General features: G+C 41.7%; 1 protein-coding gene across 1 annotated transcript; it reads left to right on the top strand.

Annotated features, from left to right (window-relative positions):
• Positions 1 to 37,250: 37,250 nt before the first annotated feature.
• On the top strand, positions 37,251 to 134,736 carry LOC145397131 (putative glutamate receptor). The gene is made up of 11 exons (XM_080270330.1): positions 37,251 to 37,323; positions 37,942 to 38,071; positions 42,648 to 42,841; positions 81,689 to 81,817; positions 110,993 to 111,158; positions 112,375 to 112,613; positions 127,756 to 127,940; positions 128,936 to 129,172; positions 130,067 to 130,245; positions 131,196 to 131,358; positions 134,602 to 134,736. Exons 1-11 carry the CDS (start codon positions 37,251 to 37,253, stop codon positions 134,734 to 134,736), a joined length of 1,830 nt encoding a protein of 609 aa, XP_080126456.1.
• Positions 134,737 to 144,179: the final 9,443 nt, after the last annotated feature.

Here is a 144,179-nt window from a genome sequence, read left to right as displayed (position 1 = left end):
TGGAGAGAATACTGTCAGAAGCTGGTTGTGAGTTGTTGGTTGTGAGAGGTATTTTTTTTGTTTTCACTGTTGATAATGCAGAATCAATTGTACACTCGTGGGCTTGTATTTTGTAGGAATTCATTGTAGAACTGAAGCTAATCTTGTAGAGTGTTGCCTGTTTTTGTAGAAATTCACTGTTGATTCGAAGACGAGGTCCGTACTTTCGCTACAAACCAAATGTCCTAAAAGACTTTGTAGTAACTTGTAGTGATGATCTCAGAATAACTTTGTATAAACTTGTTGTAGTGGAGTTTGTATATAAGTTATATATATATTGAACTTGTGGACGAGCGGTTGTTATACGTGAGTAGCTTTGTAAGTAGATAATCTTGATTCCCATTTGTCATGCAATGACAGCAGAGGTAAAGATTAGTATGGGACTATTTTTATTTGTCTTGGAAATATTAACAAAGTCACACACGAGTGAAGTATAGAGTCCCGCCTGCTACCTCCCTGTCTCGCTCTCTCTCTCTCTCTCTCTCTCTCTCTCTCTCTCTCTCTCTCTCTCTCTCTCTCTCTCTCTTCCATGTTGCTAAGCCCTTCTCCCTACTACCTGCCTGTTCTATGGCCTGTCTCCTTCTGCCTCTGCTTCCTAAATTCTGGTGTAGCAGGGGTCGTGTCACGTGTGTTACACTGTTGTTGGAAAGTTCTAGACGCCTGTGTGTGAGTATGTGTGTGTATGGTCACGAGGCGCTGTCGTGTGCCTATAAAGCATTCCTTGAGTTAAGAGTGTGTAAGCATGTTTAGCATTGCTCGATTCTCGCAGACACAATACCTTCTCATCACCTGACTTCCTGCTTCTATCTGTCCCTCTATCTATCTATTTATCTATTTATCTATTATGATTTGTAATTATAATATGGAGTCCTAACACTGCTTCATTTTCAGGGAGTTAGATGCACATATCATCTAATTCTACCTGATGATTTATTCTTTAGCCCGATGTAGCCGATTGTAATTCCTTAAATCCGGAATCGTTATGGTATTTAACTATTTGCAGACAATTTTATTTCACTTACGAAAAAACTATGATTAGTTAAAATGAATGATTGGACATTATTTACCTTCTCAAAATCTAAAAGTGTTTAAAATCTGAAGAAAATAGTTTGATGTCCGAAGTCAGGAACAATAAAACGAATAAATCTTCATTTACATCCTTGGGTTTTACTCAACATTTCAACCAAGTACCGGCCCACGTTGAATCAAAACTGAGTTATACGGTTTCATGGTTTCTACCTCTGAAGGATTGTTCTAAAAGTCGAACCTTTCATCATAGCCTTACCCTCAACCAGCCCACCAAGTTTGGTTCAGATCGGATGTAACATATTCTGGTTGACTTTACCGTGTAACCTTGACCTTTAATGGTTATTTCAACAAAGTTTAGTCGAAATCAGTACAAAACTTTATTAGTCATTTTCTTTACATGTTACGACAGAACGACACCCGTCCTCCACACACACACACACACACACACACACACACACACACACACACCGCAAGTTAAATTCTCTTGCACTCTTTCATTAACTAATTCGCACACACAGTCTAACGCTTACACTGCTGGAGTTTGGTGTCAGCGAATTGTGGAGTGGAGGACGAGGGTGCAAGGGAGAGGAGGGGCAGGGGTACTGTAAAAATAAAATGTTTACAGTATATTACAACGCACAGTGCCATAATTGTGATGGCTTAATTATTTTGTAATACTACTTCTTGAGTGATTTAAAATGCATTATTCACAAAAAATCCTGGTACTTAATTAAAATACTAATCTTCAGTGGAAAAAAATAAATGCATCCGAAAGTCTTCAGTCCAATAAGGAAGATTATATACAGTACAGCTACCTTGTGCAGCAAATAAATTGCAGCTCAGCAAGGAAATTAAGAAATGTGTTTGGAAATATGTATTAATAGATAGTTTGAGAGAGAGAGAGAGAGAGAGAGACCGGGTATGGAAAAATAGAGACAGGGAGAAGGTCGAGAACGAAATCATAAGTCGTTACGTTCCCTGTGTCGATTAAAAAAAAATAAAATAGAAATGCAGTTTCTTCCTGTGCATTCGAAAAATAAAATGAAAATTGCATAGCCAATCCTGCGATATGTATGCCAGTGTCTTTGAAATCCATGTGCTCACAGTCCCCTCTTACTAATCATTTTATTTTCGGGGAAGGAGCTGACCCCCTAAGAATCATGGTGGGAGGGGGTCTTGCTCGTTAAATGTCGCATTAAGGATGAAAGTTCAATACAACATGTACTAACAAAGCCATATTTATCCTCGTTTCATTATTTCTGGGAATTTCAACAGAGCTTAGAGGGGGCTGACTCCGGAATAATCATGGTTGGAAAAGTGTATAAAGAACAAGACATGCGAAGAAACTAGTCAAACTCATCTGGGAAGTTTCATTCAAATCTTCTCCTATTACCGACTTTTTTGAGGGGTGACGGGGGGGGGGTGAGGGGGCTGACCGACCTGGAATCGCTAGGAGGTCACGCACCACATATATCTCATTAAGGATAAGAGTCCATTGTACAAATATGTACTGGGATGTCAAATTCATATCTACCTCCTTCCTTAATCATGTATCCTTTATAAGTTTGGTAGGGGGCTGACCCCCCCTCAAGATCTTAGTGAATTTATTTTTTAGTGGAAGTCATTACCGAGAAACTACACGAACTGACCTGAGAAGTTTCGCTGAAATCCATGTGCTCATTTTTCCTTATTTCTGATCGTTTTTAAATTTGGGAGGGGGTTGGGGCTGATCCCCCCAAGAATCTCTGGAGGGTCAAGCTTCCCGAATTACCGCATTACGGATAAGAATCCATTGAACAGTTTGTACTAAGATATCAGAGCCCTATCTGCACTCCTTTCACAATTTCCGAGCATTTTTAATTCGGTGAGGGGAGCTGAACCCATAGAAATTATTATTGCAAAATTGTACATTGTGGAAAACCTTCTCAGTAATAGGCTGAACACACCTGGGAAGTTTCATTCAAATCCATCTAACAGCCTAGGAGTTAAAACACACACACACACACACACACACACACACACACACACACACACACACACACACAGCCTGAGTTTGGCGCTATGGTTTTAGAGAAAGTTGCCGAAAATGGTACCACCTTGCTTCGCAGAACTGATAGCTACCGTATAACACTGTCGAGAAACAAATAGAAAATATTGTCTGGATAATGTAGTTATATATAGATAAAAACAAGTAGCTATAACAATGTATGGAGATTTATATGTGCAGGGCCCGTACTGAAAAGCATCCGTCGGAATAATGAAAAGAAAGAAAAAAAGGAAAAAAAAAAGAAAAAATGACTCCTGCATATGGAAAAGTAGGCACATTATCTTACAAGTGAAAAGAAATGTTGCCCCTCCCAAGGATACTCCGAGAGAGAGAGAGAGAGAGAGAGAGAGAGTGTGTGTGTGTGTGTGTGTGTGTGTGTGTGTGTGTGTGTGTGTGTGTGTGTGTGTGTGTGTGTGTGTGTGTGTGTGTGTGTGTGTGTGTGTGTGTGTGTGTGTGGATAATAACCCTCATAAAAAAAACACCTAGCTTTATGAAAAGAATAGTAACCTATCGAAGAAATATGCGCTAACCATAAGAGTATAAATATACTGTAATCGTCTAAGAAAAAGACAAAGCTAACCCAGGTGACATGTGGCACTTACTTGTGGTGCGCCTGAAGTGAGCGCGTGAGTGCGCTGTCATCTGGAGACCCGAGGTACTCATGCGTGCAACCACACCCTCGGTATTAAAGGCTGGTGAAGTGCAGACAGTCAACATTAGGCTCTGAGGGCACGGTAAGTTTCAATACCTGTGAGTCTTGTTTTGCAACGACGTGGTTCTTTCAAGTGGGAAAATTATATCAACACACTGGACTTCTATATACTGTTAGCATACAAGTTGGTCCCGAATGGTTATTCCTGATATAAGCAGATATGGAACATTTAAGTCTACCTCCCATCACTGTCCATACATACAACTAGGTGGTCTTAGTATATACCTAAGGTAGTCCAGGTGAACTGAAATAGTTGCATCCTCCACACACACACACACACACACACACACACACACACACACACACACACAAAGTTCTTTTCTCTGCCTGCTGGATGACTGACAGTGAAGTGACTGTCAGTCCGTTGGACCGCATCTCACTACTTGTCGTTTAACATTCTAGGTTCACATGTGGAACAACCGTACGAGCGACTGTCTCGTGATTTAGGTTTGTGTCTGTGCGGGAAAGACAAGGAATGAAGAGTTCACACACTTCCCTTATGTCTTCGTTCACCTGTTAAAAAAAGATACATAATTTTCATTACGAAAGATTACAAATAACCACTTCCATGATTATTTTTAGTTCTTGTCAAGGAACTGGGGTCGTGTTCAAGGGTCGTGATTGGGCTGTTGTGTTTGTGATTCTATTCCAGTAAACCGGACTTAGCACAACAATACCTGTGCGTAGTCTCGTGTCATGTCTGCATTCTCCAGACCTTATTAGTTAACTCTGGTATGTTTATGAAGTTTACAGGTCACTCGAAATTGTTTTTGAGGCTTACTGAATTTTCCCTCATTTGAACAAAGCTTTCTGTTATTAGTATGAATAATACATCCAACTATCCTTGTGAACCAGTCACAAAGAAAGGTATAAACTACGCTAATTATCTCGATCCTTGGCCTTGATAAGTAACATTCATGGGATAAATGGGAGCAGAACTCTCATGACGATTTGATTCCTTCAGTCCGAGGGCGTACTATTATATTTTTTATTCCTATTTGCGGGATATTTAATTCATTTAAGGAAGAACACGAATTACTGAAGTGGTTTTTAAAGGTAGTGTCCAACCTCTCCAGTTAAAAACATCTCGTTTCATAAAAATCGTTAATATATGGCAAAAATATTAAACAAAACGCCTCCTCGTGTTGAAGGATCAAAACTTTAATGGTTGTGAGAGTCATGCGCTAATTATAGGTTTGAATTAGGGCATTAAGGCAGCAAGAGGCTTTTCGATAACGTAATGCCTCCAGGGACGAAAGACAGCCACTTAACCAAAATGTTCCAGAATATGGTACCCTAACCTCAGTGGTTAGACTATCCAGCTCGCAACAAGAAAACCTAGAATTCGATTTTCGCCAGACCAGAGTGTTAGAAAAAGTTTGTTTCCGCCATCTCCCTGACCACACGTCAGTACAGTTGAGGACCTGAGGGCGGATGCACTAACACGTCCCCGTAAGGTTACCGTAAGGGCGCCGCCGCTACGGTCCCCGTACGATGGTCTGTGTTTTGCCATGCACTAACATTTCTCCCACCATCGTACGGTGACCGTAAGGCTAAGGGCGGGGAAGAACTCGCTGTGTTTGGGGGAATTTTTCCCCGCTTAGCTGATGATCTCTTTGGCCAATCACAACACAGGATGCTTCTCTGTCTAGAAGCTCAGCCAATCATCGTGTTTGGAGACACTGCCACTCTTAGGTGACGAGAACTCAAGAACAAAACAAGGGACAGGCACTCTCATATTTGAATGAAATATACCTGATGTTTATCTGTTTGGAAAGTGCAGAGTGAGCAGAAAACATCATATACTTACATTATTACCAGCACAACTACTGCTGCATATTGTGCAGCAGTACTGTACATTACTATTACTATACAATTATACAATAATAAGTGTTGGATGCAAGAGTGTGGAGAGGGTGGAGGAATGGAATCTCGGACCATCACTTAGTGATGGTCAAGGTAAGGCTGCAAAGAAAATAGGTTAAGAGACGAAGGGGAAGACAGGAGGAAACAGCTCCTGTGAAAAGAGGGGAGAAGTTGCAGGAGAGTGAGAAAATGACAGAGTATAAGAGCATAATGGAGGGAAGATTGAGAAGGTATGAGTTGGGGCAGATGGAAGACGTGGAAGAGGTATGCAAGATATTCACGGAAGAGACAGGTGCAGCATGCGAGGTGGTTTGTGGCGTGAGGAGGAGATGCAGGGGTGTGCAAGGGACAGCATGCTGTAATGATGAAGTGAAACGAGCTGTGGAACAAAAGAAGAAGACATATAGTGACTGGCTAGCTAGTATAGGTAGGTTGAAAAGATGAGAGGGAGAACAGTGAGGTATTTGCGAGCAGGTGAAAGGAGGTCGAGAGATTGGTGAAAGAGAGTAAGAAGAGGGTGGATGATGTGTTTGGGGGGAATCCGAGTGTGAAATGGAGGGAGAGTAAGAAACTGTTTTGGAAGGAGGTAAAGAAAGTAAGACAGTGTGAAAGGGGAAACAGTAGGGGAGTGAAAGATAGGAATGATAGACTGTTGGTGGAGGAGAGAGAGAAAATGAGGAGATGGAAGGAGCATTTTGAGGATTTGTTGAATTTAGAGAGTGAGAGCAGTGCGAGTATAAATGGTTGAGGAATGGCTGCGAGAAGAAGAGATGAGAGGAGGGAGGAAGAGATCAGTAGGGCAGAAGTAGTTGAAGCAATGAAGAAGATCAAGATGAGAAATGCCCCAGGAATTGATGGAGTATGTGGAGAAATGCTGAAGTATGGGAGTGAGATTGTTGTGGAGTGGATATGGAAGTTGTGTAGATTGGCTTGGGAAGGGGGAAGGGTTCCAGAGGACTGGAAATCAGGTATAATTGTTCCTTTATACAAAGGAAAAGGGGAGAGAGAAGTAAGTGGTAACCATATGGGTATTTGCCTTCTTAGTGTGACTGAAAAAATATATGGTAGAATACTCATTGATAGGGTTAGGCATATAACAGAGGAGCTAGTTGGAGAAGAACAAGGGGGATTTAGGAAGGGAAAAGGGTGAGTAGATTAGATATATGTTCTACGATGTTTAGGGGAGAAGTATCTAGAGAAGAGAAAAAAAGTGTATGCTGCCTTCTTGGACTTGGAGAAAGCATATGACAAAGCAGATAGGCAAGGTATGATGATAGTTTTAAGAATACACGGAGTGGATGGGAAAATGTTGAGTGCTGTGAAGAGTATGTACGAGGGAGTTAGGGCTACGGTGTGAGTGGATGGTGAGCTGAGTTCTTTAATTTAAATATGGGACTGAAACAGGGATATGTGATGTCTCCATGGCTGTTTAATATATACATGGATGGGGTTGTAAAGGAGGTGCAAGGTAGGGCAGTAGATGTGGGGGTGGCTCTAATGAATGAGGGTGAAGTGTGGAAGATTCCGATGTTGCTGTTTGCTGATGATACAGTATTGTTAAGTGAAGATGAATGGGAGTTGCAAGGTTTGGTAAATGAATTTGGGACAGTGTGTAAGGAGGAATCTGGAAGTTAATGGAAACAAAAGTAAAGTTATGGTGTTTAAGAGGAATGGAGTCACAGAATGCACAATGAGGTTGGATGGTGAGGATATGGAGAATGTGAGTGCATTCAAGTACTTGGGTAGTGTGATGAGTAAGGATGGAAGTTTGGGGGATGAAGTACTTGAAAGGGTACAGCAGGGAAGGAAGGTTGTTGGCTCACTGAAAGAGGTGATGAGAAGTAGGGACGTGAGTATGAAAATTAAGAAGTCACTGCATGATAGTATTGCGATCCTTACCCTGACATATGGAAGCCAGGCATGGACCTTGCTAGAGGGGAACAAGTCAAGAGTGAGAGCAGTGGAAATTAGTTACCTGAGAGGAGCATGTGGAGTGACATGGAGGGACAGGTTGACGAATGAAATGAAAGAACGTTGTGGGGTGGATGTGGATGTGGTTGAGAGAATAAGGAGAAATACACTGCGGTGGTTTGGACATGTGGAGAGAATGGAGAATGAAATACTGACTAAGAGGGTGTATGTAGGTGAAATGGAGGGAGGGAGAGGGAGGGAGAGACCGAGAATGAGGTGAAGTGATTTAGTTTATAGGTATATAAGGGAGGGAGGACTGAGTTCGGGGGAGGGCAGTCAAATGATAGGTGACAGAGCTACTTGGAGGCGATAGACTTTCAATATACTGTACTGTACACACTGAATTTCTCGTATATTTAACATTACAGCTATATAACGCTACTACATTAATGTGTGGTGTACATAACTAAACTAACACTACTCTACACTGTACATTACTGTACATGACAGTATCCCGACCTAACAACCTAAAATAACCTGGCCTAAGGTAACTGAACAACCTTGGATAAGCCAAGCTAACCTAACCTAACCTAAACGGAACCTAACTCCTAACCTTAACTGAACCTAACCTTAATCGAACCTAACCTTAACCGAACCTAACCGTAATCGAACCTAACCTTCACCGAACCTAATCTTAATCGAACAACCTAACCTTACCCAAATTATCTAACCTAACATAAATAACTTAGCTCAACAAACATAACAACCAAACTGAGCCTAGTCTAAGCTACCAGAACAAGCTAATCTTAACCTGACCTAACAAGCTAAATTATCTATCAAACCTTAACTTTTGCCAGAGACTCGCATACTCAATCCCTAATTTTGCCATAAAATACTGTATGATTCCCCTCTAACTCCCTAGGGGAGATGGAGTCCCCACTTGGGAGTTATTTTAAATAATTAAATGATCTAGAGTTAATTCTAAAACTTAATGGCATGGAAATATGAGGTCTTCTGGAAATTTATGGTATGTTCTGGCTATTCTGTGGAGGTTTTGTACTTTTATGTGGCATGACAATCATTTGAGGACCCATATTTTGTCCTTACTCTTAATAAGCACAAATTACAAGCCAAAAACCATCAAATCTAAAACCAACACATAAAAGACTTTTATGATTGTTTTGGCTTTTTCTACTTATTTCCCCCTTGGAATGTCCATATTCCCCCTGCTCCTTTCCCTTAACTTAAACTAATATAAACTAACTCAACATTACCCTAAACTAAAGTTAGTCTAACTTAACAATTTAAGCTAACTTTAACCTTCCCCATCCCCAAAATGAACTAACATAATCTAAATAACTCATTAAAAATAATCCAATCTAACCTAACTGTAACCAAAGCTTAACCTTACCTAGCCTATTTCTTTAACTAATCTCATCCAACATTAACCCAACTTAAGTTAGCCTAACCAATGTTTCACAAAGCTAACCTTACTGTAATTCAATCCAAAAACAAATGAAACTAACAAAAATTTACCTAATCTAACTTAAACGTAAAACTAACCTAACCTAATTCTTAAACTAATAAAATCTAACCCAACGCTAAACCCTAAACTGGCCTAAACAAAGTTAAATTTATCTAGGCTAATCATAACCCAGTCAAAAGATAAACAAACCTAACTTAACAAAAATTTACTTAAGCTAGCCTAAACTTAAACCTAACCTTGATCTTAAATTAACCTATCTTGAAACAGTACCTTAAAAGGGGACTTTTGTTCTAGGGGCTTGACCTATTAGGCTATTCTCTAAGGGTATTTCGTCCTGACAATGTACACTGTTGTACAACATGACACATTACACTACTGTACAGCACTACACCTTACAGTACATGTATTACACACTAACATTACTGTATACTACTGTAGGCTACAACATTAAAGCACACTATGATATTGTCCAACACTAAAGCATACTTTAATACTGTAAAACACTAATGTACACTATAATACTACACACCACTATTGAACACTACAGTACTACACAACACTAATGTACACTAAAATACTGTACAACTCTAACGTACACATTATACAATAGAAAACTAACGTACACTAATACTGAAACCACTAATTTACACTATTGTACTATACACTGCATTGCATAATGTTGTACAGGACCTCTATAAACTACCCAATATAGTAAAATAATTCGTTTACACAAGAGAGAATGCTTAATTCGGTTTATTTCCGGGTGGCTGAAAGATAAGGGAGACATAAGGGTAGTCGGGCCCACCCTTAACGGTGATCGTAACTCCGGCTCCCGTAAGGTCCTCGAAAGTGTTTAGTGCATACCAACATCCGACGCCAATCCCTTTTCCCCCGCCCGTAGCGAGTTACGGGACCGCAACTGCGTTGGTGCATCCGGCCCCTGGATGGGAATGTGCTTGGTGGTTGTCGTATCCCATGGGAAGATTGGAACTTGGGAAAATTGTATCATCTGATTTAATGATGCTTCTGCAGTCGACAGGTATTAATCCTAAGTCATTTTATTATTTTATTATTATTATTATTATTATTATTATATGGTAGGTGGGGGCGCTCACCATCCACTCACTCGAGGTAGTGCTGCTCTCGGGTGTCCGCCCTTTCCTCTCCATCCTTCTTTCATTCCATCCTTTTCTGTCTTTCCTTCCTTCATTCTTTCCTCGTCCTTCTCATTACGAGTGACTTTACACTCCGTAACCTGCCTTTATTTCCTTCATTCTTTCCTCCTCCTCCTGCCTGTGGGTGACTCTAAACTGAGTGACAAGCCAAATGATTTCCTGTACACCATGAAACCATTTACTACGCTGGGTGGTAACCATATAACCAAATTTTGGCGCCTGATGGTTTAGTGGGTAATTATAGCGCCTCAATCGGATTGAGCCGGTGAAGGTTTCTATCCAAGGGGTGGTTGGGGTTTATTGCTCACGTAATGCCACTCAGGGATGAGTTTGGCTGGTCACTCTCATCTTAAATGTCGGGACCAACTTGCCTAGCCCTGGGCTCCTACGCTCTTCATGGGGAAATATAGGATTGGATGATGGATGGATTATTATTATTATTATTATTATTATTATTATTATTATTATTAGGATGTAATATATAATCGACTGCCTCCGTTCAGGGGGTTTTCCCTACAGCACAGTAGTCAAAGAACAGGAGGATATGGTCTGTATGACCGATGGCAATGTTCTCGTTGGAGAGGCAAGCTCACAGGCATTACATTCAATTCGGGGACGTTAGTAACAGTATATTCTTTGAGCGGGAGAGGAAGACCAAGCATTAGGTAGGGTGACTTGATGGGGAGGTATGTGAAAGAGGGGTATTTGAGATGAAGAAAGGATACGGTGACCTGAAGGTGATTTGTTTGTGGCCATCCCCTCAAGGATTACGGCACCTAGTTATAGTATATGTCGGTAGAGAGTTACTGTAAGAGTTCTCGATACAGCCTGAAAGGATTTTCCGAATAAAACAAAAATATAACTTTCATCAGCTTCATAACCACGAGGCTCAAATCAGAATGAAATCACGTTGTAGCTGCAAGATCACATCATGATAAACTCAAAGTTTTGAGGAAATAATGATATTTTTTGTACATTAAACCAACAATATTTTCTTACATACTCGCCCTATTATCAGCATAGAGTAAATAAATATCATACACGAAAAAATTTGCTTCCAGAAAGAGAATAATACACTATTATGGAAGAGGAGGTGTTCAGATGATAAGTGGTACAAGAGAAGTAGATTCCTGTTCTAAAGGACTTGAGTTCTATTCCAGGCTACAGACGGGGAATAGTTAGATTGTCTGAATTTTGTTAAAGCGGTTTTTACTGATCCACAAGACTTCTCTACATGTTCATTAAGAGAGAGAGAGAGAGAGAGAGAGAGAGAGAGAGAAAACGATAATGACATCGTGCTATCACATCAGTCCTGAGTAAGCTAATTCCAACATTTTTTTTCAGTAGTAGGGCCGCAGTAATGACAGGTGATGGTGTGGTGGACGTAGGGAACGAACTACAATGACTGGGCAGCGATTAAGACCCTGGAAATATGTTACAAGTAAAGTGCGTTTTTTGAGTGCTTGACGAGCGAGAGAGAGTTTGTACACGCCAGTCATCGTAATTTCATCTTGGTGTAAACTTTCAACATTTCTGGTGAGGCTGTTGAACAATAACAGAAGAATAGTCGAGCTAAAATATTTCACGTTCTCAAGCTTTCTCTCACATTTTCTCTCTGGGTATGGACATAGCGAAGCGCCGTAGCATTTATCAATCATGTGCTAAGTTCAGCTCTCTGCTCACGATTTGCCGTGTCATTGAACTGCGTCGGTAAACAACTGGCTATTGATCGAATGATAATACCTAGAAATGGGGCGATTACCCTGGCTGAATTCACCCCTTAAACACTGAGAAAACGTTCATGTAAAATTATGAGCCTAATATCCAATATTTAATTGTTAGAATTCATGCAAGAATACATAGCGTTACAACACGAAACCTTCTTTTAATTCGATTTCATAGTGGAGCATGTCAATTGAAGCCCTCGGTACATTCCCTTGGAAAGCTGGGAATCCAAGGGATTTACACATATATATAACTAAAAACATTTATTGAATGTATCTACCACCTGCTGAAAGAATCTCTCTCTCTCTCTCTCTCTCTCTCTCTCTCTCTCTCTTTCTCTCGCTCAGTAAAATGGTTAGTAGCCTCTGGAAACCTTCACGGTCGGGCCAGGCTGGGTCGCGTTGGACCACTAGTTTCTCAGCTGAACGGAGAGTGAACATCGCATTGCTAGCTACACTCGCTCTCAAGTAATAAATTCACAAGTGTTCGGTTCGTGTGTGTGTGTGTGTGTGTGTGTGTGTGTGTGTATTTATTTGACTACGTATGGCACAACGGCTTATGTTAGCTTGAGAGCGTAGTTTGTGTCATGATTCAGCAAGCACCACGGGATGATGATGATGATGATGATGATATTTTTTTTGTCCGAAGTTAAAAGTTTGTTTAACTGTTATTACTTTTACCTCTTTACTTTTTACTTTTCTATAAGCTGAATAAAATCATCTGATAGTGACCACACGAAAATGAAAAAAAAAGACCTTTTCATATAAATGGGATTGGTGGATAGACCTTCCAACCTCCCAATTGTAAGTAGTTTTTCTTCAGTTAAATAATGTCTTCGTACAGTAGCCACGTCAAAATAACTCGGACATTATTGAACTAAAAAGGTTAACTCTTTCAGTCAGATGACCTACTGTATTTCATGTTATTCTAGTTTTGTATATTATTCTAGCTGCACGAAGAGGATTAATTAACCACAATTACATGGCGCTTTTTTTTATTTAATTTCTGCCAGACGATATGATCCACATTAAATGGGCATCCTAACAGTGAAAGTGTAAATTAAGGTTATAATCAAAATCTCTTGGTGGTAAAGTCTCTCCTAAGCTGAATATAATCATCTGGAGGTAGCACGAATGAAATTAAAAATGCATCCTTGGAATGAAAAGGTTAATGGAGATCCTTTTTCATCCTTGCATGACCAGAAGTATTGTTCAATATTAATTCAGCCGTCAGACGACCGAGAATAGTCACAATACGAACACTCAAAATGGGTCAATGCGGTAATATCACCAAGTCTTATCACTAGCTACTTCTTGTTTCCGTATTTAGTTGTTATTATTATTATTGTCACTCGCTTAAAGGCAGCCTTCGGCAGCCTCCTCTCGATGTCGCCAATTCCTATTTTCAGTCGAAAGATAATTTCAATTACTCATGCTGTGAGCGAGACAGAGCAAGGGGTTTTCCCTTATGTTTACTCTGCTGGGACACCTTTTGAGGGGTGAGAGAGAGAGAGAGAGAGAGAGAGAGAGAGAGAGGAAAGTAGTGTTTGTAATTATATTAAATTATACTACAGCATATGTGGTAGGTGGGGGCGCTCACCATCCACTCACTTGATGTAATGCTGCTCTAAGGTGTCTGCCCTTTCCTCTCCTCGAACCTTCTTTCCTTCCGTCCTCTTCTGTCTTTCTTTCCTTCATTCTTTCTTCCTTCTTCTGCCTACGGGTGACTTTACACTCCCGCTTCTTCTTTCTTTCCTTCATTCTTTCCTTGTCCTTCTGCCCGTGGGTGACGTTACACTCCCTCTTCTGTCTTTCTTTCTTTCATTCTTTCCTCTTCCCTCTGCCTGTGGGTGACTCTACACTGAGTGACAAGCCATAATGGTTTCCAGTACACCAGGAAACCATTACTACGCTGGGTGGCAACCATATAGCCAAATTATGGTGCCTTGTGGTTTAGTGGGTAATTAAGGCGCTCCAATCGGATTGAGCCGGTGAAGGTTTATATCCAAGGAGTGGTTGGGGTTTATTGCTCACAGAATGCCACTCAGGGATGAGTGAAGCTGGTCACTCTCGTCTTAACTGTCAGGACCAACATGCCTAGCCCCGGGCTCCTATGCTCCTCATGGGGCTACGTTGAATTGGATGATGGATGGATGGATATACTATAGCATTATAATATACAATTTTAGGAGTATTAGTAGGGAGGAAGGAGAGACGAGAGAGTGATAACAGAACAAACATGTCAGTCTTTTCGGTCATAATGGTAATTTCATTTCCGGACCAAGGGGGAATCCATCCCCTCCACAAAAAGCAAATACTAAATTTGAAGCAAAAGCCCAGATATGAGTCATAACTCGGGAACCGGTGGCCCGACTGAACTGGAACTTGTTTTAGTCTTCAAGTTAGAGGATTGTAGCGGTACCTTGCTATAACATAACTTCCGCTACGTTGAGCTGTTTTTGTTGTGTTACGGCAACAAACAAACATTCAGAAATCAGATCATTATAATAAAGATAATAATAATAATAACTACAATAATAATAATAATAATAATAATAATAATCATTATTATTATTATTATTATTATTATTGTTATTATTATTATTATCAATCACACTACTACTACTACTACCACTATTACTATTATTATTATTATTATTATTATTATTATTATTACTATTATTATTATTATTATTATTATTATTATTATTGACTGGCGCAGAGCATTTCATTATTAACTGGAGCTTACGTTTATGTTTTGCAGGTATCTATTTACATATCTGTTTTAAATAACTAAGATATAAAACAATTTTTATCTGTCTTTCAATCTATCTCTGTTACCCAGTCTTTTTTGTCCCATCAGAAGCATAGAGGCCCGGGAATAAGGTAGTCAGTCCCGATATTTTCACAGAGTGTATAACGTGAACAATATACCGCAGCCATCCCTTGGATGTAAACCATACAGGCTTAATCCAGTACGAGCGTCTTAACCCACTAGATCACTAGTCGTCATGTGGCTGTATGGTTACCACCCATCATAGTAAATTCGATTTCTGTCGACTATAAGTTGGTTAGCAACATTCTGTGAGCAGGACTTCATCCAGTACGGTACGTGCCAGCAGCCAGTTATACTGCGTACTGTATATGCTCGTGCTATTTTTAAGTGTTGTGATGGGGATATCCATCGTCCACTCGCTCGATGTGGTGCTGTTTTCATGTAAATGTATACGGAGTGACAGACATTTTTTTTTTTTTTTTTTATCTAGGCCACCATTTGCCCTGATGGGTGGTAACTATATACTAGTATTCGTCTGCTTGTTGAGTGAGTTAGGACACTCAAAGCGGGTTAACGCTGCAAGGTTTTTATATCCGAGGGTCGATTGAGGTTTAACACCCACAAAACGCCACCACCCTCACAATAAGTGATGGAACCGAGTAGCCTATCCCCGGGCTCCTACGCTCCTGGCGGGGTGAAAAGGGATTATATGGATGGATGGTTACTTTAACGCGACCATCAACCATGCTATTCAGCGTATAGTGTTCCACTGGTGAAGTGTTCGGAGATAATCCTTAATTGCAGACCAAAATGGCGAATCAGATAATCCTTAGAAATCAGTTTCTTCAAGCTTTATACCAGACTACTTGGCTAGAAACGCCCTGGTTATCAGTTCCTGTGGGATATATGTAAGGAATAAAGTCTTTAATAGCAGGTTAACGTCTTCACTACGATGATACAATTTCTTGTATTATTCTTCACAACTCCCAACGACGTTATTCGCCTTATGAATGACGTTGCGAGCTGGTTGTTAGATACTGCCTTCATTTACCCCTTCAGTAATAAGAACAATTTCATAAGCGGAATAAAACGGTCAGGAGGTAGCAAAAATAAAATGGAATGGAAGTCATCGTACATCAAGTCTCTGCAGCTATTAGTAGTTACTATTGTCACTGAATTTACAAACGAGTCATACACTCTTCTGTATACATTTATTGCTTGACAGAGTAACTGCTTGTAGAAGGGACTAACAGAGACCAAACAGTCCTTATATCTCAGTTCTCATTTTGTGGGTACAGTTTTTATCTTCCAATTAAAACCAAAAATGTTCATACAACCCTCTTTTTTCTTTGGGGGGGGAGGGGACAGAATAGTAGTGTATCGCACCAATGGATGGAGTGACAACGTGTCTATGTTTCGCTTCTATATAGGAGTCATGTTACGATATTAAAGTGTGCATGTAATTCCCCCCCCCCCCATCTTTTTCTTTTACTTGGCAAAACAACATAATACAGGCCGGAGAAATGAGGGCCAGCAACCTTCTTTTCTTTTTCTCTTTGTTTTTTTACTTTTTTGCAAGACTTTCAAGCGTATAAATTCTTAAGATTTTTTGTTTTGTTTGACAGAATAATAAGTACGGAATGGATAGGCGACGAACGAACAGTCCCGTCCTTGTGGCTGAGAGGCTCAAAATGGTGTGGATGTGGCTGAATGGAACCTCAGCCAAAAGCATCAGCAAACACACGGGCACCAGTCTCTCCACCGTGTACCGCTGGATCCGACGCTGGCAGGAGGAGGGTTCGATTAAGACCAGGCCTTACCACAGGAAGATATGGAGGAACATTTGGTTTTGGAGAGGCTTTGGTGCACAGAGTATAACAAATCCGCGTTTAGGCCAAATGTTACAGTTGCCATTATTACCACTGATTCCTGCGAGAATCAGTGCAACAATGTACCCATCCAGAACAAGTGTACTTACACCATCATCCACACAACTAAATAGGCTTACTAGGAACAACTCTGTCTATATCTATGCTCACTCCAACCAGCTCTCGCACTACAGTAATATATTTCCGCACCATTATAATCGTTTATAAATTGTGTGATTTATCGCATGCTATGCAAATATATGAAATACATTACTGACCTGGAAAAAACATCTCTCAAACAATCTAACTCCTTCAGCCACAGTACGTCATTTCTGTCCTTGCTGCTAGGATAATTTATTTACGATGTGAGAGCATGGAGTTAATGAAGGCGATAGCTTTTCCATTTCAAGCAGTGTTTAATTAACTGAATAGAAAATGCCTGGATACAACAAGAATAAATAACAGAATACTTCATCATATAATAACAGAATATTTCATCATACTGAAGGTTAATAAAAAGGCTATATGCTGGCACTACTGGCATTTAACAGCTAGTTGTTAGTGTATGACCGAAGTAGTGTAATGAGCCAGAAGGTTTTATATATATATATATATATATATATATATATATATATATATATATATATATATATATATATATATATATATATATATATATATATATGTCTTAATACTAACTGAGTGGTGATCTATTAATGGAAGTTTTAAACTGCGATTAAGATTTGCCGTATTCTTACTTCCCTGCAATACTTATTAAAATATCTGTTCCTTCTTTATTTTCCCCTACTTAGGAGACCGTCTTGCTGCTCTTTCTTACCACCTTATGACTGCACATGGAACTCTGAAGTTTCGATAGCCTAGTGTACATTTTGTATGTACTATGTCGATATTAAATAAAATATTGAAAAACAGACTAGGTAGGCATAAAAACAATGATAGAACACCAGAGCAGAATAATGGAAATCATCCTAAACCCAACAGAATATTGCCATAGAGAAAGCTTAAAAAAAAAAAAGGGGGCAATACTGGTTCAAGAACCAAAGGTATAGAGTTCTCATTTTCTTTATTCAGGTTTTGAGTAACAAAGAATATCAGAAATACTCTCACTACGAGAGGTTCTCTCTGACTTAAATAATTACCTTCGTCAAGGAGGTTATGTTTTCACCCTTGTCCGTTTGTTTGTTTGTTGGTTGGTTGGTTGGTTTGTGAGCAAGATTACACAAAAACTACGGGACGGATTTCCACGAAACTTGGTAGAAGAATGGGCCTTGGCCCACAATACACTCCATTAAATTTTGGTGCGGATTCGGATAAAGGTGTGAATCCAGGAAATTTTTTCACTTTTTTTTACATTGCGAGATAGGGCGTTGGCGGAGGTATGCGCTCTACTGAGTGCCATTCTAGTTAGTTATGTGGAACTGAGGAAATAACATGAACAATGTGCTGAAGACTATGTCCAAAGTAGTCATGAGGCAAAAAAGATACCTTAATGCGATGTGTTTCGGCTGTATGGATTCCTCAACTATTCACTGATATATCAGCTTGGAACCCCAGAGCAAATCATCAATTAATATATATCAGCTGAGTCGTGACCTCACAGTTCCAAGCAAGGTTATAACGTTGCGCCTGGTCAAAGTCACTTCCGGCTGACACACTCCACCAAAACGTCTTCTCAAACGCTGTAGATCGTGTGAATCGGTGTAGGATCCTGTTGGAGGAATTTAGAAGGTAGCGTGTGCAGGTGAACTGAAACTGAGCAGATTAAATCTATGTTTATTGGCCACAGAAAGATACAACTGCGACACAGAGAGCTCAGAGTTATACGTCCCTCTCGTTCTAATTATAAGTGGGTCCTGCCCTAGCTAGCCGGCGTCCCCTCTGGGTGTGGCGCTGGGTCAGCAAAATCAGAGGTGCTAAACCTCCACGGACAACTGGGATTTATACATGAATAGAAATATCATAACTGTACCATGTACATTATACACCTCAATAAAACAGTATTGATTACATTAAAGTATACCAGCAAGGTAAATATTTCCCCCAAGACTTAAACATATATACAATTTATATTTCTCTATCACCTTCCATTTACTCTTGTGTTTATAATAGAAAATGCTGGGCTCTGCAAGTCCTGATCGCTTATCCTCCCCATGCTTCACTTTACAGTGAAATGGTGTTTGGTTACTTTTCACTCACACTTCGTTGCACATTGTTAATTATAAATAAACAACTTTATATGTAATATGCATCAATAGTGTGAAACTACAACTAGTCATGGGAAACAATATTGGCACCAGAACAGATGGAGCGACTTCCTATAGACACGCCCAGTGTTGTACTTCGACACAAATATGCATATAGCTTCCATATTGTAAATTTGTCGAGCAGGAGTATCTTGGAAGTTGTCTTGGAAACATTAATATGCAGGACTGCTGACCTTCACATGGTCACATTCAAACTTAATTTGCAACACTTTAAATTCCACTTACGAGAAATGTACAAACTACTAGAAGCCTTCTTTTTCGAAATTTAAAAATGATTATAGATAGGAGAGGACTAAGTCCTACTGGTGTTGGTTGTTGCAAGGTTCACTGGCACTACTAGTCTCTCTATAACAACAAAACTCTTCACTAAAACACAAACATAGCGCACTTCATCTTTATGAGAGCTGTCACACTAAGTCTTACATACCTAGCATGATAAGAGCAGCTGAATATCACAGAAATCTTACTTGTACTGAAGCATGATCCCCAGACACTGTTTTGAGTGGTGGTCAGCTGTGACTCAGGCTTGTGACGTCACAGCGAGGGTGCATGTTTCGCGTGAGGTACTATAATCTCCAGCTCTGAATGACATTTTTTTCATAAAATTTAAATCGGAGAAAAATAATTATATTCCAATGATTACGAGTGACCATTTTATTTCTTTACGTAATTTGTTCACGACTGTCAACCAGTCCTTTCCCCTGTCCAAACTAGGAATCCTGTTTTGTTACGTTTGTGTGGTCAGTTTACCAAACTAATTGTAAGGGAAGCATATGAGTTGGCTGTACCTGTACACCGAAAAGGACCGCAAATTTTACCCAATGTTTGTGAGATACTGGGTCTGTAAAGGTGGACAGAAAGTACCATACCTAAAGGACTGAGTAATATGTCGAATTTATGAACGACGACATTTTAGCTATCCTGATTCGCCATCACAGCCAAGGGATACAGCAAAAAATGGCAGATTCTTCAAAGTAAACGGAGTATATTACACAAATGCTTAAACTATTACGGAGGATTTTTTTTTTATTGTACTGTCCCCCCACTTCAGCATATACAAGCAGGCTTAAATTTTCTAGCAATGTGGCAATGCTGAATTTGTCTGCATTCGCCTGGATGGGCTTCTTTATAGGAGGAATCTAATAGGAAAAGAAGATATATCTGGATCTCAAGGCCCATGTTTATGGTGTCTCACTGAAATCCACCAAGAAGGTTATGGTAAATCAAATATCTTGCTTCTTGTAAAGTGATGTGGTGAGGTGACGTGTCAAGCAATGATGGAATTATGATAGTACTAGTGGGACTAATTGTGAAATTTGCATGGGAGTGGAATTGCTAGTCATGGCTAACACAAAGTATTGTGAGGTGTCTTTCGAAATCTTCTGCCAGGATGAAACAGTAGGAAAATTACCTTGTCTTACTTGGCCAAACAGGAATCTTTCACGAGGAGGACCTCTTCAATTATGCCATTGCAAGAAGGTTGGACATAACTGCGCAGCTGTTCAGAAGTGTGGCGAAGGCAGTGGGAGGAAGCCTACAGGCATGGATACACGCCTAATGTACTGTTTCAATAGGGTCCATTCTCATGGAAACTGGTCTCAAATATTTAGTAAATATTCATAAATAGTGTGTATTAGATATGAATGGTAGATGATTTTAAACAGTAACTGGAGTAACCAAGAGTAGGTGATAAGGACAAAAAACATTTGTAAACATTGCTTACGATTACGTCACTCGTTTTATAGCTGATACGTCTTATATATGCCCTTGGTTTCCGCGTTATAAACATACATTATCAGGCTGAATCAGAATATAAGTGCTCTGTGTTGGCTGTTAAATAATATAAAGTGCGGACTGGCAACACAAGTATTACCACAATACTTGCTCAATAAAAGTGATGACTGGATGTTAGATATATTTCAGTCTCCGACACCGTTTATCACTTGTATACACAGTCAACTATATTTCTGTATTATAATGGTTATTATTATTTTTTTTTTAGTAAAACATTGGAGGCTACATGTAAGGGCTCAGTATCCATCCACTGCAATCAACCTCAATGTTTGTCTTGGCAACAATGCGTCTGCTTTGTATGGGAAAATGAACAACATGTCTTCAGTACATAAGACTTAGGGAAAAAAAAAAAAATAAAATCATAACCTTGTGGTATAATATATAAGTCTAGGACAAACACACAAGTGTTGTTTCAGGGACCCCTACCGCTACTTTCCTCTCTGTTTTCTCCTTACAACCCTCACATTTTCCCACGATCACCTAGCACGTCAAGTCACCACATCATTTTATAAGATGCCTGATACCTGGCCACCAATATCGCCCTTGGTGAGTTTCATAGAAACACTATGAACAAAGATGTAATCTTTAAATTCAGACATACTGTTAGGCAGTTTCATTTCTATCTATCTATCTATTGTCAGACGCCTCAATCCCGTTCAGGGTGGCCACAAACAAATCGCCTCCAGGTCGCCCTGTCCCCCGCCATTTCACTGCCCTGCCCCCGACTCACCCCCCCCCCTCTCTCATATATCTCTCCACCCCATCCCTCCATCTCATCCTCGGCCTCCTCCTCCATCTCCCCCCTCCACCTCACTCACATACACTCTCTTCGTCAGTCTTTCACCCTCCATCCTCTCCACATGGCTAAACCACCTCAGTGTATTCCTTCTAACGCTTCCTATTACATCCACATCCACACCACAATGCTCCTTTATATCCTCATTTGTCAGCCTGTCTCTCCAGGTGACTCCACAGGCTCCTCTTAAATAACTCATTTCCACAGCTCTCACGCTTGATTTCTGTCCTTCCAAGAATGTCCAAGCTTCACTTCCATACATTAGAGTTGGTATCACAATACTGTCATGTAGTAACTTTTCACTTCCATGCTCACTTCCCTGTTTCTTATCACTGCTTTCAAGGAACCAGAAACCTTTCTTCCCTGCTGTACCCTTTCAAGCACTTCACACTCCAAACCTCCATCCTTACTCATCACAGTACCCAAGTACTTAAACGTACTCACATTTTCCAATTCCTCACCATCCAACCTCACTGTACATTCACTGACTTCACCTCTCTCAAAGACCATCACTTTACTCTTCCCTACATTCACCTTTAGATTCCGTTTCTTACACACTCTCCCAGACGCATCCACCAAGCCTTGGAGCTCCCTTTTGTCTTCACTCAACAACACTATATCATCTGCAAACAACAGGTCAGGGAGTTTCCAAACACTACCCTCTCTCACCAGGGCCACTCCAACATTCACTACCCTACCTTGTATCTCTTTTATTACCCCAATCATGTACAGATTGAACAACCATGGAGACATGACACATCCCTGTTTCAACACAACCTTCAAAGAGAATAATTCACTCAGTTCACCATCCACACGCATTGCAGCCTTAGCACCATCATACATACTCTTCACAGCATTCAACAACTTCCCATCTACTCCATATATTCTTAATACTTTCCACAATCCTTGTCTATCGACCCTGTCATATGCTTTCTCCAAATCCATGAAAGCCGCATACAACTTCTTTCCCTTCTCTAGAAACATTTCCACTAAAGATCTAAGAATGAATATCTGATCTACACAACCTCTTCCCTTCCTAAAGCCTCCCTGTTCTTCTCCAACTAATTTCTCTGTTCTTTCTCTAACTCTGTCAATAAGTATCCTACCATACACTTTTCCTATTATACTAAGAAGACAAATGCCCCTATGATTACCACACACTTCTTTTTCCCCTTATCCTTTGTACAAGGGAATAATTATACCTGACTTTCAATCCTCCGGAACTCTTCCTTCCTCCCAGGCCAATCTGCACATCTTCCACATCCATTCTACTACTATCTCTTCCCCATGCTTCAACATTTCACCACACACTCCGTCAATTCCTGGGGCTTTCCCAATTTTAACTTTCTTCATTGCTTCCACAACTTCTATCCTACTGATTTCTTCCTGTCTTCTCACCTCCCTCCTTCTCCCAGCCATTCCCTAGCCACTTATACTCGCATCATTTCCATCCTCTATGTTCAACAATTCCTTAAGTGTTCTCTCCATCTGCTCACTTTTTCTCCCTTCTCCACTAGTAATCTACCATTTTTATCTTTCACTCCCCTGGTAACTTCACTTCCACCCTGTCTTACTCTCTTCACCTCTTTCCAGAACATTTTCTTACAGTCCCTCCACTTTACACTCAAATTCCTTCCAAATTCCTCATCCACTCTTCTTACTCTCTCTTACTAATCTTTTTACCTCTCTCTTTCTTCATATAACTCTCTCTTCCGCCTCTCAACTTCTTCCACCCCCTATTTCTCATCCATTCATTTTATGCATTTGCATATATATTCCATCATATGTCTCTTAAAAAGAGGCCTATCCATGCTGACTGAAACAATCACAGTTTTGCCACACAGCTAGAAACTTGAAGTCTGCTTCCAAAGGCGGGAGTGGACGAGACATATGTTTCTTTATCTGTTCCTACGTTAATGCAGCACATTTAGAATTGGGAGAGGATCAGAGTTCTTTTTTTTTTACACACTTGGACAATTCTGTGCTAGAAAGTCTTGACTTGGTAAAGTAATAAACAAGAAGATGGAGCACTCAGAGAGTAGGCTATTACACCTGCGCCCAACAGATGGACTATAGGTCAAACATTTGACTTCGTCATTAACTTTGACCTTCGACCGATTACTTTTGAAGTTAAAGTACTTCAGATCTACCTGATTCTTAACCCATCCAAGAAGTCTGGTTCAAATCATATCCAAACTGAGTTAATCTGTCCTCTGACATTGACCTTTTACCTTTTTCTTGAGCTTGTCCTTTCACTGATTATTCCTTGTTTCACGAAGTTTCGCTTAAATCCTGTATATAGAGGTTAATTGACCATGCCAGTGACCTTCAGTTTTGATCTCTTGTTCTTAAAAAAAAAAAAAAAAAAAAAAAAACGGTAGGTCAACAGCATGGCTGATTTTCAACCCTTCCACCAAAGTTGGCTAAAATCAAGCGAATCTGTTCTAGCCAATCAGCTCACACAGACACACGGGTCAGACTTAGGCCTTGCGCTGTGACCTTAACCTTTGACTGTTTTCAAAATCGCATCCCTTTGTTCTTGCCTTACTCTCAGCCCTTCCATTCCATTAAGTCTTCTCTCAGTAAAATAAAAACCTTTTATGCTGGCCTTGCTAGATCAGATTCTGGTCCAGTCCTGTGACTTTGATCTTTGACCTATTGTTCTCCATAATTCTTCAACTTCTGGTCCATTTTCCACCACGTTTGCTTAAAATTGGATAAGAACTTATTTTGCACACACACACACACACACACACACACACACACACACACACACACACACACACACACACACACACACACACACACACACACACAACATAACACCTCTTCTCGCCTGGCGAGGGCAGGTGTGATAACAGTACAGAGAGGTCCTTTCTTTATTAGAATGTACTTCCTGGGGGTAGGGTTTTTTTTTTCAAGAATACTCCCCCAGTATTCCTTCTTGTCGTATAAGGCGACTAAAAGGGTTGGCGGAGGGTTAGTGCCCCTCCCCGGAAAACAACTAACTAAAAAGACAAACAAGAAGCCTCGGACAAGGACTGACCAAAAGATGACGACCAAGGAACGGACAAAGGACATGATAATCGCAACGTGGAATGTAAGAGGTGCGAATGATGAGGTGAAAGAGAGAGAGATTGTCCAGGTACTTGAGAGTGCGAAAGTTGATGTATGTGGAGTAACTGAAACTAAATGGAGAGGTGAGAGTGTGAGAGAATGGGAGTATGGATGGGGTATATGTGCAGCAGTAGGTGAGAATGAGAGGGCAAAAGAAGGAGTGTGTATAGTTGTGAGTAAAAGATGGAAGAAGAACATAAGAGAGTATGGATCAGTTGGGTCAAGGATTGTATGGGTAAGATTGAAAGTTGGAATACAAATGAGGGCGATTGTGTGCATGTATGCGCGAACGCAAGATCGTGCAAGCAGAGTGAGAGAAGTGTTCTGGACAAATGTGGAAGTGTGCATGGAAAAGTTTGGAAGGAATGAGAGAGTGTTTTTGATCAGTGATATGAATGGTAAAGTAGGGAATGTGAAGGTGGTTGGAATAGTGGGTGAGTGGGGTGTGCCTGCTGAGATAGATGAGAATGGCAGTGCGTTAGTGGACATTTGTGCTGGGAGGGGGTTGGTGATAGCCAATACCCTCTTCAGGCACAAAATGATCCACAGGTATACATGGCGCGTGATGAGAAGGGTGGGTTGTGAACTGAATGAAAGGAAGGCAATGATTAATTATGTGTGTGTGGATGAAAGGATGCGAAGATGTGTAATGGATGCAAGAGCTTATAGAGGTTGGGGGAGTGGACTTTCTGACCACTACTTGGTGGTGGCCAGAATCAAGATCCAAATAAGATGGAGAAATAGAAGAAGGGAAGGACGGGAAGAAGAAGTATTTGCAAGGAGAGTGAAAAGGATACAAGAGGATGAGAAAAAAGCAGAATATAAGAGAGAAGTGGAGGAACGATTGGGCAAATATGAATTGGAGAAGATGGGGGACGTGGAAGGTGTGTGCAGGATATTCACAGAAGAAATATGTGCAGCATGTGATGTGGTGTGTCGGATGAAGAGAAGACGGAGGGGGTGCAAGGAACAGTGTGGGGGAATGAAGATGTGAGACAGGCTGTGGCACAAAAGAAGAAAGCATACAATAAATGGATGAGAAATAGGGGCATGGAAGAAGTTGAGAGGAGGAAGAGAGAGTTATATGTAGAAAGAAAGATAGAGGTGAAAAGATTAGTAAGAGAGAGTAAGAAGAGAGTGGATGAGGAATTTGGAAGGAATTTGAGTGTAGAGTGGAGGGATTGTAAGAAAATGTTGTGGAAAGAGTGAAGAGAGTAGGACAGGGTGGAAGTGAAGTTACCAGGGGAGTGAAAGATAAAAATGGTAGATTACTAGTGGAGAAGGGAGAAAAAGTGAGCAGATGGAGACTACACTTTAAGGAATTGTTGAACATTGAGGATGGAAGTAATGCGAGTATAAGTGGTTGAGGAATGGCTAGGAGAAGGAGGGAGATGAGAAGACAGGAAGAAATCAGTAGGATAGAAGTTGTGGAAACAATGAAAAAAGTTAAACTGGGGAAAGCCCCAGGAATTGATGGAGTGTGTGGTGAAATGCTGAAGCATGGGGGAGAGATAGTAGTACAATGGATGTGGAAGATGTGCAGATTAGCCTGGGGGGAAGGTAGAGTCCCGGAGGATTGGAAGTCAGGTATAATTATTCCCTTGTACAAAGGAAAAGGGGAAAGAGAAGTGTGTGGTAATCATAGGGGCATTTGTCTTCTTAGTATAATAGGAAAAGTGTATGGTAGGATACTTACTGACAGAGTTAGAGAAAGAACAGAGGAATTAGTTGGAGAAGAACAGGGAGGCATTAGGAAGGGAAGAGGTTGTGTAGCTCAGATATTCATTCTTAGATCTTTAGTGGAAATGTTTCTAGAGAAGGGAAAGAATTGTATGCGGCTTTCATGGATTTGGAGAAAGCATATGAGAGGGTGGATAGACAAGGATTGTGGAAAGTATTAAGAGTATATAGAGTAGATGGGAAGTTGCTGAATGCTGTGAAGAGTATGTATGATGGTGCTAAGGCTGCAGTGCGTGTGGATGGTGAACTGAGTGAATTTTTCTCTTTGAAAGTTGGGTTGAAACAGGGATGTGTCAAATCTCCATGGTTGTTCAATCTGTACATGGTTGGGGTAATAAAAGAGGTACAAGGTAGGGTAGTGGATGTTGGAGTGGCCCTTGTGAGAGAGGGTAGTGTTTGGAAACTCCCTGTACTGTTGTTTGCAGATGATACTGTGTTGTTGAGTGAAGATGAAGGGGAGCTGCAAGGCTTGGTGGATGAGTTTGGGAGAGTGTGTAAGAAATGGAATCTAAAGGTGAATGTAGGGAAGAGTAAAGTGATGGTCTTTGAGAGAGGTGAAGTCAGTGAATGTACAGTGAGGTTGGATGGTGAGGAATAGGAAAATGTGAGTACGTTTAAGTACTTGGGTACTGTGATGAGTAAGGATGGAGGTTTGGAGGGTGAAGTGCTTGAAAAGGTACAGCAGGGAAGAAAGGTTGCTGGTTCCTTGAAAGCAGTGATAAGAAACAGGGAAGTGAGCATGGAAGTGAAAAAGTTATTACATGACAGTATTGTGATACCAACTCTAACGTACGGAAGTGAAGCTTGGACGTTGTTGGATGGACACAAGGCAAGAGTGAGAGCAGTGGAAATGAGTTATTTAAGAGGAGCCTGTGAGGTCACATGGAGAGACAGGTTGACAAATGAGGATATAAAGGAGTGTTGTGGTGTGGATGTGGATGTGATAGGAAGCGTCAGGAGGAATACATTGAGGTGGTTTGGCCATGTGGCGAGGATGGAGGGTGAAAAACTGACGAAGAGAGTGTATGTGAGTGAGGTGGAGGGGGGGAGAGGGAGGGCTAGGCCGAGGATGAGATGGAGGTATGGGGTGTAGAGGTAGGTGTACATGGGAGAGTTGGGGTTTGAGTTTGGGGCGGGGAACAGGGCGACGTGGAGGCGATTTGTTTGTGGTCACCCCGAACGGGATTGAGGCCTCTGGCAATAGATGAATAGACTTTCTTCCTGTTGTCCCGCCAGTAAAATTACTTTTTTTATTGTACGTTTGTTAGATTTAGTCGGCTTCATTTACCGTACAGGAGACTTCTGATAATACAGGAGGTAGATTTAGTCTTTCTTAATCCTTTGGCTTTTAGGTACCTACCCACAGCTCAACAATTTTTTCTGGAAACAGCAAGATCAAAGTATCTTCTTCAGATCGAAGCGGATAAAGAGTTTAAGCTTCCACACTGACTCTCACGAAACATAAATGAATTGTTTATTTACGATCTTAGTAGAGTTTTACTTAAACTCGGTTGAAAGGCAACAGTCTGAATTGAATATTTCAGCTATGGTTTCCAAGAACTACCCAAGCCTGCCAGGTGCTGTACAGCACCAGGTCACTTCCACGGTATCCAGAGTGACTCCGAAGAATCTTAGAATCTTGCAACTCTCCTTATTCAAATGTTGTTGAGCCGTAACCCTGTTGTTGATGTTTAGAACTAGCGATGCACCAGAGCCATGAGACAGAGTACTTCTTGGAACTATAATTTCCAGCCAGAATCATAAGATATGGTGTAGGCTAATAGATATTAAAGTTTTGCTCAAGTTGTTTTAGCTACATGGCATTCGGAAATCACAGTCCTTTATGATGTTATTTTATGCAGCACTAAGTGTTATGAATGAACAAGCTACTTCTTGAATACTTACTTGAATTAGAATACCTTAAAAACGAAGTAAAAAGAAATGGCTTTTGGATGGTAACCATAAATGGTATGGCACAGTACACAACATTGGGTAATGACGGAAATACTGAAAGTAAAGACATTAACGGCACGGCTCTAGTTAACAAGGCTAACAAAGAGAGTTCTGAAAATCAGACCGATATTAATGGCACAGGCACAACATCTCCCTACACTTGCGTAAGAAAATTCAGCACGAATTTCTAAGCTAAAATGAGGTAGAACAGTAAGTGCAGAAGCCTTATACAAGTAGTAAGGCTGTTCTGAGCAGAACCTGACAATGCTGGAATAGCTCTGAGTAATGTAGGATTAAAATGAAACAAAAACACGGCAATGATCCTGATACTGAACCCGAAAAACAGTATATAATTACATTATCCATGCACTGTCAAGATGGCAAGAAAAGTATTTGTCCTCTCGTGCTTCCTGTACCTATTCTCACATTTTTCTGAACCTGGCATGTACTTTGTAAGTGATGAGATACACGTACGCCTATTACCTTCAAGGTTCGAACGACTCCTGTTCCTCCATCACGGCATTTCTCGTTGTCACCTTAAGAACCAAGCATGCAAATGTGTAAATACAGTGGAATTTGCATAATAGAACATTAAAAATCTGGTTTATCAGCTGAAATTTCATTTGTTATACAGTATTAGTCATAATGGTCCCTTTCTGCAGTAGTTTATTGATAATACCATGAATCCTCAGAAATATGTATTATCTGACCTTCTTCACGGTGGGCACAAGACTTGTATCATCATCCATATAAGGATGCAAACTATTTCTGAATTAATATAAATAGGTGTTACTTCCACGGTGCAATAAGTATGATTAAGACAAAAATATCCACCCTCAGATGAAAACGAATTGCTTGTACTGCATCTTCGTCCTGCTTTCTGCGGTTGTGGTGAGGGACTGGAGCATGGGTGTGGGTGTGGGTGTGAGTGCGGTAAGCGAGGAGCAGGTGGGAGAGATGGTGGGGCAGGTGGCGGCGCAGCACCTCACCGGATGTCACCTGGTTCTCCTCACTACCTCACTACACTCATGTTTTGTATCTGCATTTGTCAAGTGAGCCCAAAAGTGTTTCAGTCATCATAAAGGGTTAGTCAGGTGTATAAGTGCACTGAGGAATAATGAACTCAAATGCCTGGAAAGAACAGCATAAAGATGTTTTTACCATCTATCTATCTATCAATCTATCTATATCTATATCTATCTTTCTATCTATCTATCTATTTATTTATATAACTATCTTTCGAGAGAGAGAGAGAGAGAGAGAGAGAGAGAGAGAGAGAGAGAGAGAGAGAGAGAGAGAGAGAGGTGGCCTGCAATCCTAACGGAACCCCGGTTCAAATCCCCTCTGGGGCAGGAACAGTTTATGGTCTGAATTTAATAATAAAAAAAAAAAAAAACTTTACGCATTTGCCAGAAGACCCGCCGACATGTCGTAAAAACACCCCCGCTAATACTAATGCACCAGTCCTGTATGACGCAGCTGTAGCATGTATTCAATACGAATGGTGGGTGTTAGCGCCGAAGTGGTGACGTGTGGAGATGTTGGAGGACTACTGGGCCATGGGGATATGCCTTAGGGATAGGCCCTGAAGCCTTTGCCCAGAATCGGACACACTAAATATATATATATATATATATATATATATATATATATATATATATATATATATATATATATAAGGAAAGATTATACATGTGAAACGAATGAAAGGTTGTGAAATGGATGCCTGTAAACATGTGGCATAAGCAGATTCAGGTATCATTGTCGATGGGATGCTGATGGAACAGTATAGTTGATAGTTGATAACTGCAAGAGAGGAAAGAGATAATTGTGCTGCATTATGTGAAGATAAATATTGATATATGTGAAATTTCAGTCTGAGTTTCTGAAGTCGACCTGGTGACTGCGTGTGGATTTACTGGAGGTGGTAAAAGTTTACAATAGGTAGCAGATAACCGTATATCATAAATTGCATGCAAGTATGGATCTGATATCTAAACTGCACAGCATTTGTAGTCATACTTATGCCTCATTCAATACGGCAGTGGGAGACACTGGACAGTACCTGTGGCTTGCGATCATAACTATTTAGTGCCTCCAGTGACACAGTCAAAACCTGGACCTTTCCGTCATAGACTGTGACGGAAAATCAGATATAATAATATTTCATAAAGCAATAACCACTACATTCCCGTGATTGGTTGGGATCAGGTAGTTCTAAGGCAGGTGGGATAATGTTATTAACTAATCGCTTCGCAGGTATAGAGGTACAGCTTCATACATTTCTAAGTACGATAGTCAGCATTGCTAGTCCATTCTCGGACCATTCCGAATCCAGGCATTATGGATTGAATACTTTGAAACATTTATTAATGGTCAGGAGGAAACAGTGGCAAGGAGAGAGGCTTGAGGTTGAAGGTGTGGAGGGGGGAATAGAGAGGTAACGAGTGGCCATGTATATAGAAAGCTACGCATAATGACTTATTAAGCAATAATGACGGGCTGGTGTACAATGCGAAGTTACTCCTGACTTTCCCTGCGTTAGTTGTTTGAATGATGTGAATGGGAATGTACACAAGTAGACCTGTTTCGTAATTAATATGATATAACCTTCTACTTCTAATCAACAATTGCAGTGAATTTGACAATGTCATTTAAATACAACGGATTTGTCCAGGAGGACAGTTCCTACAACCAACATAGTTGGTTTAGTCACGTGAAGAGAAGAAAATTTAAGGGATTTACTAAGAGAATGTGAGTGATGTGGAGGGCGAGAGGGTAAGGGCGAAACTAAGGATGATGCAGAAAGGAAGTGGTGTAAGTTTGAGGGAGGAAAGCCTAATGGCGGAGGACAGGATGACATTGAGGATTCACAAGTGAACAAAATAGTCTCGAACTTCTGACACTCACAATCTCACAGAAAAAAATGTACCCAAAATCTATACAGTACCATACAAATGTAACACCCCAAACAAAATAATAACATTTCGCAGAAAATATCTTGAGTAAATATACCTTGTGCCCTGACACCACGCATGTAACAAAGACCACAGCCCATGGAGAAATGTATAGTAAAGTTGCCCATCTGGCCCTACACCAAATGGCGAGAGTCCACCGGCCTCCAGGATTAGTGCGGGAACCTCCCATCACGCGAACCTGTTCACTTCGTTACCAAATAGTCAGAGTCACCTGGCATGCTGCGTCAGTCATACACTGCCTGAGGCAGTGATCTACTGGTCATCTGCTGTTGCCGTCACGTACTGACCCTTGCCTGGGCAAAAGGAAGTGAACCTTATGGACAAATGTCAGTTTGCTGCATGTGGCTTCCTCTGTGCTTGAAAGCAACCGTTCGGTTCGATATGGCAGAGCTGTACTGTACTGCTTGCTGGCGAAAAGAAGCCCGCAGCTCATTTCCTGCCTTTCTGCCCCACGTGAGTGGTTCTGCTTGCAACGATGGCTGTGACTGTGGTTGCTTTTGTGATGATTGCCTACCTTCTTCAGGTTGTGGCTCTGCCCTGCTGTATTCTTGTGTGTGTGGTGTTGGCCCAACCACCACCTGAGAAGTGGAAGAGGAAGGTTCTGAGTCTGGAGATGAAGCATGTGATATTCAGCAAGCTTGGCGTGGGCTGGAGAACAGGACGCATTCTTTGTGAATATGATCTAGCCCATTCAACATCATTCAATATCAAGAAGTCATGCAACAAGCATATGCAGTACAGACAGGACTTTGGTGAAAGCACACATCATAGCGACAGCAAGGCAGTGGCCCACGCCTGGTATGCCATTATTGACCGGTCGACTTTGATGTGGTTTTGTCAGCAAAGTGGTGCCGATGTGCTAGTGCATGGGACCGAGGTGAAGGCTGCTGCTGAGAAGTTTGCACACCTGCACAACATGCAGGACTTTAAGGCGTCTGAGGGATGGCTCTTTTGGTTCAAGCTATGCCATGGACATAGTGGATGAAAGGTCCACGGTGAAGCCTTGGACGCAGAGAAGAAGAAGCAGACCCGTTTAGCCAGGAAGTGCAGAGCCTGATCAAGGACGAGGGCATTGTCCTTGGTCAAGTTTATAACGCTGACGAAACTGGTCTGTTCTACTACTCTTTGCCCACCCACACCCTGGCTGAGGAAAGGGAGAAGTCTGTGCTTGGTCAGAATTTGTCCAAACAACGTGTTTCTGTTTTGTGCTGTGCCAGGGATAATGGGACGCACCGCTTCAAACCCATTGTTGTTGGGCATGCAAAACAACCACGTTATCTCCGTGGGTTGATGGGTAGCCTGCCTGTTATGTGGTACCATTCTGTAAAGGCCTGGTTTACTGCTAAGATCTTCAGAGATTGGTTCCACAGACATTTCGTCAAGGTGGTTATGCATTATTAAACAGAGGTCCTTGGAATCACTTGCGACCAGTTGAAGGCACTCCTGCTCCTGGACAATGCTCTCGTCTCCTACAGGGAATCGAAGCTGAGCATGACTTCGAGGGGTTTGACATGAATTATTTCCACAGTTGCCTTAGACAGGCAGGAGAGCAGGTGGACATTGATGATGTGCAGGATTGGTTGGATGACGACGGCGGCAATCCTGGTTACCAGACCATCTCTGCCACTTCTGCCTCTGTGGGCACGGAAGAGCATGCGGGTCTGATGAGGATGAGGATGAGGACCCTGACTGGCAGCCCGCTGCAACTTCTGTCCCTCATCTCAGTGTCCTTCATGGTTACCTGTAGGGGGTGCTGGAGTATGCTGAGCACCCACACTGTGACAGGGAGTTGGTGCTGCTCAGCCTGACAATGGAGCTGCGGGCAGCCAGGGACGCTGTTATCCTCCAGCAGAATCGTCGGTCCTACCATCAGACCAGGATCGACTCATTCTTCAAGCCTGTGACCCCCATGAGTGCCAGCCCATTCTCACCACCACCACCACCACCACCACCAGCTCATTTCCTGCCTTCACCTTCGGACCCACAACCGAGCATGTTGACAGCCATTGAGTGTCCATTAGATGTAAGTCTGTGGCTGTCTTTGGAGTCTCCTTAAGTGGGTAGGCCACCATCACCACATCACACAACACCAGTCATCGCCCAGCTCCAGCAGATTAAGGATGACAAGGACGAGTTTTTTTTTTACCTCTGTTAGGCACTACTGTTTGCCAGTAGACCACACGGGACAACTTGCTGGAGGTAGGGGGTTACGAAGCCTGGAGGCAGTGCATTGGGTTGTAAGTACTCCAACTGAATGTCTTTTGGTAGGTTGCTTTAGGTTTTTTTCATAGTTTCCTTGGTGCTAAAATTTATATAGGATATTCCTATCTGTGTTTTGAGGTCATAATATGGCAGAATGACCTGAAAACAGTGCCAAAAATAGGAGAGGTACTTTACATACAGTAGTGTTTAGGTAGGGTGTTTTTTAGTTTTCATTTTTTTTTTATAGTTTTCTTGGTGTCGAAAATTATTTAGGATATTCCTATGTATGTTTTGATGGCAAAATATGTCAGAATGACCTGAAAACACAACCATTATAAGGAGGGGTACTGTACATATAGTAGCATTAAGGTAGGGTGTTTTTTTGGTATTCAGTGTTTCTTTTCCATCGTTTTCTTGGTGTTGAAAATTTTTAAGGAGCTTTTCATGTTTGGCAAGGCGGATCCGACCACACTCCACTGGTGGTGGTCTTGACCTTGGTGGCTAGCATTGGCAGCACTGACTGGAGTGGTGATTGTAACACTGCCCATGCATCCTTGGATGGAATGTAGTAAATTCCACTCGTTTCTCGACTTCTTATTCTCCGTCGTGAGGAAGAGTCATCACCCTGTGCATGTGGTTCCCGAAAGGGTTTTCCGCCCGTTTCCTGGTGCCACTATGCCCCGTAGGTGTGTGGGAAAGGAAATATCTCTTCTTTTTTCTGTACTTACTTCTTCCATCAATTATAATTATCTCCCTTTACTACGACACTTATAATTGCACTTGACATCACCAATATGGGTAATTTCACTTTGACAAGTAAATGCTGTGGCTGTTTCATGCATTATCCTTGAGTATGAGGTAATTATTTGTACTATAATTCAGAGTGATTTGTACTAATCAGGGGTATCGTGAAATTCTTATGTTATACACAGCTTACATTATTTGTACTTCACATCACAAATACACTGATGCTCATATTCAGCACAATTTCCCTGAGTATCAAGTGAAATAATTTAGTTATTGCCAACCAGGTAATTTTCTTTCTGGCCCACTCACAAGTGGTTTTCTTTCAGGTAACAGGTAGGATACACTGATGCTCATATTCAGCACAATTTTCCTGCGTATCGAGTTAAATAATTGTCTTACAACCAACCAGGTAATTTTCCTTCTAGCCTGCTCACACGTGATTTTCCTTTAGGTAACAGATAGGCTAACTCAAAGTATTTCCAATAATTTTTTTACCAGTATGCAATAAACATTAACACTTTTTGCACTGCACTTGTAGAACGTATTTTAAAACACTTACATCATAGCACTTATTATAAATCACTTATAGTATCCAACATTTCACTTACTTATAAAAATACACAAACTTCTGCATTCCTGTACACTGTTTACACTTTACCGTACCAAATACCTGCTCAGTATTCACGTTCGGAGTGATACTCGGAAAAATATTTTGGGCATAGGGGGACCTTGCACTCTGCACATTGGTATAAGGTCTCTTTTCGTGCTGGGGGATGGGATTTGGTCGTGTGACAGACATGGCACCGCCTGTAGGCCTGACGACCTGCTGTGGTATGGCCAATCTCCATCAGCTTGTGCCACCGGAAATACTCAGCACAGCTGAGCCCGTCCGCTGTAGCCACTGTCCCCTGCCTAACACCTGGCACCTAAGCAGTTGAATATTCCTCAAGGAGTTTGCATGCCTCAAGGAGTCTGCATGCCAGCTCCCTCTCAAACTTTCGTAGAGAGAGGTTTCCTGACGAGCTCCTTGAACAGTATGTAATTGTTAGAATGGTGATATCAAGAAGGTGTAAAAACGCCTTCTTGTACCACCTGCAGGACGTACCTAGGCAGTCAACCACACCTAACTGCATGTCTGATTTATCAACCAGCCACTAGTTGATACTATAATCATTGACAGCATTTGGCTTTATCATGGGTTCCCTGGTCCTGTAGTCTGTTTTTCCAGATTCCTCCAACACACCCTTATGTACTGTAGACATGTTAACCTGTCTCTTGTCATGCCAGAGAAGGGCTAATATGTTCCCACATATTTTCTTCATCATAAGGGCTCCTTTCTCAATATATGCCGGAAAAACAGGGACGTTCTTTCTTTTGGCCCCAACAGTTCCACAGGATCCAGTACCATGGTCAACCAAATAGTGTACTTGATCAATAGCAAGGCAGTGTAATAATTATCGATATACAGAATGTGGTGCCTGTTGAAATACCTTTCCATGAGCACTTTCACGACAGATGCAGAGAACCCATGAGGATCATCACTAGTTATATCAACATCTGTGGCCGAATAAACTATCACATCTTGCAAATACTGTATCCAGTTTTACAGTCACAAAGCACAGAGAATGTAAGGACAAATCAATGATGCTTTGATGGCACATACTGAATAAATGCCAGCCTGCCCCTGAATAACACCACCAACATGTCAATAACTATTTTCTGGAACAGACGAAAAACCCTGGCAAGTGACTCCCTAACCATTGTAAGGATTGATCTGATTTTCCATAGCCTGTCGTCCAGTGCAGGTACATAATTTCTGTTGAAGTGAAGGAACTTTAGGACGGCCAGGTACCTGTCATGGGCCATATACTTACCGAAGACAGGTGTGCCCACGAGTTCATCAACCGACCAATAGTCATGGGGCACATGTTTTCTTACGTGCACCATCAACAATCAACACGGTAAGGGCCCACACAAACATCTCCCCCACCTCCACAAGTATCCAGTCATGCATGTGTGTGCTGTCGCTGGCAGCCACATCCAGCCATCGCGCACACATGGCCTGGTGGAAACTGATCTCTTCCACCAGGTATTGCATGATAGCAGTCGTGAAAATGGCCTTAACCAAACTGCTAATAGTTCAGGGCCTGGGGGGAAGCTCATCCTCCTGCACACCTGCCCCCTCCTCAAATACCAGCACAGATGGCTCAAAGTCGGCATCATCCTCCCAACAAAGGTAACGACTCGACCCCCACGTGGTAGAGCCGGCCGTCCGGCAGTTCCAGGACGTTTTCTGATCACTTGCGCATGCCCATGGGCAGCAGGTGAAGGGGAAGGAGAGGGAGGGGTGTGGGAGTGGGGGAGTAAGTAATTGTTGACTCACCTGATGCGGAACCTGCCTGGTGAAACACTCAGTGCTGCGTATCTCCACATGGGGCCCACATGGGAAATACCACTCCCGAAGGATCCGGTTGTGGAGAATCAGCCCTTGAGGTGGTAGGTTGGGGTGTTGGGGAATGTTGTAGGATGAGACGTCGGCGAGCAGGTGGCGAGACTGTGAGAGAGATGGCACTTTGGTGCTTGTTCTGCAGATGACCGCTAGCTCCACAGTCACCTTCCCGATGTTCTGGGTCATCTATTGCCTCCTCGCTGAATTCATCACTTTCATAGGTTCTTCCCTCTCCCTGAAGGAGTTTCAGAGCCTTCTCTGGCATCAGAGAGTGGGTATGGCTCAGAGGGCAAGAGAGATTTCTCTCTACATGGTTGCTCTTCCTCTCTTCCGAGGACGTGCTCTCACTAAGTGTCTGTGAGGACACAGTGTCGTCCAAGGCACATCCAGCAGCACTATCACTTAGCCCTTTCCCCAGCACTAAGGGCAGAACTTCCGCTGAGGTCGAAGAGGCAATTGGCCCTTCACGCACTGCAAAGGAATTGGACAATGACGAGGAAAAGGACATGGCTCCTCGCACTACCACAGCCATGTACAGACTGAACCACACAACCATATGGTACCTGGGGGTCCTAACTACTCGGTGGGTACCACAGAAAATGGTCGAAAGTTCAGAGGGTGGCAGGAAGGTGAGTGCAGTTTATACCATCAGCCAGTAGCGCTCTGTGCCCTGAATCATGATGGCTATACACGTCACCTGGCGGTTACGGGTTAAGTGAATTACATAATACTGTAAAAGTAACATAACTGAAGAAATATTGTATTATAATTGCAAATACATCTTGTTAATGCAACTGTAGTTACATTGTGTAAATGCAACTGTTACGCAAGAGTGGCTGTAACATAACATTGTGTTAATACAACTGTTTTATTCAGTCCCACCTCATCATAGCAAAATATATATATATATATATATATATATATATATATATATATATATATATATATATATATATATATTTATATCTATCTATCTATATATAGTATATCTATCTATCTATCTATATCTCTCTCTCTCTGTATATATATATATATATATATATATATATATATATATATATATATATATATATACACACACACACAATTTAATGTCAGCTATTGCTGAAAATTTATAAATGTTAACTCAATACTGCCTAGATTCACAACAGTTCAGAATTGGATTAACAACGCTAGCAATCATGGTTAGAAATGGAAGGGGCTCATCAGTATTTTATACTACAGGCAAGTGAGCGATCGTGTGGTAGTGTTGGTGGCAGGGTCAATGGGCCAGCAGAGCCTCCCTCATGGGGTGTGGGGGGACACCAGGACCACCTGCCAGGCACTCTTCATTTACTTGGATCACACCACCAACAACGAGACTGATAGAGTTCTCAGGTAACGTGACCAGTACTTGGAGGAAGACCAGCATCCAGGAGTGGTAGGTGGTGGTGACTATCACCCACTCCCCTGATGTAATACCACCTACTTCTTCCTTCACCTTTATAATTCTCTTTCTGGTCTTCTCTCCTCTCTTGTTACTTCTTCATTGCCTGTATCATTCTATTTCTGAGTCAGATCTTCTTTCTTCCTACTTCTTTTGCTTCCTGTCATTTTCATTACCCTGCTTTCCGTTTTAGGTGGCTTGACACCGACATGTCTCCTGTAACCCAGGAAACCATTTACGCTGTTGGATCTGCCACCATAAAACCAGATCATGAGGTGCTGTGGAGTCTGTTATGGTGCCCCTTTCCAGTAAGTGGAGAAGCAAATGCGGCATCTTCCCTGGAACCAAGCCTCCAGACTCTTCCCTTGGCATGTTGATATTAACTGCAAGGGAACATCTTGTTAACTGCAAGGGATTGCCTTGCAGAGGCGTTTGCTTGCTTGTGACTGATGAGATTGCTCAGTGAGAGTATCTGGGGTTGATCAACATCTACATCAAGAACCAGTACCAGAGATATGGATACCATTATGAAGTGCAGTGGAGATCTGTCCCCCCAAAAAAAAAAAAAAAAATTGTCTTAACCCTTTGAATGAAGCATTGGGAAATAACAAGGTTCTATTTAAGTTTTCTTTAACCCCTTACCCTGCAGGGATGGCTGGACTGCGCTGGGCCCCTCCTGCAGGGATAGCAGGAAATCTAGGCAATACACGATAAATTAGCTAATTCCAGGTCAACAGAAGTATCACTTAACCTTCCCCCCCCCTTTTTTTTAACATATTTTTTAGTATGAGAATAGGTCATAAGGGACATTTCGATGGGTAATGAACAGGGAAAACTAGTGACAAAGCGCACGAAGGGTGTTGCCAGGTGATAAATAAGCTACTTCATGGGCAATGGCAGTATCAGTTAGCCTTTTCCCTTTTTTTGTATATTTTTCAGTATGAGAATAGGGCATAGGGCACATTTCAGTGGAAAAGTGAATGGAAAAAAACGGCCGTGAGTTGCATTGCGTGGCCAGGCTGTAGCTAGGTGGGGGAGGGGGTAAGGGAGGGAAGGAAGGGAGGCGAGGAAAACACAGAAAAATGGCTATTGGTAACACTGCACGCAAGTATTGCGGTATTACCAGAGCTGCTTATAGCTACACGCTGGCAGTACTGATAAATGATACAAGACCGCCCTTGAAAGCCCGGGTGATTTTTTAAAAATCCTTGGATCACAGAAGTGATGCCCCACGGTATAGTACTTATGTAACGAGCGTCACGGTAGTGACAGCCCGCGGGTAAGGGGTTAATAACCTTAGGTTTTCAATGTAAATAACACATGTAAGGTAATACAAAAACCCACTTGCTTTTTATAATGGAAGTTTTATTTATTTTTGGTGGTCAGTAGCACTGGCCACCTGACATCTACATCATGTACTCATGCAATCTTAATTAGTTCTGGCCTCCTATCGTAAATATTATTAGTAGAAAAATAACATCATTTGCTCATAATTGCCAGTGTGAAATGTAATATACCTAAGGTGACCAGATTTATTGGAGCTGAAAGTGGGACACTGGCGCGAGCATGTGTGTGTGTGTGTGTGTGTGTGTGTGTGTGTGTGTGTGTGTGTGTGTGTGTGTGTGTGTGTGTGTGTGTGTGTGTGTGTATATTGACTAATGTGACTGAAATCGCTGCTGCGCTACACCTCAATCTGAGGCAGCTAATCAAACACTAATGTCTCATAAGAACTCTGAACATCCCTTACGGTACAGTGAATGGGTCGGCCAAAGTTACCAGCTAGTGAGTATTACAGATTTTATATTAATAATTCGATATTTCAGTTTGTTAGGATTATGCATAATTTTTCTAATTCATCCTAATTTCACAAAAGAAGGTCATGTTATATCTAATGGAACAGTCCATATATATATCTATCTATTACCAGATGCAACAATCCTGCAAGGGGTGGCCATTTGACTTTGTAATTTTCTAAAAGCAGGACAATTAAGATAATTTGCCCAAAAAGTGGGACATTCTAGTCACAATTAAAAAAGCGGGACGGACGTCCAAAAAGCAGGACTGTCCCACCTAAAAGCGGGACTCTGGTCACCTTAAATATACCATCACTCTTTATAACACTTTCCATAGATAATAGTATACTCTTACCTGCTCCTGAAAGTACCGGTATCTGTGGAGTAAATTACCAGTGGTTAACTACATTGCCCATCTATATTTTTTCTCAATGTAACATGCTAGTAAACATATTATTAGCAACAGTCGCATCTAAAACCTTGCCATGATTGTTTTCTCATGGAATTAACTTCATTTTTCCAACTGGGGAACTAGGAACATATCAAATAAACACAATAGTGAGAGGGAAAATGAACATTCCTTACCTTCTTTTGGACAATTTCTACAATGTAAACAGTGACCTGGAATGCTTGGTCTTGACATTTTCTATGGTGAGCACAGTGCAGAGACATAAGAAATGTAAAATGTAAAATATTTCACATACTATAGCTCCAACCATTAACAAAAGGGAATTGGTTACCTAGGGTGATCATTTGGCACTAACCCATTAGCTCCCAGAGTTGAGGTGCAAGGGATTTTGCTGGAAGGATGATAGGTGTGCTGCTCTTCGCTCTCGGCTCAGTCACGAAGCTCATAGGTCTCCTCCCCGGGGTTCCCTTTTTTATTAAATTTTTCTAATGCCCAGTTCCATCCTATATTGAGGACACGGGGCGTAAATGAGTAAAAGAAACTGATAGATTTGCTACTGTTTAAATTTTGACCCATTAGCTCCCAGAGCTCCTGTGTGAGTGATTTTGCTGGAATGGCGCTAAGTGTACTTCCCTCTGCCTGTTGACTCGTAGTCGCGAAGCTCATAGGTCTCCTCCCCGGGGTTCCCTTCTTTATTAAATTTTGAAAGTGCCCAGTTCTGTCCTATACTGAGGACATGGGGCACAAATGAGTTCAACTTTCCACAAGGATTGTGGAAAGTATTAAGAATATATGGAGTAGATGGGAAGTTGTTGAATGCTGTGAAGAGTATGTACGATGGGGCTAAGGCTGCAGTGCATGTGGATGGTGAACTATGTGAATTTTTCTCTTTGAAGGTTGGGTTGAAACAAGGATGTGTCATGTCTCCATGGTTGTTCAATCTGTATATGGATGGGGTAATAAAAGAGGTACAAGGTAGGACAGTGGATGTTGGAGTGGCCCTGATGAGAGAGGATAGTGTTTGGAAACTCCCTGTACTGTTGTTTGCAGATGATACTGTGTTGTTGAATGAAGACGAAGGGGAGCTGCAAGGCTTGGTGGATGAGTTTGGGAGAGTGTATAAGAAACGGAATCTAAAGGTGAATGTAGAGAAGAGTAAAGTGATGGTCTTTGAGAGATGTGAAGTCAGTGAATGTACAGCGTGGTTGGATGGTGAAGAATTGGAAAATGTGAGTACGTTTAAGTACTTGGGTAGTGTGATGAGTAAGGATGGAGGTTTGGAGTGTGAAGTGCTTGAAAGGGTACAGCAGGGAAGAAAGGTTGCTGGTTCTTTGAAAGCAGTGATAAGAAACAGGGAAGTGAGCATGGAAGTGAAAAAGTTACTACATGACAGTATTGTGATACCAAGTCTAACATACGGAAGAGAAGCTTGGACATTGTTGGAAGGACACAAGTCAAGATTGAGAGCAGTGGAAATGAGTTATTTAAAAGGAGCCTGTGGAGTCACATGGAGAGACAGGCTGACGAATGAGGATATAAAGAAGCGTTGTGGTGTGGATGTGGATGTGATAGGAAGCGTCATGAGGAACACACTGAGGTGGTGTGGTTATGTGGAGAGGATGGAGGGTGAAAGACTGATGAAGAGAGTGTATGTGAGTGAGGTGGAGGGGGAAAGAGGGAGGAGGAGGCCGAGGATGAGATGGAGGGATGGGGTGGAGAGGTATATGAGAGAGAGGGGTGTGAGTTGGGAGCAGGGCAATGAAATGGCGGGGGTCAGGGCGATGTGCAGGCGATTTGTTTGTGGCCACCCCAAACGGGATTGAGGCGTCTGGGAATAGATAGATAAATTTTAACCCATTAGCACCCAGAGTTCCTGTGCAAGGGATTTTGCTGGAAGAGTGCTAGGCGTACTGCCCTCTGCCCTGTCGATTCATAGTCGTGAAGCTCATGGGTCACTACCTCGGGGTTCCCATCTTCATTAAATTTTTAACATGCCTTACGTCCTATATTGAGGACACAGGGCACAATTAAGTTAAAGCGTTAAACCGAATCTATCAGTATTGTTTGATGACTGTTTTTGAAGAAAGGGGGTTAACACATTATTCCGGAAGTGTTATTTGTATTTCGTCTTTCTGCTGTTAAGAACTTTACTCAACTTGGGCAAAAAATGCTCTCACAGTGGGAGAGGCTGCTTGCTCCTTTCTGCCTGAAACAGTTACCAAATTTCAATTTTCAGCTGGGCTAGCAAGACCTTTTTTCCCTAAGATTAAGTTGGAGAATGGGCAGAAGCAGACATTCTTCTAATGAAGACGATAATATTTTCAGGCTAGTGGAGCATGCTGGGTTGTGGACGTTGCCTGAGGCGCGGGTGGTGGCTGTTGGTGGAAGGGCAGGAGTGGATGCTGTCTTGCTCCACCTCAGCCTCCGCAACACCATCCACGCCATATACCTCGCACTGCAGCAGACCACATTCTACCGCCATCAACCTGGACCCTACCTCTACCCTCACACTTACCAAGGTTAGTCTATTTATCTTTACTTGTTACCTAATGCTGGTGCATTGGTGGAATGTCTTAACTGAAGGGCCAATAACATTATCTCACATCTGTTTTCTCAATCTTCACACACTACTCCTACTGCCTATACCCTTGCGAACCTACAGCAGATCCCACATTTGCGCACACAAAGGAGTACAAATGAGTACAAATGGAAGCAAACAGCTACACAACTGTTAGTCCTTTTGTGACTGTTTGTTATAGGGACGGTTATAACTAACAAAACAATTCTATCAGCTAAAGACAAGGATAAAAAAGCAGGAAGGCTCCCCCGACCCACTGAACCCTGCTGAAGCCGGCAGGAAGTAGTGAGAAAGACCACCATGCAGCATAGAAAAACTGCCATGGAAATTTCATAGGAAAGAGGGAAATGAAGTTTTGTTCTACACCATCTGACTGAAAGGGGGAGTATCATTAAGCCAGCAATACTTATCAACATTGTTCTGTGGTTGTATCTTCCAGGCTGTAAAAAAGAAATGTAAAAAAAGCATATCATAAATTTGTTATTCAGGAGTGAACATGTATACATAGCTTGGGGGTTAGATGACAGCTACTTGTCCAAGTGATTTTTAAAGGTTTGTACTCTTTCACATATTAGTAGAAGTTAGCTTTTCTTTATATTTACAATTCATTAATGAAGAATTCCTAGCTTCATATGCCCGAAATCATTTGCTGATAATTTTATGTTCATTATCCCAAGTATAGTTTGAGCAATCTACTGTAAACTATTTATTGATAGCCATATTCTCGTGCCCTTTCAATATTTTGAATACTTGTATTTAATCTCCTCGTAACCTGCGTTTAATTAGGGTAAAGAGATTCAGGGCTTCTAAATGCTCCTTGTATGGTTTATTTCTCAGTCTATGTATCATCATTGTTACCCTTCTTTGTACTCTTTCAAGTTTCTCCATATCATTTTTTATAATATGGTGACCATAACTATGCAGGTTTCCTAATGAACTATAAAAATTGAGGAGGATAGTGGAGGGCAGTGATGGTTCTAACACTTAAATTTTTTTTTATAAAAATTCAGGTTTATGTAGGAGTGTAATCTTGTTTATGTTACAATGTTGCCACATAATTTTGCTCTTTAGGCTGTTAATATCAAGTTCTTAGCTCTTTTCAGCTTTAAGCTATAGTGAACGAAACACAAGTGACTAAATAGTCCGAACCATCCCTACCAGTGGTGATGGTTCGGACAGAAGGGTGGGATGGTTTGGCCATATGTATTACTCGGCATATTCTTAAAAATCATGTGAGTTGGACTGGATATAATGAGGTCCCTATTCACAGAGTTGGTCAAGCGCCACTTTCTCAAAATTGAGTTAAACACATCATGACCAAGCGACACCATTCTAGTATCCTGTGGAACATAGTTTGGTTATGCAGCCAGCAGAAGGTCGAAAATAGCTCTTCTGTAAAGGTAGTGGTGGTCCGTATCACAACCTCACCTCCTTTTTTTTTTTTGTACACACTTGGCTACCGTCGCCCAGTGAATGGCATGGTTGCTAAGCTAGTGGGACATGATTCAGCAGGCAGTCTCCATCATCGAGACAGAAGGCTGTACTAACTATGCCTACGGTCATTAGGTCGAAAATCTAATACAGGCACATTTTCTAGTGTCATTACTGCCTTGCCACTCCCCAGCGTTCCGATTGTTGGCCACAGATTTGGCTAAGCGCCTCGATGTTGTGTACCGTGTAGACTGCCCTCGGGCAATCACACTATGCGTGAGACGGCGTGCTCTTCAGTTCCGTGTTTACACCCGGCCCTGGATGTACTCACAGCTTCGGTTCTCTGATTTTTAGTGATATTTTCGTGGGAAATCGGCATTCCCCATTATTATGGCGGATACCAGTAGTGCCAGTGATGATGCAGGACCATCCAGAGGGAGGAAGAGAGGCCACTATTCTGAGAAGTGGAAGCAGAATGTTGCCAAGATGAGGAGGAATTGCAGCCTGCAGTACACAAGTACTGGTATCATGGCTATGGTTTTACCTTGCCCACAGTGAAATATGGTTTTCTTTACAAAGTTATGATGTACTGGCACTTATGTATATGTCTTTAACTTAAACATACATGAAAATAATAGCGATATCACTAACACTGTAAGTGTTATTAACCATTTTAGTACTGTATGGTGTTGTTGTTTGAGATAGGGGTCGACAAAAAACGCAATCACTGTTTCAGCTTTCAATATGCCATTGTATGATTATAATGACATTACAGTACATACATAAAGCTACAAAACAAAAAAAATCACATAGATATCTTTGCTGGTTACCAAGACATAGCATTTTGAAAGTTGCAAAACTTTGATTGCATTATTATGCATTTTTTTTTTTTTTTTTCGGCGCTTCACCAACTATGTTAATAAGGGCCTCAAATCAAACATTTATTAATTCAAAGACATTTCATTTTCCCAAAGTAGCTGCAATATTAAACTTCAGAATCCAAGTGAACCACTTGTTATTTGTTAAAAAAAAAAATAACATTTTTTATCTGAACTAACCTTCACCAGATTTATTAATAACTAACTTAACCTCTCACTTTCTGCTTCAAAAATATGTATAATTCTCTCTCTTCTCTCTCTCTCTGGAATGCTGACTTCATTTTCACTTTCGAGGTCTTATTTCAGACTGACAAACTTAAGACTTTTAACGCATATTGTAGCCTGCAAAATATAAATAGAAGTTGTAATACCCCCTTTCTTCTTTTTACACTTTGAGGAATAGGTTAAATATGCAAAATTATAATTATATATTCCCTGATAACTATTAACAATGATGTTTCACTATGTGTTCAAATATAAAATATCAAAAGTAGTGTTACCATTTGATAAGGTGATGACATGGTAACAGTGGAGGGATATTTCGAACTGACCGAACCATCCCCCTCCCCCACTGTCTGAATCATCCCGAATCTATGTAATTAATTGATGGGTACCCTCAAGTTTCATCCCAGAGAGTTTAGCATTCGTTTTTCATAGCAATATGTTCAACATGCAACACAGATTCACCCTGATAATACACAGTTCGATGCTTGGCATATTCATAAAGGTAGAGCTTATGATATACACTCAAATTATAACACAGGAGATGCAAAAAAAAGCACAAAATCTGACCTGCATGAAAAAGTGAGGTGTCTCTGGCTTGGAGCTTCCATGTGGTTGAAGCAAACTCTCCCACTTTCACGCAAGATCACACGGTCCTAGGTCCCATACGTTTCTCAGGGAATGTCCTGTCCATATCATCCCACCGTCCGAACCATCACAGCTCTGTCCTACTTTCTGATTTATATTCGAATTCTTTACCTATGAATCCAATAAATTTATTTATTTATTTATTTTTTTTAACAGCTTCTGTACAGTACATGGTTTCCTTGGTTGCAAATTATTTGTTATTACAACTCTTAACCCTTAAGGTGCTATGCACAATGATAGATGTTGGCGCTGTTTGGTGTGAGAAGTGCAATGAACGTCGATAGTGGAAGCTCTGTAAAAAAAAAAAAAAAAAGCGGCGGTCAAACTCCCCGCCACAGGGATGCTCGGGATGGGACGTATGGAGCATAAAATCGAGTATAAAGTCCCGTTTGGCAACTCTGGCTCAGCCACTACCCCCCACAGAGTGACCTCCCCCACCCCTTCTCCTCCACCTCTCAATACCCCACTGCATCTCGTTCCTTGTGTCACCTGCCCTAATCATCCTCTCCTTATTCTTTCTCTCTCTCCACATGTATTTATTTAGTTTTTCTTATGTGCAATCCTTCTACCAAATAAATATGTTTTATGCCCTTATCATGGTTCCTTCTGTCATGTAAGCTGCCCAACCCATCCCTGTCCTCTCTCTCTCTCTCTCTCTCTCTCTGAGAGAGGAGGGAGGGAATGGAGAAGAGAGAGAAGAGGGACTGATGTTATGCCTTATCTCGCCCTTCGAAGGGATGCCATTAGTGCCATTCCTGTATGCTCTCTCTCTCTCTCTCTCTCTCTCTCTCTCTCTCTCTCTCTCTCTCTCTCTCTCATTACTTTTATTTATTTATTTATTTGTGCATTCCTTTTACCACATAAATGTGTTTTATCCGTTTATCATATTGCATTCAATACCTGCTGTAAGATGTTTGTGAAAATTATGTTTTTTGTAAATTCGTCTGGATATTCTCCATTGTTTCCCATATGCAAGCAGTTGTGTGGTAAGTATTTGACACGAGAATGAAATCAACATTTTCTGGTGTGTAAAATCAAGCTCTGCAAATGTCAAAGACTAAAATTAGTCTTTGTGAAAATTATTGCGGCATGAGGGCAAGACAAGGCGAGGGAATTATTCAGTTTATTTATTGCTTCTTTAGATTTTTTTTTTTCTCTCTCTCTCTCTCACACACACACACACACACACACACACACACACACACACACACACACACTTCATTTTGTTATTTGTATTCACTTATATTTGTTTTTGCTTATAAGATGCTATATATATTTATATTTTCTTGATGCAGATTGATTTTCCATTTTTGTTTATTTTCTTCACTTTTATTTATTCATTTCTTATGCACATTCCTTCTACCAAATAAATGTGTTTTATGAATTTACATCATACTGCATTGAATGTTTTCTGTGAAATGTTTGTGAAAATTCCGTTTTGGGAAAATTTCTCCTGTTGTTCTCCATTTTCTCCCATATGCGAGCACTAACTATTTTCAGTGTGGATGCGTCACTGTGTGGTTAGTATTTGACATATGGAAATAAAATATTCATTTTCTGGTGTGTAAAATTCAGTCTCTTAAAATAACAGAGTATAAAATTTAGCTTCGTGAAAGCCGAAAAATCGACCCCTAATTGCGTTCTGGGGGATGGACAGGGTGGAGGAACTGTGAACCCTTAGCGGTTAAGCCATTTTCATGTGCTTACCCTATCAAATTTGACATTATTCATCTTATAGCTGGCCCTTATATTTTCTCCGTCAATTTTTAGCACTTTACATTAATTAGTACTGAAATTCATTTGCCATGTTTGGTTGCAGTTAAACAGTTGATCAAGATCTCTTTGAAAATCCAGTCTCTGCAATGCTGTATGCGCTGTTAGTATCTTTAGCAAACTTAGAAATCTTACATAATAATCCTTCATCAATAACATTTATGTATAATACAAAAAGAATAAGGCCTAACACTGAACACTGTGGCACTCCACTTGCAACGTTAATCGAGTCTGATTATTTTCCATTTATTACAACTCTTTGGTTTCGTCTTGTGAGCCAATCTTTGATCCACCCTAGCACAGTGCCATTGAAACCATGCAGCTTTAGCTTCTGAAGGAATCTTTTCTGTGGAAATTTGCCAAAAGCTTTTGAAAACGAAGAGAGACAATGTCAACACATATAGTGGCGTTGTACAGGTCATTTTATCATTGAAAAAATTCAACAGATCTGTGCTGCAGAAGTAATTATTCCAAAAACAATTTTGCAAATCTTTTATAGGATTATATGTTTCTAGGTGTTTCATTAAACTGTCTCTGGTAATAGTTTCAAGCAATTTGCAAACCACTGATGTTAAACTAATTGGGTGGTAATTTTCTGGTTGTGCTTTCTTGCCCTTTTTGAATACTGGGGTTATGTTTGCAAACTCCGATTTGTGCGGCACCTTACTGCTTTGTAGTGATAAGTTTAAAAAGTTCACATGAAAGCTTTGATATTTACGTCCACCAGTGAAGCTGGAGAAGGTTATGTATTCACCTCTGTTTGATTGTTTGTCCACATGATAACTCCAAATATTATCAATGAATTTCAATGAAATTTTTGTGGAAGGGTGAGCCATGGACCAAGGAAGAATTGATTGTATCTTTGTGGCAGATCCGGATCCAGATCTGCATCCTTCTGTGGCGCTGGTGGAGGTATGCACCCTCTGAAAGCTGTCTAGTTCATTCTTTATTTCCTTTAACCCATTACATCTGGGTGTCATGTATACATGTTGTCCCGGGGCAGTCTAGGTGACAGGTATACATGATCTATTAATTTGTTTGAATACTCAGCTGGTTATTTCCACCACACACAGCTCCCTCTGGCTTGCATCCCAGTCATGCTCCAGTTGCCTGCATACCTCCGTCATGGATAGACCTACACAAAAATTTTTCACTGTGTGCGGACCCTTGGCTGAACACCCACAGCTGCCGACTTCAACACCAGTGAAGTCTACAGGCCTGAAAAGGAAAGGCTTTAGTGAGAGTGCGATAGGGAGAGAATTGGACCTGCCATTATTGCCAATTGTAAGTGGGGAAAGAGACTCTTCCTTTGATGAAAGTGACCTCGCCATGCTGAGTGTGGAAAAGTACACGTCAGATAACGAAGGTGACTGTTAGCTTTCCACTGTGCGTCAGTCTTTTCCCTCTGTGCGATCATCAGCCCTTTATGATGGTGGAAAAGGGTCGGATGATATTGATGATCCTGCAGAGGGGGATATTTGCACAATGAAGATGGAAGAAAACATAGGGAGTGAAGAAATGGAGGTGGAGGGTGGCTGGAAGAGGAAAAGCTGGAGGGTGAGCCTCTCACCAGCTTGAGACTCCAGGCCTACCGTGGAAATTTCTACACAACCTACCAAAACACTAACCTCTCTCACTTGTTCTACATCTTTACCTGCCTCACCACATGCCTCGCCATGCCAGCCTGCTTTACTATGTGCCTTGCCATGCCAGCCTGCCTCAGCAAATGCCTTTCCTCACCGGCCTGCCTTACCACGTGCCCCACCATGCTGGCCTGTCTCACAACATGCCTCACAACGCTGGCCTGCCTCACTATGTGCCTTGCCATGCCGGCCTGCTTGCCATCTGCCTTGTAACATGACCCTGCTTCATCACCACAGATAAGTGCATCGGGGAATGCAAGTGCAGGTGCAGGTGCACAGCAATGATCATTTAATGGCCGGCAGGCACATGCCCATCACTGAATTTCACTATCACCATCAACACCATCATCACTGTCACCAGCATTATCACATCACCATTACAACCACGATCACCATCACCAGTATTACCACCATCACCACCACCATCACGTGATTCTCTAGTGAGTATTCGGCGGACTTGCCACCATGGCACCATGCAAGGGGACGGACCAGGGCACGGGGCAGGCCATGTGCATGGAAGGCAAGGCAGGGATAAAGGGTGGGTATGTTAGAAACATTTGCCTGGGAGGAGGGGACGGGGTTTCAGCCCAATGTACCTGTGTTTGATGACAAATGCAGGTGGGCAGCCAGAAATCCATGCAATGCATCATCCACCCCTGTTGATTTTTTCAAAGCTTTTTTTACAACAACAGTGATGGAATTCATTGTCAAGGATATAAATGCATTCAGGGAATACTGCTGCAATTGGGACGAAACCTCGCACATAAGAGAGTGCAAAGATGAAAGAACAGATCATGACGAATGTTAGCGAGATGTATGTTTGGCTAGCATTGACCATGTTAATGCCTCACTTAAAAAAAAAAAACATACTATTTATGATTTTTGGCAAGTGGATGACATTGCTGCAACACCAATGTTTAGTAAGTATATGCCATGGGACAGGTACCTTGACATCCTCAGGTCCCTGCATTTCTTCACCAATATGGGTTCACATCTGAACAATAGGCTATGGAAAATTAGTTCGATTCTGTAAATGATGAAGGAGAAATTTAAATCTTATTTTAGGCCATTCCAGAAGGTTGTTATCGACGAGTTGCTTGTGCTGTTCAGGGAACGTCTTGCTACCATACAGTACATTCCATCAAAGAAACATTGTTTTGGAATTAAAGTTTTTTTGTGTGATTGCAAACCTGGCTTCGTGATAGATTTCTCTGTGTCTACAGCAAGTGATGCAGAGTTATCGAAAGAGAACTCCCATGGCTTCTCTGGCTCGGTCTTGAAGATCATGTGGCAACAACATCCTGTTCAATGATAATTACTACACGGAGCCAAGTCTCGCAAAGTACCTGCAATAACACAAAATTGGATCATGTGGCACTGTCTGTGCAAAGAGGAAATATTGCCATCCTTTCCCAAGGACACCATGAAGGGGGAGTGCAGTACCTTGAAATCAGGTAAACTCCTTGCAGTTGTCTGGCATAAGAGAAAGGTAAATGTCCTCTCCATGGTCCATGAAGGTAAGTTGGTAGACATAGGCAATGTCAATAAAAGAATGAGGCAGCCAGTCTTCAACCCTGATGCTGTTATCGACTGTAACATCAACAAGTGACTCGTCAATAAATCTGATATGCAGATCAGCACCATCGACTGTCTCAGGCGATGCTTACATGTACTTGACATCTGTGTACTGAATGCCTTCATTCTGTACAAGGATCTTACACAGACCAGCACATCCCTCAGACAGTTTGAGAAGGACGTAAATAACGGCCTCCTTAAGAGATGTGGTCAAGGAATTCCTGCTGTGAAACGGAGGCACAATGTACAGCAACTGCCTGCCCGGCTGAAGTGCAGGGACTACCTCACTAGGCATTACATGGAAGCACTGGCTATAACACCTGCAAGCAAAAAAGCCTTCCGGCATTGCTATGTTGGTGTAAATTAATCGAGCTGACCACAGCAATGCCATATGACGAGGTGATGGTGTGCAGAATGTGAGGTGACATTGTGCTCTACCTGTTCCTTTGACTTTCACTCAAAGACCAAGTGGTAGAAGGTTGGGTAGTATGCATAAGTTGGTGTTAGTTTAGTACATACCGATATGTTGGTTTTTGTGTATTTAGAAAAAAAAATTTAACTGCTCCGTGTACAGTATATTTATGTGAATAATGGAAGCAGAAAGTTTGCTTTATGATGAAGTCAATGCCTTATTTTTTATTGAAAGTTTTTGTGTGTATACATATTACTTATGATGAAAAAGTACAAATCACAGGGGAAAAAAAAAATGTCATTGTGGTATTTTCAATTATGGACAGTACGTGAATAAGTACTTGGTTCACAATATTTTTTTTAGTTTTTTTTGTGGTAGTAGTAGTATTTGTAGTGGTATAGTAGTTTTAGTAGTAGTGGTAGTATGTGTAGCAGTTGTGGCAGTAACAGTAGTAGTTGTAGTAGTGGTAGTTGTAGCAGTGGAAGTTGTAGTAGTGTTCGACGTAGTAGTTTTAGTATCAATGCTAGGAACGCTACTAATAAAAAGTAGCGGTGCTCCCATTCCCGTTACTAACTCGAAAAACTAGTGGCGTTACTGGTTTCACTACTTGCTATGAAATATAGCGGCGTTCCCGCTACTTTGGATAAGAAAAAGGTACACGAAGGAAAGGTTAACAAAAATCTGTGATGTAGCAATACACTATATACTGTTTTCATAATATCAGTCAGTCTGAGTGGTTATGTTATGTACCACTATTGTCAGTATATACTTATACTGAAAATAAAATAACATCATATACATGTGGGTGTCATTTTAATGAAGCTTAGAGCCGAAGGTTCAGGAAAAAGCTATTTACTGTATAATGTAACAAATGTTCTTTTACACTTACCTAGTATACCTACTGAAAGTAACAAACGTAAATAAAAGGCAAAAAAATGTGGCCTACCATTGATACATATTATATAAGGTTATTTTCAATGATACCCATTTAAGATATGTACGAAAACGAAAGTAAAAATGAACTGGGGCTTTCTTTTAAAGGCTATTTATACAATAGCAATGTTTTTTCCATTACTTTAAACTGTAAGTAACATACTGTTACGAAATAATAATGTAGTGAGTAAGAATTAGTCTGAAAGAACGAGTGAGGGAGAAAGCGGAAGTTAGAGACGGGGATAGCCTAGTTAGAGGTGTGTGTGTGTGTGTGTGTGTGTGTGTGTGTGTTAGCATTGCCTACATCTAGCTACACATCCATGACATTACTAATAAATAATAATAACTTACTGATGTAATTTAGAACAAACATCATGAATTGACATAATTGATGAAAGTATTATTTTTCGTCATTAATAAATACAACCAAACCGTCGGCATATCTGTATGTACTCACCGACTCCAGATCTGTATTCGTCGCGTGAGTAGCGAGGAGTGCGGTAACGCGTGAGTACGGCCATAAAGTAGCAGGGCTTTCAGTTCCGCTACTGGCTAAAAAAAGTAATGGCGTTACCACCATCGCTATTAAAATAGTAGCGGCGCTACATAGCGCCACTACTAATAGCGGCGCTATTCCCAGCTTTTAGTAGTAGTGGTAGTAATATTGGTTTTTGTAGTAATTGTTGTAATACTCAGACTAGCAATTGACAGCAGTGCCAGAATCAAACAACAGTGCAAGCTGAACATACATCTCCGCGTGTGTGTGTGTGTTCTTACCTACCTAATTGTTCTTACCTAATTGTATCTTTACAGGAATGAGTCAAGCTCGTACTGTCCCGTGTCTTAAACCATATTTATCGTACATATCCTTAAATTTGTGAATTGTTTTAGCACACACTATTTCATTCGGTAGTGCATTCCATTGATCAATTGCTCTGTTTGGGAAACTGAATTTCCTCGCGCGCGCGTGCTTGTGTGTGTGTGTGTGTGTGTGTGTGTGTGTGTGTGTGTGTGTGTATTTACCTAGGTGTGATATACAGGAAATGAGCTATGCTCGTGGGGTCCCATCATTGTTTCTCAATAAGTCTATCTTGCTTTGAACTAGTTTAAGTTTTTAGACTAGACGATCTCTTTGTCCTGGCTATTCCACAAGTCTATGCATCTATAAGGAAAACTATATGTCTTGATATCCTTCAATCAGCTTGGCTTCTTCAGTTTCATTGCATGTCCTTTTGTTACTTTCTTATGCCATACAAACAGATCTTCTCTGTCAGAATCATCAACTCCCATCATACAATTGTGTGTGTGTGTGTGTGTGTGTGTGTGTGTGTGTGTGTAAGGCAGAGTGGTGGTGAGGTGAGCAGGCAGCCTGCCTCATGGTTGTTGCTATGGCTACTGGACTCCCAGCAGCAAGTACGCCCAATTATGAAAAATTTTTCACGTTAATAGTGTTTGTGGTGTATTGCGGTCTTCTAGAAGTGTTATTATTGTGTAGGGCTAGTCTAAGCCTTAGCTGTGTCACCGTACCCTTGCCACGCTTACAGACACGGGCAAAAAAAAAAAAAAAAAATTGCCCCTTTCCCCCACACACTCATTCTCCCTACATGCACTTCATAGACCATCTGATACAATCAGCTTGAAGTCGAAGGACTGTTGAGTATTATGACACACTGTGTTTTTAATTTTTGGTTAAGTATTAACTGAGATATGAAGGTTTAAAAACAGACGATTATCTCAGGAATGCCCGGCTGTGGAAATGGTTGGCAGGAATATGTGCCAGACGCAATGGGTTACTAAGCATGGAGATATTTTGCCTAATCCCAGTATTTTATTCTCCTTTAAAGAAACTGATATACTTGTCGGTGTGTAACCCATTAACTCCCAGAGTTCCTGTGCAAAGGATTTTGCTGGAAGGGTGCTGAGTATACCGTCCTCTGCCTGTCGGCTCACAGTCGTTAAACTCATAGGTCCCTACTTCGGGGTTCCCTTCTTTATTAAATTTTGAAAATGCCCAGTTCCATCCTATATTTAGGACCCTGAGTGCAAATGCATTAATTTGCTAATCGCAGGTAGTCCATCGCTTTCACTATGTGTAATATCATCGATTAATCTTCTACTGGCAGTGGAGAAACTGAAGGAATCACATGTGTATTTTCTATTGTAAATGCTGATGCGAAGAAAGTGTTAAGAATTTGTTAAGATATTTGGAGTTTTTACCCTTTTGCGTCTAATATAACTGAAGAATTCTTTTGGATCTGATTTGCTGATACGCACAATATGTACCTCATGGTTTTTCTTTCAGCATTTATTTTTTATCTTTTCATTGAAGAGCATTATATTTGGTTTTTATCCCTTTGACTGCTGTTGGTATTATAAGTTTCTAAGCAAGGTTTTTGCTAGCAGATAATGTTCATTACCAGACTTCCACCATTTAGGCTTAGAATTTTTTGATGGCCTTCTGTTGTGCATTGGAATACTTAAGCTGACTGCATTGTTGAGAGTTTCTGTGCATACGTAAGCTGACTGAATTGTTGGGAGTTTCTGTTGAAAACTTCCATGATTCGTTGATATCTAAGGGTTCAACGATGGAAACCAGTCATTGGAACCTACAGCGGTCTTTCTTTTATTAAAATTAGCCCTTTTGCTTTTTGGCACTTTCTCACAACTGGCCTTGACATTGTCTTCATTAAATTCAATTTAAAATGTAACTAAGCGATGATCATTTGTAGTAAATTCTTCTTGTACAGTAACATTACTCACAAAATTTTCTGATGTAAGACAAATATCTAGAGTAATAGTTTCACTTATCAGATAATTTATAAACCAATGTAATGAACCTTCCTGCAAACTTGTGTATAATTCTAACCCTGTGTTCAAGGACAGGGCTTCTCTCAATTTTGTAAGTGGCAAATTCAAATCACCAAAAAATACGGTGCTTTGCACACAAGTAATATCGGCAACTTGATTGTAGATTTTATTGTTGATATTGAAGGGCTGACAGAGTGGATGATAAATTAACCCAAGTATGATTTTATGACAAAATTAATTTCTAAATTGATTATAAAGTTTAAGTTTTTTCAATACGTGGATTCATAAATACGAGTGGTTGGGATTCTGATGTAATATATAAAAACACACTGCCCCATGCTGTATTCTTCCTTTTACTTCTGAAAATCTGACATGCTGATAAATATAGTTCCACTAGAAAATCGCTTTGCTGCTATTTAGACATAATAAATTTCAGTAAAGACAAGAGCCTCTATATAAGAAATTTATCATGAAAACTATCCAAATTTAAAAGAAGAACTTTAATGGAATTTCCTTTCTGATGTGGGGAGCTCCCATTACCCACAGAGAGAGCAGATTATATATCTATGTTCGACTCATGTGATTGTTTTTTTTTTTTTCCAAAGAAAACGTACTTCATCACTAAGCAAACGCCCAAGACAGATGGAACCAACGGCATTGAAGTGTAGTCCATCATCCGAAAATATTGTTCGCTGCACATAGAATTGGTTTCATGTCTCAATGAACTCCACGCGGTCCTGCAAGCAAAGTGACTTGACCCTGTTATTTATACAGAACACTTTACCAAAGAAGAAATTCCCTGCATCAATCCTTGAGAGTATGCATGAAATGAAAATGTTTTTAGTTTTTTGCTTGTTGTGTTGGATCATCTTTCCGAATTTCATCAGCACCTCAGATCGAGTTCACAAGACATCATTAGTATTTATTCAAATAATAACTTATGCATGAAAATAGTGAGCAGCATCAACTAAGTCATCCACATCAGCTACACTATTTATGCTCTGGTTTTGCACACTGCCCCTAGTACATGATGCTACACACTCCTGTCCACACCTTCCTCCAATTTACTTTATTACCTCATCTTCAATATAAGAACTGTCAAGTACTGTCTGTAATAAAATCCAGCAAAACAGAACAGTGGTGCTCAAACCATTTTAACCCTGTCGTTGCCGTGAGACTGAAATTTTACATGCATCCCTGGCCGACGCCGGGGCCATTTTCTAAGATTCAAAAATAGATTTTTTCCTTGCCATAATGAAAAGGAAGATCCGATGCACCTGGTAGTGCAAATTTCAGCTTCTTAGACCCGTCTTGTGGCGTGCAATCGAATGTGTAAGTTGCATAAATTTAGACACCAGATACTAATCACACATAGGAATTGCACTGATGCAAAATCATACTTTTTTAAACAAAAAAAACAAACATTGTTAGTAGTGCTGAAAAGGTGTGAAATAACTATATATGTGTATTTTGAAGTTTTTCAGTACATAAAATGTGAAAAATTATATCATGAATTTATTTTGCATTTTTCGATGTTTATAGTGTTTATGGTAGTATCGACTTTTTTTTTTTTTTTTATGCTAGGAGGAAGAAACCAAAGACCACTAGCCCGCAATAACTGTTTCTTCCAAGAGAAAAACAAAATACAAGAGAGAACCAAATTCAAGATCCGATCATTTCGAGATGCCTGGACACACTGTGTTTGAAAGACTGGAGATCACAGGAAGCAGGAAATACAGACAAAGGGAGACAGTTCCAGAGTTGACCTGTTCCATAAATGAAGAACTGGGAATAACAGTTAACTCTTGCATTAGAGAGTTAGACAGAAAAGGGATGAGAGTTTGCTGCTAGACGGGTGTTACGTGCCCGTTGTAGAGGTGGAGGAATGCAAGCAGACAGTTCAGAGGAGCAGTGAACATTGAAGTAGCGATAGAAAAGAGATAAAGATGCAACAGTGCGGCAAAGAGACAGAGGTTGAAAGGAGCCAGTAAGAGGATGAGAGTTAATGAGACAAAAAGCCTTTGACTCCACCCTATTGAGAAGAGCTGTATGTGGGGAACCTCCCCACACATGCGAGTTGTACTCCACACAGGGGCAGATAGAATCCGTGTATAGAGTCAACAATTATCCAGGGATAAACAAGGAACGGAGTCGGCTTAGCACACCTAATCTCTTGGAAGCAGGTTTTACAAGAGATGTAATATGATGTTTCCAAGATAAGTCCCGAGTGAATGAAACCCCAAGCATGTTCAGTGATGATGTAGGATTAAGCTGAATATTATTAAACATTAGTGAGTACACCTGTAGAAGATTTTGTCGGGTTGATAGGTGTAAGAACTGAGTTTTTGATGCATTAAAAAACAACCAGATTATTTTTACTCCAGTCAGAGATACAAGCCAAGTCAGACATTAGGTGTGCCTTGTTTGCTGAAGTGACTGCTGAGATGGACATTGCGGGAACGAAATGGAAAGGTGAAGGGTGTAGTCACCAGTATACGAGTGGATAGGGTTAGGTGTACAGCTTAGGATGTCTTTGATGAATAAAAGGAAGAGAGTTGGTGATAGGAGAGAGCCCTGAGGAACACCCTTGTTGATAGATCTACGTGAAGAACGATGGCCGTCTACAACAGCAGCTGTAGAACTACCAAAAAGGAAGCTATAGATGAAGGCACAGACAAAAGGATAGAAACCGTAAGAGGGCAGTTTGGAAACTAAAGATTTATGCCAGACTCGATCGAAATCCTTTGAGATGTCAAGTGCAAAGGCAAAGCTTTCACCATAGTCCCGAAAGGAGGATGACCAGGAGTCTGAGGGGTAGGTGAGAAGATCGCCAGTGGAGCGTTCCTGACAGAACCCATACTGATGATCAGAAAAAAGGTTGTGATTGGAAAGATGCTTTAAAATTTTTCTATTAAGAACTGACTCGAAAACTTTTGAGATACAGGATGTTAAAGCAATTGGACGATAGTTAGGGGGTTGGAAGTGGTCACCCTTCCTTAGGACCGGCTGAATGAAAGCAAACTTCCAGCAAGTTGATAGACGAAGGCGAAAGAGTTTGCCTAGGCAGGGTGTAAGCACAGTTCTTGAGAACAACAGGAGGGACTCCATCAGGCCCATATGCCTTGTTAGTACTGAGGCCTGTAATGGCAGAAAATACATCAGCTGAAGAAATTTTAATGTCAACCATGAGGAAGTCAGAGGGGGAAGTGATGGAGGAACAGCACTGGAATCGTCTAAGTTGGGATTGGTGGAGAAAGTCTGAGCGAAGAGATCTGCTTTATCAGTAAAAGAAATAGCTACAGAACCAATAGAGTAAAAAGGAAGAGGGAAGGATGATGTGACAAAGTAGTTAGAAAGGTTTTTGGCAAGGTGCCAGAAGGAGCGGGAAGAATTCGAGCTGGAGAGTTGAGAGCATTTAGTACAGATGAAATTATTTTTAGCACAGCGAAGAACAGACTTAGCACAATTCCAGGAAGAAACGTAAAGATGATGTGATTCAGGGATGGGTTGGCTCCGGTACATTTTATAGGCCCTCTCCTTGTTGCGGACAGCATTAAAACAAGCATGATTAAACCAAGGCTTTCTTGCAATAGACAAAGGATATGAGAAAGGAGTGTACGCTTCCATGTCCAAGAGAATAACCTCTGTAATGTGCAAGGAACACTCAGATGGCTCCCAGCCATGGAAGCAATAATCATTCCAGGGAAAATCAAAGCAGTACTGCCTGAGGGCCTCCCAATCCGCAGGTCCAAAGTGCCACAGACGACGTTTCTTTGGAGGGTCTACAGGCCATGCTGGAGTGATAAGACAGGTTAAGGTGATAAGGTTGTGATCAGAGGAGCCCAACGGAGAGGAAAATTAACAATGTAAACTTTGGGAAATATTTTCCTCCAGAGCGGTTGCACTCTCTGTTTTATAATAGTCGTCCCTGGTTAGAGTGCAGAGGAAAACCTGAGATGGTTATTTACAATTCAAGCTGTTTTTACAACCCAAAATTACATTCTCTTCAATAATTCTTATTAATATATTAAATGCTACGGTGTCTAACCCTCGTGGACAACTTTACTGTAAATACGTGTAATTATATGGAAATTTCCACTGATCTAAACTGCATCTGCGTATTGAATGACGTGTCTGAATATGGAAAGATCCTATGTAAAGGCAGATGTGGGTTTAGCATTTTCATAGGTAAAGGGTGTATTTAGTTTGGCTTTAGTTTAATTAAAACTAAGATTAATTTGTTAGATTCGCCCTGAATATATCATGATGTAATCTAACTGTATTTAGCATTGTAATTAATATTTGGCACCCCTACAATTCTATGAGGAACTAGGGACCTGCCATTTTCACTCACTCTGCTCCTAGACCTCTTCGAGTTAGCACTCTGCTCCTAGACTCTGTCGAGTTAGCAGCTTGTATATACACACCTCAAGGATGCTTGACAGCCCAAGCAGCAACACAAAAGCAGGCTCGTCGCCATCTGTTGTTCGACACTCCCTAGCTAAGTAACCTTTATGAACTGGCCAATTCAAGGAGGGATTAGCTAGGAGATAGAAGAGAATTAGGTGAGGTAAGGTGTAAGTTACGGTTCACCTAACCCTATGAGACTTGTCTGAATTTACTTAAGGACAATTTTAGGGACAAGTAAGGACCTACAGATTGTTTGCTAGAAAATACTAGAAATTTCTTACATCTTGGTGCCCGACCAAGGATACCGACTTGTAAACTTTAAAAATTTCTGACATTGTGGTGCCTTGAGTGAGGAGGCCCGATTTGTTTACCGGAAACTTAATTATTTTTCACATTTTGGTGCCCCACCGAGTGAGAAGAGCAGATGTGTGCCGAAGCACTGAATGTTTTTAAAGTTGCTTTTGTTGGGCATACTTTACTACCACGTTCGGTTGCAGTGAATGATGTGGAAATACATACATACCGAGTTCAGGGAAAATGGATGTTTTGGAAACCGAGTCTGGAGATTAAATATAACCCTAGAGGTTTGCTATTCCAGGGGGATAGGTTGAAATTATGGACCTAATCCGAACACTCCTCAAAATTTTAATGAATAGTTAGCTGAGCCGGAAAATGAGTAGTTGAAAATTGAGTGGGGGGATAAATACAACCCTAGAGGTTTAATAACCCAGAGGGATAGGTTTGATATTGTGGACTTAATCCCAACCCTTTTAAAAATTTAAAATAATCAGATAATTACTAAGCTGGGGTAAAATTTTGGTTGAAACTCATAGTTAATTATTAACCCTTCTTAGGTAAACCTATAATTTTAACAGTACTTAAGTAATGTGAGGTCTGTCAGACCCCAATCTTTAAAAAATCGTCAAAAATACTTACAACAACTTTATTAAAACAATCGCTTTTACACAGCTTCTGTAGGCCTTTTCCTTCAATTAAGTGCAAAATGTATGGAAATATAAGTGACGAAATATGGAAAATTAAATGAAAAAACATTGACAAATTTCATACCATCTGAAATTAGTGGTTGCCATACCAACACTGATATGTCCCACCAGTGTTCTATCATTGCATGCTGTACAGTAATGGCCAATGTTTCTGTAAGCAGTAAGAGAAGCAAGTCATAAAAAAAAAAAAAATATATATGGAAGATATATATATGGGAAAATAATCATAGGTTAGGTAAAGTGGGGTCCACTGGACCCCAAAGGCCCTTTATAGCGAAAACAGAGCCAGATCCCGAACTGACCCCATCACCTCCCTAAAGTAGTCTACTAGTCAGGAAGGTAGAGGGAAAACCAGATCCCAAGACCTTATAGTAATATATGAAAAACACTAAGAAAAATAGCGTGGGGTCCCACAGACCCCATATTCCTGAGGAGGGTTAATTTAGAAATCAGTCAACATGTCTGTTGCCTTGTTGCATAGATCTTCTAGTAGTAAAGGTGGATGGGTAACTAGAGCCATAAATGATTGCAAACAGTCGTTGGACGAAATACCTCTGTCCAAGGAGAAATTAAATAGTCTCCTAAATATACTGAAAGACAGATGGAATAAGTACGAAGAAGGTTATATAACTTTAGAAGCGGCTATAGTAAAGGCTGATGATAAGGAACTCTTAAGAGTCAGAAACTACAATATTTGAAGGTAAATAGATGAATACTTAACTGTCATAGAGTCAAAATTAGTTGAGACTGCCACGGAAACACAAATTGCGGAACAGTGGAGTAGAGCTGTGTTACCGCAAATACGCTTCCAGAGTTTGATGGGGAGCAAAAATGGAAATCCTTTTGGGATCAATTCAAATTTTTAGTACACGATAGGACAGATCTCCCTAAGGTCAGCAAACTCACATATCTGTTAGGACAGGTCAAAGGAACGCCATATCAGCTGATAAAAGAACTGTCAGTAGAAGAAATTAATTATGAGGTGGCCTTGACTATCCTTAAACAAAACTACGAGGACAGGGAACAAATCATTACTCAGTTATTGAAGGCTCTAATTTAATCACCCATACCTAGACACGATATTAATTCCTTGCAAAAATTTAGAATTGCAATAAGTTGTAATTTAAAGGCCTTAGATACTTACGACGATATTAACGCATCAGATTGGGTGCTTTCAAGAATTGTGTCCCTAAAGCTTCTACCAAAAACCAATGATGCTTTGTATGGTAGGTACCAAAAGATATTTTCTCCTGCAAAGATACTGAGGAAGGCTTGATGCAACTCTAAACATTTGCAAGGAACAGTAAAACCTACTGAGATTAAACAGAAGATTGAAACAAAGAAAAAACCCACTAACCAACTGGCTGAGAACCTAAGTCAGAGAAGACTAAGTATGTACCTAAAGAAGAGATAGGTACTTTCCTTAGCTTTTTAAAGGCTGAGGATAAAATATTAAAAACAAGGAACAGACAAGTTAATGAAATTAAGGAACTAAAACCTTCCATGATAAAAGACAGGAAAGTTTGTGCATTTTGTGGTGAGCAACATTCCAGGGCATCTTGTCAACAGTATCCTGATTATGCTTCTAGAGTAGGAAAGCTTCAGGAACTGGGATGTTGTATAATCTGTATGAATACCGAACATACTTCCGCAGACTGTGCGACTAAACTAAATCTTTGTTTTAAATGCAAAAAAGGATCATCATCATAGTGACCTATGTCCAAGGATGTAAAATGAGGTTCCGAAACCTCCAAGCGTCAATATGACAATTGCAAAGGGAAATACTCCAGCAGTAATGCCAGCTGCAGTTTCAATAGCAGATGTGAAGGTAGTGATTGAGAATAGAAATCTATTAGCATGTACCCTACCATTTTTTATACAGGTGCTCAGAAAACCTTTATTTCTGCAGACATTTTGAAGAAATTAAAGTTACCTATTATTGGCAACGTAAATCAAGTCATTACAGGATTCTTAACAACGAAGAAAGCTCAGTCTTTTGATTTAGTTAGATCTGTAATGCAATTAGGTAGCTATAAATGCCGTATAACAGCAGCTGTGCTTGATACTATGGAGACAAGTATATACATAAAGGGATTGAAGGAAACCTCTGATCATCTACAAAGCTCAGGGATAAAGATGGCTAAACGGATTGTGGAATTAGATACTGTGGGTCCCATAAAAATGATAATTGTTTCTGATTATTGTGGAAGATTCCTATAGAGGACTTTTAAGAAGAATACGGTACAGTTGTTCAAGAGTCCAGGAGGTAACCTTATTATAGGTCAGTTGCCTTTTCCAAAACAAATTAAAGGAGAGGCCAAACTATTAGACTCACTCTAATGGCAGTCATTGATGGCAGCTAGAATAGGTGTAGAACTAGAGCATACTCAGACAAATGACTTGCTGGATGAAATTATTGAACCTGTTCACAAATTGTGGGACCTAGACGATGAAGGAATAGACTCTGTGGAACCAACCCCTGAAGATAAAATAACTTTGGATTTGTATAGTCAGTCTGTGGAATTTAACCCTCTGCGTGCCAGCTATTTTTAGCCCTATGGGTCACCCCAGTGCTGGCTATTTTTTGACCTTTTTTTTTTTTTTTGGCTAAAATGATAGATTTTGATGTGGAAACAACGAATTTCACCATTAAAATGCTCACCGAGGCTCAAAAATGAGTTTTATTGAGTCCTGCATACTCGTGTACAGGTATAGCCGCTCTCTCACGCTCACCACATACATGAGAGAAAGCCGTTTTCTATTTAAGGTATACTCAGGTATTTATGCTGGAAAGGTATAGCAATGTTTCTGATTACTTATTACTTCAGCATCTATCACAATTTGCATGTCTTTCTCACTGTGAATGCATTACCTTACACTAACTTGAAGATAGGTACAACCTGACTTCATTATGTACAGTCCTGGCACTTACAAGAAGGTTTTTACAACTTGACTTCACTACATAGTCCTTACACATACAAGAAAAAGTTTACAACTTACACTGACATGAAAATATTTACAAAATGCCTTCACTATGTACAGCACTGGGTGAGGCACACAGGCAGAGTGAGGCAGAGCGAGCGTGAGGGGGGAAGCGAGTGAGTGTATGGCCTTGACACCCTGGGGGATGGTAGAGGAACAATTACATTACATGCCTGAAAATTTTTACCCGTGAAACATGAAAATGTAGTCACAGTGAAGTTTTTTATTTTAAACCGTTTTAAAACGGCACTGGCAATGGCCATGGCATTATGTCAGACCGTTTTAATACAGCACTTGCACGCACCGGGTTAATGATGGACAGTATTGGGTAGGATTTCCATGGAAACTAAACTATGTGGAGTTACCAACAAATTACCAAGCAGCTAAGGCTCAGTTAAATTCTCTTCTAAGGGAGTTGAGAGACAAACCAGAACATCTAACCATATATGGTAGTATAAAAGATCAACTGAAGAATAGATTTATAGAAGAGGTAGAATTCCCTGTTAACCACAAAGAAGGACATTACTTACCACATCATGCTGTAATGTAGGATTTAGTAACTACTCCCATAAGATAGTATTTAATCCATCCTCTCCACATGGCCAAACCACACTGCCATGTGGAGAGGATAGAGGGTGAAAGAATGACGAAGAGAGTGTATGTGAGTGAGGTGGAGGGGGGGGGAGGGAGGGGGAGGCCGAGGATGAGATGGAGGGATGGGGTGGAGAGGTATATGAGAGACAGGGGTGTGAGTTGGGAGCAGGGCAGTGAAATGGCGAGGAACAGGGCGACGTGGAGGCGATTTATTTATGGCCACCCTGAACGGGATTGAGGCATCTGGCAATAGATAGATAGTAAAGCGTCCAAGGGATCAGCTAGCTTGAACGATTGCTTATATTCTGGACCTACACTAACAGAGAAGCTAGGGAATGTGTTACTAAGATTAAGAGAGAAACCTTATGCTTATACAGCAGACATTAGTAAGGCTGTTCTCAGAACTGGACTGAGAGAGGAGGATAGGAAATTTACAAAATTCCTATGGCCTCATGATCCTCAAAATGAGGATAGGCCACTGAAGACTTACTGTTTCCGATCGGTGCTCTTTGGCTCTTGTGCTAGTCCTTTCCTACTTTGCAACACGTTAAAGCATTATTTTGAAAATGCCAAATGCCCAGAAATAGGGCAGGCTTTTTACATGGATAATTTGCAAGGTGTTGCTGATACAGAGTTGTAAGCTTTGAAGGCTTATGAAGTAGCCAATTCCGAATGTGGGAGGCCAAATTTGCCGTACAGAGCTGGAATACAAATTCACTGCTTTTGAAGAGCAAAATGCAAGAGGACTATCCAAATTCTGACATTCCCAAAATTCAAAATGTGTTAGGTCTTAACTGAAATACAGTAGCTGATGAAATAAGTTTGAAACTAATTAAGTTTTCTGATGTCACTCTCACCAATAAGTCCTTGTTAAGTCAGGTCTCCATGTTATTTGGCCCATTAGGATTGGTCAGTCCTATAGTTATTAGGGGCAAATGTTTACTGCAGGAAGCTTGGCGAAAAAGTTGGACTGGAACACGGAATTAGGTGAGGCATATCTGGCACAATGGGAACAGATTAGAAAGGAGCTTGAAACCACATCAAGCATATGTATTCCCAAGGAAATAAGCAGTAGTGACAAGTTGCACTTACACATATTATGTGATGCTTCTCAAAGGGCCTATGGAACAGTAGCTTATTGCGTGACAGGAGAGGATAGTAAGATTATTATCTCCAAAGCCACAGTTGTGCCAATTAAAGGAAGAACCCTACCTCAAATGGAATTGGCTTCCATAGAAGTAGGAACTGAATTGGCAAGGTTTATAACCACTACTCTTGATACTCAGTTTGAGGATATCTATATATGGACTGACAGTGAGATCTGTCTTTACTAGATAGGGAAGGAAGACAGTAAAATTCCTTTCGTCCATAACAGAATGAAGACTATTAACCCGCCGCGTGCCAGTGCCATTTTAAAACAGTCTGACATAAAACTTCACTGTGACCGCATTTTTCAAGATTCGTGGGTAAAAACTGGCAGGCATGTAAGGTAACTGTTCCTCTACTATCCCTCAGGCTGTCAAGGCCATACACTCACTCACTCCCCCTCTCACGCTCGATCTGCCGCACTCTGCCTGTGTGCCTCACCCAGTGCTGTACATAGTGAGTAGACTGTAGACTGTATGTAGAGGAGTAGACTGTAGCACCAGTCAAGCAGGGCAGTACTCCCGAGGTGGATGGAAAGCTGATCACAGGGAGTGCTGGAGCTCCCGTTTCATCAGCCCTCAGGACTAGTTCCTGACCATCCCCCTTTGCTGAACTTTTTCAGTGTCTCAATTACACAGAGAGTAGGCCAGCATGCTCTCCAATAAGAAATTTCTCTAACTATCTATACCAAACTACATGCACAGTACACACTACACTTCCTTTTCCAAAATTCAAAAATTATGGCGTCTCATTACCCAGCCTTGGAGTCCCCGGGACGGGACCATAAATGCCCCCACTTTCCGCCCCTCTCCCGGTGATGACTTGAGGTGCCTGGAACCACTGTCTGACTCTCTTCTTCTTCATTTCTGCAACATTCGTGGCCTTTCCTCTAACTTTCACTCTGTTGAGCACCACCTCTCCCCTTCTAAACCTCACTTTCTTTTTCTAACTGAGACTCAGCTGTCTGAGGCAACTGACAGCAAACCTTTTTCTGTATTCTCCTATTTCTCTATGCTCATTTCAAAGCCAAAGGTGGCTGTTGTGTATATATACGAAACGACTAATTTTGCTCTCGTGTTCCTGAACTCGATTCTTCTGAATTCCCTACACTCTGGTTTCGGCTTTCCTGTCATTCTCTGACTAAATATATCTGTGCTGTTTACTTATCACCTAATTCTACTGTCTATCAAAAATTCTTCGACTACCTTACTTCTACGATGGAACACATTCTATCTATTTCTCCTTTCTCTGAAATCTCCATTCTAGGAGATTTCAATGTTCACCATCACCTTTGGCTCTCCTCTCCATTCACTGATCCACCTGGTGAACAAGCCTACATCTTTTCAATCCTTATTGACCTAGAGCAGCTTGTACAGCACCCTACCCATATCCCAGACCGCCTTGGAGAGAGCTCCAACTTACTTGACCTCTTCCTTACAACTAATCCTTCTGCTTACACTGTTAATCTTTTCTCTTCATTGGGCTCCTCCGATCACAACCTTATCACCTTAACCTGTCCTATCACTCTGGTATGGCCTGTGGACCCTCTAGGGAAACGTCGTCTGTGGCATTTTGGAACCGCGGATTGGGAGGCCCTCAGGCAGTACTTTTTGATTTCCCTGGAATGATTATTGCTTCCATGGCCGGGAGCCATCTGAGTGTGCCTTGCGCATTACGGGGGTTATTCTCTTGGGTATGGAAGCATACATTCCTTTCTCATATCCTTTGACTAACGCAAGAAAGACTTGGTTTATTCATGCTTCTTCTAATGCTGTCCGCAACAAGGAGAGGGCCTACAAAAGGTACCGGTGCCAACCCACCCTTGAATCACATCATCTTTACGTTTCAGCCCGGAATCGTGCTAAGTCTGTTCTTCGCTCCGCTAAAAACAATATCATCTGTACTAAATGCTCTCAACTCTCCAACTCGAATTCTTCCCGCTTCTTCTGGCACCTTGCCAATAACCTTTCTAACAACTTAACCTCATCATCCTTCCCTCCTCTTTTAAACTCTGATGGTTCTGTAGTTATTCCTTCTACTGATAAAGCAGATCTCTTCGCACAGACTTTCTCCTCCAATTCCACCTTAGACGATTCCAGTGCTGTTCCTCCATCACTTCCCCCCTCTGACTTCCTCATGGCTGACATTAAAATTTCTTCAGCTGATTTATTTTCTGCCATCCTTGGCCTCAATACTAATAAGGCATACGGGCCTGATGGGGTCCCTCCTGTTGTTCTCAAGAACTGTGCTTCTGTGCTTACACCCTGCCTAGGCAAACTCTTTCACCTTTGTCTGATAACTTGTACCTTTCCTTATTGCTGGAAATTTGCTCTCATTCAGCCAGTCCCAAAGAAGGGTGACCACTTCCAACCCTCCAACTATCGACCAATTGCTTTAACGTCCTGTATTTCAAAATTTTTCGAGTCAGTTCTCAATAGAAAAATTTTAAGGCATCTTTCCTATCACAACCTTTCTGATCGTCAGTACGGGTTCCGTCAGGGACGCTCCACTGGCGATCCTCTCACCTACCTTTCAGACTCCTGGTCATCCTCTTTTCGGGACTTTGGCGAAAGCTTTGCCATTGCACTTGACATCTCAAAGGCTTTCGATAGAGGCTGGCATAAATCTTTAATTTCCAAACTGCCCTCTTACGGTTTCTATCCTTCTATCTGTGCCTTCATCATTAGCTTGCTTTCGGGTCGTTCTATAGCCGCTGTTGTAGACGGCCATCGTTCTTCTCCTAAATCTATCAACAATGGTGTTCCTCAGGGCTCTGTCCTATCACCAACTCTCTTCCTTTTATTCATCAGTGGCCTTCTAAGCTGTGCATCTAACCCTATCCATTCATACGCTGATGACTCCACCCTTCACCTTTCCATTCGGTTCGCACAACGCCCATCTCAGCAGTTACTTCAACAAACAAGAGATGAGGCTATGGCACACCTAATGTCTGACTTTGCTCGTATCTCTGACTGGGGTAAAAATAATCTGATTGTTTTTAATGCATCTAAGACTCAGTTCTTACACCTATCAACCCGAAAAAATTATCCACAGGTATACCCACTAATGTTTAATAATATTCAGCTTAATCCTGCATGATCCTTGAACATGCTTGGGGTTTCATTTACTCGGGACTTATCTTGGAAAGATCATATTACAACTCTTGTAAAATCTGCTTCCAAGTGATTGGGTGTGCTAAGCTGACTCCGTTCTTTCTTTACCCTTCCACAATTGTTGACTCTATACGGGGGGTTTATCCGCCCCTGTGTGGAGTACAACTCTCATGTGTGGGGAGGCTCCCCACATACTGCTCTTCTCAATAGGGTGGAGTCAAAGGCTTTTTGTCTCATTAACTCTCCTCCTCTTACTGACTCCCTTCAACCACTGTCTCTTCGCCGCACTGTTGCATCTTTATCTCTTTTCTATCGCTACTTTAATGGTCACTATTCCTCTGAATTGTCTGCGTGCATTCCTCCACCTCTATGACGGGCACCGTCTAGCCACAAACTCTCATCCCTTTTCTGTCCAACTCTCTAATGCAAGAGTTAACCGTTACTCCCAGTCTTTCATTTATGCAACTGGTCAACTCTGGAACTGTCTCCCTCTGTCTGTATTTCCTGCTGCCTATGACCTCCAGTCTTTCAAACGTAGTGTGTCCAGCCATGTCGAAATGAAATGATCGGATCTTGAATTTGGCTCTCTACTGTATTTTGTTTTTCTCTTGGAGGGAACTGTTATTGCGGGCTCATGGACTTTGGTTCCTTCTTCCTCGCATAGAAAAAAATAGTGAAGGCATTTTTAAATAGTTTCATGTAAGTGTAAGTTGTAAATATTTACTTGTAAGTGTAAGGACTATATAGTGATGTCAAGTTGAAAATACCTTCTTGTAAGTGCCAGGACTGTACGTAATGAAGTCAGGTTGTACCTATCTTCAAGTAAGTGTAAGACATGCAAATTGTGATAGATGCTGAAGTAATAAGTAATCAGAAAAGTGTACTGAACATTGCTATACCTTCCCAGCATAAATACCTGAGTATACCTTACATAGAAAACGGCTTTCTCTCATGTACGTGGTGAGCGTGAGAGAGCGGCTATACCTGTACATGAATATGCAGGACTCAATCAAACTGATATCCGAGCCTCGGTGAGCATTTTAATAGCGAAATTCGTTGTTTCCACATCAAAATCTATCATTTTGGCCCCCCCAAAAAAGTGGTAAAAAAATGGCCAGCACTAGGGTGACCCAGAGGGCTAAAAATAGCCCGCACGTGGCAGATTAAAGAGCTGTCTTCCAAATTTAAATTCATGCATGCATCCTCTAAACAAAACCTAGTTGAGCTGCTATCGAGAGGTTCAATGCTAAAGAGATTGATTGAAGATAGCTTGTGGTTCAAAGGTCCTAAATGGTTACTCATTAAAGACTGGCCTGAGCAGAAACAGTATAGTATTGCTGAAGTTGGTGTAGTACACTTGGATCCAGTAGTACCTGAGCCAGAAGTAAATGACATCAGCCAATTCTTCTCAATAAGACAACTAATAAACACTACTAAACTAGTAGTTGAATATTTGAATATGAAGAAGGGGTTTCAGAAGTTAGATCCCATGGAATATTGGCTGAAAAGAATACAGGAAAAAAAAAACTATGATGGAGAGATTAATGACCTTTTAGGCCAAGGCACCGGGAACAAGAAAAGGCTGAAAAAAGATTTAGGCTTGTTCTTTGACGGAAAGGGTCTGATTAGATCCCGGGGCCGATTAATAAAGGCTGACTTGCCTCTCCATACTAGGCATCCCATATTATTACCCAAGTGTGGATATTTTGTGCAGTTGATTATAAAGGAAGCCTGTGAATTGACTCTCCATGACTCCCTGTCTAGCTCTCGTGGTGAGAAGACCTCCGGCCAGTCTCTTTCGAGCTATCGACTCTGTCTCATTGCCTGAGAAAGATGTTCGGGAGTTTTTCGAACTTTTTGGCTTCGTTGGACTTAGCCTAATTTACTGAGAGTAGTTTTCTGTTGTTTATCTCGTGTTGGGCGAGACTCTGTCTCTGACAGATAGGCCCTGCTTGCTTGTGCGTGTGTATGGGTGAGCTTGTGTGTGTGTTTTTCTTTTTTTCCACGGCCAACCGTTGGTGTCCCCCAACGTGGTACGACGCCGAACCCTGAAGGGGTGCTGTTAGGGCACTTCCATGAGGGGAGGCCTTTAGGGCCTGATTATAAGAAGCGTTGGGGGCGGCTTTTCTGTTAGGGTTAGGTTAAGTCCCTCACGGGGCAGTAGTGGGTCTCCTTCGTCGCCCTTTAGAAGGTGGGGAGAATACGTCCCCGCTTCTGTAGGGCCTTTTTTTTTTTTTTTTTTTTTTGTCGTGTTTTGTGTGTGTGTGTGTGTGTGTGTGTGTGTGTGTGTGTGTGTGTGTCTGTATTTGTGGGTGTGTGGTGTATGTGTGTGAATGGTGTCTGTGGGTGTTTGTGTTTGTGTCTGTCTGTCAGAGAGCATGAAGGGGACCCATGTCCCTAGGCCCACAGGGCAAGCCCTCCCCTTGCTTTCCAAGCAGAGGCCTGTCCGCCCTGCTACTGTGTCAGGCGTGAAGCGAGAGCGGCGTCTGTCTGACACCAGCTCTCACTTGTCGACGTCTGGCGGGACTACTGGCTCACCCCCCTCTCCTAAGCCTTCTAAGCAGCGGCCTTCTGGCCCAGCCACTGTGCCAGGCGTGAAGCGGGAGCGGCATCTCTCTGATGCCAGCTCTCGCTCGTCAACATCTGGCGAGGCCTCTGTCGCCTCCCCTTCTAGGCCTGCAAGGCCCACTCCCAATGCATGGAATGACGCCTCATCCCCCCCTTCCATCTCAACATGTGCAGCCAAGGTTGCACGTGTACATGAGGCGATGGAGGGAGTTCGGATGTTCCACCTGCCATTAACCCATCTACTGGCGCAACCCTTAAGGCTGCCCCTCCTCCCAAGGCCCCTCGCTGCGCGGCACCTGACCTTGTCACGCCGTCTCCTCCTGCTACTTTGGATCCAAAAACTGGCACATGCCATGACGAGCCACCCCCAGTGGTGCATCCTCTAGCTGCAGCCCCTTCTGCTGTGCCTGCTGCCTCTCCTGATGATGAAGGCTTCAGCCCTGTGAACCGTAAAACAAGGCGAGCTCCGCAGGGAAACACACCTCCACATGCATCGAAGCCTCCAGGGCCTTGGCTGCCCCCCCTGCTGCACGCCCCTCGGTCTCTGTCGTGGCTCCTCTGCCTCCACACTCTGCTTTCCCGGCCTTTTGCATCCCTCTTCAGGAAGGATTCAGGACCAGCTATGATGCAGTAGTGGCTCTGGAGCGACACCTGCCCGGCCTTGCGGCCATGAATCGCTTTGGTGGCAATGAAAGCTGTATACTGATCCCCATCAAAGAGGGATCGTACCTTCGCCTGAAAGCGGTGGCGGAGGAGGAGGCCCCGATTGTCAAGATCGTCGAGCTGCCTCAAGGCGGCCAAACAACAAAGGTGGTCGTGATGGGATATCCCCGGCCTATGCCAGTGGATATCCTACTCCAACACGACCTCATCGAAGAGGCAGTGCACTGCCAAAATCAGCGTACGCGGGAGGAGATGCTGCAGGTCTGTGTGACGCTGCAGGGACCTCTAGTGGAATCCGTTGACCTGGGCAATTGGGGAGTGTTTTATCTCCGCCCTTTCACACCTGAGCCGCTGCGCTGCTACAGGTGTCATCGATACGGCTACCATCGCGCCACCTGCAACCACCCCATTGTCTGCGGATATGCAGTGGAGCACACGACACTGAGCAGTGCCTGCAGCGGCTCAAGGCAAAGGAGCCGACAACTGCCAAGTGCCCCAACTGCTCAGGGCGACACCGTGCCTGGCACCCCAGTTGCCCTGCGAGGGTCAAGAGGGTGAACCAGGGCCGAGAGTGGCAGGTTACGTGGGTGCAAGAGCGGCAGACCGCCAGTGCCACTCCAGCTCCCCCAGGCACCTTCGTCTGGGGACAACAGCACCGCCCTCTTGCTTCAAGCCCGCCTGCTCTCAGCAAGCAGGAGTTTCCGCCCTTACCTTCTGCCCTCGCCATGGTCTCGCCCATGGCGGAAGTCCACCACCCGCCAACATCTGTCCTGCTACCACCATTCTGCTCAGTGCCCAGTCAACCCCCCGCTCCTGCTCCTCCGGTGATCTCGTTCACGACAGAGGAGCTCAGGACCTTTGCCACAGAGCTGGCAATGACCATTGCCACGACCATAGCCAAAACCCTCAATATCTCTCTCCCAACAGAGCCCCTTGCCAAAGCTGCCAATCGCCTGGTCTAGAGGAAGATGGCAAGCCTCAGTGCCCCTCTGTCCCCTCGCCACCCAGCTCGTTCTGCAGGACGACCCCGTCCCACCCTGTGCAGGTCAGCTTGCCCATCAAAGCGGGTCAAGCCACGACCTCCCAATGCTCTGCCTTCTACCGATCAGCTGCTTCGTCATCGTCCTCATTTGGGGCAAGCGCCAACACCATTTGGGGCCATAGTGATGGACAGGGCCTCACCTCTGCTGCAGGATGACGACCGCCAGCAACTGTCACCGGACGGCCAGTAGACCCCTCACTCAGACTCCTCCAGTGGAATTGTGTGGGAGCATGGAGCAAGCTCCCGCTTTTGCAGGAAGCGGCTGCCAGGGACCGCCCTCATGTCATTCTCCTGCAGGAGACCCCGCTCCCAGACAATTTCACTTTTCATTTCTCAGGCTACACCACCCATCTCCTCCCGTATGTTCGTGGCATTGCACGGGGATGTGCCGTTCTGGTCTAGGATCACATCGCATGCACGGATTGTGAGCCCCCTCCTTTCTGTGGACCTGATGTGGAGGTTCAGGGCATGGTTCTCCATATGGAGAAATCTCCCCTGACGGTATACAATGTATACCGGAGCCAGAGGAGCACCCTGAAGTTGGGGGAACTTTTCTCCCAACCTGCCAGGGGGGCCGTGTACATTGGGGGCGACTTCAACGCCCACCACGCCCTGCTCTCTTCACCTCTTCGGCCCAATGATGCAGGAGGACATCTATTTAATACTGGAGGAGATGGGTGATGTTTCCCTATTGAATGACACCTCTGAAGCCACACACATTGATGGGGGGCGTCTGGACTTGGCATTTGTGTTCTCCCCCCTCGCGGGCTCGGCAACGTGGTCGCTGCACCCTCACCTTGCCAGCGACCATTTTGCCCTGGAGGTCACTCTGCCAGCTGCTCCACTTCCACCTCCGCCACCCCCTCCGTTGCGGTGGGACCTCCGTAGGGCCGACTGGGTGGCATTTGGCCGGGCCTTAGCTAGGACCTTTGCGGCATCTCCTCCCGCCTCAGACCTCGAGAGACGAGCAGATCAGGTGGCAAGTATCTTTTCACAGGCTGCCTCTCTTGCTATCCCTTTGCAGCGTCAATCCATGAGGTGCTATCGGAATGGCTGGATTTACTGCGACAGGGTCAAGGAATTAAACCGGTGGCTCAATGTGGCACGCAGGCAGTACCGGCAGCGTCGAACATCTCCACACCGTCGGTACCTGGTTGCCGTCACAATGTCACCTCAGAGAAGCACCGCCTCGAAGAGGAGGTGTGGATTGGATGGTGTCGTTACCTAGACACTCACTCCACACTCAGGGAGATGTGGAGGAGAATCAGGTCCATCTCCGATCCACATCTTCCTCATCCGCCCTTGCATCCTGATCCTGCCGCAGAAACCAGCCGCCTCGCTCGGCACTTCACGGATCGATCTGCTTCTAGCAATCTCCCACAGTCCATCCAGTTTCTGCAGGCACAGCTATCAACCTCTCCTGCCACGGCAGTTCAGGCTGCCTGTGATAAGCCAGACCCAGCTGATTGTCCCATCACCAGCCGGGAGGTTCTGAAAGTGCTGCACCACAGGGGGGACTCTGCGCCCGGACTGGACGGGATTACGTACTCACTCCTGTCACACGCTGGAGATTGCGGTAGCGAGCGCCTGCTTGATTTGATTAACCTCTCGTGGTCTGAGGGGCGTTTGCCAAGATCGTGGAAGACGGCTGTCATCCACCCAATTCCTAAGCCTCGCGATCCCACCGCCATGCGCCCCATCTCCCTCCTCAGCTGTATCGCTACGATGGCTGAGAGGGTTGTGCGGGCTCGTATCGCTTGGCAACTCGGGCCATTGCACCAAAGAATCTCCGCTTACCACTATGGCAGGAGTACCACTCACTGCCTCGCGTCTTTCCTTGGGGAACTGAGGGGAGAAAAGGGGATGGCCGTCTTCCTCAACCTTGAGAAGGCATTTGAATTGGCCAGCCCTACTGTTATTTGGCTGCCCTTGCAGACAGGGGTGTGGGAGGAAGGCTTTTATCCTGGATCAGGGACTTCTTTGCAGGGGTCCGATTTCAGGGGCACATCTCGCACTTTTACAGGCATTCAAATGGCACGCCCCAGGGGAGCGTATTGAGCCCTCTCCTTTTTAACATCCTTATGGAGGGGCTCTTAACTGTTGACTATGGGCCTGGCATCACCCTCCTCTGCTATGCAGACGATCTCGCCCTTGTCATCACAAGGAGGGACTGTTTTAGACAGGCTGACTTGGCCCTTTCTCGGCTGCATGCCAAGTGCACCGAGTTAGGGCTGAATATTAATTTTCATACGACGAAGTGCCTGCCATTCGGACTCTCTCCCCCAGACTTTCCAGTGCTACTTGGGGGCCATCAGCTCTCCCTTGTCACTGTACATCAGTATCTGGGGGTCTGGCTTGATGGGTATCTTAACTTTTCCTGTCACGTTCGGTACCTGAGGGAGCGTGCTTCTACTCACATGGCTGCTCTCCGCTATCTCTCCAAGCGGAGTTTGGGGGCATCGTATTCCGTCCTACAGACTTTTTATATACATGCAATCCGATCCTTGGTGGACTACAGCGCCATCTGTTTGACGGGACTCGCTTCACCAGTCTCTAGATCTCTGGAGGTCATCCAGAATGATGCACTCCGTGTTATGCTGGGTGCTCCACACTGGACCCGGCTCGTCAATCGTGTATGGAGGGTGGGGTGCTGTCTCTGGTGCATCGCATTGTGTTACAAGCGGCAATTATCATTCTGCAGCTGGTCCAGTGCCGGCCTCACCTGCCTGTCACTGCCCTCCTAAAACGCCTTCTGTGCCGCCCGCCCGAGCCGGCCCCTCAGCATAACTGGGCCCGTACTACAGCCGCTGTCATCCATGGATTGGGGGCTTCTGCGAGCCTCTGTCAAGATCCCAACTCTCCCTTTCCTGGATATGTTGATCCACCGCCATGGGATCCTCCTCTTTTTAATATTGTTGGTCGATCGGAGGCTAAACCTTGCTCCTCCATTCCGGCGCTCCTCTGGCAGGAGGGTCTCAGTAGGGTGGCGGCTCTGGCCTTACCAGACTCAGCCATATATTATACTGATGGCTCAGTTTCCTCTAATGGCACAGCTGGAGCGGCCTTGTCTTTGGGCAAATAGTGGAAGCTTGGCGACTCTCCCCAGGTGTATCCGCTTTCCAGGCGGAGCTTGCTGCCATCCTGGGTGCATTGTGCCATGCTCACCACCATCGTCGCCACCGAGTTATAATCCACACTGACTCTCTTTCCTCCATTCAGAGACTATGATCTTTCTCGCCTCATGACAACGTCTTTCTCCTGACAGCGATCCACACATTTGCATCCCTTCTCGTCCGTAGGGGCGCAACTATCATCCTTCACTGGCTCCTGGGACATGTGGGAATTAGCGGCAATGAGCTTGCTGATGACGCAGCACGCTCAGCTTGTGCTCTCCCTGACATCACATTCCCACTGCACCCTAGCCCCTCGCACCTCATCCGCACTCTCACTGCTACCATCGGAAGACTGTCTCTAGAGGACCATCAGCTTTGGGTCATGAAGGGCTCTTGCTCTGCTAAATGGTATGCCATCGCCACATCCTATTCTCTGCTGTTGCTCCCCCCAGGTCTACCTAATTATCTTGTTGTAAGGCTCTGGCAATTGCGTCTGGGGTTTCTCTGCTACAAACAGATTGTTGATATGGAGCCAGACCTGTGCACCCATTGTTTGGCCAGATCTGAATAGCCCCTTCTTCATTATCTTCTGGACTGCCCAGCCACAACCATGCTCAGGTCTGAGCTCGACTCGGCCCTTGCCCGGTCTGAGGACGTCTTTATGGACGCTGCTGGCATTGTTGCACGTGCTCCCTTAAACATATTACTTACCACGGTAAGGGATTATCCTCCACCTCGCTAATTCAAGTTCGCGCAAGTAATGCGCACCTCTGACGGGCTCTCAGTTTGCCCATGTCCCAGTACTACTGGGATGAATATCCCAACAACAACAACAATGACTCTCCATGGAGGTGTGCTGCAGACTTTGGCCCACGTCCTGGAAAGGTATTGGATCCCTAAGGGTAGACAGGTCACAAAGAAATATCTCAAAAGCTGCATCACATGTAGGAGGTATGAACATCAACCATTTGACTATCCAGGACCACATGCCTTACCAAGGGATAGGGTAAATGTAAGTCGGCCCTTCCAAGTAATTGGAATGGATTACATAGGGGCTATAACTGTTACGTGTGAGGGAACTCCCCATAACCTTTACATTTGTCTATTTACTTATATCTATACAAGGGTAGTCCATCTAGAAATGGTGGAAGATCTGAGCTCAGAGACATTTCTGAATGTCTTTCGAAGATTTGCCGCTAGAAGGTCTTGTCTAACAAATTAATAAGCGACAACGGAACTACAGTAATTTCGTTGGAGCAGCACCTTTACTGTTGAACATAATGAATGACCGAAAGGTTTAGTCGGCGCTGGGAATCCGAAATTGTACCTGGTAGTTCACAGCTCCAAGAGCACCATGGCAAAATGGATTTACCGAACGAATGATTGGTACTGTCAAGAACTACACAAGGAAAACATTACACAGAACTAAAATCACAAGATTAACCCATTGACTGTGGCTGTAACATATATGATATCCGAGTCCAAATGGCTCTCATTGCGGCTGCATCATATATGATTTCCTGCTTTCAAAAATTCCGCCATCAGAAATGGCACGAAAAAATCAGCTAGCAATTCATGGCACCTTATAGAATATTGCTATACATAGATTATGCATTTTTACGAGGTGCAGAGCTCAGCTCAGTTACCTACAAAATGCCGAAGGTAAAGGTATGAAACCTTCTCCATGCCGCCTCTAGCAGTAGCCCAAGCAAATATTGGATGAAATCTCTGGATGAGTTTTTTAATGATAGTGAATTGTTGTCAGATGATGACAAGGATGGTTCAGATGCTGTATTACACCTTATCTGATCGCAAGATTAACACTGAGGACACAGTGCAACCATAACACATTGTTTGCCTGGCACCGCCACACAGGGAATATTTATTATTTACTTCATGGACCTGTATCAGAGTTTTTTTTTTTTTTTTTTTTTTTGCTATGTTGTGTTATATGCCATTGAACTCGGGATTTTTTTCTTTATCTTTTGGCAATACTATTTTTTCTAATATTTTTTTTTCTAAATATTTGAAAACTGCCGCACACGGGATGTACATGTAAACAAACACTGATACAGTGAATGGGTTAATAATAGACCTCTAACCTATTTACAGTAGATGACACTAGCGTTTCGACAGAGGCCTTGACACCGACTCATATGTTATATGGTAGGAAGCTCCATTCTGTGCCATGTGTGGATATCCAGGAAGAAGTAGATGATCCTAACACTGAAAATAATGATTTAGGACAACATCTGCAAGAGGAATATCAGTGTCTGAAAGGGGTATTGGATATTTGGAATAGACACTGGAGTGAAAAATATCTTTTGAGCCTATGAGAAAGACATTATGGGGCTCAGGTTGCCAGCAATAAGTCTGTTATAAACACAGGGGATGTGGTCTTAGGGAAAACAGAACAACCAGTGGCCATTAGCTAAGGTGATTTCCACACACCAAGATTCAGAGGGAGTGCTGAGACTCGTAAGGATAAAGTATAGGGGGACATACCAACATAAAAGCTATTGATAAAATGGTACCCCTAGAGTTAGCGGCTACTCCGTATACAGGGGATGGTGGAGATCAAACGGGTCAGACTGCGCGACCTAAAAGGGCCGCAGCACAGGATTCTCGAGAACTGTGGAGAGAACTACTGGCTAAGGGTCATATTACATGATACAGCGTATCATTTTTTGCCCGGCCCCAAAGCTGTGGGAAATATTTTCCCCCATAGTGGCTGCACTCTCTACTTTTATAATAGTCGTCCCTGGTTAGAATGCAGAGGAAAGCCTGAGATCGTTACTTATAATTCAAGCAGTTTTTACAACCCAAAATTACATTCTCTTTAATAATTCTCATTATTAATATATTAAATGCTACGGTGTCTAACTCTCATGGACAACTATATTGTAAATACATGTAATTATAAGGAAATTTCCACTGATCTAAACTGCGTCTGCGCATTGGATGGCATGTCTGAATATGGAAAGACCCTCATGTAAAGGCAGATGTGGGTTTAGCATTTTCATAGGTAAAGGGTATATTTAGTTTGGCTTTAGTTTAATTAAAACTAAGATTAATTTGTTAGATTCGCCTTGTATGAATCAAGATGTAATCTAACTGTATTTAGCATTGTAATTAATTAATAGATGGCACCCCTACAACTCTATGAGGAACTAGGGACCCACCATTTTCACTCACTCTGCTCCTAGACCTCGTTGAGTTGAGTTAGGAGCTTGTATATACACACCTCAAGGACGCTTGACAGCCCAAGCAACAGCACAAAAGCAGACTCGTCGTTATCTATTGTTCGACACTCCCTAGCTAAGTAACCTTTACGAACTGGCCAATTCAAGGAGGGATTAACTAGGAGATAGAAGAGAATTAGGTGAGTTAAGGTGTAAGTTACGGTTCACCTAACCCTATGAGACTTGTCTGAATTTACTTAAGGACGATTTTTGGGACGAGTAAAGACCTACGAATTGTTTACTAGAAAATACTAGAAATCTCTTATATCTTGGTGCCCGACCAAGGATACCGACTTGTATAATTTAAAAATTTCTGACATCGTGGTGCCTTAAGTGAGGAGCCCCGATTTGTTTACCGGAAACTTAAATATTTTTCACATAAGCAGAAGGATTAGTTGTAAGGAAGAGGTCAGATATGTTGGACCTCTCTCAAAGGCGGTCAGGATACGGGTAGGGTGCTGTACAAGCTTCTCTAGGTCATTAAGGAAAGAAAAGATGTAGGCTTGTTCACCAGGTGGATCAGTGAAAGGAGAGGAGAACCAAAGGTGGTGGTAAACATTGAAATCTCCTAAAATGGAGATTTCAAAGAAAGGAAAAATGGATAGAATGTGTTGCATCGTAGAAATAAGATAGTCGAAGAATTTTTGATAGACAGTAGAATTAGGGGATAAGTAAACAGCACAGATATTGTTAGTCAGAGAATGACAGGAAAGCCGAAGCCAGAGAGTAGATAATTCAGAAGAATCGAGTTCAGGAACATGAAAGCAAGTTAAGTCGTTGCGTATATATACTCAACAGCCACCTTTGGCTTTGAAATGAGTATAGAGAAAGTAGGAGGATACAGAAAAAGGTTTGCTGTCAGTTGCCTCAGACATCTGAGTCTCTGTCAGGAAGAGAAGGTGAGGTTTAGAGGAGAAGTGGTGCTCAACAGAGTGAAAGTGAGAGGAAAGGTCGCGAATGTTAGAGAAATGAAGAGATGAGTCAGACAATGGTTCCAGGCAGCTCAAGTCGTCACCAGGAGAGGAGCGGAAGGTGCGGGCATTTATGGTCTCCCCCCCCCCCCGGGGACTCCGAGGCTGAGTGCTGAGTGGATATGATTTTTTTTTTTTTTGAAAAAAGTCAAGTGTGTACTGTGCATGTAGTTTGTTGTAGGCAGTTAGAGAAACCTGTATTGGAGAGCATGCTGGCCTACTCTCTGTGTTACTGAGACACTGAGAAAGTTCAGCAAAAGGGGATGGTCAGAAACTAGTCCTGAAGGCTGATGAAACGGGAGCTCCAGCTCTCCCTGTCATCCGCTTTCCATCCACCTTGGGAGTACTGCCCTGCTCGACTGGTGCTACAGTCTACTCCTACATGCTACAGTCTGAGTGGTGGAGTTTGCTGGAAAAGGTAGGCGAAAGTGTCTGTTTTCTGACCTAAATGAGATAAATGTCATCCCTGCAGTGTACAGGATGGACAGTGAAAGCTGAAATGCGAGACAACCTGCCATTCGCACCTCACACGAGCTGATTAGCAGGATGGGAAGGGAGGCTTTTCCACTCATGAAAGCATCACGTGAACACAGAAAGCTTTCCTTTTATGCTTGTAAAGTTTTCACAGTTTTCTACAAGACGCACTGCATCGAATGACCCAAACCAGTACAAGAATAGGTAAAGATATCAAGACAAAAATGTATTTTTCTCTTATTATCATGTCTTTTTGGTTTGTGCCTGTATTTATTCATAATCGTAAACAGGGTGGTTGTGTGTGTTTTGCAAGAGAAGGCAAAGATGATACAGGTATTTTCTGTCAGGGTCGAGATAATAGAAGTAGTTGTGCTTGTTTAGGCATGGCCAGGAGCAAAAAAATCGAGAATCCACTCATCACAGCAGCAGGCTCTGAACTGCTTCATGGGGTATGTGGGAGTGTAGTGTAGGTCTGTCTGAAGATACTCAGAACATTCTTTCACTTCCCCAAAATTTTCACCGTTTCTTACAGGCTGCGCTCAAACGACGCCTGCAGCCATATACTGCCTAAATGTCATTCGACGCCGGAGGCCACAGAGGGGTTAAAACACTTTTTAAAGTTTATCGTTGTCATCACCACCCTGTTGAAAAGCTGCTATTAACAGATGTCATGGAGCTTGAATCAGAGCCAGCTGAACTGTAGAGTATGTGTGCATATTTTCTCACATTCCAGTTCTTGGCATAAAATCATTGTTGTAAAGGGGAAACGAAACATGAAGGCTATTAGGTAACTGCTTTTGTTACACCTGCTCATAAGTTGATTCCCACACAACAGTGTATATGAAATGGTTTCATGTCGCTAAAGATGCTCCCTCCTCACTACAAAGTAAGGGTTTAATACCATTGACTTATAAAAACCTATTAAAGAATTCACAATAACCTCATCATATTCGTGTTCTGAAATTGAATGGGTATATGAAGTACATGTGCTCATACAGCATGTGCATGTTTATTTAGGTGGAACGTCTGTATTGTATACATGAAAGTTTTTTAGAATTTCTGGTATGAATTTTAATGCATATAAAATTACATTGACCTACATCAGTGCCAGCGATACATTATAATGATGACAATCTTATACAGGAGACAGTGCACATCAGTCAGTGTGGGTGTTCGATCGTTGCCTGTACTGTCGGCAAGGAGAGGCAGCCGTGCAGAGTATTGTGAGTGGAAATACCTCCTCGCTCCTCAGTAAACCCACTCTCTTTCAAGGTAGCAGCAAATTTTCTTATACTCAGATTTTTGTTATTAAAAATCATACTCTAAATCCTACGGTATAATTTTGCATAGTTTAACTCAGGCTTTTACACCAGTAAAGTTGGCTTTGTGAGCACGTGACGAGCGACCGTGCATGATGTTATCACAGTTTCCCTCTGATATATTATTCCTTCATGATGGTAGCTGAACAATGAAAAACTTACTGGAACAAGAAGACTCTCTCTCTCTCTCTCTCTCTCTCTCTCTCTCTCTCTCTCTCTCTCACACACACACACACTGCTCCACTAGCACACGGGTCGGACGTGCATCATTGAGCTCCACTCTGGGGATACCTAAATTGTACCTATTTATGGGTCAAGCTCGTATCAGGCTAATTTAGGTGATGATTCAACACAGTAAAACAAGAAATAACAAAGAAGTGTAGCCTAAAGTAAGTAAACGTCTATATCAGTGACAAGGAATGTGATGAATTTCCTTACGTCAGCAGGACAACATCAAGGTTAGCAGATGACAGAGTGATGCAGAAACTGTAAGTAGAGATCTTTTCTTTAAGATGATTTCATATATTGTAAAGATGCCTTAAGATGTTAAGAAAAGAGACAGGTAAAAAACAGGATGATGACTTCTGTCCAGAGATGGTTGAAAAGCAAACTTACGATAAGTTAGTTGAAAAAGTGCATAGACTAGATTTTATTTTTTTCCAAAGGGAATTTGAAGAAGTCAAGGAGCTATGCAGAAAGAAGGAAAAAATGAGGAATTAAAAAAAAAACAATAAACAAAAGCCACAACAATAGATGAACTATCAGCTGAGGTAAGTTCACGGAGAACAAAGGCTAGTGAAATGGGATGTACATTTGTTAACCATGAGAGAATGATTGATTATTTCAGAAATGATACGGAGAAAATCAGGCAAGCAAGCAGTTTGATAGACCAAAGTAGTAACACTGAAGAGAAAATAACACAGGTAAGTGAAATAGAAATTACAAAGATGAGGTACAAACTATGTATGCTGAAATGGTGAAAGTAAAGAATGATTTATATACAAAGGTAGAAGAAAAAGGCATAAGAAAGGAAGAAAAAGAAACTATAAAGAATAACCCAAAACTGGTCAGGGAAGCTGTAGAGATTAACAAATCTATACTAATCAGTGGCACAGGTGAAGAAGAATTGAAAAAAGAAAAAAAAGAATCTCAAGGGACAACAAGGAGATGGAACATATAATGAACATACTGCAGCAAGTATCAGAGGATATCCGTGATAAAGATATAGAACATAAAACGCTAGGGAAATATGAAAGAAGTAAGTCAATGCCCCTGAAAGTAACATTCCCGAGTGCAAACACTGTAAATATTAAGAAATACCAACAAAATCATGGAAAAAGAGGAATTCAAAAAAGAATCGATAAAAAGATGCCTAACTCAAGAGGAACTGGGAACATTAAAGGAGAAGAGGGAGAAAGCAAAAAAAAAAAAAAAAAAAAGGAAAAAAGAAAAAAGAAAGAAAGATCAGAGGAAGAGAAGAGTATATATATATATATATATATATATATATATATATATATATATATATATATATATATATATATATATATATATATTTTACAAATAACTGGATTGCGGGTACAAAAGTGGTACATAACTAGAGGGGAATAAAAACAAGGAAGGTAACAGACTCAAGGTATGACAAGTATGTGAACAAAATGATTAAGTTGATGTACTCAAAGGTAGATGGAATGGTATCTAAATTATTAAAGATAAAAGATTCTACCAGAGAAAGGCTACCACATATTATTTTCCTAACTGAAACAAAATTAACCCCAAGGATATCAAACGATACTCTAAACTTAGAGGAATACAATATATGGAGAAGAGATAGGTTATAAAAAAATAAAAGAAGGAATTATAATATTAACAAAGAAAAATCCACAAGTCAAAGAAATAGAACTAGATATACCTCCACCAGTACAACTGATTGCAGTAGAGATTAATACATCTGAAGGGAAATTTATTGTGGCAAATTTATACATGCCACCCAGAACAAACACTTGGGAATGAGACGAATATGAAGACCTAGCAGAGAGTACAATTCAGAATTAAAGAGCATTATATTGAGAATTATATTAAATGGATATTTCAGTACAAATATAAATTGAAACACTCTAGATGTAAGAAGGCATGAAAGCTGTTGGGACCCAAAGCTCCTGGACCTTGTGCAGGAGTTTTTCCAAACACAACATGTAAAGGAAAACACCAGAAAAACAGGACTTGATCCATCAGTACTAGGTCTTATTCAAGGAATCCTTGGATCAAGGCAAACTACCTGATATTTGGAAGAAAGCAAACATTGTTCCTCTATTCAAAAAAGGGAATAGACAATATCCACTCAACTAACTACCAGTATCATTAATCAGTGTTGTAAGACATTAGAAAAGCTGATAAGAAAAGTTTGGGTAAACCATCTAGAAGAACACAATATGATAGCAGAAAGGCAGTTTGGTTTTACTATGATAGAACTGCAGAAACTTTACAGAAAAGAGAAGGATGGGCAGACAGTATCCAAGGCAACCTGAGCCGCGTTTTCGCGACCTTAAAAGTCAAGATAGTTTGACTAATCTTGATATCGCATATTGACTATCGTGCTGATACCCGTTTTCGCGAGCACCAAAAGTCAAGTCAATTTTGAATTTTGAGACTAGTCAAGGTTAGTCAATGTTCCTCCCGAGGTAATTTGACTAATATTGACTTTCCTTTTGCAAACAACCCCAGCGCTACCAAAGTCGAGCCAAACTCGTGAGAGAAGAAGAAAGAGTCTGTGGCCTATTGAGACGTAAATGTGGTCCCATACAAGTTTAACTGAAATGAAGAATCCAAATTTGCTGTCAGCTGATACCTGTGGTGGCACCATCTAGCAGCAACTGTAGTAAAAAGGTTTTCCTTTAAGCCCATCGAGGCATAAATGTGGTCCCGTATAAGGTTACTGGACATGGCTAGTTACTTTTACAGCAAACTGTTTGAAACAAGAGCATCACCGCAGGCCCCAGAGCAATTTTACTCTTGTTTTTCCCTAATGCTACCACACTGTGAGGGTCTTGAGGATTTTGACAATTTTACCCTGCGTTCAAAAACAATGGTACAGCTGCCCTTTCATCTGACACCAAGATTTCAAGCAAAGGCCCCTTCTGGTCGATCACATGACGAATAACATCACTTAATTCCTCTACTTGCAGAAAATTTCCCAAGGCAGCCATATGAAGCACGAACGAATATTTACAGATGGCTCTGATGTAAAGGCAATACAATCTTGCTGACCCGTTTTCGCAACAATCACTTGAAACTCAGTATCAGTCAAAATGGATATCAAGATGATCTTGACTTTAAAATGTAGCGAAAACGCGACTCTTTACTGATGGATGCAAGATTTTCTCAGAAAAAGGAAAATGAGAACAATAATAAGGGGAAATTACTCTTCATGGAGGAAAATGACTAGTTGAGTTCCACAGGGCTCGGTGCTGGCATCAATTATGTTTTTAGTGTATATAAATGGCATAGTAACACCGGAAAAGACAGCTATCTAAATATGTTTGCTGATGATGCAAAAATTCAAAGGAGAATCACTAACACAGACTCTTGTGGAGGACTACAAGAATTAAATAAACTTCATGAATGGAGCGATAAATGGCAAATGGAATTCAGTGTGGACAAGTGTCACGTAATTACGTTTGGTAAAAATGGAAAAAGACGAGATTGAGATTATAAGTTAGGAAGTAAAACCCTACACATATCAGAGAGAAGGACCTAGGAGTGATTATCAATAGCACACCATCTCTGGCTGACCACATCAATGAGAAGGTACAGAACATGTATACACTGCTTGCTAATATGAAAATAACATTTACATACATAAATGGAGACCTGCTGAGAAAGATAATAACATCATTCATCGACCAACCCTGGAGTATGCATCAGTAGCCTGGAATCCTCATCTCTAGAAACACATAGATAAGACTGAAAAAGTTCAAAGGGCCACTACAAGATGGTTAGCAAGCTTAAGGGATCTAAGGTACGGAGAAAAACTAGAAAAATTGAATTTGCCAACACTACAGGAGAGAGGGGCAAGATGAGACATGATTGTTATATAAATCTGTCTTAGGGAAAGAGAAAATGTACATAAGTATATAACCTATGGGGAAGCACCAGCACGAGGACACCGCATAAAACGAAAGGTGATAAAGACGTAAGGAAATTCAGTTTCCCAAATAGGACAATTGATCAGTGGACTGCAGTACCGAACGAAATAGTGTGTGCCAAAACAACTCATAAGTTTAAGGATATGTGTGATAAAAGTGATTTAATACATGGGACAGTACGAGCTTGATTCATTTCTGTTAAGATACATATAGGTAAGAACAAATAGGTATAAACACACACACACACACACACACACACACACACACACACACACACACACAAAACAGGGCAATGACGGTAAATGTCAAATTATTGGAGGAATCCTCGATATTTCAATGCTAGAGTTGATGCCAAAAAACAGTGTTTCGACAGAAAAACTTTTTTCATTTGATTTCATAACTGAGGCATTCACCTATTAAAGAAGGACATTCTCTTGGAAAACTCGAGATTCCAAGGGGTCCCTATACCCTTATGGGTGAGTTTTTAGTTTATAACATAATTTACTGAATGAATGTATCACATTCAGGAAGAATTTTAACTCTGCTTCACATATTCCTGGGTGTAAGGTATCTTCTGCTTAGCATGATGGTAGGGTTGGGACGGGCGGCTCATTTCCAAACTTAACTGAGAGTAAACATCGCTTCCTCGTTCGTAACTGTAAAGCACTCACTCATAAAACATGTGTGTCATCTAGTGTTTCAGGTAGTGTAGGGTTGCCACGCGTCCGAATTTTCCCGGACATGTCCTGCATTTAGGTGTCAAAATCTTCGTCCGGGAGGAATTTTAAAAATTCTCCAAATGTCCGGAATTTCATCTTCCATCACTTTTTCTCGAAAAATTTAATGTACCATTACAGTCTAATGAACAGAGAGAGGGAGAGAGAGGCCTTCACTGTTTTCGTCAGCTGTTAAGTGTTGCCAACTTGGCTGGTTTAGTGCTAGCAACTAGCTAAAATGTCGTCTCTTCTTGTTGTTCAGCCACGAGCTTTTATTTTATTCCTTTCATAGTGCTGTTATAGCCATAAAATACATGGTAATTGGACACAGTTATTGGCTTAGTTTTCATTTTTACACAGTAGCATTTGTTATTTTAATTATCTTATCCGGCATCTAAGGCATTTTAGCATTTTTCAGTAATAATTTAGCCAATTCTGTACTTTGCCTATTTTTCATTATATTGTAAAAGGATTTAAATCTGTAATACAGCACAGGAGTTCTGGTGTGTGTGTGTGTGTATATATATATATATATATATATATATATATATATATATATATATATATATATATATATATATATATATATATAAGAGAGGGGGTTTGAGTCGGGAGCAGGGCAGTGAAATGGCGGGGGACAGGGCGACGTGGAGGCGATTTGTTTGTGGCCACCCCAAACAGGATTGAGGCGTCTGGCAATATATATATATATATATATATATATGTAAAGGTTACCTAACATCAAAGGCCTAAGTGTGTGTTGCGGGACGAGGGGTGCATGGGTTTCAGCGGAGGCGTCCGGTATTTTGACAGTTCCGATATGGCAACCCTAAGGAAGTGATTATTTCAGTAATACATGTATCTATATAGAATCGTACTACAAAAACCAAGAGTTTAGAAAGTTGAACAGCAATGTTCCTGAGCATCAATAATACTATAAAAACTCTGGACCGTCTGCCTTGGCGAAACCCAGTTCACGTGTCTGAATGCTGCGACAGTCATTAAGACTGGGTCCTAGCAGCACGCAGTCTTTAAACGTTTCTACTGTCTAATAAAGGAAACACTTCGCAGACCCACTATAAGCGGTGATTATTTTTGTATGGGGTATGTATCTATACTTTAGAATTGGTAAAATTTTAGGGGTTGAATGCAACAACAACAACAAAAACATTAGGATACAGTGTACAGTACTGTACTGGCTGCAAGTGACGTATGAATTGGACTCCTCGAGATAATAGGTGTTGAAGATATCTAAATATGAATTCATATGAGCGAAGTGAATGTACTATTCCATACTTTACAGACTTCCATGGAATGTTTCCTGCCAGCCCACTAGTCAGGCTCTACACAGCAGCATTTCCTGATTAAGCGCACTTTTTACTTCTGTGACAGTACAACTTGTGTTCCTATTTTTTTTTTTTTTCAAGATGTATATACAGAGTTATTCCAAAATTTTTAATAGCATGGAGACAGTTTCCATCTTTTTAAGGCTGGTGGAATGGTGACATCTAAAATAGCATCAAAACATGAGGGATACAGTAACACTCCTCCATTTTTTTCAGCAGTTGCTTTTCACGTCTATCATCCAGCCATGGCCAGCAAACCATGTTGGAAAGTATTGCTTATCAAATGTCTGTACTGTCATCGGTCTTCATTCAGTTCTTGTATATCTGACTAGAGTTTTCTTTCTCCATACTATTGCCATTAACACTGTCCCAGTTATTACAAGTATTTTACCAGGTTAGCTCTATATGCATACACCAATGTTTTTTAACATTATTGATTACTACTTTCCCACCCGACGGTGTGCGGTAATTTTAAATGTTGTTCAGTATTTTTTCTCCTTTATTTTTTGTATGCCAGTCTGCTCGATAAGCTTTGCCTCTGCTCTCAAAAATCATTCCACCTCTTCAATGCATTCATTTATAATCTGCTTACTGTTGTTTTCCTAATTCTTTCCTAAACATCATTTGCTTCATGTTGTTCTCCCTCATTAAACATTTACCTCCTTCTTTCACTACTTAACTGCTCATTCCATACTTTTCAATAACCCTTCCATCCAAATATATATTCCCTGCCTTTCCTTCTCCAATCTACTCCCTCATTACAGAAACTGACACTTCCATCTACTTTACCACTTTCGTATTATATATATATATATATATATATATATATATATATATATATATATATATATATATATATATATATATATTGTTACGGAACAGAGAAAGATAACGTACACTTTAAGTGAGAATGCTAAGAGTCACTACTGTCCCGTAAAGTTCCAGGTTCAAAACAAAGAGTTAGGTAAAATTACAAGTCAAAGTTTAATGCTCAAACTAACAATAAAACATTCAGGACTCATAAGGATAATGTAATGGCAAAAACAGGTTAAATATATGGTTAACTGCAATAGCCTCTATTAACACGAAATTAGCAAGAGTAAATTTATCTAAGTCAGCCCTGATAAAATGAGATACCAGATAATACTCAGTGAATGCCAGATAAATAATTACAGATACAAACTATTATCAAAAATGATTGACATAAAGAATCCCACACGAATTACAAAAACTTCACTAGGCCTACAAATTAAACTTATGCTATACAGTACAAGAAAAATGCAATAACAGTTATACTCAAATTACACACAGCTGCTAGATGGTTGGAGACTTCTTGAGCACTCACAATAATAATATCTGTACAGGGGAGGACAGAGATGTGAACAAAATGAGGAGCAGATCTAAGTGGCAATGATGCAGAGACTGAGCTCATTATATAGGGGCCAGGAGAGCTTGATACAACTTGTAATGAGGACGCGCAAATGAAGCCATGGGGACAAAGAGATGACAATCCCGCAAAGTATAACAGAGATGTCGACTTACTCTACTATAACGGTAGAAGGGGGGACTGAGGCAGAACACGCTCGTGATCAAACATGCAGCAACTGTGCGTTAAAATTACACAAAGGATGATGAAATCATAGGCTATGTAACACCTCCCCACAAAGAAAAAGAAATTTACAAAGGAAATTTCTTATTACTCTAAACAATCTGTCTAAAGTCTAGATAAGCAATCTGCAATAACATTTTCTTTCCCCTTGACATGTTGTATGTCTAATGAATACTCCTGAAGAAGTAGACTCCATCTTGCCAATCTCTGATTTTTATCTTTAAACTTACTAAGGAATTTCAGTGGGTTATGATCGGTATAAATGACTATGGGGTCAAAACCAGAACACAAATAAAATGAAAAATGCTGTAAACCCAAAATCAAGGCCAAAAGCTCTTTCTCAATAGTTGAGTAGTTCTTTTGAGGTGGAGTGAACTTCTTACTGTAATAAGATACAGGATGTTCAATACCCTGATCATCCTCTTGCAGCAAAACAGCCCCAGCTCCTGTATCACTTGCATCAACAGCCATCTTAAAAGGCTTAGCAAAATTTGGAGTAGCGAGCACTGGCTGACTTAATAAAATAGCTTTAAGTTTGTTGAAAGAGGATTCACAGTTATCGGTCCAGACAAATTCAACTCCCTTTTTCAGTAGGTCTGTAAGTGGTGATACAAGAATAGAAAAGTTAAGAACAAATCTCCTGTAATAACCTACCATTCCCAAAAATCTTTGTAGCTCTTTCCTACTTTTAGGTCTGGGAAGATCACTTATAACCTGAACCTTAGCTCCTGGTGGTGCAACATGTCCATCACCAATTACATACCCAAGGTACTGAACTTTAGCTTGACCAAACTCACACTTTGATAAATTAGCTACAAGATTAGCATGAACTAAACGGTCAAGAAATTTACTGACATGGTATAGGTGATCTTTCCAGTTGTCACTGAAGATTAATACATCATCAATATAAACAACACACCCTGCCAAACCCTCTGTTACAACATTCATGAGCTTCTGAAATGTGGCTGGTGCATTCTTCATACCATACGGCATTACAGAACATGCAAAAGCCTTTCCTAGTGTTACAAAACATGAGATCTCCCTAGCACGTTCAGTCATAGGTACTTGCCAGTATCCCTTTAACAAATCAAACTTACTTATGTACCTAGCCTTTCCGATCTTGTCTATGCAATCTTCCACGCGAGGGAGAGGGTAAGTGTCTGTTTTGGTTATCTGATTAACACGTCTGTAGTCGATGCAAAGCCGCTGTGACCCACCTGGCTTAGGGACCAGAGTGACAGGAGAACTCCACTTGCTCTGACAGGGCTCAATCATCTTGTGCTCCAACAGGTAGTCAAGCTCCTTCTGGATGAGAGGAACTTTCACTGGGTTCACACGGTAAGGAGGCAATTTAATTGGCTTTGCGTCTCCAACATCGACATCATGCATCAACACAGTGGTTCTTCCTGGAGTGGCACGGAACACTTGCGGGTACTCCTGCAGTAATGCCGAAAACTCCTGCCTTTCCTTGGGTGGTAGATGAGAAAGCTTAGTCTGGAGATCATTCATGATATCAGGATTCTTCCCCAAACTATCACTCAGGCTCATACTGCATGGGAGAGCTTCACTTGCAGACTCGGGTGGAACAGCTACAGTGCAGACTGGATTATTTTCGTCCCGCCTGTGACATAACTTTAGCATGTTGATGTGACATAGTTGCTTGCTCTTTCTACGATCTGGCGTGGCGATGACATAGCTGACATCACTGAGTTTCTTCTCCACAAAATAAGGACCACTAAACTTGGCTTGAAGAGGTTGCCCATGAACTGGTAGCAGAATCAAAACCTGATCTCCTGGCTGAAAGTGGCGTAACCTGGACTTCTTATCATACCAAGTCTTCATCTTCTCCTGAGCAGCTCCTAAATTCTCTCTCGCCAGCTGTAAAGCAGTGGACAGCCGTTCTTTGAAATTCATCACATACTTCAGCAGGTTGACGTCATCTTCCTCCGACAGCCAGCATTCCTTGAGTAGCTTAAGGGGTCCTCTTACTTCATGGCCAAACAGTAGTTCAAAAGGTGAGAAGCCCAGTGATTCATTTGGAGATTCTCTTGCAGCAAACACAACGAATGGAAGACCTTTATCCCAGTCTTTCTTATGTTCCAAACAGTATTTCTTGAGCATCGATTTGAGTGTTTGATGGTATCTCTCCAACGCTCCTTGGGTCTGGGGACGGTAAGCTGAAGACGTGATCTGGGAGATGCCCAACTCTTTCAGAGACTGCTTGAAAACATTTGACATGAAATTACTTCCTCGGTCTGACTGTACCTCCTTGGGCAGACCAAACTTTGTGAAGAACCCTAGCATTTCCTTAACCACGTTCTTTGCTGAGATGTTTCTAAGTGGAATGGCTTCAGGATAACGAGTAGCCATGTCAATCATGGTCAACACATAAGAAAATCCTGAAGAAGTCTTAGGAAGAGGGCCCACAATATCCACCAACACACGGGTGAAAGGCGCCTCAAAAGGAGGAATGGGAACTAGAGGTGCAACCTTTTCGGTCTGATTACACTTCCCCACAACTTGACAGGTGTGACAAGACTTACAATACCAGGAAACATCCCTGAAGATACCTGGCCAGTAGAAGTGTTTCAAAATGCGTGCCACAGTCTTCCTCACTCCAAGGTGTCCTGCCAAACTGGAATCATGAGCCACTCGAATGATATCCTGCCTACAAACACGAGGGATGACAACTTGATGTACAACCTCCCATTCACAGTCGGCTGATGCTGTTGGGGGTCTCCACTTCCTCATAAGTACTCCTGACTTTACATAATAACAAGTAGAAGCACCGGCTGACTCTTCCTCACTGCAAGCAGAGTTAGCTAGACCTTTCAACTCAGGGTCAGCAACCTGCAACTCAACCAACTCTTGACGAGACAAATTATCAACACTACGGGGTACTGCCTCATCTGGAGAGTGGTCCAAATTAGCAAGAAAAGTGTCAGCTAGGATAACATCATCATCATCATTATCCTCTAAATCACCAGTAACTTTAGACTTAGCCCTAGTGACAGCACATGCAGGGAACACATCAGGGACATCACAATCCTGGGACGCAGCCACTGGCTCACTAGACAACTGAGGAGCTGGACACACTTGACTTCCACCAATATCATTTCCAAGTAAGAAAGTTACACCTGACATTGGGAGTGTCTCAACCAACCCAACCATAACAGAACCATTAACAAAACCAGACTCTAAATTCACTCTGCACAGAGGAACAGAGAAGTAATTATTCCCTACACCTTGTAAGATTACAGTTTCATCAGAGGAATTAAAATTAGAGCCTAGAACACTGGTCAGCATAAGGGATTGGCAAGCACCTGTATCACTATATATTTTAACTGATTTCCTGTCATTACTGTCCAGAGGACTGACAAAACCATCAGACAGGAAATTAGCACATGAACTCTTGAGAGTGTCACCCACGTTACTGCTCAAAAGAGGAGCTCCATCATGAGAATTTAAGTTACCCCTCAAAGCAGGTTCAGTTAACTCAGTTAAAGAATTCTGGGAACTCTCAAGAGTGGACACTAGACCAATTGACTGAATATTTAAAGACTCCTTTTTGTTCACATCACGCTCTCTCCTGAAACATCTCTCCGTAGTATGACCAAGCTTACTACAGTAAGTACATTTACTTTTCTGAAATCTAGAGGTGGAGCTGGTATTTACTTCCTGAGAAACATCATCTTTATTCTCTTTCCTGTTACCTGTACTCTGAGTAGAGGCAACGTACTTACTCTCAGCTTTTCCTTTTTCTCTAGAATATCTCTTGTGAGTGAGAACATACTCATCAGCTAAAACTGCAGCATCAGACAAATTATCTATTCTTTTCTCATCAAGATATAGGCTTACATCTTTATAAATACACCTCTTGAAGTCCTCCAGCAAAATCATCTGCTTAAATTTACCAAAATCAGAATCCACATTCTTAGAATTTAACCACTGCTCAAACAGATCTTCTTTGATTCTTGCATACTCAACATGGGATTGCTTATCCTGCTTGTAAGTTGTCCTAAATTTTACTCTATAAGCTTCAGGAACAAGCTCATAGGCCTTAAGAATCAAGCTCTTTACTACATCATAATTATCAGACTGATCCTGAGGCAAAGATGCATAAGTTACTTGAGCTTTACCGGTGAGAACAGTTTGAAGGAGTACTGGCCAATACTCCTTAGGCCAATTAAAACCTGTAGCTACCCTCTCAAACAGCTGAAAATACTTTGTTAAATCAGATTCATTAAAAGGAGGGACAAGTTTAACATTTTTAGCCACATCAAAATCATCAGAGCTAGATGATCCAGTTCCACCTTGTTTCATGCAATACTCATGGTCTGCCTGAATCCTAGCAAGTTCAACTTGTGCGTGAAATTCAGCCTCCTTAACACGAGCCTCCTGCAGGGCTAGCTGTAACTTAGCTAATTCAATCTGCGTTTGCTCATTTGGAGGAGTTACATTAAACAAGCTTTCATTAATCATGTCAACAATTTGATCTTTAGAATGATGAGAGCGAACAACAATTCCCAATTATTGAGCAACAAGCTTAAGTTCATTCTTTGTTCTGTTTTCTATATCACACACTGTTTGCACATTTGACAAAAAATCTTTGGCTTCATCAAGTGTAGAAATAGTAGCCATCATGAATATATCACAGTCACAAAATATCAAACAATATCCTTATGATAATATCCTGAATATCCTGATGAGAGGTCGCCAAATTTATGTTACGGAACAGAGAAAGATAACGTACACTTTAAGTGAGAATGCTAAGAGTCACTACTGTCCCGTAAAGTTCCAGGTTCAAAACAAAGAGTTAGGTAAAATTACAAGTCAAAGTTTAATGCTCAAACTAACAATAAAACATTCAGGACTCATAAGGATAATGTAATGGCAAAAACAGGTTAAATATATGGTTAACTGCAATAGCCTCTATTAACACGAAATTAGCAAGAGTAAATTTATCTAAGTCAGCCCTGATAAAATGAGATACCAGATAATACTCAGTGAATGCCAGATAAATAATTACAGATACAAACTATTATCAAAAATGATTGACATAAAGAATCCCACACGAATTACAAAAACTTCACTAGGCCTACAAATTAAACTTATGCTATACAGTACAAGAAGAAATGCAATAACAGTTATACTCAAATTACACACAGCTGCTAGATGGTTGGAGACTTCTTGAGCACTCACAATAATAATATCTGTACAGGGGAGGACAGAGATGTGAACAAAATGAGGAGCAGATCTAAGTGGCAATGATGCAGAGACTGAGCTCATTATATAGGGGCCAGGAGAGCTTGATACAACTTGTAATGAGGACGCGCAAATGAAGCCATGGGGACAAAGAGATGACAATCCCGCAAAGTATAACAGAGATGTCGACTTACTCTACTATAACGGTAGAAGGGGGGGACTGAGGCAGAACACGCTCGTGATCAAACATGCAGCAACTGTGCGTTAAAATTACACAAAGGATGATGAAATCATAGGCTATGTAACAATATATATATATATATATATATATATATATATATATATAGTTAGGCATTGCTAGAGAATTCCTGATGTTTCCCGTACTTCCGTTACGAGCCGGAGCTGCCAGTTAGCCTGCTCTTGTGAGTGTAATTATTTCATAAGTGGTATATTAATTTTTATGTTCATTTTCTCAATAATGTTAAATTACTTTGTATGCTAAATAATTGACAGTGTTATGTAGTGTAAGAACACTCTGGCATGTTTTTGAGATCTCCAAGTTGGCAACTGTTCCTTCTCCCAGAATGTTGATCATTCTAGAACAATGCAAGCTTATATAAGGATGGAGAAGAGACCAGAGCAGGTTCAGTCACTTTCAGTTCAGTTTGAGAGAAGTTCAGTATCAGTGCAGTGCAGTTTGTATATTTTCAATCTTTCTATATACCGTACATACTTAGGCTGCTTCCCTCAAGGAAAGGGAGGTAGTCGAGACTGGACGACACACTCCCAATTTACTCATCCACTCAAACACATTCATTTGCATCTTAGCCCCAAGGGGAGAAGGGACAGATCCACCCCCTGTGGTGGGGTGGACACAATCTGGCCGCACTATGGAGTGGTGCTACTACTCTGCAGCCAGGTTGTGTTAGGAAGAATTCTGCCACCGTATTCCGTGTGTGTCGTAAAAGGCAGCTAAAAGTGGGGGGGGGGAGGGGACTAGGGACTCCCTCCTTTGCTTTTTAGTTCCTAAAATGAGACAGGCCATATTTTCGATATTTGTGAAAAATAGTGAAGTGTTGTTGGCAAACAGTGAAGTGTTATTGCAGTTAGGAAAGTTTGTATAGCTCCAGTGCTTGTGAAAACAGTGAAGTGGAGTTGGAAAGCATTAAGTTTAATTATTTAGAAAATAAAGACAGTGAACTTAAGAAACCAGTGTTTATTTACGATGCCTGAGCTGATCTTGTATGCTGTACACTGAAAGGCTGACCATAGGAAGAACAACTCATTGGGCAATGTCCTTCATATAGCCTACTGTACTACTGCTGTTGGCGTCTGTGGCAGTGTGGAACGGGGACATAACACTGGTGTCAGGAATAGGATTTTTAGAAAGTGTTGCACTGAGTCTACTCTTCAGTATGGAGTAAGAGTGTGTGCAGACAAGAAGCCATGCTGGGCAGGGGGAGGAGGTGTCACTGGCTGCAATAATGAACCCTTTGAGACACGACACGATTCGCATCTCGTGTCTTTCCTGGTAAACGCACATTGACACGAATCTCGTGAAAAAGAGGGCAAAATTGCCAAAAAGTAAGTTTTCGGCCGATTTTCGTCAAATTTTGGTGCGTTCTAATGGAAGAGTCTCGCCTCAAAAGTAAACATTTGGCAATACTGTCATGCCTTCAGTGGGACAGTGCACAGTGGTAAATCTCGGTACCTCACAACCAGCCAGGCTGTAGGGTTGAGCCACGTGTCATCCCTTTAACCCCTATATAGCACATTTCGATCTGGCTTATCTGCCACTGGAGCTGGAATTCGGGGGTGTTTTTTCGACTTTCACAGGAAAATCAATATGTTCTGACTAAAGAGAAAGAATTTACACACCTGACAGTGCAATCGGCACTCCACTAGGCCTAATGGTTACCGCACAATCGAGGGTAAAAGTTGAAAAAAAAAAAATAGTTACCCCCAAAAAATTTTGAAAGCTCCATAGTTTTGATAACAAACTATTTCTATTACTGAAATAGGTCACTGCAATATCATATGTCACACCAAGCCCGAGAACAGGTGTTTTGGGGTGTGGGGAGATTACTTGCTTTTGGGGAGATAAAGTTCCCTGTGGGCAGAAGGTTTGTAGGTATTGTAGGTATGGAGGTTGGATAGAACCATCTTTTCTCATCAAAGTAGACCACTTTAGTTTGTTCTTGACCAACTACTATGAAAACAGATGTGTATGTACGTGTGGGGAGATAAAATTCGATTGGGGAGAAGGCCCACAATGAGTACATTAAACCTTGGAAAATCATTTATGGTAACAACCAATTTGGCTAGTTGTAACAAACAAAATCTATGTGATTTAGCATATCAACCATGCAAGCAGGTGTGTTTGCAGGTGTGGGGAGATAATTCACGTATGGGGAGTAATAGATGTATCGAGGCGGAGGGGTGATGGTGGGGGAGGGGGTTGGGTGGTGGTGGGGGGCTTGGGCTCAGATGCCTGTGATTGCACATGTTTGCATGTATAGAATAGTATACAGAGAAGCATTTATTATGTTCAGGTATGAAAAGGCACAGGAAAAAAAAAAAACATCGAGGCAATACATATAAAGCACACGTACATGTGTTGGGGGTGGGCGGAGTGGGGGAGGGGAAGCGTGGGGAGGGAGAGCAAGCTAAGCTGCGTGCTCGCTATCACACGACGGCTAACTGGGGGTCAGAGGGTTGTATGAGGCCAAAAGGGAGGGAGGGGGTAGGGTACTTAGGGGTATACAAGGTAGGGGGGGAAGGTTTGGGGGGTTGGAGGGGGATGGAATGGGCCTCGTGGTTGAGGGAGGGGTAAACTTTGACTAACAACGTCCTATTGAGCGTACAGAGGGGTGAGAGGGTCTTCAGAGAGGGTTAGTACGTGACAGATGACGAAACATTCAGGCAATGGGTGGGCCAAGAGGGAGGGTGACCCCCCCTGCCCCCAGAGTGGCTGGATCACCCACCCCAAGGCCGGAGGGGTTAGTTCTCATTGGCTTGAAGGGATATACATCACAATCTGGGCGGAGCAATGTGCAGGCAGTTTTTTACAAGGCGCACTATAGTGATGTGATTCGGCTGAAAGGGCTAAAGTGCTCAACACGTACATTGACGTGCTTCGGTATTTAGGGGTTAACTCCCCTATTTCTCCCCCTCCCACCTGAGGCCGAAGCCACGATTGACTGACTGTGATTATATATTGTCCATGAATATACTATGAAGTGACTGTGTCTAGAAACATAAATATATTGTTTGTACAGCGTTGGGGCCTGTTTTCAGCCGTTAGGCCTAGGGGCAGGACTCGTGTTCACTGTAGCAGGGTTTGCCACCCTGCTTCACCCTGCCCCAAATGCTGTGAGTATAGTATGTATACAGTGAAGCCAATGCCTATACTGTATATTGTACGAAAGATATAGTGGCTGGCTTGGTGAAATAATTGGACTAGCAGGTGTCACATACGCCATAGCCATAGTCGTGAATGGAGCAGGTGTCATGTGTACGCCTTAGTCGGGAAGGGAATAATGAAGGAGTTTGGGATGGAATCATTGTGACTGTGATAAATTTGCATATGATTTAGTGTGGAATATACGTCCAATATGCTGCGAGTGTTTGTGTAAAAGTGTGGTGTGTGCCAAGTAGCGCTGCGTCGTACTCTCAAGGCGAAGCTGCGTCATGTGGTATGCCATAGTCAGGAATGGAATAATTGCGGAGGTAGGGATGGAATCATTGTGATAGTCATCTATTTACATATGATTTAGTGTGAAATGTTCATCAAATGTGATGCAAGTATTTGTGAAGCAATGTTTAGGGTGCATAGCGTGTGTTAGCGGAACCTTAGTGGAAGGAGGGCAGGGGACAGAAGGACGCCATGCAACCATGGACGTCAGTGAACAAGTACTGTACCGTGCTTAGACATTTATAGATAACTTTTGGTTTATGTGAAATGTCCATCAACTGTGCCGAGAGTGTTTGTGAAGCAATATATCAGGTGTATAGCGTGTGTCAGCAGAACCTTAGCAGTAGGAGGGCAGGGGACAGAAGGATGCCATGCAACCCCGGACGTCAGTGAACAGGTACCGTACCATGCTCAGACATTGATAAATAACAGTGTTGTAGGTCTCGAGACTAGTTTTGGTCTCGAGACCAGTTTGATGTGGTCTTGGTCTTGAGCTTGGTCTTGAAGCTTCTAGTCTCGGAGTTTTGGCTCGAGACCATGTCGAGATCAGTATTACAAAGTGCTTCGCGATGTGGGGAAGGTCAGAATTTATATGATCATACATGGAGAAAAATTATGGCTGATTCAATTCACGGCACACCATACAGCATTGTACTGTCTAGAGATTCTGCCTGGCTAGCGCTACAGTGATGATACATGAGCTAAGTCCTGCGAGTGCTGATAGAGTGCGTGCGAGTCTAGAGATCATGCATGACTTGGCCATTCTCACAGTGATAATCTCCACTTGCACGCACGCATGTTTGCAGCTCTGTTCACCATGTACTTCATATACATGTATGGTGTATGCAATCCCCACACCCTTTGTACATGTACAGCACAAGTTTAGCTAGTTCGCTCGGAAAACGTAACCACAAAAATGTCTATTATCCTATGTTTATTTCTTCATGCCAATGAAGCAATGAAAGCAGAAATATTTTACCTAGATGTTCAGTGTTCACATGTATTAACTTTGTAAATATATTTCCTCCCTTATAGGGGCATAGCCAGGATTTTGGAACAATAGGGGCCAAATCTGAAATCAGTGGCTTCCAACCTTTCAAGTTATGACCCTTCAAAGCTTCCAAATGGCTATCACGGAGGTCTGTAGTGACTTCTGTGACCTTTTTAAAGGAAATCAGAATACAGTATTTTCTAGTGTTTCACAGCCACCCTTGTATTTCACACAACTTATTCATCTATGAGTGGGAGGCCATGGCCATGTGGCCCAGTGGCATTTCTAGCTCCATTAAAGTGGGGGGGCCACCCAGGTGGCCGCTAAATCATCTGTACTAGCAAGAAGGGCAGTGAGCAGATTCGAATGAGGGCCTCTTTCAAGAGGAAAAGTTAATGAAAACTGTCCTCTTAAACAAATAATGAGTACGACCGTAAGAAGTATTTGGAGCACTTAGGGAAGTAAAATACATATTTTATATTTACGAAAAAAATTTACCTCCCACCTCTGTATCCTGAAACCCCTCAGGTCTCTCGTGTAATTATCCTGAAAAATAAGTAGTCTCCCTCGACTGTTCACGAGAAACGAAAGATGAATGTGTTGTGTATGGAACGTTTGGGCATGGGTAAAACTTGGAGAGAAGTGCGAAAATTAGACATCCGAATCCAGCTTTCATATGAGGAAGATACAGCTATCCATGAGTACGATGGCACTGACAAAGTATGCAACACCATACATTAAACTTCAAAACCGTACTTTCAAAAATTTAAAAACTTAAAAAACTTTCAAAAGCTGTAACATTGGTGTGCAGGGCTGTAGAGAGCTATGACCACGCCCTGGGGTGCCTGGAAAACGTTTGAGATGGGCAAGAAATAAAAGAAAAATTGTCACAGTCCTGGTGTGGGCCCTGATCCCTCCATATTCTCGAGTTTTGGCCCAAAAAATTATCAACATGGCCCTCGTCCCTCTTTCGTTCTTCTTAGTAATTGTTGCCCTAGAAACTCCATGACCTCATGCAACTCACGTGTGATAATCAACTTAATTTCGTTTAAAAGGTGTTGAGTATCGCATTGATACATAATCTGCAACTGGGTGATTGGGGTACTATAGTCGTGGTGCACGACTCTGAGGTTCTCATTATCATAACCTACCAACCTACCATTCAAAAGTGCGTCCGATTTCGTATCATATAATCATATTACACATTACTCATATTATTATGTACGAATATATTATACATGAATATTATTATACACGAACATATTATACACGAGTCACGTGTGTATCGTGTTATACATGAAATGGGATGCACTTTTGAATGGTAGGTTGCCAGGGTATGATAATGACAACCTGAGTGTCATGCGCCATGGCTATAGTGCATTCACTCAAGGGGCCGAGATGCCCGTGAAAACTGACCAGCAGTGCAGCACCTGCAGGCTGCAGCTACTTTTCATTCATTCAGCAGACACATAAATTCTTGGTCTTGGTCTTGGTCTTGGACTCGGAGCGTGTGGTCTTGGTCTTGGACTCGGAGCGTGTGGTCTTGGTCTTGGTCTCGAGGTGCCTGGTCTTGACTACAACACTGATAGATAAGTTATCATTTATGTTAACTGTTCGTAAATTGTGCAACGAGCGGTCGTATGGAAATATATCACATCATTTGTAGAGTTCTGCTCTCGATGGAAGGTGTTGCGTGACAGTGAATAATATCTCCTTTTTTTCAGCAAAGACTCATAGCTCAGACAGAACTTTTGTATCCAAGTGCTTGCCACCATGGAAAGGGGTTGTCGTCTGAGGAGTGGCAGAAGATTCTTTTTGAAGAGGAGAAAGAAAGCGAGGAGGAGGAGGTGCCGAGCGACGAGTCAAGTTTGCGAGGAGGACTGGGATTATGTCCCCCCCATTCCCATTAGGAGGTTTTGCCCTGACCACTACCACCATGGGAGCAGACACCACCACCAGCAGCGGGACCCGAAGCCCAGCCATCACCACCACTAAGACCTCTCACTCCAGCAGCCGTCCCAGTGCCTCCACTTCCCCCTTGGCCGAGCTCATGTCACCGGTTGTGGGGCCAAGTATGCAACATTGGCACCTGCAACTACAGTAGTGTCTGTGGTGCAGCTGGTGCAGGATGCAACTGTGTCATCATTTCCTGCCTGATCAACGAGGGAGCTGTCACCGGCAGCTTTCATCCCCCCTCCCCCAACGTGCGGCAGCAACATCAACCAGCTTCATCATCTTCCTCGTCGGAGCCGACACCACCACAACGAGATCGCCAGGGTCCCCAGCCTGGCTATGGGGGGCAGCCAAGGGGTGGTCGAGGAGGCCAAAGGGTATTGGTAGGCCAACCCACTGCCACCACTGCAGGAGGTGTTTCTGCAGAGGATCCAGGGTGGGGCAGTGGCCCATTCACACCACATAATGGATCCTTCACAGGATCCCCAGGGATGAAGGTGGATCCACCAACAACGCCCCTACAGTTCTTCCAACTTTTCTTCATCCGGTAGTTGTTGTCGTATCTCGCCTGTGAGACCAACAAGTACGCAGCGTTCCTGGGGACTGTGTTGGATGCCTGGTTCATTTATAATGAGGAGGAGATGGCCAAGTTCCTAGGGCTGTACTTTTTCATGGGGATCGTGGACATGCTGACCATCAGGCACAATTGGAAAAGTTCCCCACTCCATAACTATCCACTATTTTGACGAGCAATGAGTGGGAGACAGTGGTGATCCTGAATCACTTCCATGCCTTCAATTCCCTCGCCATACCCAAGGACAATCAAGATCGGCTCATCAGAGTTCTCACGGCAATGGAATACATCCTTTAGCGGTTCCAAGACACCTACCTAGCCAAGGAGAAAAAGCCTCGACAAGGGCTCACTGGGGTGGAAGTGCTCCTCAGCTTCAGGGTGTACAACCCCATGAAGCCCTCAAAATACACCATCAAGCTGTACATCCTGGCTGAGTCGTTCTTGGGCTACATCTGGAACTTTGACGTGTACAATGGGCAGAAGAAGACTCTGGAGAACACCGTTTGTGGCCTCATAGAACAGCTGAAGGACCAGGGATACGAAGTTTTCATGGACAACTATTATAACTCTGTATCCCTGTGCAAACGACTCTTCAGTGTAGGAACCTATGTGTGTGGGACCCTACGGCTGGCAAGAGGAGCACCAAAGCAGCCTCAGGCCGTTGCCAAGGCTAAGAACCTGCCAGAGGGGGGCATGGCAGCAAGGCACAAGGACAATGTGATAGTGCTGCTGTAGAAGGACAAGTGCATTGTCAACATGGTCTCCACCTTCCACAGCACAGGCACCATCCCAAAGCAGGTTCAAGGGAAGGCCAAGGCTCCTGACAGGAGGACAACCTCTGTCCAGAAGGTTGTGCACAAGCCCGTCATGGTGGAGGACTATAACCAGCACATGGGGGGGTGGATCATTTCAACCAAATGGTCCAGTATTACCCCATCCAAAGGCTGATCGTGACGTGGACCAAGAAGATCATGCTCTACTTCATCCAGATGGCCATCTTCAATGTGTTTGTCTTATATAAGAAGTGCTCACGAGGGACAGTGACTGCTTGACTTTCTGGAGATCATCCTCAAGCTCTTCCAGTTCAGCGAAGCGGAGTGGCCCACATCAGGGCATGTCATCCACCATACCCCTTACCTTCCAACTGGACAGCCAGCAGCACCTCCAACTGGCACTTTGCTGGCACTTTCTGAACCTGCAGCAGTACCAGCATCTCCTGGAGCAGTACCTGCACAGGTGCAAATACCACCATTTCCTGGAGTAGCACCAGCACAGGTGCCAATACCGCCATCTCCTGCAGGACCAGCACAGGTGCCAAGACCTTCATCTCCAGCAGTACTTCATCTCCAGCAGTCCTGGTCCAACTGGAGAACCTGCCACTGCTGCCATGCCAGTCCCTGCAGCTGCATCTCCAGGAAGACAGGACCAGGAAACACCAGGACATCCAACCAAGCATTGAAGAGTCATCGACGACACAGTCCGGTTGGATTGCACAGTGGGCCATCAACGGGAGAGGATCCCCAACCAGAAGAGGCTCTGGTGTGCCTTGTGTGTCTTGTTAAAGATGAGGAGGAACACAAGTCACATGTGTCCTGTTTGTGATGTGCTGCTTTGAGTGGGTGATTGCTTCGAAGTATTCCCTAGTGGAGCGTACACACACACACACACACACACACACACACACACACACACACACACACACACACACACACACACACACACACACACACACACACACACACACACACACACACTACTAACCCCTCATCTTCAACCCCTCAGGGTCCTGGTAGCAGCTCAACACCTTTGGAGGAAGTGAGTTTTCCATATTTTGTTGATTTGTGTATAGTCCTATTTCTATATTTCTATTTTTTTTTTTTTCACACATATAAGCATTGTTTTCTACATATACCCATATGACATGAAAGAAAGTACAGCTTCAGTATCAGTAACTAGCAAAAAGACAAGTGGTCATGTCCAGTTCCTGATGGCACTATCAAAAACCTTAGGTTATTTTACATGTAGACTTTGAATAAAACAAAATAAAACCTCTAGCGAGTGAAAATATGTAGATGTGAGTGAGGCAGGAAAAACTGACCGCACTAGGAGGTATGTTGTTCTCTTTCGTCCAGGTAATAGTCGTGTCGATGTTTTGACAACATCATGAGGAACAATATAAAAATAAACATCTGTACATAAAAATAAACATCTGTACATAAAAATAAACATCTGTACATTTTTTATGTAAAGGCGGGGGAAGAGTGTTTTTATCTCGCTTGCGGTAAAACTATGTAGCATGCTAGGAAGAGTAATCTACCACTGTCGTCCATTTACTCAAAAAGTATTGGACGTATCGATTTCCTGAAAGAAACATGATAAAGCGTGGTAAATTCTACGTATGTACATGACATAACAATGTAATTTCTTTGATAAAAAGTCGTTGTTGTATGGGCGGGAATATAACAGTTATTGTGCGCGCATGACAAAAGTGCAGCACGGGCGTGGGTACCCTGTAGTTTTTTGCAATTTACTTGGAAACAGTGAGGTGCTTAAAAAATCTGCAGATACCATGAGAAAGCTCATGAAATTCAACACAAGATTTTGAAATTAAAACATAACCTCTGCAAGAAAACTTTTGCGCTAGAGCTCCGTGCACAAAAAATCAGTTTCTGGTAGGAAATTACATTTAGTTTATTGCTATTTTCTCGAAAACTAAAAATTGTATCACAAATCCGGAAAGCGTATTAGAAAGCTGATGAAATTTCCTTCTCTAATTCTAATAACAATTTTCTCTGATCAAAACATTCGAACTATGATGTTGGGAAGTGAGATTGACGTTCCGAAATGTATATTCACACTGGCCTAATGTACTTCTATTTGTACTTTTTTTTTTTTTTTAATTATCAGCTAGGACAAATACCGGCAAATAAGTTGATGTAAGTTTCATGACAATATATATATATATATATATATATATATATATATATATATATATATATATATATATGTTTGGGTGGCGAAAATAAGGCGAGAATACATGTCTTCAGAGGCACACAAGGGAGGGGGGGGGGGGCTGGCAGAGAAGGGGGTGGAATAAAATCGTGTGCCGGAAAGCTTACTGAAACTTACCGTGTGTGAGAGGGTGAAACTATTTCAAGCATCAGAGAAAGAACTCAAAGAACAATTACGGACACAAAATGAGGGACAGAAAGAACTCAAAGAACAATTACAGGCACAGAACGAAGAACAGAAAGAACAATATGAACATCTGCAAGAGGCATTACAGGAGCAACAGAGGGAATTACAGCTGAGGATGCAAGGACAGCTAGATGCTTTCGTGGAGGAAATGAAGGAAGAGCAACAGTAGTTGAAGGAGGAAGTATACGCTACGTTACAGCAGCAGAAGTGTATGGTAAGCACTAACGTGATGGAATTCAGACAGCATCTTGACGACCAGGTGAAACATGTAAACAACCAGTTGAAGACAATTACTGATTGTATACAGCATGTAAACAACCATTTGAAGATAATTAGTGAGAGAACTGAGGTTGTAGAGAAATATTGCACTGCTAAGCCTCAGGTTAGTGTACAGGGAGCATATGAAAAGAATGGAAGGTGTACGGTGGTGAATCTTGACGGATCCCAAGCATCTACAGGTAGCATTACAAGGCCGGGTAATCAGAATGCAGAAGTTTTAAGTCCTGGACTTAATTATGATGCCCCAGTTTTTAGGCCCCAAACCAGTGACGTGCATGGCTATAATGGAGGTCCAAATAAAAAGAAACCTCAAGAATCTAAAGGTAGAGTATCTTGGGAAACTTACCGTGCACAGTTTGAGTTACTTGATGATCAGAATGGTTGGAATGATAGACAGAGGGCAATGCAGCTTGCTACTAGCCTTTAAGGGTGCAGCAGTGAAAATTCTGGGCCAGATGTCAATGATGGAGAGGAATAGTTATCAGTCCCTAGTAAAAGTGCTGGAGAACAGATGTGGAACCATGTACCAGACTGAGGTTGCACTTACGGCAAGCACTTACTTGCCGTAAGTGCTTGGGATAGATTAAAAGCATGTACTTGCCCGAGTTCCAGGGGGTTAACTCATCCTCTTCAGGCCCACGGTGGGGGGCGGAGGGACATTGATTGCAAGATTGTGACAATGTGAGTTAACTTTTACCTACTCGTGGTGTAATGGTATGCTGCCTGGCTCTCACCTGAGAGTCCCGGGTTCGATTTCCGGCATATTGGTAATATATTAGATTATTTTTCCTGTGTACAGTACAGGTTTCTCTCTTCATTCTGACTTGCCGTAAGTGATTGGGATAGATTAAAAGCATCTACTTGCCCAAGTGCCAGAGGGTTAATTCATCCTCTTCAGGCCCACAGTGGGGGCGGAGGGACATTGGTTGCAAGATTGTGACAATGTGAGTTAACTTTTATCTGGTCGTGTTGTAGTGGTATGCTGCCTGGCTCTCACCTGAGAGTCCCGGGTTCGATTCCCGGCATACTGGTAATATATTGGATGATTTTTCCTGTGTACAGTACAGGTTTCTCTCTTCATCTGCTGAAGAGCCGCCTACAGACACATCCAGCCAAGGCAAGTGAGGTGAGCTTCAAGGATGGTGACCAAGTTTGGTTATGCAGTCTTCAGTGGAAGAAGGGATAGTCAACGAAGCTGCAGAGCTCATGGGCCAGGCCTTACACTGTGTTGGATCGCCAATCAGATGTAACGTATCGGATTCAGGGAGGCAGAAAGTCTCGCCCAATAATGGTACATGTGAACCATCTGTGGCAGTACCATGGGCCAAGGCAGTACAGCTGGGACGTCTCCGAGGAATCATGCTCTCCCGCAGCCGAGAGTGTTGAGGAAAGCCAAGGAACTGAAGTGCAAGAGTTTCCCATAAGAAGTGAATCAGGAAGAGGACCAAGACCTTCCAGGAGAAGTGGACCCTGTTTAGGAGCAACGACGTCGTCGGAAGCAGCATAGAAGAAGACCAGATAAGTTGAAGGATTATATTGTGTCTTGTTAGATGTTTCATTAGGATTAAGGTTTATGTTTGTAAATATTGTGTAGTTTTGTCGGGATGACAAAGGACTAGGGAGGGGGTAATGTTGAGAAGCAGGATTTGCCAGTTAGGTTTTGCTAGAGAATTCCCGATGTTTTCCGTAATTCCGTACCTCCATTGCGAGTCGGAGTTGCCAGTTAGCCGGCTATTGTGAGCGTAGTTATATTTTAAGTTCTACATGAATTTTTATGCTCTTTTTCTAAATAATGTTTTATTTATGTGATTGTGTGTTAAATTATTTAATTTAATTTAAGTTTGTATGCTAAATAATTTGCAGGGTTATGTAATGTAAGAAAAATCTGGCATGTTTCGGAGATCTCCGAGTTGGCAACTGTTGCTTCTTGTAGAATGTATATCATTCTAGAATAATGCAAGTTTATATAAGGATGGAGAAGAGACTAGAGCAGGTTCTGTCAGTTTCCGTTCAGTTTGAGTGCAGTTCAGTGTCAGTGCAGTGCAGTTTGTGTATTTTCGGTACTTGTGGAAAATAGTAAAGTGTTATTGGCAAACAGTGAAGTGTTATTGCAGTTTGTATAGCTCCAGTGCTTGTGAAAACAGTGAAGCAGAGTTGGAAAGCATTAAGTGTAATTATTTCGGAAAAAAAAAAAGACAGTGAACTTACAGTAAGAAGCCAGTGATTATTTACAATGCCAGAGCTGATCTTTTGTGCTGTACACTTAAAGGCTGACTGTAGGAAGGACAACTGACTGGTCATCGTCCTTCCTATACTGTACTACTGCTGCTGGAGCCTGTGGCAGTGTGGAACGGGGACGTAACACACACACACACACACACACACACACACACATAAATTATATATATATATATATATATATATATATATATATATATATATATATATATATATATATATATATATATATATATATATGCACGAAAAGTGATTGCATTGACTTCTTGGCAGTGATGCAAATTACCTTTTTACCATTACTGTAACTTACTGTATTGTAGGCACACTAAAGCTAGTGAAAAATACAAACCAAATTAACCATTTACCAACACTTACTAAATACCTGTAATTCCTGTCACGTAATGTAATGCTATATGCAGTATATGCTGTTCTTATACGTTATAATATCCTCAAGTATGGGAGGGAAAGATGCTACGTATTATACCCAACAAAGTGCTCACTGACTTTCAATGATTATGTTTCAACCACTGCGTCTGCAACAGGAAGCAACTTTACACTCAACCTGCAAGAGATAAACTTCAAAACTTCATGAGAAAAAGGTACTTTTTTCATGATTTTTCAATGCCAAGATCATCAAAAAAGGATATTGGACTGGAGGTAACAGCTTATTGCTTGCCCTCAAATGAAATAACTACAGACCTGAGCTGGCTGACACACAAACGTTAAGATTTTTGCCGTCCTAAAAATCTATTGAGAAATTACAGAGGGAGTCTGACTAACTTGGATGAATATTTACAACCACGGAGGTTGTTTACTGGCATTCGTTTGGAGAAACGCTAAATCTTGAAAAAAAAAATTTAAGTAGTTATTCTTTTCACATATATTTTAGTTTGCCAAGGAAAATGTTACTCCAGAAATAGTCAGTGATTATTGATGGCAAAAACTGTTATCTTATATATATATATATATATATATATATATATATATATATATATATATATATATATATATATATATATATTTTTTACGAAACAGGGGTCTCTGTTGTCGTCTACCCGCTTGTCGCATCCCAGTACTATTTTATGTCAGGACCAGGTGACGAACACCTGGTGTGTACTGCAAATTTGTTTATGGTACGATAAACAAGAACGCCAAATGATCACGTTCGTTAATAGTGTCGTTTAATTACCCGTCCCCGCCCCGGAGTGGCTCGGGGAGGGGTATTGTTTTCACTCGATTTGTTTTTTCTTTGTTTGTTTGTCTGTCTGTCTGTCTGTTAACAGCTTTACGTGAAAACTATCGGTGTGATTTGTACTATAATTACAGGGACCATGGGTTATGACCTTCTGATCACCTGATTAAGTTTTGGGCCAAACTGGGCCAAGGTCGAGGCTGTAGGCCCACCAATATGTAAAACAAAAAATGAGGTAGGCTATTTTTTTTTTCGACATAACTCCTTCCAAATTAGTCATATCGACATGAAACCAAAACCTAAAGGTGCATCTTTCAAATCTGCATCGTATAATATGCCTCATTACATCAGGGGGGTCACCTCTCAGTTAGCAGTAGGGGGGTCAGTGTCAGGCGGGTCGGGCTTAAAATTTCAAATGGGCATAAAGTCGTCAGTATTTACCCATTTGCTCCTAATTTGATATGTGACATCTTTGGCCTGATATCCTGTTCTGTTTATACGTTATCACTAAATTGACTGCCAGGGACGGGTTTGCTGTGCCTTGGCACTGGATCTTGTTTTCGTAGTAGGGCCCACAAATGTTTCTGTGCAGCTCCTGCAGCATGCAACGAAGTACATCAAAAATGTAAAAGAATTGTAGCGTTTTTTAAACAGACAAAACGGCGTATCGACCTGTGGAAAAAAAAAAAAAAAACAGTCAAGATGGACAGTGATTTCAGAGGCACTGAGAAAGTCGTAGTAACAGAGAAAACGGCGTATCGACCTGTGAAAAAAAAAAAAAAAAAAAAAAACGGCCAGAAGGGACAGTGATTTCAGAGGCACTGAGAAAGTCGTAGTAACGAATAACTCCTCAGTTCATGGAAACATGGATACGCTTGTAAACATAGTCAGCAATGTCTGACATGGATCCCAAATGTAAATGAATGAAAGGGATGAACTTACTGTGAATAATACGCCTTCAGAGAATATTATGTATGGTGAGATAGTTTGTCAAAGTGACGAGTGGATGATAAAGAGAAATGTGGAGTTATAAGTGGTACGGCAAAATAGGTTGACCAGGACTCGATAGTGCCATATAGGACGGAATGGGGTACGAGAGGATATACAGTACATACCCCAACTGGAGGGAGTAAGATGAGCGAAAAGGACAAGTAGTATGAGCAGGGATAAGAAAAGAGAGGGTGAGATTAATGAAAAGACCAAGGAGGACATGCAGGTATAATGAAAGATCAATAATTAGAGAAGCCTAAGCAACAAAGAAAGGAAAGGAGAAATGACTGAGGTAAACCTTAACCAGTAGGACCTGATTGTGGAAACATTTTAAGTTGTAACCATTGTACACGGCAACTGAGGAAAATGTCATTTAATGAACTTGCACTATTTTTACTAATGTTACACTTTAAAGAATAAATGCAACTTTTAGAGTTAATATAGACATATGTAATCTTTGTCACATATATGTGTGAAAGTAGGATAAAGAGTAACAAAGTACGCTAAGGTAATCACAAAACTTGATAACATATTCTGTATTGCATAGAAAAGAACACCACTCGACCCCGTCGAAGGTGGCAGAAATGCTAAAGACGAAGCTGAAAGTGCACACTTCACTGCAAAAGCAACAGACCAAAATACATTTGTATTACTGAATGAAAAGTCATTTACCTCATGCAAAAAGCATAGGAATTGACACTTTCCCAGAACTCCCTAACCAACATGTCCATTACTCTCATATCGTTTCGTCAATGTACATGCATTCGATACTTTGTGCGCTGAATGGTCTCAGTTATGTAAAACCTAAGTTGATGGTGATTTGTAAGTATAAGGGGACACATTTTTAGAGTAAAACATGTGGACAGTGGCATAATTATTTTGATAATTGTAAATATCACACCCTGGAACATGTTTCACTGCTTTATGTTCAGAGACACAATTCTTGTGATAAATGTATATATTACACAATGCTACATGGTTCACTGTTTGATGATCAGAGGCACCAGGCAACATGATGGGACGGGAGTTGAAGATTACGGCGATAAGTTACTTTCCTTACGTTGATTACACACGAGACACGGACCGGTCACTGACGACAGTTACTCCAAAGGATTCTCTTGATGTTCGCCTCATCACGACATTCGCAGTTGCGTTTAATTACACGTAAGTGTTATTGTTTCTCCCATGAGGGAAATTAAAACACCTATTTTCTTACAGCAGATCCTACATATTGTGTATTACATAGTTTAAAACTGTTATGACAAAGACAAAAACAGCCTTAACGCATGTTCCTTGCATAATCCACAGAGAGACCTCTCACCAAACACAGTTGCACTAAGGCCACAATAAAGATGAATAATCTGCCTGATCAAAGCAGTCAAAATCAGAACTTCCTCATCCACCATCCTCACCACCATTGGCTATGTCCAGAAATCGTTACCACTCTGCATATGTCATAACTGTACAGACAGCTTTCTCTTGACTAAACAATGAGTAAAGAAAGTTGCAATTAATACAATAGATAACAAAAAGAGCGACGAATTGAGACTGTAATTTAGTTTAAGGGGTGAGACTTTGTACAAACTAATCACTTCATTTGCTTGACGTTTTTTTTTTCTATTTTTTCTTGCACACTCCAGACGATTGTTTAAAGTTAAAAAAAAAAAAAAAAAAAACTTTCCTAACAGGAGACTTTTGATATCGTTGCCACTGGCTCCTTCCTTACAAAGGTACTGGTATGGTAGTAACAAAAAGAAAATAAATGATTTTATCTGGCTAAAGAGAAACTATCTTAACTGGAGGAGTAATGCTGTAGTCTTCATTAACCTCTTCACTACGGGGCAGCTTTCCTATGTTAAGGAAATTCGTCCTATAATAACGTGATAAAAAAAGAAAATGACATCTCTGCAGGGCAGAGACTGAAGGCGTGAGTGGAGAAGGCAAAAAATGTCATGGCTGGTCAGAAGACTTGTATTTATTAACTCTCCCTTGGTCAGAACAGCTCCATCATGTTTTCCACTCAACGCCAGACGATTGTATTTGGCCGAGAATAAGCATGGAAATCTGAATCTTGATACTGGTCAGTCAGGAACAAAAGAACGCCTACTATTCCCCTGCAACTGCTTCAGATTTAGAGCATGTCCAACACTGTGACACTTCACATCAGTGATTCATCGGTTGGGAGACATACGTACTAAGATTCTCTCAGCTTAGGCATTTTAGCTGGCAGAGGTAAGTTACAAATGAGAGGTTAAATATTTGGCAAACCATGGTCCTTGGCCATCACAAACTGTCTCATGGTCGGTAGAAACATAGGGTTTTATATGGATTCGAGAGAGTCCTGAGAACCTAATAGTTTTCATAATATGCTGTTCCACAGATTCACTATGCGTGAAGAACCAGGCCGCTTGTGGGGTATGGAGAAGGACGGAATATTCGACGGCATGATGGGACGCCTGCAGAGAGAGGAGGCGGATTTGTGTACCATCGCTGGACCCTCGCCGGAACGACTTAAGGCCATAAACTTCCTCACGACTTATCCCTCTGATTTTATGACAGTGGTGTCTCTTAAACCAACACTTCTTCCACAGCACTTGGCACTGATCAGACCCTTTGCAGGTGTGTGATAAAAAGAATGTGAACAGTCATGTTAGACATATATTTTACATATTACACAAATTTTTTCTATACACGTGATCTCTGTCTTTTGTGCACCGAATATACATTACGATAAAGCATTGCACAAAATTATCCAGTAATAATTATAGTAGTAGTAGTAGTAATAATAGTAGTAGTAATAATAATAATAATAATAAAAGTAGTAGTAATAATAATAATAATAATTGTCTATGTACAGCCGAGGAAAGTTCCGCATTATACACTTGCTCACCACTTTGAATAGTAAATGTCAGAGTGTTAGCGACGCAGTAGCCAACACTCATCTATCTGGTAACTGAGTGAGAAGGTTGGGGATGGAATAGGGAGGGGTAGAAACTATCAGCTCCCCCAGCCTTCCTCCTCCCTTAACCTCTCTCCCCCCACTGTGGTACCAGACATTTGAGTGCCAGGCTACTGCTTCATTAATGGTTGTCTCACACATAAAGGTCTGAACTGGCAGGCAGGTGTATAAGGCGAAACTTTCCTTGTACACTGGCGGTCAAAAGATCTGTCCTGATCCCAGGCACAACACGAATCTCTACCAACTGACGTTCGAACAACAGTGCTTCGGAAGGAGGGGGATGTGAGGTGCCGGGGTCGCAGGAGACAGGGGCAGAGGGAGGGATTCAGTGTCCATATCGATGGGAGGATACGTAACCAATATTGCCATGATTTCAGTGTGATTCACTGAAAAGTTTGGGTTGTGATATTGAAGACTTAAAATTATATGAGTATGGTTAAATATTCCATTAGACTGCGAGCATGTGTTTGTCAGCCTTGGTATACTCATCATGAATTTTGACCTCTGCAGTTCATTGGTGAAGGAAACGGACAGCATGAAGTGATGAGGTGAAGCAGATTATAGAACTATCCCAAACTACCACTAATTTTGATCAAAGTAAATAGCTCTGGTTGTTGTTTTGTTATATTTTCTTGTTTCTCCAGTGCTCTTTCTTACATCTCTCTCCACGTTCCACACATTCTCACCCTTCCTGTCAACCTTCTACCTCACTCCTCCCTCTTCCTTACCTCTCTCCGCCCACTTTCACTCTTCCTGCCGACGTACTCCCTTCCCTGAGGGTCATGGACCTCCTATTTGGATCCAGTGTTATATGTGATCAAAAATACAGAGAGAGCAAACTGGTGATCTGAAGACCAGTGGTAGTGGAAAGTTTTCCTTTACTACGTACACCATGACATTCATTGCACAAATATTATCTAGAGACAATCGGACCAGCTTTATGCATAGCCTCTTCATTATCAGAATAAATACTCATTTTCCAAACCTTCCCTTATCCATTGTATGAAAAAAGAATATTTACTTCTGAATCAAAATGAATGGTTTAATAAGCATTGCATGTTATTATGGAAGGCAAGAACGTGCGAATGGCAGGAGGGTAGAACCCCATAACCCTTTCGTGCACAATGACTCAATGTGAGTCATAATCCTTGCAATCTGAACAGTAACCGATGATGCAACATGACGGAAATTCCCTATGAATGATCGTAGAAACTTTTCCTCTGGATGAATTTGCATATAATTTTAGTGAGTCAAAGATGAGGGTGGTCAGGTCTAAAGGAAATATATGGCAACACCTGGGAGCTTATCAGTGGGGCAAGCAGACTATTTTTAGTTCTGTGTACTCCTAGCAGTCAGCCTAGTAGAGTGTCTGAGCGAGCAGCTGGCTGTCTTATTCTGCATTTCCTATTCCTGCACCATCCATACCTTATGTGTATTATAGTGATAGTGTGTTATATATACTGCAGTGTGCTTGTGAAGAAGGTTTCTTATATATTTTCAGAAAAAGCCAAATTTTTAAGATCTTAACAGATTTTTACCGTTCCCCTCCAATCACACTAAAACTACTATGTCACGCAAGGGCTTATCAGAGAAAGAGTACATGAAATACTTGTTTAGTGGAAGTGAAAGTGAAGAAAGCAGTGAGAGTGAATCTGATGGTGAATCTGGTGAGGAGGAGGAAAGGGAGGCAGAATCTGTCCCCAAGGGAGGAGATAAGCATAAAGCACTGGTCAAGGCCTAAGCGATTAGCACTACAGGCAGTAGTAGCACCATCGCTACCACATCATGAGGAGTAGACTGTAGCACCAGTCGAGCAGGGTAATACTCCCAAGATGGATGGAAAGCTGCTGACAGGGAGAGCTGGAGCTCCCATTTCATCAGCCTTTGAGACTAGTTCCTGACCAGCCCTCTTTGCTGAACTTTTTCAGTGTCTCAGTAACACAGAGAGTAGGCCAGCATGCTCTCCAATACAAGTTTCTCTAACTGTCAACACCAAACTACATGCACAGTACACACTTCACTTCCTTTTCAAAATTGAAATTAAATGGCTTTTGAAAATCAGGCCTCGGAGAACCTGGGGGTAGGGGACCATAAATTCTCCCACGATCGGCCCCTCTCCCGGTGACAACTCAGAGAGATGCCTGGAACCACTGACTGACTCACTTCTTCTTCATTTCTACATCATTTGTGGCCTTTCCTCTAACTTTCTCTCTGTCGAACACCACCTCTCCTCCACTAAATCTCACCTTCTCTGTCTGAGGCAACTGACAGCAAACCCTTTTCTGTTTCCTCCTGCTTTCTCTATACTCATTTCAAAGCCAAAGGTGGCTGCCGTGTATGTGTATGCAACGATTTATCTTGCTCTCGTGTTCCTGATCTTGATTCTTCTGAATTCTCTACTCTATGGCTTCGGCTTTCTTGTCATTCTCTGACTAAATATATCTGCACTGTTTACTTATCCCCTACTTCTACTGACTATCAAAAATTCTTTGACTATCTTACTTCTATGATGGAACACATTCAATCCATTTCTCCTTTCTCTGAAATCTCCATTCTAGGAGATTCCAATGTTGATCACCACCTTTGGCTCTCCTCTCCTTTCACTGATCAACCTGGTGAACAAACCTACCTCTTTTCTATCCATAATGACCTAGAGCAGCTTGCACAGCACCTTACTTATATCCCTGACCACCTTGGAGAGAGCTCCAACATACTTGACCTCTTCCTTACAACCAATCCTGCTTACACTGTTAATCTTTCCTCTCCCTTGGGCTCCCCCAATCACAACCTTATTACCTTAACCTGTACTATCGCTTCGGTATGGCCTGTGGACCCTCCAAACAAATGTCGTCTGTGGCACTTTGGAGCTGCAGACTGGGAGGCCGTCAGGCAGTAATTCTTTGATTTTCCATGGAATGATTATTGCTTCCATGGCTGGGAGCCATCTGAGTGTGCCTTGCACATTACAGAGGTTATTCTTTCGAGCATGGAAGCATACATTCCTTTCTCATATCCTTTGACTAATGAGAAGAAAGCCTTGGTTTAAATATGCTTGTTCTAATGCTGTACACAACAAGGAGAGGGCCTATAAAAGGTACCAGAGCCAACCCATCCCTGAATCACATCTTATTTATGTTTCTGCCCAGAATCGTGCTAAGTCTGTTCTTTGCACTGCTACAAATAATTTCACTCATACTAAGTGCTCCAAACTCTCCAACTCGAATTCTTCCCACTCCTTCTGGCACCTTGCCAAAAACCTTTCTAACAACTTTACCTCATCATCCTTCCCTCCTCTTTTCTATTCTGATGGCTCTGTAGCTATTTCCTCTACTGATTTAGCAAATGTCTTCGCTCAGACTTTCTCCTCCAATTCCACCTTAGATGATTCTGGTGCTGTTCCTCCATCACTTCCCCCCTCAGACTTCCTCATGGCTGGCATTAAAATTTCTTCAGCTGATGTACTTTCTGCCATCACTGGCCTCACTACTAACAAGGCATATGGGCTTGATGGAGTCTCTCCTATTGTCCTCAAGAACTGTGCTTCAGTGCTTACACCCTGTATAGGTAAACTGTTTCACCTTTGTCTGTCAACTTGTACCTTTCCTTCATCCTGGAAGTTTGCTTTCATTCAGCCAGTCCTAAAGAAGAGTGACCTTTCCCAACCCTCTAGCTCTCGTCTTATTGCTTTGACATCCTGTGTTTCAAAAGTTTTTGAGTCAGTTCTTAATAGAAATTTTTAAAGCATCTTTCCTATCACAACCTTCTTTCTGATCGTCAGTAAGGGTTCCGTCAGGGACGCTCCACTGGCGATCTTCTCACCTACCTTTCAGACTCCTGGTCATCCTCCTTTCGGGACTTTGACGAAAGCTTTGCCATTGCATTTGACATCTCAAATGCTTGTGACTGAGTCTGGCATAAATCCTTACTTTCCAAACTGCCCTCTTATGGCTTCTATCCTTCTATCTATGCTTTCATCAACAGCTTCCTTTCTGGTCATTTTATAGCTGTTGTTATAGACGGCCATCGCTCTTCTAGATCTATCAAGAGTGGTATTCCTCAAGGCTCTGTCCTAACACCAACTCTCTTCCTTTTATTCATCAATGACCTAGCTGTACATCTAACGCTATCCACTCGTATGCTAATGATTCCATCCTTCACCTTTCAATTCGGTTCCCACAACGTCCATCTCAGCAGTAACTTCAACAAACAAGGGATGAGGCTATGGCACACCTAAAGTCTGACTTGGGTCGTATGTCCGACTGGGGTAAAAATGATCTTGTTCTTTTTAATGCATCAAAAACTCAGTTTTTCCACCTATCTACCTGACACAGTCTTCCACAGGAATACTCCCTAAGGTTTCATGATACCCAGCTCAATCATGCATCATCCTTGCACATGCCTGGGATTTCATTCACTCGGGACTGACTGTATCTTGGAAAAATCATATTGCATCTCTCGTAAAAATCTGCTTCCAAGAGATTAGGTGTGCTAAGCCGACTCCGTGCCTTCTTTACCCCTGCACAGTTGTTGACTTTATGCACAGATTTTATTCGTCCCTGTTTAGAGTACAACTCTTATGTGTGGGGAGGCTCCCCACATACAGCTCTTCTCAATACGGTGGAGTCAAAGGCTTTTCGTCTCATCAACTCTCCTCCTCTTCCTGGCTACCTTTAACCTCTGTCTCTTCACCGCACTGTTGCATCTTTATCTCTTTTCTATCGCTACTTCAATGGTCACTGCTTCTCTGAACTGTCTTCTTGCATCCCTCCACCTCTATGACGGGTGCATAACACCCTTCTAGCAACAAATTCACACCCCTTTTTTGTCCAGCTCTCTAATGCAAGAGTTAACCGTTACTCCCAGTTTTTCATTTATGCAACAGGTCAACTCTGGAGCTGTCTTCCTCTGTCTGTATTTCCTACTTCCTATAATCTCCAGTCTTTTAAACCCAGTGTGTCCAGGCATCTCAAAATGAATGGATCTTGAATTAGGCTCTCTTTTGCATTGTTTTTGTTTTTTCTTGGAAGGAACGGTTTGCGGTCTCCTGGCCTTTGGTTCCTTCTTTCTTCCATAGAAAAAAGTCCTTTCACCACTGCCACCACTGGTGTAACTACTGTCACCACTGCCACCACTCCTATGACAACTGACACCATTGGCGTCACCCCTATGGCAACTGACACCACTGTTATCACTACCACCACTCCTACCGCCACTGGTATAACTCCTGCCACCACTGGTGTCACGTCTGCCACCACTGAAACCACGATGACCACGGAGACTGAGCCGTACCATACTGATGAATGCATACAGCAGTCAATCACATCACAAACACACACACACACACACACACACACACACACACACACACACACACACACACACACACAAGATTGAAAAAGTTCAAAGGGCCGCTACAAGATGGGTACCAAGCTTAAGGGATCTAAGCTACGAAGATAGACTAAAAAAAACTGAATCTACCAACACTACAGGAGAGAAGGAAAAGAAGAATCATGATTATGCTATATAAATGCATATCAGGGAAGGGGAAAATAGACATAAATGATTACTTAACCTATGGGGAAGCATCAGCAAGAGGACACTGCAAAAAACTGCATAAAAAGAGAGGTGATAAAGACGTAAGGAAATTTAGTTTCCGAAATAGAGCAATTGATCAGTGGAATGTACTACCGAATGAAATAGTGTATGGCAAAACAATTCACAAATTTAAGGATATGTACGATAAATATGGTTTAAAACGCGGGAGAGTACGAGCTTGACTCATTCCTGTAAAGATACAATTAGGTAAGAACACACACACACACACACACACACACACACACACACACACACACACACACACACACATCACAAATACTCACACAGACGCACACACAGGCTGTGATCATACCTGTCCTCCTCTCTGCAACTCCATCTCCTCTCAAGAAACACAGCAACACTGCTAGAGAACGTGAGTAACCAGCTTATTCGTCTAGTTTTTATTCAGTTGTATTGTAAGGTATAAATTGTGTGTTTATTATATATTTCTCATAGGGATTATGTGGTTCATTTCATTGCTATTCTCTCCGTCATTTTATTCGTAAAGTATAGGTCGCATCAAAAATCTGAAGAAAGCATGATCAAGCTGATGATTTCTTATGCATACTTTTGTAAAGCAAAGTAACCTATGTGTGCAAATAAATATTTTGGGAAAAGTTCCTAAAGACGAACATACTCAGTATTGTTACCGCGCGCAACCCATCGTAACTTTTCAAAATTCATTTTCTCAATAACAATAAGGGTTACAACACTGTGAATTATATAATGGGCTTCCTTTACCTTTGGGCTAGAAAATTGGATAGAATTTATATATATATTTGTTACAGTGTCGCTAATAATGTACAAAATAATTAATCTGACGTTTTTAGGTGATTTTCGTTTTTTTTTTTTTTTTTCAATTACTCGAATACTATTGTACAGATTAACCCGGAGCCTGTCTCTTTTGAAAGATCGTGAAATTCTGCTTATAGAGATGTCCTTTGCAACTGCGTGTCATGGGAAAAAATTTTCACGGTGATGTTGGGAAGTTATGAGAAGCTAGTTTTCACCTAGATAAGGTTTATTCTTGCTTCATTTCTGTACATTTATTCATCTGTTTCATTTTTTTTTTCTTATCTGATAGTATAAACATCAGCGAAGATGATGGGATGCAGTTCATAACAATATAAGCATTTTCCGAGGGTAAATTGGGCCATAGAATTTTTTTCCTTTCCACGCGAGCAGAGGCAGCCTGAGTGAGGTTTGGGTTCTGTGCAGGGAACCAAAACTTACTGAAAACTTATGGTGCACGAGAGGGTTAATTATGTAGTGAAATGACATGAGTGGTTGTTTGAAACTGTGTGTGAGAGAAACAGAGAGAGAGGTTGTTTTGAATGTAGAAGAGAGCCGCAGTGCAAAATGGTGTGCAATATAATCAACAGTGAACTATGAATAATCTAAGACTACATTACCAACTATTGCATTATTTTTTATTCATTGTAGAAATGGCACAGAGATGCGGCAAAGGATGGGTGAAGGGCAGAATGCAAACGATTCTGAGGTCATTACCCTCTGTGGTCATATCATCGGATGTGGGAAGTGGGAAGGTCATCAAGAGAAACTGCCATTCTCACAGGTGTCTCTGTCATGACTGTGAACCGATGGATTCGTCGGTGGCAAATGGAGCGTTTTCACTCGTCAAGATGTCGCTCTTATAGCTGACGTGGTAAACAAGCAGTCCGTGTGTTCTCAGTTCAGGTTACTCGGGCTCTAAAGCTTCCCTGCGATACGCGGACGACGAGAACATGCATTCACGAGATGGATATTCACTTTTGCAGGACGGCCAAGATAGAAAAAACTCTCTCAAGCCAATAAAGACGGTTGACTAGGCTTTGCTTTACAGTATATAGGAGGATGCATATACTTTTGGAACACAGTAATATTTACTGATGGGGAAATGCTTCCCATCGGCGGAAGCAGGGACTTGAAAGTGCTGGAGACTAGTAAACACACGTTATGAAACGAAAAATATACAGAAGTAGGACAAAAGTGATAGGGTGGCCCTATCATTTTGAGGATGGATGTGGGCCAAATGGACCTGGAGAATTGACGAAATTAGAAGATTTACAGGGGAAAACTACATTGACGTGTTAAATGTTTTATTGCCATCTGTGCGAAACATGGCAATCCCACTTCCTTATCCTGTTAGACTTGTTCATTACAGGAGTCCTGTGAACTATGTGCAGAGAGGTAGAGGATTGGCTAAATCAGCACCCGGAAATGGAAGTCCTTGATTGGCCCTCAGAGGGTTGTAAAATAAACCCAATCTATTGTATGTGTGTCATCAATACTGTAGTGTTTGACTGTTATAAATTAATTTGTTTAACTCATTTGTTTCATTCTTCTGTAATTATGATTTGCCACTACATTTTCTAATTTCATCCCAAGCACCTGCCGAAACTGATTGAAATGATGAGGCTTTGGCCACAGTGTTCTTCATTTACTGAAGGGCCTCAAAATCACGGTGGTATACCTATAAGTGTGGTATGAATTATAACTTTATTAAAGACAAAAAAGTATGACCATAATATTCATAGAAATATTTATTATCCAATGATAACCGGTGACTGGCCCCTCTACAAAGAAACCAGCGAACCACATTTATTAAAAGGGAAAGGGGAAAAAGAAGTGTATGATAATCATAGGGGCATTTGTCTTCTTAATGTAATAGGAAAAGTGTATGGTAGGATACTTATTGACAGAGATAGGGAAAGAACAGAGGAATTAATTGGAGAAGTACAGGGAGGCTTTAGGAAGGGAAGGGGTCGTGTAGATCAGATATTCATTCTTAGATCTTTAGTGAAAAAGTTTCTAGAGAAGGGAAAGAAGTTGTATGCGGCTTTCATGGATTTGGAGAAAGCATATGACAGGGTGGATAGACAAGGATTGTGGAAAGGATTAAGAATATATGGAGTAGATAGGAAGTTGTTCAATGTTGTGAATAGTATGTATGATGGTGCTAAGGCTGCAGTGCGTGTGGATGGTGAACTGAGTGAATTTTCCTGTTTGAAGGTTGGGTTGAAACAGGGATGTGTCATGTCTCCATGGTTGTTCAATCTATACATGGATGGGGTAATAAAAGAGGTACAAGGTAGGGCAGTGGATGTTGGAATGGCCCTGGTGAGAGGGTAGTGTCTGGAAACTCCCGGTACTGTTGTTTGCAGTTGATACTGTGTTGTTGTGTGAAGACGAAGGGGAGCTGCAAGGCTTGGTGGATGAGTTTGGGGGAGTGTGTAAGAAACGGAATCTAAAGGTGAATGTATGGAGGAGTAAAGTGATGGTCTTTAAGAGAGGTGAAGTCAATGAATGTACAGTGAGGTTGAATGGTGAGGAAATGGAAAATGTGAGTACATTTAAGTACTTGGGTAGTGTGATGAGTAAGGATGGAGGTTTGGAGGGTGATGTGCTTGAGAGGGTGCAGCAGGGAAGAAAGGTTGCTGGTTCCTTGAATGCAGTGATATGAAACAGGGAAGTGAGCATGGAAGTGAAAAAGTTACTACATGACAGTATTGTGATACCAACTCTAACGTATGGAAGTGAAGCTTGGACGTTGTTGGAAGGACACAAGTCAAGAGTGAGAGCAGTGGAAATGAGTTATTTAAGTGAAGCCTGTGGAGTCACATGGAGAGACAGGCTGACAAATGAGGACATAAAGGAGCATTGTGGTGTGGATCTGGATGTGATAGGAAGCGTTAGGAGGAACATACTGAGGTGGTTTGGCCATGTGGAGAGGATGGAGGGTGAGAAACTTATGAAGAGAGTGTATGTGAGTGAGGTGGAGGGGGGGAGAGGGAGTGGGAGACCGAGGATGAGATGTATATGAGAGAGGGGGGTGTGAGTTGGGAGGAGGACAGTGTAATGGCATGGGACAGGGCGACGTGGAGGCGATTTGTTTGAGGCCACCCCGTACGGGATTGAGGCGTCTGGCAATAGATAGATAGATTATTTTAAAAAATAAATACAAACTGATTGCTTCTATTCTAAGAGGACTGAGAAACATCATAATGCTAACAAGTATTCTCTAAATCCCCTTATCAGAAATTATGTCTTGAGTAGTCAGTTACCTGTATCTCATGTTCATACTTGTGAATTTAATAGCACCTTATCAGTGAACCATACTGAGATCATGGCAATGTTGAGTACCTATCATCCCACTGATATGGACATTGAGTCCCTCCCTCTGGCCCAGCCTCCTGCCACCCCTGCACCTAGCTTCCCCGTCCTCCCAAAGCACTGTTGTTCGAACCTCAGTTGGTAGAGATTCATGTTGTGCCTGGAATCAGGACAGAACTTTTGATCGTCAGTGTATCTACGCTGTTTCCCCCAAAGAAAGGGAAGTAGATGAGACTGGGTGACACACTCCCAATTTACTTATCCACACACACACACACACACACACACACACACACACACACACACACACACACACACACATTTATTCGTATCTTAGCTCCAAGGGAAGCAGGGACAGATCCTTACCTCACCACACCACATGATGGTCAACTGTGTAGTGCGATCAGCAACATCCGCAGCAAGGCCCGACAGTATAGCTGGTTTACCCCTGCCACATCATAATTGACCCATCCCCTTACCCACACCTGACCTGATCAACTGATCAGACCAAATGTGGGCTGTGTCACCATCTGTTCATTCACAATTTCTCTCCAGTCATTTCTATCATGCACGGCCACTCTTCCTTGTTCTACAGACATCCCTCTCGCATCCAATGCTCTCTTCACGCTGTCCATCCATCCTATTTGTGGTCTTCCTCTCAGGCTTACACCTCTCACATCCGATCAAGTTATCTTTTTCACCAATCACTCTTCATCCATTCTCTCCGCATGCCCAAACCATCGCAAAACTCTCTGCTCAACTTCACCAGCCATCTCCTTCATAACACCAGTTTTCCCTCGCACGTCATCATTTCTCACTCGATCCATACGTGTCACTCCTCACATACTCCTCAGACACCTCAGCTCCATTACATTCAAACTTTTCTTGTCTGGCACAACCATTCCATGTTTCAGCCCGATGTAACGCAGTCGGTACCACTACACCCTCATACAACCTCTTCTTTACATCCATTCTAAGTGAACAACATCTAAACACTTTTTTCATTCCTCCCAGCACTTTTCCTATTTCATCCATTCTAAACTTCACTTCTACATCTATTCCTCCATCTACAACAACATGTGACCCTAAATACTTAAAACAGTTTACCTCCCCAAGCAGCTCACCATTCATCCCCCTACCGTCTACCAACCTTGCACACTTCATCAATTTACTCTTATCCACGTTTACTCTCAATTTCCTCCTTTCACACACCTTTCCAAACTCCTCTACCTACAATTTCAATATCTCCTCCAGATCAGCCACCAGTGCATTATCATCCACAAACAGAAGCTGATTCAGATTCCACTCTCTGCCACCAGCATTCACCAGACTCAAACTTCCACCCCACACTCTCACATTCACCTCCTTTACAACACCATCCATATAAATACTAAACAACAAAGGTGACATCGCACATCCCTGCCACAGCCCCACTTTCATGGGAAACCAATCATTCTCAGCATTCCCCACTCTTACACATGCTCTGCTATTTATATAAAAACTTCTCACTCTTTTTAACAACCCACCATCAAGTCCATACAATGTCAAAACTGTACACAATAATAACAACAACAACAACAATAATAATAATAATAATAATAATAATAATAATAATAATAATAGTAGTAGTAGTAGTAGTAGTAGTAGTAGTACATGTAATAGTAACTAGAAATCTGTAAATGCCCTGCAGACAGTCACTAGTCACCAGCTACTGTTTATTAGTGATCTTGACCCCAGTGAGGAGATCTGGATTATTTTTTTTCTATCTGCAATACTACATGCCAGGATACATAACCTTGGTCCTTCAGGTTGCTTGTGTGGTCTCCGGTTCTTCCCGAATCGTCTGGAGACTCTGAGGCCGGAATAATAATGCTTAGTAGTTAAGTATTCTGATTGTGTAGCCACACTAAGGAAGCTTTACCGTATGGTAAGGTATGTTTAATATAAACAAGATCAAGATAACTTCCTGTGTAATATCAACAAGGGGTCTGACTAAGGTGTCGCCTTGGGAGACTAGATGGGGTACTTTATCAAACGGCTGATATTCGAAGTCAGAATCAGGGGCAGCTGCTCCAGATGCCTCTCCATCCTCATCCGCGTCTGAAGTCTGGAATACTCGTTTATTTTTTGGTGGGCTTGGAATGGGAAGATTCTCAGAATGATCGACAAGTCTTATTGCTGAAGTTAAACTTGGATAAACAAGGCTGTTTTTGTTTTTTGACAGACTAACCACAACTTTTTCATCCAAAAGTAGCAGTCTGCTGTGTGGTCACTAGGTTCCTTCCACACAGTGGGAATTGCAAACGGCGTCCCTGTTTTCTTTTGTGCTAGCCATTCACGAAAAGAGTTGGAACATGTCACGCGGCAGATATGGGGCGCCCACAGTTTGTCCTGGTTGCCAGTCTTGATGCCAAAATAACGCAGATAACCTGTCTTTAGGAGGAACATGATGTTCCGTTCCTGTCTCTTTAGAGTGAAACTTCAAGATATATAACAGAAAGCTTTAGCATCATTCACACATATGCGAGGCATTGTCAGCCCATAAATCTGAAATAAGAGTTATATTAAGAATTATGAATTAAATAGACATGCTTTAGATATTGGATACACTGTAGGCAACTGGCAATGTATACGCTGGATATCATACACTGCATCCCTGCACATATATACAGACGTATAAAGAGCACGGAGAGGGAGATGAAAAGAAGGACCATTGTACTATAGGGATGCATGTGAGGGTAGTGAGTTTAGAAAAATTATACGTGCTAGAGCAAAATGAACATCATAATTGAAATCAGTGCCACGTTTTTGCCTTGGGATACCCATTTTTGTCTCTGAAATGAAATTCTTGTCCAGTACAGTAACAAGCATACAACGCTGATGAATGTCTGTTATAATACTACATCACTTTAGCTTTGGTGTGGGTGAACAACAGTTAAGCAAAGCACCGTATGCTTCGGTCTTAGTGGACTCACAGCTGATGGCAATAATCACTAATAGCCTGCTGATTGTTTAAGCGGGAGGTGCTACGCAGAAGGGTGCCACAAAGAAGGGAAATCCCTATTATCCCCAAAATACAAACCACATGTTTACATCTCCATCTTCGGTAATAATCTAGGTTAACATGGTCAAGTGGACACAGAAACGAAGCCCAGCAGTCTGACCAGTCCGAGAATTTGACTCTGTTTTTCTAGTTGTTAGTTGGATATGCTAGCCAATGTACAGTCGTGGCCATAAATAATCACCTACCCTCCTGTACCCCGCGCCTCAGGCTGGCTCGTTTATGAGCGGCAAGTCACACTGGACTAAGAGGGGCGGAGAGGGGGGGGGGCAAAGAGAGAAGGGAAGGTGGGTGGGGGGAACGAATGATGGTGCTGGAGTGGAGTGGGGGAGGGGAGGGAGGGAAGGTAGGGGGGGAGAATGAAATGCGAAGTTGTGGCCACATAATTTGTCTATTTTCTTTCAATGAGGGCATTATATGAAGGAGTTAATATTCTGTAGATAAAGCTGCATTACACCTTGTATAGCGGCGTCAGATAACAAACTTTAAATAGACGGTGATGTCAAGGGCTGGCTCATGAGAGAAATATACTGACGTGACAGATCAGATATTTGTGCAGAGCCATCGTGATTGTGTGGGCCCAGATTGTCAACGCGTGGAAGCCAGAGAACGAGAGGACACGGGCCCGCCTCCTCCAGCACACCAATGACGAGTGGGAACTGTTCAGGCGAAACCACCAAACCATTAAAAACATTGTTTCCTCGGTGCCGCGAGGGTTTTAAGGCATGAGGCCACTGGACTACTTACTAAGGCGTTCCTGGTTGCTCTGGCTTGACCAGTGTCGGTAAACATTGACATAGATATATTTTGGGAGTTTGGGTAGGATTTTGTTTCATTTTCCCTCTAACAGATTATGAGAGATACCGTTATCATATCCACCCACGAGCACAGACATCAAATTTATTTACCTTTTATGCACAATTATTTTAAATAGCCTTTTCATATAGAGATGACATTAAATAATTATCGATTTGAAATGATGGTGACTGTATACTGGGAGTGTATACCACAAGGGTGATCATTTATTTACTGTGGACAAAGCCATGTCAAAGGTTGCATATAATATTTAGTGTCAAACATTAATTATCGTACATGTAAGGGTAGAGGACGTTTCTTACACAAACATTACGGAAGTCAAAGCCATCCAGATTCCATTCTGCGTCCGAAGTCAAAATACACGGACAAACACAAAAATCTGGTTCCGCACTAACGTTTGATCTGTCACGTCAGTATACTTCTCTCACGACCAGCCCTTGATATCACCACCTACAGTATCTAAAGCTTATCTAACGCCGCTATACAAGGCGCGATGCAGCTTTATCTATCGAATATTAACTCCATTATATCATCCCCTGAATGAAAGAAAACAGACATATTATGTGGCCACAATTTCGAATTTCATTCTCCCTCCCCTGCCTACCCTCCATCCCCTTCCTCACTCCACCCCAGCACCATCGCTGGTCCCCCCCACCCACCTTCCCTTCTCTCTCAGGCCCCTCCCTCTCCGCCCCTCTTACTCCAGCGTAACATGCCGCGCATAAACGAGCCAGTCTGAAGCACGGGGTTCAGGAGGATAGGTGATTATTTATGGCCACGACTGTACCTCCTGGATTTTCTTCAAGCCGTTTCCTGTAGGCTTCTTTTACAAACCTGTCTTCTTCTGTAACATGATATGCAAGGCAAGAAACACCCGGTCACTTGTAGCATAGCTGTCGCACCGTCAGAATATTTAGAGACGTATAACACACAATAACTAGGCAGCTGTAATACGTACTGTTTTCCTCCAATAATTCCTTTGGTTGAAGTTAACAAAGCTTCTTTATTTCCATGTAAAGGTTAAGCTTGCGAGATTGAACCAGGATTACGTGGCTCGTATAATATGTGGACGGTTGTGTTGACCATTTTACTACAAATAATGTTGACAGTTCTCCCAGTATGTGCTTTTCTCATCTTTCTGGATTCCACCTCAGCAAATCATTAGGTGTGAAAGTGGGTGAGGATAATGGTGATAAATGATTTTTCACCACGACCAGCTGTGGTGTGGGTGGGAGTATTGGTGGGCGTAGTGGTGTGGGGAGCGACACTGTGGGTGCTGCAGCGGGTGTGGGTATGGGCGGCAGGTGGGCATGGCATCCAGATCAACACTGCCCTCCTGTATGGCTGGGGCGCCCTTCTGGAGCGGCCACCTAAACACCCTTCAGTTAGCATTTCTGGACAGGTGATGACTAAGAATATTCGCTTGCTGTTTTAACCTTTCTTCGAGTGATACAGTACCGTATTTTTTATTATTTTACTAATATTGACAATGAATGTTAGTTATAAGAAGGCCACATAATACACAGGTTGCTGTACCTTAACTCCGGTCTATCTGGCCTGAACACATGTGACCAACTCCTGCTGTGGGGCCGTCCAATACTGTAGGTACAGTACAGTGCATACACAGTGCAGAAAATTGACATGCGCCACCCTGGGTGCGTGGACAGCTCGCCAGGGTCGGTGTAGGAACCTTCCCCGTGGTGAGGTACAATGAAATATGAAGAGGCTTGACTCCGAAGTGGTCACCGCATCTGCTCTGCTCCATCTAGGGTAGAGAGAACCACGACGTGTAGGCTGCTCGTTAGCGCCGTTGTTAGTAATTAATACCTAATCTCAACTGCAAGAGGCCTTTAGCTATTGTCATTAATCTAACCATTTTTTTTATGGCATTAGCTTATCATATTAGTGTTTGAACAGACAACAGGTACTCACAAAACTGTACTTTCGCCACCTTTGAAGGCTTTCAAACAGCTCTACCTTTGTGACTTGTTTTGCATATTATATCTTAATTTTCTCTTCCGTCACATCTCCACATTACTTCATATGACATACAATGCATAAATAACATTCAAAAGTAACTGATCAGGGAGAGGCTTAAAATATTGGTGTGTGGACTGATTTAAACATACTTGTTTCCTTTCCACCCCTTTCAGTACTCATTTAACCGATTCTTTATCCTTTATTCTTCATTTTTCTATTACCTTTTCAGTACTAACATACCGTACCATAATAAATGCTGGTGAGATTCGACTGGTTTTCTGCCTCATCTTTTTGGTGTTTAGAGACACAGGTAACAACAATCTGTCTCCACTGTGGAGATGCTAACTGGGTTCTTGCCTTTGCAGATCTTACTGACGAGGTTCAGTACAAAAGTAACACTCTGTCTCCTTGGTGCAGCTGCTGGTGGGTTTCTGGCTGGTGTTCTGTCTGATCATCTCGACAGGGTTCAGGTCCTCTCTCATCGCCCACCTCACCGTTCAGGGCAAGTCTAAACCACTGGAGACACTAGAGGACCTGGTACATACTGATGGATGGAAGTGGGGCATCGAACCTTGGCTGTTAACTGGGGTACCAATAGAATACCTTGCAAGACACACGGATCCGGTGGTGCAGACGATTTATAAGCTTATGGAGGTCCGTGATGTATACCTACTACGTACTTTGTGAAACGTTTCTAGACTCTTAACTCAACGGATCTATTCTGTTTTTGCACATCTGATGATTTTATTCAGTACTGTAAATAACTTTTCAATTGCTGGTGTTAGGTATACACATTAGTAATTCGTTCATTAGATTCTTGTTTGGCTAAACAGAATTGTCTGGAGGTAGCGTGAATTGAATATAATCCCTTGTCTTGAAAAGGTAATATTCCAATACGCATATAAGGAGGTTGAATAATACAATTATGTTGCAAATTTGTGCAGTTTCCTTGACTAGGAGATACAGATTATTGCTCTCCAGTGTGTGTTGTTTCTCACGCCCATTCCAGAACATTTATATGAATGGTTCACTACTATAATCCTGGGTTCAGAAAATGATTAGAGTGATTAATTAGCTTCAACAGAAAAAGGTTAGAGGGATTACTTTGCGTCACCAGAAAAGGGCGCGTGTGATTAGGCTACTTTACCTACACAGAAAAAGGTTTGGATGATTACTTCACCAGAAAAAAGGTTAGGGTGATTATATTGCTTCAACAGATAAAGGTTAGGGTGATTTGTTTGTTTCAACAGATAAAGGTTAGGGTGATAACTTTGCCTAAACAGAAAAAGCTGTGGATGATTACTTTGCTTCACCAGAAAAAGGTTAGGGTGATTATTTTGCTTCAACAGAAAAAGTTTAGGGTGACCAATCTGCATTGGCAGAAAAAGTTTAGGGTGATTATTTTGCTTCAACGGAAATAAGTTAGGGGGAATAATTTGCTTTTACAGAAAAAGGTCAGGGTGATATATTTGCTTCAACAGAAAATGGTTTGGGTGATTAATTTACTTCATCAGAAAAAAGATTATAGTGATTACTTTGCATCACCAGACAATCTTAGTGGACGCAGCATTGCAGAAGGTTCTAAATGGTGGTTTCTCTCTACTGGCCCTGGAAAATTACATCAGAATCATCTTAGACTCCCGCTACATAGACTCAAAAGGGAACACGCCTTTTTTGGTCAGCAAGAAGAGCTTCCCAATTATGGCTACGTTTGGATGGGGCATAAGGTAAGGGGAGAGAGAGAGAGAGAGAGAGAGAGAGAGAGAGAGAGAGAGAGAGAGAGAGAGAGAGAGAGAGAGAGAGAGAGAGAGAGAATGTTTGTAATAATGGTTAAGGACGGTATGTCGCTAAATCACTTATAATTTTGTTGCATAACTGTATAAGGTTTCAGTCAAGTACGAGGTAACTGTAAGACATGTGAAGAGAGTTTTATGTAGAGGTAATTTTTAGATTAATAAATCTTAAACAATAGTCAACATTTCATCGGTAACCTCTCCTCATACTGATTTGATCCACGTCGAAAGGGATTTATTTCATCTGCAATAGAGCTTGCACAATGGAATGCTTAGCTTCCCAAATATTGGTAAGCATCAGAGTTCAAAATGGGCACTAGGAAAAAAGCAACTTAATCCCCCTTTCGTTTTTGTTTTCACAACTTATCTTTAGACCTTTCTGTTACAAAATTGATCCATTTCTTCCTCTGATAATTCCCAACCATGATTTCAGATTTCTTGCAATTCCATCCAGTAGTATTTCCATAAATACTGCTGACCAAGAGACAGGCAGACATAAAGAAAAACTAACAAGCCATAATAACAAAGTTGGCGAATGAAAAATTAATAAAATATATACTTTCCATTCTCCATACAATCTGTGTTCACAGTAAAGGTAACTCCCATTATACGTTCATAACAATTAGTTAATCAGTGCCACACAGCACAGTATATACTCTAGAGAATAGCAACGACTGTTTGACTGTCCCTTTCTGGGAAGGAAGTTTGTTCAATTCTGTCGTTACCTCAAATAGCACATTCATTTCTTCTGTTATTTGCAGGATGATGCTATATTTATGGTCTTCGGTTCACAGAAAAAAACTAGATTTACGGTGGAGAGAGAGAGAGAGAGAGAGAGAGATTATGACCATGTATGAGTCACATTATGCCATCTTTCTTTACAGGAAAGGCGCACCATTCTATGGGCCTTTCAAAAAACTTATCCATCGCCTAGATGACGCCGGCATCATTAGCTACTGGACCGAGGAGTTGATCACACGACGGGTTAAGGAACTTAGGGCAAAGAACCTGGTGAATAAGGTTAATGTTTTGGTCGACACCACTGAGGTAAGTCAGCTGCCCCGCCAGTTTTATTTTGGTTAATCAATCAACCACTGAGGTCAGTATTTTGCTTTCATCTAAAGTGTTAATACAGAGGAGAAAGGAACGACATTTTGCTAGTTGATCACATCCTTAACCCCTGAACAGAGAAGACTTTTTTGTTGATATGTTCTTGTATTGCTTCCAGGCTATTTTATTTATAATACCCTAAATCAGGTAAACGGAGGAATCACAGACCTAAACTGTTTTACCTGTCAATTCTTTTTATGCCTCTAGCTGCCTGTGATTCTTTGTTTACTACATAGCCTCCTGACTTTTTCTTCTTCTGGAGTGGGAATGGTAGTTATTCACTGTTCTTGCTCTTATCTGGAAAGTAATGCTTTTTTTTTTTTGGGGGGGGGAGGCATTCAGGTCTGTCTTGTCATCCATTACCAGAAATGAGTCATAACTGGGACCAGTGGCCCGATTGGACTGGAAATTGTTTTATTCTTCAAGTTATAGAATTTTAACGGTACCATGCTCTAACCAAAACGACGTTACCCTGCGCCCTTTTTGCTGTGTTACGGTATCAAACAAACATTCAAAAATCGGATCTTTATAATATAGATAATTAACGGTGATTGGTGATCGTGATTGTTGACTGTTGACTAGTGGCTGGTGATTATGATGGTGATGAGAGCTAGTCGATGTAATCAGCTGATTTTCCTTTAATCTGCGACAGTTTTCAGATACATAGATATATGAAATGTTTTGATAATAAGCAATATTATTCTTACAAGGAAATCTTTCCTCGTGGGAAGTGGTATTGTACAGAATGTATTAGGGATTAAATGATAAATGTATTGCAAGCAGATGAGACAATTTTCTAACACTCAGATGTTAAACACATCAGTCCAGCAAGTTTTGTATAGGACTATAATTATTTCCCTTTAATTTTGGTTTGCTGGCATTTTTTTAATGTGTGTTTGTTACCATCAGATGCCTTCAGTCAAGTCAAAATACCCTGTAATGAACTGAGGTGATATATCTTACGAAGTACCTAGTACAAGAAATCTTGACATTAGGTAGTTTGCCGAGCTGGTCATTTCCGTAACTCTCTTGTGGAGAGTTATTCACCCACAGACCTTGGATACAAGACCACTGTATCATCCAGGTTGCCACAGTTACCTCCCATTTGTGTTACTGTGTGTTTTTAATTTTACCTACCCAAACAATACTGAGTGGATGGACACCTCAGTCAAATAGAATGAAAAGACGTTCTCATGAATGAGTTTAAGGCATTATTAAGTACGGTGTATAAACACTTATATCATTTTGGCTGGCTATTGGACCTTAATGTGCTGATATTGTTAATATAGATTAAGCCCGTCAATGCAAACCATGTTGTTCAGCATATGACTGACATTCCGAAGCAAAAGAATTAGAAAACATGTCATTCCATTCAGGATGATGAAGTCCTTGACATTTCATTCTTGCTACCGTCAGACTACATAACGTTTCTTTATACATCTGATAGTTAATGAGCAATGGAGAAATATTATCAGGGAAATATGAATTAAAAAAAAGGAAATAAACATGAGGGAGAATTTAATGGTAATAATGTGAATATCCACGTATTCAAAATAACAGTAAATGAATCTTTCGTGCCATAATCTATATCTATATATATATATATATATATATATATATATATATATATATATATATATATATATATATCACGTTTGCGTTGCAGCTACACCGAAATACTGTTCTTCTCTATGATATTTACACCTATTTAATAGGGAAACAAACTGATTCGCTACAATACAAGTGAATATTGGCACCTTGTTACCAATTACGTATTAATTCTAGTTCCACATTACGGCCAAAGGTTCTGTTCAATGTAGGATGAAGTAATGATTCATTGCTTAAGCAATAAACTGTTAAGTGCAATGCCATAATTTCTGAAGCATGTGAGTTCAATGAAACGAGATTAGCCTTCCTGTATTATTGCTGTCTGCACTCTATAGTGTGGGATGCAGGTGGATCATACCAAATAACCACAAACCTTCCATAAATGACAACAAAGAATTAGGGGTTTGCATTCCATAATGCAGCTTAAGGTGTCAACATACAGCCTTTAGTTACAATCATCATTCACTGAGCAATTATAAAGGATTTGTTCCTATTTGCATAAATGGTCTAATTTAACTTTTTTATTTAAGAAATTATATATATATATATATATATATATATATATATATATATATATATATATATATATATATATATATATATATACCAGGGATGAAACAGTTAATATCCTCTTGTATGGTAAGAGCAACTCTTTAACCCGTGGAGTCCCATCGACGTTCTTTAACGTCCACATGTTTTGTCACTGCCAATCCCGTCAATGTACATAAATGTGAATCAATTGCAAGGTCCCCATTTTGCACAATTTTCAATTTTCGCGAGTGATTTTTGGTACGTATACACGTGACACCTTCCTCTACAAGATGCCAGACAGGGACAATGCCTTACCCAGCATGACCTCCTCCCCCCCCTGCACGCCATTGTCTCAGCAATTCACCTGTTATCAGTGACCTGGCCAGTAAAACCATGTCATGCCACAGTACGAAATTCAGGGCCAGAGTGATTCCCCAATCAATGACAATCTGGAGGACAAACTTTACATAGCATTAGAGGAAGAAACAGTCAGAAATGATGATCAGGTAATGTGGCAAAAAAAGGTCAGGTATGGTGATGAGTTAGTGAGTGAAACAATGCTTATAATGCCTATATTTCTGCTTGAAAACCAATATACTCTTGTACTACATATAAATTCGTACCAAATAAATAAATAAATAAATACCGCTTATGAGTGGTGTGAAATAGTTATCCTCCCATAGAATTCGTTTTCTTTGATGCCAGCCTGTTAGATAACCCAGTAAGGTAAGGAGGTACTCCTACCTGTATCGAGTATTTTAAACCTCAGGTGAGCGATTTCTCTATGAATTTTCGATGTTTCTCACCAAAAGTGGAGGTTTGAGCCAAAAAGAAAAATTTTTCCAAAAATGGTTGGGATTGGGGGGAGTCAGTGGTGGAAAAGTGGTCGGGATGGGGCAGGTTAATACCAACGTAATTTGAATCAATAAACACTGCCAAATATTATATGTTATATTAATTTGCCAAAGTAGTGACTAAGGAGAATGCACCTTTGCATTCTCTTGTCAAATTATAATACAATTCTTATTTCTTTTTCATCAGAGCAAGAGCAGAGAGGTAGTGCTGAGCCTGGACCACCTGCAGAGCCCCTTCTTCCTGCTGTTCCTGGGATCCACTTTGGCCGCCCTCACCCTGGTGGTGGAGATACTTGTTGACTCACGATCTGAAACTGTGTAAATTTCAGGATATGCATCAGTGATAATAAATATATATGCCTGTGCTGTACTTTATTAACTTCTCTCTCACAGCACTACATGCAGAAGCAAAAACCCTTATTATCATAGTCATTATCACTCCCAGTAAAGTGCGCTTTGTGAACGCATGACAAGCAATCGAACTCCATGTTATCAGAAGTTCCCTCTGGTTTAAAATTATAGGTGGAATCTCCAATGTTTAACTGCCAGAGTTGATGCCGTAAAACAATGTTACAACGGAAAATCTATTTGATTTCGTAATCGAGGCAGTCACCGATTACAGTCGAACATCCCTTTGCAAAACTCGAGACTGAAGGGGTTCCTACACTTTTATGGGTGAGTTTTCGGCTGATAAAATTTAGTGAATGAATCACACGCATAACGAATTTCTGCTCTACTTCACGTAAGGGTAAAGTTATTACCTTCTGATTCGCGTGCCGGTTGGCTCGAGCCAGGCCACATATTTCACAACTAAACTGAGAGTAAATATTGCTCGCTAGCTGGTAATCATCAGTAAAACATAGTTTTTCATAATCATTATCCGTTACTATCAGTAATTCATCCACCATTCATCAGTATCCATCCAGCATTCATCATTCATATACCATCATTAGGATTCATTTATCAAGACTCTTGATCATGACAACCATAACTTTGCTTTCCGGTAATAGATGGGCTGGGTAGAATTCAGAAATATTTAGGGAAAACAAAATTTTAACTAACACGATACTGCTGAGAGACACTGCCCACATCCAATCGAAAACAACAGCCAATGCTGTTTATTGTCAGACCCTTTGGGGCTCCTCGTAGAAACAGGAACAAAAAGGGCCGAAGACAACCCAAGGGAGGGAAATATTTCATAAGCCTTCATATTAATAAATCTCAAGATGTTTATAGAAATATACAAGAGTTTGTGAATAAGACTCAGATTCATGGGAAACCTCGCCAAGGTCAGTTAACCAACGGAAAGATTGCTAGAGTCGTTCTGGGAATCCAGACTCCTCCAGTTCTCTCCTAATTACAGTGAGAGACTCTTCTGGTTAAAATGAGTGATTCAGAGACTAATGTGATAATAAGCAATCTGTAACGCTAGCAGAGATCGGTAAAAATCAAGACTTTAATTTGAAGATGTCTCAACATGCCGTAGTTGGGTAACAAAGGACCCATACTCTAGCTGGAGTACAAGCTTCATTGCACCTCATCCTCAGTTGCTTATGTAATCAATTTTTGTTATATACAAAGCATCCCCTATATTATGACTGACACTGTTGATGCTATACCCAGGTCCCTAATGGTACTGCTGGATGAATGCAAGGGAAAATCCAGCTTATGCAAGACTCTGAGCAGCCTGAAAAATTGTAGGCGCAAAGCTATGGGTTGAGCCAAGGAACATATTTCTGATGTCAAGAGTTTGCCTGGGATTCTGGTTGATGGGATCTGTTGTTAAGTTGGGAGATAGATCAGGATGCCAGATTGGAATGCAGTAGTTTTGAGTTGCTGAGTTTGGCTGAGGTATCTCATATGTTAGTTCAGTTGCTGATTTCTGGGATTCAAACTGGGTTGACTGACTGGAATTAGTATTGTTTGGTTTGTGGACCTGAATCTTGAGTGTGTTTACATGAGGGTGAGCTCAAATGAAGAAGGCCAAGCACTGCTATCTAGCAACACTGAGGGTGTTGCGGAGATCTCCCACTCTGCTTTCCACAATACCCATTCCTGACAATGTTCCCAAGAGTGGTTGCCAGTCAGACCGTTGCAGGAGAGGGTCTTAGGCTTGTGGAGAGAAGTGAGAAATGAGGACTGCTGGAGAGAGTTGAGGAATAAGGACTGCAAAATTTGGGAATAATGGCATGATAGAGCTAAGACATAAAAACTGTTTTGTGACTGCATTGGTAAAAGATCAGTATCTATATGCTAGATAAGGCCAAGGATTAATGACTTTAACTCGTACCATGCTAGCGACGTAGATCTACGTCCCTTTCAAAAACGCTAGTGACATAGATCTACGTCCTGCAACATTGGAAAGTCATTGCAAACAACCAAAGTAAAATGGAAGGTAATATCATACCTCGCTAACATCATTCTCCACTGTGCTTACAATACTGAATTAGGAGCATGGGAAGTGAGTGAGTCTTAGCAGGCTCACAGTCACTCTGCTCTGTCTGTAACCTTGAAGATTTCAAAAGTTGATTGGCACCGACCTAACTCGATTCAACCTACTTTCTGGCTTTGGCGATTACTTTTATTAGTGCCAGGGATCTTATATTGATGTATTAAGCCCATTTACCCATTTAAAAAATCCGAACTCGGTTCACAAGCTCTCAGACGCTCTGCTCTCTCAGTAACCTCAAAAATTTCAGAGAGTGGCACAAACCTGACTCAATTCAACCAACTTCCTCGTTTTGGCGATTACTTTTATTAGAGCCAGGGATTACATATTGATGTAAAAAGCCCATTTAGCCAGAAAAAAAGTCCAAAATCAAATCACAAGCTCACAGCTGCTCTGCTGTCTCAGTAACCTCGAAGATTTCAGAAGTAGAGTGGCACCAACTTCAATTCAACCAACTATCTGGCATTAGTGATTGCTTTTATTAGTGCCAGGGATCTTATATTGATGTACCATTTACCCAGAAAAAAAAAATCCAAAATTGGCTTGCATAGAGGGGTATCAGTTTTTTTTTTTTTTTTTTTTTTTTCCAGCATGGTACAGGTTAAAACAAGGAATAGGACAGGAAGTCTTTCTGAGTCTGAGAGTTGGGGCACGTCAGTATTCTTGTATTTCATGGGGATAAGGGATGTCTTAGAGAGCTGGAGATGGTCATAATTCGATGACCGTTGTCGGTCTGGATGAGGGCTTGTTGTCGATGGTGTCAGTTATTGTGTCATTTGTGTCAACTGGATCAGGACACTTGTGGTTGAAATGAAAGAATCGACAATGGATGCAGAAGTGGTCGCAGATGTGGTCTGACTGAGTCATAAGGCTATACTGGATGTTGGCATGGAATTGGGAGGAAGGGACATGGCTACGGTGCTTGCATGGAGTATGCTGGTGACAGAAGAAAAGTTAGAACTGCTGGTGGCTGGCTGCATGCCAGGTGAATTAAGTGTGTGTGTGTGTGTGTGTGTGTGTGTGTGTGTGTGTGTGTGTGTGTGTGCTTACCAAAATATTCTTACCTAATTGTATCTTTACAGGATTCATCCAAGCTCGTTGTGTTCCGTCTTTTAATACTATTTTATCATACTTTTCTTTAGAAGTGTGAATGTTTTTGACACACACGACTTCATCCAGTGATATAGTCCACTGATCTATTGCCCTGTCTGGAAACCGAATATTCTGACATCTTCCATTAATGTTTTCTTATATAATTTCTTGCTATGTCCTCTTGAAGATGACGGTCTAGGCATTATATATTCATTAATAGGGTTGCCATATCTAAACAGTCAAAATACTGGACGCCTCCGCTGAAAGCCATGCCTCCCCCCCCCCTCCAACACAAACTTTGGGCTTTTGGCATTATGAAACCCGTGTGTATATATATATATATATATATATATATATATATATATATATATATATATATATATATATATATATATAGTATATATATATAGATAGATAGATAGATGGATAGATAGATACATAAGTATATATATATATATATATATATATATATATATATATATATATATATACTTATGTATATATCTATCTATCTATATATATATATGTATATATATATATAGTTATGTATATCTCTCTCTCTCTCTCTCTCTCTCTCTCTCTCTCTCTCTATATATATATATATATATATATATATATATATATATATATATATATATATATACATGTGGAGAGGATGGGGGATGATAATTGGGTGAGGAAGATTAGAAGTGTTAATATTGGGGGTGGGGTTATGAGGGGTAGGCCGAGAAAGACGTGGGACGAGGTCATTAAGTGTGACCTTAGGGTTAAGGGACTGAGCAGGGAGGCTGCAATGGATCGTGCAGCGTGGAGAGCCGCCATTAGGTGACCAAGGCCGACACATGCAAGCATGTTGGAGCCTTTAAAAACGATATGTATATATATATATATATATATATATATATATATATATATATATATATATATATATATATATATATATATATATATATATATATATATATATATATATATATATATATATATATATATATATATATATATATGTATATATACTGTATATATATATATATATATATATATATATATATATATATATATATATATATATATATATATACAGTATATATAAATATATATATATATATATATATATATATATATATATATATATATATATATATATACTTATTTATATATAATATATATATATATATATATATATATATATATATATGTATATATATATATAGGGGGGTTTCAAGAATACTCCCCCAGTATCCCTGCTTGTCGTACGAGGCGAGTAAAAGGGTTGGTGGTGGGTTAGTGCCCCACCCCGTAAAAAGAACTAACTAAAAAATCAAATAAAGCGCCTCGGACCCGGACGGACCATACGTTGACGACTAAGGAACGGACAAAGGACATTCTGAGGGTAGGAACGTGTAATGTGAGAGGAGTGAATGATGAAGTGAGAGAGAGAGAGATTGTCCAGGTGCTTGAGGATGCAAAAGTGGATATATGTGGACTGACTGAAACTAAATGGTTAGGTGAAAGGATGAGAGAATGGGAATATGGTGTAGGTATATGTGCGGGAGTCAGTGAGAATGAGAGGGCGAGAGAGGGAGTATGTCTGATGATAAGCAAGAAGTGGAAGGAGAATATAAGAGAGTATGGAACAGTGGGTGCAAGGATTGTATGGGCGAGGATGAAAGTAGGTATACAAGCATGGGCGATTGTATGTGTGTATGCTCCAACAGAGGATCGAGTGGCAAGAGTGAAAGATGAGTTTTGGGCGAGAGTAGAAGCATGTATGGACAAGTTTGAGAGGAGCGACAGAGTGCTGTTGATTGGAGACATGAATGGCAAAGTTGGGAATGTACGAGTGGATGGAGTGGTTGGTCAGTGGGGTGTGCCAGCTGATGTAGATGGGAATGGTAGTGCTTTGGTGGACATCTGTGCTGGTAAGGGGTTGGCAATAGCCAACACCTACTTTCGTCATAAGATGATCCACCGGTATACATGGAGAGTAATGAGGAGGGTGGATGGTGAACTTGTTGAACGAAAGGCAATGATAGACTACGTGTGTGTGGATGAGCGAATGAGAAGACAAGTGTTGGATGCAAGGGTGTGGAGAGGGTGGGGGAATGGAGTCTCGGACCATCACTTAGTGATGGCCAAGGTAGAGCTGCAAAGAAAGTGGTTGAGGAGGCGAAGGGGAAGACAGGAGGAAGCAGCTCCTGTGAGAAGAGTGGAGAAATTGCAAGATAGTGAGAAAAGGACAGAGTATAAGAGCATAGTGGAAGAAAGATTGGGAAGGTATGAGCTAGAGCAGATGGAAGGGGTGGAAGAAGTATGTAAGATATTCACGGAAGAGATAAGCGCAGCGTGTGAGGCGGTTTGTGGAGTGAGGAGGAGATGCAAGGGTGTGCAAGGGACAGCATGGTGGAATGATGAGGTGAAACGAGCTGTGGAACAAAAGAAGAAGGCATATGGTGAATGGTTGGCGAGTAGAGGTAGGGGAGAAGATGAGAGAGAGAAGAGAGAGGTATATGTGAGCAGGAGAAGGGAGGTTAAGAGACTGGTGAAGGAGAGTAAGAAGAAAGTGGATGAAGAGTTTGGGAGGAATCTGAGTGTGAAATGGAGGGAGGGTAAGAAATTGTTTTGGAAGGAGGTAAAGAAAGTAAGGCAGTGTGAAAGGGGAAATAGTAGGGGAGTGAAAGATAGGAATAATAGATTGTTGGTGGAGAAGAGAGAGAAATTAAGGAGATGGAAGGAGCACTTTGAGGATTTGTTGAATGTAGAGAGTGAGAGCAGTGTGAGTATAAGTGGTTGGGGAATGGCTGGGAGAAGAAGAGATGAGAGGAGGGAGGAAGAGATCAATAGGTCGGAAGTAGTGGAAGCGATGAAGAAGATTAAGCTGGGAAAGGCCCCAGGAATTGATGGAGTGTGTGGTGAAATGCTTAGGTATGGGGGTGAGATTGTTGTGGAGTGGATATGGAAGTTGTGTAGATTGGCTTGGGAAGAGGGAAGGGTTCCGGAGGACTGGAAGTCAGGTATAATTGTTCCTCTGTACAAAGGAAAAGGGGAGAGAGAAGTGTGTGGTAACCATAGGGGTATTTGCCTTCTTAGTGTGACTGGTAAAATATATGGTAGAATACTCATTGATAGGGTTAGGCATATGACAGAGGAGCTAGTTGGAGAAGAACAAGGGGGATTTAGGAAGGGAAAAGGGTGTGTAGATCAGATATTTGTTCTAAGATGTTTAGTGGAGAAGTATCTAGAGAAGGGAAGGAAAGTGTATGCTGCCTTCATGGACTTGGAGAAAGCTTATGACAGAATAGATAGGCAAGGCATGTGGAAGGTATTGAGAATATATGGAGTGGAGGGGAAATTGTTGAGTGCTGTGAAGAGTATGTACGAGGGAGCTAGGGCTACCGTGCGAGTGGATGGTGAGCTGAGTGAGTTCTTTGATCTCAATGTGGGACTGAAACAGGGGTGTGTAATGTCTCCATGGCTGTTTAATATATATATGGATGGGGTTGTAAAGGAGGTACAGGGTAGGGCAGTGGATGTGGGGGTGGCCCTAATGAATGAGGGTGAGATTTGGAAGCTTCCGGTGTTGCTGTTTGCTGATGATACAGTATTGTTGAGTGAAGATGAATGGGAGTTGCAAGGTTTGGTGAATGAATTTGGGACAGTGTGTAGGAGGAGGAAGCTGAAAGTTAATGTAAACAAAAGTAAAGTTATGGTGTTTGAGAGGAATGAAGTCACAGAGTGTGCAGTGAGGTTGGATGGTGAGGATATGGAGAATGTGAGTGCATTCAAGTACTTGGGTAGTGTGATGAGTAAGGATGGAACTTTGGGGGATGAAGTACGTGAAAGGGTACAGCAGGGAAGGAAGGTTGTTGGTACACTGAAAGCAGTGATGAGAAATAGGGAGGTGAGTATGGAAGTTAAGAAGTCACTGCATGATGGTATTGTGATCCCTACCCTGACGTATGGAAGCGAGGCGTGGACATTGCAAGAGGGGAACAAGTCAAGAGTGAGGGCAGTGGAAATGAGTTACTTGAGAGGAGCATGTGGAGTGACATGGAGGGACAGGTTGACGAATGAAGAAGTGAAGGAACGTTGTGGGGTAGATGTGGATGTGGCTGAAAAGATTAGGAGAAATACACTGAGGTGGTTTGGACATGTGGAGAGAATGGAGAATGAAATACTGACTAAGAGGGTGTATGTAGGTGAGGTGGAGGGAGGGAGAGGGAGGGGTAGACCGAGGATGAGTTGGAGGGATGGAGTTGAGAGGTATATGAGGGAGGGGGGGTGAGTTGGGGGGAGGGTAGTCAAATGGTGGGTGACAGAGTGACTTGGAGGCGTTTTGTCTGCGGCCACCCTTTGCGGGATTAGGGCGTTGGGCTATATATATATATATATATCTATCTATCTATATATATATATATATATATATAATAATATATATATATAATATATATATATATATATATATATATATATATATATATATATATATATATATATATATACTGTATATATATATATATATATATATATATATATATATATATATATATATATATATATATATATATATATATATATATATTGTTACATAGCCTATGATTTCATCATCCTTTGTGTAATTTTAACGCACAGTATGCTGCATGTTTGATCACGAGCGTGTTCTGCCTCAGTCCCCCCCTTCTACCGTTATAGTAGAGTAAGTCGTTCTCTCTGTTGTCCAGAGCGGGATTGTGAACTCTATGTCCCCATGGCTTTCATTTGCGCGTCCTCTTACAAGTTGTATCAGGCTCTGCCGGCCCCTATATAATGAGCTCAGTCTCTGCATCATTGCCACTTAGATCTGCTCCTCATTTTGTTCACATCTCTGTCCTCCCCTGTACAGATATTATTATTGTGAGTGCTCAAGAAGTCTCCAACCATCTAGCAGCTGTGTGTAATTTGAGTATTACTGTTATTGCATTTTTTCTTGTACTGTATAGCATAAGTTTAATTTGTAGGCCTAGTGAAGTTTTTGTAATTCGTGTGGGGTTCTTTGTCAGTCATTTTTGATAATAGTTTGTATCTGTAATTATTTATCTGGCATTCACTGAGTATTATCTGGTATCTCATTTTATCAGGGCTGACTTAGATAAATTTACTCTTGCTAATTTCGTGTTAATAGAGGCTATTGCAGTTAACCATATATTTAACCTGTTTATTTGCCATTACATTATCCTTATGAGTTCTGAATGTTTTGTTGTTAGTTTGTGCATTAAACTTTAACTTGTAATTTTACCTAACTCTTTTGTTTTGAACCTGGAACTTTACGGGACAGTAGTGACTCTTCGTATTCTCACTTAAAGTGTACGTTATCTTTCTCTGTTCCGTAACATAAATTTGGCGACCTCATATCAGGATATTCAGGATATTATCATAAGGATATTGTTTGATATTTTGTGACTGTGATATATTCATGATGGCTACTATTTCTACACTTGATGAAGCCAAAGATTTTTTGTCAAATGTGCAAACAGTGTGTGATATCGAAAACAGAACAAAGAATGAACTTAAGCTTGTTGCTCAACAATTGGGAATTGCAGTTCACTCTCATCATTCTAAAGATCAAATTGTTGGCATGATTAATAAAAGCTTGTTTAATGTAACTCCTCCAAATGAGCAAACGCAGATTGAATTAGCTAAGTTACAGCTAGCTCTGCAAGGAGGCTCGTGCTAAAGAAGCTGAATTTCAGGCAAATGCTAAGCAGGCTGAGTCTCAGGCTAAGGAGGCGGAATCTCAGGCTCGGATTCAGGAGGAACAGATACAGGCAAAAGTTGAACTTGCTAGGATTCAGGCAGACCATGAGTATCGCATGAAACAAGGTGGAACTGGATCATCTAGCACTGATGATTTTGATGTGGCTAAAAATGTTAAACTTGTCCCTCCTTTTAATGAATCTGATTTAACAAAGTATTTTCAGTTGTTTGAGAGGGTAGCTACAGGTTTTAATTAGCCTAAGGAGTATTGGCCAGTACTCCTTCAAACTGTTCTCACCGGTAAAGCTCAAGTAACTTATGCATCTTTGCCTCAGGATCAATCTGATAATTATGATGTAGTTAAGAGCTTGATTCTTAAGGCCTATGAGCTTGTTCCTGAAGCCTATAGAGTAAAATTTAGGACAACTTACAAGCAAGATAAGCAATCCCATGTTGAGTATGCAAAAATCAAAGAAGATCTGTTAGAGCAG

Source organism: Coenobita brevimanus, chromosome 40 (genome assembly GCF_032717465.1).
Source record: "Coenobita brevimanus isolate Jiangsu-jjx chromosome 40, ASM3271746v2, whole genome shotgun sequence".
Classification (NCBI taxonomy): Eukaryota; Metazoa; Arthropoda; class Malacostraca; order Decapoda; family Coenobitidae; genus Coenobita; species Coenobita brevimanus.
Note: the sequence above shows the minus strand (reverse complement) of the source record. Positions and strands in the feature narration are given on the sequence as shown.

Coding starts and splice junctions, on each gene's coding strand:
- LOC145397131 (XM_080270330.1), top strand. CDS start 37,251: ATGGTACCTGGGGGTCCTAACTACTCGGTGGGTACCACAGAAAATGGT. Junction 42,842..81,688: donor CTACCCTCACACTTACCAAG/GTTAGTCTATTT, acceptor AATCTTATACAG/GAGACAGTGCACATCAGTCA. Junction 131,359..134,601: donor TTTTGGTCGACACCACTGAG/GTAAGTCAGCTG, acceptor CTTTTTCATCAG/AGCAAGAGCAGAGAGGTAGT.